This window comes from Anarhichas minor, unplaced genomic scaffold (assembly GCF_050575085.1).
Source record: "Anarhichas minor isolate MPS153535 unplaced genomic scaffold, ASM5057508v1 ptg000009l, whole genome shotgun sequence".
Lineage (NCBI taxonomy): Eukaryota > Metazoa > Chordata > Actinopteri > Perciformes > Anarhichadidae > Anarhichas > Anarhichas minor.
In genome coordinates this window covers 3,440,683-3,583,674 of record NW_027466455.1, presented here as the reverse complement: position 1 = coordinate 3,583,674, position 142,992 = coordinate 3,440,683, and the positions used below count along the sequence as shown (strand labels likewise).

General features: G+C 42.6%; 7 protein-coding genes, 1 long non-coding RNA gene and 3 other non-coding genes across 15 annotated transcripts in view; 3 read left to right on the top strand and 8 right to left on the bottom strand.

Annotated features, from left to right (window-relative positions):
• The window catches only part of LOC142945920 (mucin-17), a 7,259-nt gene extending 4,087 nt beyond the window's left edge, over positions 1–3,172 (bottom strand). The window contains exons 1-6 of the mRNA XM_076086856.1: positions 2,957–3,172; positions 2,715–2,830; positions 2,064–2,128; positions 1,758–1,868; positions 610–731; positions 351–410 (exon numbers count right to left, since the gene is read on the bottom strand). Coding sequence (XP_075942971.1) covers positions 351–410; positions 610–731; positions 1,758–1,868; positions 2,064–2,128; positions 2,715–2,801 — 445 coding nt within the window. The 5' untranslated portion in view covers positions 2,802–2,830; positions 2,957–3,172. The remainder of the gene's footprint in view (positions 1–350; positions 411–609; positions 732–1,757; positions 1,869–2,063; positions 2,129–2,714; positions 2,831–2,956) is intronic.
• Positions 3,173–14,472: 11,300 nt separating this feature from the next.
• On the bottom strand, positions 14,473–18,952 carry snapc2 (small nuclear RNA activating complex, polypeptide 2). The gene is made up of 6 exons (XM_076087106.1): positions 18,310–18,952; positions 18,030–18,203; positions 17,167–17,299; positions 16,084–16,788; positions 15,822–15,910; positions 14,473–15,030 (listed from the first exon to the last, which is right to left on the bottom strand). The coding sequence occupies exons 1-6, from the start codon at positions 18,520–18,522 to the stop codon at positions 14,728–14,730; spliced, it is 1,617 nt and encodes a 538-aa protein (XP_075943221.1). The 5' UTR covers positions 18,523–18,952; the 3' UTR covers positions 14,473–14,727.
• Positions 18,953–19,462: 510 nt separating this feature from the next.
• On the bottom strand, positions 19,463–19,544 carry trnal-aag (transfer RNA leucine (anticodon AAG)). Its single transcript has one exon. It is a non-coding gene; the product is annotated as a tRNA-Leu (tRNA).
• A 4,143-nt stretch (positions 19,545–23,687) lies between these two features.
• On the bottom strand, positions 23,688–33,804 carry vgf (VGF nerve growth factor inducible). The gene is made up of 2 exons (XM_076086900.1): positions 33,747–33,804; positions 23,688–26,451 (listed from the first exon to the last, which is right to left on the bottom strand). Exons 1-2 carry the CDS (start codon positions 33,802–33,804, stop codon positions 24,290–24,292), a joined length of 2,220 nt encoding a protein of 739 aa, XP_075943015.1. The 3' UTR covers positions 23,688–24,289.
• On the bottom strand, positions 30,324–45,992 carry ap1s1 (adaptor related protein complex 1 subunit sigma 1). 4 transcript variants are annotated; one of them, XM_076087103.1, is made up of 6 exons: positions 45,808–45,992; positions 45,648–45,725; positions 42,455–42,633; positions 37,925–38,033; positions 37,666–37,803; positions 30,324–35,566 (listed from the first exon to the last, which is right to left on the bottom strand). In XM_076087103.1, exons 3-6 carry the CDS (start codon positions 42,631–42,633, stop codon positions 35,519–35,521), a joined length of 474 nt encoding a protein of 157 aa, XP_075943218.1. In that variant the 5' UTR covers positions 45,648–45,725; positions 45,808–45,992; the 3' UTR covers positions 30,324–35,518. The 4 variants fall into 4 exon arrangements, with proteins under 4 accessions (XP_075943218.1, XP_075943217.1, XP_075943216.1 ...); XM_076087102.1 differs by having other exon boundaries at positions 45,648–45,992; XM_076087101.1 differs by lacking the exon at positions 45,648–45,725.
• Positions 41,655–42,754, top strand: LOC142946061 (uncharacterized). Its single transcript, XR_012952991.1, has 2 exons — positions 41,655–41,934; positions 42,464–42,754. It is a non-coding gene; the product is annotated as an uncharacterized LOC142946061 (long non-coding RNA).
• Positions 45,993–46,777: 785 nt separating the features above from the next.
• Positions 46,778–51,465, bottom strand: serpine1 (serpin peptidase inhibitor, clade E (nexin, plasminogen activator inhibitor type 1), member 1). The gene is made up of 9 exons (XM_076087100.1): positions 51,332–51,465; positions 49,432–49,669; positions 49,074–49,298; positions 48,761–48,955; positions 48,452–48,650; positions 48,238–48,338; positions 48,022–48,108; positions 47,450–47,533; positions 46,778–47,338 (listed from the first exon to the last, which is right to left on the bottom strand). The coding sequence occupies exons 2-9, from the start codon at positions 49,667–49,669 to the stop codon at positions 47,295–47,297; spliced, it is 1,173 nt and encodes a 390-aa protein (XP_075943215.1). The 5' UTR covers positions 51,332–51,465; the 3' UTR covers positions 46,778–47,294.
• Positions 51,466–64,917: 13,452 nt separating this feature from the next.
• Positions 64,918–64,991, top strand: trnat-agu (transfer RNA threonine (anticodon AGU)). The gene has a single exon. It is a non-coding gene; the product is annotated as a tRNA-Thr (tRNA).
• Positions 64,992–65,219: 228 nt separating this feature from the next.
• Positions 65,220–65,301, bottom strand: trnas-uga (transfer RNA serine (anticodon UGA)). The gene has a single exon. It is a non-coding gene; the product is annotated as a tRNA-Ser (tRNA).
• Positions 65,302–74,245: 8,944 nt separating this feature from the next.
• Positions 74,246–127,490, top strand: zanl (zonadhesin, like). Its single transcript, XM_076086899.1, has 88 exons — positions 74,246–74,249; positions 75,497–75,646; positions 75,804–76,069; positions 76,519–76,603; positions 76,689–76,838; positions 76,991–77,158; positions 77,254–77,351; positions 77,433–77,511; positions 77,675–78,217; positions 82,939–83,028; positions 87,773–87,946; positions 88,051–88,244; positions 88,395–88,536; positions 88,882–89,126; positions 89,792–89,940; positions 90,151–90,279; positions 90,457–90,595; positions 90,796–90,937; positions 91,634–91,830; positions 91,973–92,111; positions 93,682–93,926; positions 94,593–94,741; positions 94,952–95,080; positions 95,258–95,396; positions 95,609–95,750; positions 96,447–96,643; positions 96,788–96,926; positions 97,418–97,591; positions 97,696–97,889; positions 98,040–98,181; positions 98,527–98,771; positions 99,438–99,586; positions 99,797–99,925; positions 100,103–100,241; positions 100,452–100,593; positions 101,290–101,486; positions 101,629–101,767; positions 103,368–103,612; positions 104,279–104,427; positions 104,638–104,766; positions 104,944–105,082; positions 105,293–105,434; positions 106,131–106,327; positions 106,472–106,610; positions 107,036–107,215; positions 107,320–107,513; positions 107,664–107,805; positions 108,151–108,395; positions 109,062–109,210; positions 109,421–109,549; positions 109,727–109,865; positions 110,070–110,211; positions 110,908–111,104; positions 111,249–111,387; positions 111,879–111,995; positions 112,317–112,441; positions 112,889–113,034; positions 114,713–114,856; positions 115,139–115,246; positions 116,011–116,180; positions 116,288–116,490; positions 116,781–116,925; positions 117,217–117,464; positions 117,752–117,929; positions 118,121–118,229; positions 118,321–118,415; positions 118,554–118,730; positions 119,193–119,401; positions 119,492–119,636; positions 119,749–119,846; positions 119,966–120,112; positions 120,339–120,503; positions 120,604–120,731; positions 120,847–121,118; positions 121,205–121,413; positions 121,698–121,842; positions 121,991–122,238; positions 122,329–122,458; positions 122,564–122,765; positions 123,597–123,758; positions 123,940–124,070; positions 124,922–125,124; positions 125,302–125,437; positions 125,732–125,872; positions 126,072–126,165; positions 126,616–126,660; positions 126,866–126,909; positions 127,435–127,490. The coding sequence occupies exons 1-88, from the start codon at positions 74,246–74,248 to the stop codon at positions 127,488–127,490; spliced, it is 13,944 nt and encodes a 4,647-aa protein (XP_075943014.1).
• Positions 127,491–129,555: 2,065 nt separating this feature from the next.
• Positions 129,556–142,526, bottom strand: trappc14 (trafficking protein particle complex subunit 14). 2 transcript variants are annotated; one of them, XM_076087098.1, is made up of 12 exons: positions 141,842–142,526; positions 139,448–139,531; positions 139,114–139,240; positions 138,733–138,819; positions 138,477–138,597; positions 137,581–137,728; positions 136,253–136,314; positions 135,860–136,032; positions 133,116–133,258; positions 132,817–133,016; positions 132,539–132,703; positions 129,556–131,950 (listed from the first exon to the last, which is right to left on the bottom strand). In XM_076087098.1, the coding sequence occupies exons 1-12, from the start codon at positions 142,274–142,276 to the stop codon at positions 131,932–131,934; spliced, it is 1,764 nt and encodes a 587-aa protein (XP_075943213.1). In that variant the 5' UTR covers positions 142,277–142,526; the 3' UTR covers positions 129,556–131,931. The 2 variants fall into 2 exon arrangements, with proteins under 2 accessions (XP_075943213.1, XP_075943214.1); XM_076087099.1 differs by having other exon boundaries at positions 129,556–131,895; positions 141,842–142,524.
• Positions 142,527–142,992: the final 466 nt, after the last annotated feature.

The window sequence follows — 142,992 nt, the reverse complement described above, 5'->3', positions numbered from 1 at the left end:
CTAATTATTTGAGCGTGAACGTGTGAAAAAGTCACAAAGCAAATTGTAGCATGTCTAAAATTGGGGTTATAATAACCAAATCAATAAATGATTAACTGATCAATTTTACTGTAGTTAATAGTTATATTACCGTTGACAAATCATTTGGTAGCCATTAACAAATAAATAATATAGTATATAAAATGTTATTATGTGTGCAACAATAATTAGTCAACATTATTATTACACTATTATTTTACCGTTTATGAATGATGGTTGTTACATTGAAACCCAATTTATCTCGCAAACACAGATCACACTGATGATGTTGATGAGTTTCATGAAAAGTGTGCAGTAGTCTGCCTACTTACATCCCAAATCCAGCCCTGTTTGTATCACAACGGGCTGAGCTGTGATGTTGTAGGGACAATCTAAAAACAACAAAAAAAGACTGCGTTATGTATGTATACCACAATATATTTTTGTGGTATTAAAATCATGTTTTTGCTCAGAAAGTTACAACGAAAAGCTTAATGACAATAAAAGTCTTGTATTTGAATAAATATGGATCTCCTGGTTTGCTCAGAGTACATACTGTATGATTGTGTATATATTGATTTTCTGTCAAACCTGCCGTGCAGCCAACAAGATCGTTAACAGCCTTCTGAACCGCTGTGAAGCCGTCGTTATATAGCTGTTTAAAGCTGGCGTTGTTTGGAATCGCCAAAACCACGTCATGTGTGACACGAACGCTGAGGCAGAAAGAATTTCATACAGCATGTCAGTACAGTTAAACCCATTACTGTTCAAAATGTACAGTGTTTACTTCTAGTATCAATCAGTGCAAACATTTTCAAATTAATAATGGAGATTATGAGAACAATTAACAGCCTATCCTCCAAATTATGACAATACACCCTTCATAAAAAATAATGCAAACTAAACTTCTAGTTAGGATCTGGAAAGAAGAGACATGTTTTTTTATTACAGTAACTTTGTGTCTCACCTTTCCAGATCCTGCCATACATACTTTGATATCATCACGTCTTGACTATCGCAATTCATTATATTTAGGGATAAGACCAAAACCGAACAATGTAGATTTAATCTCCTTTAGCATGTAATATGTTCAACCATGCGTCTGCACATCTGCGTACCACCACATCATCTTGCATTCTGCTGCATCAAACTGTGGTACCCAGTCATGTGTGTGTGTGTGTGTGTGTGTGTGTGTGTGTGTGTGTGTGTGTGTGTGTGTGTATGTATATATATAATAATTATTATTATTATTTTTGCTATTATGTGGTAACACACTTGTGTTGTGCACGATTAGCAGTATTTCTCTATTTGCAAGCACATTTATTTGCCACATATGTGTTATGGCATGAAAATGTCACACATGCTCAATTTGCTTGTGCTTTACTTATTTGCAGTGTTTTTGTTCTATATGCCAAGAACGTGTTGTCAAAATAGTGACGATATTTTCTTCATGTCTTTGTTTGCATTTATAATAACCGGGGCTACCCTTTCAAAGAGCAAGTGTGAAGGATTTGGTGGCAACTAGTGGTGTAGAGTGGTATTGTGGTTTAAAGGTGAGATCTTCTTAATGTCATTGTGTACTTAGAAAATGTCCCTGTTGAAAATAACTTAGTTAATTCAAATATTGTTTCCATCTGAGGCTGCCAACAGGCAAAGTCTCCTGGTGTTTATATTCTATGTTGATATGATAAATGACTTTATTGGTGTAAGATTCTTGAAGGTGTCTGTGCTCAAATTACCCTTGTGCTCCTGGTGTGATACTGTAGACATCCATGGCTTCATCTGTTTCTTTGAATAGTTTGACCTTTTCCACAGTTTCATCAGAGAGTCTGACCAAGGGGTCTACACGGCTACAGTAAGAGAAAAGAATAAGAGAGAAACTGTCATAATAAAAGCACATGGCAGGATTAAAACACTATTACATTAAAACTGAAACAATTCAAACAAACAAAATCACGTTATATCTATGTGTATTTCTGTGTTTAAAATGTATGGCAAAATACAGGGACGATGGCTTTGTTTCTGAAAGATCCAAAGTACATTACCTGACACTTGTTACCACCACTTCTTGAAAGTTTGATATATTATTTCCCACGTAATATGTTTTCATCTGAAATAGTATCAAACATAACATAAATAATGTTTCAAAAGCAGGATTCCTATAGAATAGAGATTATTGGTCATATGAAATTATATGTTTCCTAGATCATTTGTGTAAAATCCACACTGTGGCTTAAATCATCACCATTTTGCTTCTTATAATCCTTTAGTAAGATTTATGTATATGCTATCTTGGTCAAGTGCCAAAGAAAACTAAAATCAAAGCATTTTGTATTAATAACATTATCACTCTAATCAGAATTTTGGAAATGAAAGATTATTATAGAAACTTTTATGCATCATAGCCTTGCTATTGTTTCAGTAGTTGCTATGGTTGTGTAATTTGGTTCAAAATGGTCTGGCTGCATGGCATATTAATTCCTGATAGTCATTTAAGTTGAGGTGAACAACATATCCAGACCACAGTACAACTTGAAATATGATTGATGGTTCAGGCCACTGCATTTAATAAATGCAGATTTACCTCACTTGCTTTTTTTCCAGTCACTAGTCATGTAAAGTCCCAAATATACTTGATGTCCAGTACCTGGATGGCCGTAAACCAGCTTAACAAATCAATTGTTTTATCCATTTACCTGGTTGGTGAAGTTTCGAACAAACTCTTTGTATTCAGATGATGTTACGACTTCATATTTCTCATTAAATTCCTGATTGAGCCGCATTTTAACATTGACTGACCCATTGAGTGTATCTGCAAAGAGAATCAAACATATTGGACATCATAGATAACAATTCAGGAGAAAAACAACTTCAAAAATTGCACTCGGACTTTTTGTTTCACTTAAAAATGAAAGGGCTTGCATGAAGTTGACAATACCTGGGTCAACCGTGTCAAAGTAATGGCAAAACTCTCCACCGAATCCAACAGGACATATTGGTTGTGTAGTTGGAAAAGTATTCGGTGGGTCAGTAGGTAGACTTGATGGCGTTAGAGTTGGTATTTCGGTTGGTGGTTCTGTTGGAGGTGAGGATGGTGGTCCAGTTGGTTCAGGTTGTGATGTGGGCTCGGCAGGCGAAGATGTTGCCGATTCAGTCTGAGTAGTTGATTCAGGATCCATAGTTGTCCCCCCAGATTGAGATGTTACTGGGTCAGTGGGACCAGTTGGTTCAGGTTGTGATGTGGGCTCGGCAGGCGAAGATGTTGCCGATTCAGTCTGAGTAGTTGATTCAGGATCCATAGTTGTCCCCCCAGATTGAGATGTTACTGGGTCAGTGGGACCAGTTGGTTCAGGTTGTGATGTGGGCTCGGCAGGCGAAGATGATGCCGATTCAGTCTGAGTAGTTGATTCAGGATCCATAGTTGTCCCCCCAGATTGAGATGTTACTGGGTCAGTGGGACCAGTTGGTTCAGGTTGTGATGTGGGCTCGGCAGGCGAAGATGTTGCCGATTCAGTCTGAGTAGTTGATTCAGGATCCATAGTTGTCCCCCCAGATTGAGATGTTACTGGGTCAGTGGGACCAGTTGGTTCAGGTTGTGATGTGGGCTCGGCAGGCGAAGATGTTGCCGATTCAGTCTGAGTAGTTGATTCAGGATCCATAGTTGTCCCCCCAGATTGAGATGTTACTGGGTCAGTGGGACCAGTTGGTTCAGGTTGTGATGTGGGCTCGGCAGGCGAAGATGTTGCCGATTCAGTCTGAGTAGTTGATTCAGGATCCATAGTTGTCCCCCCAGATTGAGATGTTACTGGGTCAGTGGGACCAGTTGGTTCAGGTTGTGATGTGGGCTCGGCAGGCGAAGATGTTGCCGATTCAGTCTGAGTAGTTGATTCAGGATCCATAGTTGTCCCCCCAGATTGAGATGTTACTGGGTCAGTGGGACCAGTTGGTTCAGGTTGTGATGTGGGCTCGGCAGGCGAAGATGTTGCCGATTCAGTCTGAGTAGTTGATTCAGGATCCATTGTTGTCCCCCCAGATTGAGATGTTACTGGGTCAGTGGGACCAGTTGGTTCAGGTTGTGATGTGGGCTCGGCAGGCGAAGATGTTGCCGATTCAGTCTGAGTAGTTGATTCAGGATCCATAGTTGTCCCCCCAGATTGAGATGTTACTGGGTCAGTCGGACCAGTTGGTTCAGGTTGTGATGTGGGCTCGGCAGGCGAAGATGTTGCCGATTCAGTCTGAGTAGTTGATTCAGGATCCATAGTTGTCCCCCCAGATTGAGATGTTACTGGGTCAGTGGGACCAGTTGGTTCAGGTTGTGATGTGGGCTCGGCAGGCGAAGATGTTGCCGATTCAGTCTGAGTAGTTGATTCAGGATCCATAGTTGTCCCCCCAGATTGAGATGTTACTGGGTCAGTGGGACCAGTTGGTTCAGGTTGTGATGTGGGCTCGGCAGGCGAAGATGTTGCCGATTCAGTCTGAGTAGTTGATTCAGGATCCATAGTTGTCCCCCCAGATTGAGATGTTACTGGGTCAGTGGGACCAGTTGGTTCAGGTTGTGATGTGGGCTCGGCAGGCGAAGATGTGGCCGATTCAGTCTGAGTAGTTGATTCAGGATCCATAGTTGTCCCCCCAGATTGAGATGTTACTGGGTCAGTGGGACCAGTTGGTTCAGGTTGTGATGTGGGCTCGGCAGGCGAAGATGTTGCCGATTCAGTCTGAGTAGTTGATTCAGGATCCATAGTTGTCCCCCCAGATTGAGATGTTACTGGGTCAGTGGGACCAGTTGGTTCAGGTTGTGATGTGGGCTCGGCAGGCGAAGATGATGCCGATTCAGTCTGAGTAGTTGATTCAGGATCCATTGTTGTCCCCCCAGATTGAGATGTTACTGGGTCAGTGGGACCAGTTGGTTCAGGTTGTGATGTGGGCTCGGCAGGCGAAGATGTTGCCGATTCAGTCTGAGTAGTTGATTCAGGATCCATAGTTGTCCCCCCAGATTGAGATGTTACTGGGTCAGTGGGACCAGTTGGTTCAGGTTGTGATGTGGGCTCGGCAGGCGAAGATGTTGCCGATTCAGTCTGAGTAGTTGATTCAGGATCCATAGTTGTCCCCCCAGATTGAGATGTTACTGGGTCAGTGGGACCAGTTGGTTCAGGTTGTGATGTGGGCTCGGCAGGCGAAGATGTTGCCGATTCAGTCTGAGTAGTTGATTCAGGATCCATAGTTGTCCCCCCAGATTGAGATGTTACTGGGTCAGTGGGACCAGTTGGTTCAGGTTGTGATGTGGGCTCGGCAGGCGAAGATGTTGCCGATTCAGTCTGAGTAGTTGATTCAGGATCCATTGTTGTCCCCCCAGATTGAGATGTTACTGGGTCAGTGGGACCAGTTGGTTCAGGTTGTGATGTGGGCTCGGCAGGCGAAGATGTTGCCGATTCAGTCTGAGTAGTTGATTCAGGATCCATAGTTGTCCCCCCAGATTGAGATGTTACTGGGTCAGTCGGACCAGTTGGTTCAGGTTGTGATGTGGGCTCGGCAGGCGAAGATGTTGCCGATTCAGTCTGAGTAGTTGATTCAGGATCCATAGTTGTCCCCCCAGATTGAGATGTTACTGGGTCAGTGGGACCAGTTGGTTCAGGTTGTGATGTGGGCTCGGCAGGCGAAGATGATGCCGATTCAGTCTGAGTAGTTGATTCAGGATCCATTGTTGTCCCCCCAGATTGAGATGTTACTGGGTCAGTGGGACCAGTTGGTTCAGGTTGTGATGTGGGCTCGGCAGGCGAAGATGTTGCCGATTCAGTCTGAGTAGTTGATTCAGGATCCATAGTTGTCCCCCCAGATTGAGATGTTACTGGGTCAGTGGGACCAGTTGGTTCAGGTTGTGATGTGGGCTCGGCAGGCGAAGATGTTGCCGATTCAGTCTGAGTAGTTGATTCAGGATCCATAGTTGTCCCCCCAGATTGAGATGTTACTGGGTCAGTGGGACCAGTTGGTTCAGGTTGTGATGTGGGCTCGGCAGGCGAAGATGTTGCCGATTCAGTCTGAGTAGTTGATTCAGGATCCATAGTTGTCCCCCCAGATTGAGATGTTACTGGGTCAGTGGGACCAGTTGGTTCAGGTTGTGATGTGGGCTCGGCAGGCGAAGATGATGCCGATTCAGTCTGAGTAGTTGATTCAGGATCCATTGTTGTCCCCCCAGATTGAGATGTTACTGGGTCAGTGGGACCAGTTGGTTCAGGTTGTGATGTGGGCTCGGCAGGCGAAGATGTTGCCGATTCAGTCTGAGTAGTTGATTCAGGATCCATAGTTGTCCCCCCAGATTGAGATGTTACTGGGTCAGTGGGACCAGTTGGTTCAGGTTGTGATGTGGGCTCGGCAGGCGAAGATGTTGCCGATTCAGTCTGAGTAGTTGATTCAGGATCCATAGTTGTCCCCCCAGATTGAGATGTTACTGGGTCAGTGGGACCAGTTGGTTCAGGTTGTGATGTGGGCTCGGCAGGCGAAGATGTTGCCGATTCAGTCTGAGTAGTTGATTCAGGATCCATAGTTGTCCCCCCAGATTGAGATGTTACTGGGTCAGTGGGACCAGTTGGTTCAGGTTGTGATGTGGGCTCGGCAGGCGAAGATGTTGCCGATTCAGTCTGAGTAGTTGATTCAGGATCCATAGTTGTCCCCCCAGATTGAGATGTTACTGGGTCAGTGGGACCAGTTGGTTCAGGTTGTGATGTGGGCTCGGCAGGCGAAGATGTTGCCGATTCAGTCTGAGTAGTTGATTCAGGATCCATAGTTGTCCCCCCAGATTGAGATGTTACTGGGTCAGTGGGACCAGTTGGTTCAGGTTGTGATGTGGGCTCGGCAGGCGAAGATGATGCCGATTCAGTCTGAGTAGTTGATTCAGGATCCATTGTTGTCCCCCCAGATTGAGATGTTACTGGGTCAGTGGGACCAGTTGGTTCAGGTTGTGATGTGGGCTCGGCAGGCGAAGATGTTGCCGATTCAGTCTGAGTAGTTGATTCAGGATCCATAGTTGTCCCCCCAGATTGAGATGTTACTGGGTCAGTGGGACCAGTTGGTTCAGGTTGTGATGTGGGCTCGGCAGGCGAAGATGTTGCCGATTCAGTCTGAGTAGTTGATTCAGGATCCATAGTTGTCCCCCCAGATTGAGATGTTACTGGGTCAGTGGGACCAGTTGGTTCAGGTTGTGATGTGGGCTCGGCAGGCGAAGATGTTGCCGATTCAGTCTGAGTAGTTGATTCAGGATCCATAGTTGTCCCCCCAGATTGAGATGTTACTGGGTCAGTGGGACCAGTTGGTTCAGGTTGTGATGTGGGCTCGGCAGGCGAAGATGTTGCCGATTCAGTCTGAGTAGTTGATTCAGGATCCATTGTTGTCCCCCCAGATTGAGATGTTACTGGGTCAGTGGGACCAGTTGGTTCAGGTTGTGATGTGGGCTCGGCAGGCGAAGATGTTGCCGATTCAGTCTGAGTAGTTGATTCAGGATCCATAGTTGTCCCCCCAGATTGAGATGTTACTGGGTCAGTCGGACCAGTTGGTTCAGGTTGTGATGTGGGCTCGGCAGGCGAAGATGTTGCCGATTCAGTCTGAGTAGTTGATTCAGGATCCATAGTTGTCCCCCCAGATTGAGATGTTACTGGGTCAGTGGGACCAGTTGGTTCAGGTTGTGATGTGGGCTCGGCAGGCGAAGATGTTGCCGATTCAGTCTGAGTAGTTGATTCAGGATCCATAGTTGTCCCCCCAGATTGAGATGTTACTGGGTCAGTGGGACCAGTTGGTTCAGGTTGTGATGTGGGCTCGGCAGGCGAAGATGTTGCCGATTCAGTCTGAGTAGTTGATTCAGGATCCATAGTTGTCCCCCCAGTTTGAGATGTTACTGGGTCAGTGGGACCAGTTGGTTCAGGTTGTGATGTGGGCTCGGCAGGCGAAGATGTTGCCGATTCAGTCTGAGTAGTTGATTCGGGATCCATAGTTGTCCCCCCAGATTGAGATGTTACTGGGTCAGTGGGACCAGTTGGTTCAGGTTGTGATGTGGGCTCGGCAGGCGAAGATGTGGCCGATTCAGTCTGAGTAGTTGATTCGGGATCCATTGTTGTCCCCCCAGATTGAGATGTTACTGGGTCAGTGGGACCAGTTGGTTCAGGTTGTGATGTGGGCTCGGCAGGCGAAGATGTTGCCGATTCAGTCTGAGTAGTTGATTCAGGATCCATAGTTGTCCCCCCAGATTGAGATGTTACTGGGTCAGTGGGACCAGTTGGTTCAGGTTGTGATGTGGGCTCGGCAGGCGAAGATGATGCCGATTCAATCTGAGTAGTTGATTCAGGATCCATTGTTGTCCCCCCAGATTGAGATGTTACTGGGTCAGTGGGACCAGTTGGTTCAGGTTGTGATGTGGGCTCGGCAGGCGAAGATGTTGCCGATTCAGTCTGAGTAGTTGATTCAGGATCCATAGTTGTCCCCCCAGATTGAGATGTTACTGGGTCAGTGGGACCAGTTGGTTCAGGTTGTGATGTGGGCTCGGCAGGCGAAGATGTTGCCGATTCAGTCTGAGTAGTTGATTCAGGATCCATAGTTGTCCCCCCAGATTGAGATGTTACTGGGTCAGTGGGACCAGTTGGTTCAGGTTGTGATGTGGGCTCGGCAGGCGAAGATGTTGCCGATTCAGTCTGAGTAGTTGATTCAGGATCCATAGTTGTCCCCCCAGATTGAGATGTTACTGGGTCAGTGGGACCAGTTGGTTCAGGTTGTGATGTGGGCTCGGCAGGCGAAGATGTTGCCGATTCAGTCTGAGTAGTTGATTCAGGATCCATAGTTGTCCCCCCAGATTGAGATGTTACTGGGTCAGTGGGACCAGTTGGTTCAGGTTGTGATGTGGGCTCGGCAGGCGAAGATGTTGCCGATTCAGTCTGAGTAGTTGATTCAGGATCCATAGTTGTCCCCCCAGATTGAGATGTTACTGGGTCAGTGGGACCAGTTGGTTCAGGTTGTGATGTGGGCTCGGCAGGCGAAGATGTTGCTGATTCAGTCTGAGTAGTTGATTCAGGATCCATAGTTGTCCCCCCAGATTGAGATGTTACTGGGTCAGTGGGACCAGTTGGTTCAGGTTGTGATGTGGGCTCGGCAGAAGAAGATGTTGCTGATTCAGTCTGAGTAGTTGATTCAGGATCCATAGTTGTCCCCCCAGATTGAGATGTTACTGGGTCAGTGGGAAAAGTTGGTTAGTTAAAGAATGTCTGCATAGGTCAGGGCAATCAATTTATATTGAGACAGAGAGATGCAGCTATTTCTCTAAATATATTTGTTCTCCTTTGTCCCTCAATTGTTACCTCTAATGTAATGTAGTTGGAAACCAAAGCCCTTTTAAGTGCATATTGTAAATGCTTTCAAAAATGTCGGACGTCATTTTAGTGCCTGCCTGGAAATTGGATAATTTATCTGCTTTGTATTCATTTAATATTTTACTGGCAGCATGGAGAGAAATCATAACCTGTTCATTCAATAATGGAAAGCAATTCGGAAGATTTACTCAAGTATTCAAGTACAGTTTTGAGGAACTTAACTTCAGCATTCCCACTTTATGCAACTTTCTACTTTTACCCCACAACATTTCAGAGGGAAATGTATTTTTTTCTCGACTACATAACAGCAATATTTGCTAGGTACTTTCCAGATCACAAATTTAAATATAAAATATGTAATCATTATAGACCAAAACAATGATTTGCTACCTTGTTAGAATTAGCACCACCATGGCCAACTACAACAGCAAAATGCTACTTTTGCTGTTGAAATAAATAATCATGATAACATCATTATATTTACAGTATTACTGTTATTAATAGTAAAATATCTGAATACTTCAGCAACAACAAAACAATAAAACCAACACCAATTGAAACGTCTAAGTCACAGGGGTCTCAAACTCCCGGCCCGCGGGCCAAATCCGGGCCGCCACGTCATTTTATGTGGCCCGCGAATCCGCCAGCAAAAAAAAAAAAAAAAAAAAAAAAAAAAATTTAAAGTTAGACTTGATAATCAAAATATCCCCATAGTCGAAATTCTGAGATAGAAAGTCATAATTCTGAGATAGAAAGTCATAATTCTGAGATAGAAAGTCAAAATGATGATACTTAAACACACATAGAAGCAGCTCTTTGGCTGGTTACTGTACACTTGAAATGGAAATGTATTGTGAGTACATTGAAGACTACTTTAAACGTGGCTTTAAAACACATGAAATACTTCATGTGGGATTGTGCAAATGCACCCTTGAAAGTATTTTAAGTATTGAACAAAGTTATCGTATTAACTTGTGTTTGATATTTGTCTTTGATATTTTCTTTAATAGTTTGATCTTTGATCGAGTAATGTGGGTTTCTTAACCCTAAATTAAAAGGATTTAAGTTATAACAGAAATGTGCTTAAATATATTTTTACATTTATATAACTGCATGTACAATATTTTTACACTTGAATAAACAATAATCAAATGCAGAGACAGTTATTTACCAATATGTTAGGAGTAGTTACATTTACAGTCTTACACTTACAACCGGCCCTTTGAGGGCGACCGTGATGCTGATGTGGCCCAGAGTGGAAATGAGTTTGACACCCCTGAAGACAACTGTGTTTAATGTAATTACTGTAAATATGTCACTTGTGTATGTCGAACATAGTTTGATAGTTTTCTTTTTTTTTATTCTGAATTCACCATTTCCCATGAAGAAGAAGTGTATCTGCATCTCCTGCAACCACTTTTAAATCACTTATTGCTATAGCCATTAGACAATGACACTCTGACGCACATACTGGCCCAACAGCAAGTCCACATCGGATCTTTGCCAGGACTCAACCTAACACACAATTGTAGTGGGGATGAAATGTAAGTCTATTTGTCTCTTCTCTCAAGAATTACCAACAAATACAAATATCAGAATATAGCTCTTTAAGAGCACAGACAAAACAAGTACATTGGAGTTAAAAGAATCAAATCCATAGTTACCAACCCAAACAAAAACACAAATGTTTATTCCACATTAGGTTTTCACATATTTTTCTCAAAATATTACAATTGTTTAGTATATTAATATTTCACCCCATGTTGAAGCCTTGAGTTTGGCATTTTGGCTGTCGCCATCTTGGTTTTTGAATATCATGAAAGCATGATTCATGTTTTTATGGTTCTGTTTGAGCAACGTAAGGCATTTGATTGGGGTCAAATGAAAAAGAATGTAGTTAAATTTCATAGTTCTGGAAAGTTCTTGGAGATACATAAAGAAATGATGACTACCTTTATCATTTTACCACATCACACGGGCATTTGACACCTCCCAAATCTCTACATCATGTGACGCATCATGACTACATCATGTGCGTCTTACAAGCTGATTAGATAAGCTCTTGCCCGGGCACAGATCAATAAAAAAAATATGTATATATGTATATTAAACATGAAGAAACGGGTGATCCTGCTAAAATAATAGTTCCCTTATTTCAAGTTACAAAATTAAAACCAACAAAATAGTTGGTTCGTCTCCCCATTAACACATTGATGGGTAAAATCCATTACAAAGATTATGAAAGACAAAGTGTCATCCGTTGTAATGGACATAATAAACATTAAACAAAATAAAAACACGAGTTGACATTAAAAATGTTGATTTAGTTCCATTTCTTCATGAAAGAATAGTTCAATTTTTACAAGTGGAATATTCTCATTATTCTTACCATCAGCAGAACATAAGCAGATGAGAAGAGCAGAGATTATCCGGAAATGTGAAGAGAAGGCCATGACCAGATTGTACCCCGGCAGCGGTGTATGCCAGCGATGAATGACACAAAATGCTGAAATTCAGCTATTGTAACTTGGAAACGGCCACACACACACGTGTCTCTCAAAGTTCAGCACATAAAGTGACTGACTCCGCTGGATCGGCTCCTCCTAAGCGCACACACCCATTGTCAGGGTGTACTGAACTGTCACAGGTGGCAGGATTAGCAGAGATAAGATGTCCATGATACATTTATTGCACATACACTCCTCTATGTTCCTTTACACTACAGGTGCGGTGATCAGTCAGCCCAGAGGATGAAGGCGAGTAATGATTCCTAAAGCAAGGGCGTCCACTTTGTGTCACTTATCCGTCATAACTCTTTCCTTGAAAATCTTCAGTCTTTACATCCGCAATCACTGATTTATTTTTTTGTCACTTTTTGATTTGATATGGTGAGCTTGTTGGCAAACAGTTGCTAGTTACACACCTATGCAATGTAATAATCACAGTTGCATTGCCATTGCTAGGTGCTTTGCTTGGAGATTTATTCATTTTTATTGAAGTTGATAAGATCTGTACATAAAGTGTCAAAAGCATACAGAGGCTATTGTACACCAATTGTGGTTTGTATTAATATGATCAAACAATACAGCAGTGGTGGTTGCAGACACTCTCTACTCAGTGCACTGTTCTAGTTGCTGATTATTTCATCTTCTTCATTTTCAAAGAGCGGCTACAGGTAGTGATTACGTAACAGGAAAGTGTTCATGTGAATGCTTGTCCTCAGCGATTTCTATTTTTTATCTTACACTGTGAGTTTATTAGGTTTGAATGTGTTGTAACTCTGTTATGCTGTTCATTCTGTACACTCATCTATCACACTTCTGTCCATCCTGATAGAGGATCCTCCTCTGTTGCTCTCCCTAAGGTCTCTCCCTCTTTTCTCCCTGTTAAATAGTTTTTTGGGGGAGTTGTTCCTGCTCCAATGTGAGGGTCCTGGGACAGCGGATGTTACATGTGTACAGATTGTAAAGCCCTCTGAGGCTAATTTGTAATTTGGGATGTTGGGCTATACAAAATAAATTGAATTGAATTGAATCAGAGCTCAGAGATAACAGCTGCATTGTAATGTCGCGTAGATCCAATATTAATACAGACTGACATAACTAGCCTCTGGGTAGGAATTTACATTTTACATTTGAAAACAGAGCAAAAAAATCAGTGTGACACCTGTGTATTACCATTGACCTCCAGAGCAATAAAGCCATTTACAAAACGATGACCGTGAAATGCCGTGAATACTTCATGAGCAGAATGCGTGGGGGAGTTCCCCACACACATATCAATTGACTCATGAGACAAAAATACGTGTTCTTTTACAATAACAATTTAGAGCAATAGTAATCTGATTGATTATTGGTTGTGATGAAAATCTTATAGTAGTTCAGTTTTCACATCCAAATGGAAAAGTTAAATTCAGTTACAATAATCCCGTACTGGCCTTTAGTGGGACCAAGACCATCTTCAGGATTCCAACCAATAGCACCATGTGTCCATATCTTGGCTGATTATTGTGGTCTGGCCCACAAACATTTTTTATTTTTATTTATTTTATTTTACTTGTCCTCTATATATTTAAACGCCTTCTACTTTGTATTGCAACTGCTGCACAACAATTCCCCTCGAGGTAAATAAACTGTAATCTTTCATCCTATTATCGGCAGGTCGATCGCTGAAAAGGGATTTTAATGAGGCCGTGGAAAAATCCAGTCACGATAAACCATTCATTCATTCAAGACAAAGAGTCAAACACTTATCATTTAACATGCCTATGCATACTTTAAAAGAGTATATGGAATAACATTCGTTTGATTATTGTTTATATTTTAGTCATGTTAAGTCTTCCACACTAAAGATATATCCTTTCTATTGAAATCAGGAGCTCTCTGATCAGCAGGAAGAAACAAGTACTCAGCTTTGGTACCCGGCCTCCAGTCAGAGCTCAGCTTCCTTCTTCAAGCAACACAGGGGAAACCCCTCAATGGCTTCTGCTGCCATCTGCTGACATCGGAGTGCAAGTCTGCAGGTGAACCCGAAACCCAGACACCCTTTCTGTTTGAATTTGATCTTTTTTTTCTGTACTTTATAGTGATTGTGGCAAAAGGGTTACAGAACAGTAATCAATATCATTTTATAGTGGCTTTGGCCACACAACTGAACTACAGTTAATCTCTCCTCAGCCTCACTGTTTCACTACTGGTAGCAAAACAATACTGATGGAAAATCTTTTGAATATTGTACTGAGAATCTGGTTTTTTTTCACTTTTTTTCTGACATTTTACAATCCAAACAAAAGAAAACAATCTACAGATCAATCAACAGTCACTGTAATTATAAACTGCAGCCCTGTACGAAACCATTTAAAGGAGACATATCATGCTCATTTTCAGGTTCATACTTGTATTTTGGGTTTCTACGAGAACATGTTTACATGCTTTAATGTTCAAAGAAAGACTTTATATTTCTCAAACCGTCTGTCTGATTACCTGTATTCATCCTCCGTCTGAAACGCTTCGTTTTAGCGCCCGTCTCTTTAAGACCCGTCCTGAAAAAGCCAAGTCTGGAATCTGACTTTCTACAAAATAAGAACCTTTAACAAAATGAGCCAAACTTTTCAATGCACCAGTGTTTAATGTTGTCTTAATAAAAGTAGCTGAACAGGAACTTTACTCTGAACGAGTAAGTAAACGAGACGATGAACCAGACATTCGTTGCCAAGTTTCAATACTCCAGATTCTCTGGTTCGATATTCAGCCCAGTAATCTGAGAGACAAATGATGTCTAAACAACCCATAAATATAATGTACAATCATAGAATGGAGACACAACTAAAGCATACTGCACATTTGTTTTGATATATTTTGGCCTATTTGCGCATCAACAGTTTCAGTGGCAGCATAAAAGGGTTGAGGGCGGGGCAGAGTCCCAACTCATCCGAGTCCCCCGATTGGCCCGATGCGTTAGTGCTCCCTGACGATTGGCTCTCAGCTTCATTAGGCTGCAGTTTCTTCACTCCGCTGGCCGTGACGTCACTACCGTCAGCAGTCCGAGCAGCTCTTGGCTGACGGTTTGTTCTTTTGCCGTCTCGAGCACGGAGTCCATCCTTCAGCTCTTTAAACTTTTCTTCCGCCATCTTGGAGTTAGCGGTGGATGAGAGAAATTGGTACACCTGAAGACAACGCAAAGTACAAAAATGAACAAACTTGTACAAGTACCTTTGCAAGTTTGGTACGCACCAGGTCTGCGCCGGTACACACTGTACTTAAAGGGCGACTCCGTTCCTAAAGGTTAAAATTCTTTATTTATCTCCTGCTGGAGTGTACGCGCCAAACAGGAAGTCCACAGTTCCCTCGGGAAGCTACAGAATGATATATTTTTTGAAAAATGGACTCACCCTTTAACTCACATGCTGGTGATACCAGCTCCTGTTGATTACGTTGGACTCAACAATTCCTATGCAGGCTTTACTGTGACCTGGACTTTGGGGCTTGCCTGAAATATATATATTTTTTATATATTTAATCTAATCAGGTCCGATAGCGTCATGTTGTATTTCCACAGGTCTCTGGTCTGCGTGTCAGTAGAACTCAATGAACTGTAGCGACCTGTAAGGTCTTCTTTGCAAACCACAGCGTTTTGGATCCATGTCATTTAAAGGCGACACAGAGAGTAGGGCGGACGTCTTCATTTTCAAACGTTGTTTGGTGGGTCAGTTCAGTTTAATCGTGGGACAGACAATAAGAGGAAAAATGGCGCTATCATAGACTTTCACATTAACGTCAGTATCAATAAATTAAAAGAAGTTGCCCCACTTGAGGGTCGACAGAATGGAGCAGAGAGCGGCTCCCCACCCCGCCGACCAGCTACTGGTCCCAGTGTCTCTCTGCTCCGCACCGTCACAACATGTTATCCTCTGCACTCACTTTACTGCAGCAAGCGTTAGTGTGCAGCGCGGTGTACCTGGATCAGATGTTCGTGCAGTTTGTTGCAGTTCAGCAGGGGGAGCTCCTCTGGGAGAGACATCAGCAGGTCCAACATTATGGCACTCTCTGGAGGACGAGATTAGAAAAGTGGTTCACTTCAATGCAGCAGTAGGGAAATGTTTAAAACGCTAAGAACGACAGAGTACGGAAACATGGATGTTACAATAGACAGTTGCTGTATGTGTGATGCATTGTAGAGGATCAAATTGATGAAGAAGATAAGAAGATCTCTGACTCACCCATGGGGGTGAGATGACAGTCATCATTCGGCTGGTGGACGCTGCTCAGGTAGCGATAGATCCTCTCGAAGTCCACTACGCTCTTGACGCCGAATATCCTGGGACTGTCATCTGTGGCGTACTTGCTGGTGCGACCAAACTTGGTGTGGAACGCCGCGGCGGGGGTGGAGAGCGGGGGCTTTGGGGGGGCGGAAGAGGCGTCGGAGGATGGCACGGTGCTGGGGATCGGAGTTTGATCGGTGGCAGAGGAGGAGAGGGGCGCATGAGGACCTGATGAAGTGGACTTCGATGTAGAGCTGGTGGACATGGTGGTGGGGCTCTGCTCTGAGGGCTGCTGGGTAGTTTGGATTAGAGAGCTGCCAACGCTCTGAGTCTTTACCACTGCTACAGAGCCACAACCAGGTGAGACTTGTCCTGTAACTGGGGTCGCAGTCTGTGAGGCGGGTTGCGGAGATGAAGCGGGCGCGGCGAGTATTTTTGCTGCTGCACCCGGTTGGCAGGAGGTGGCAGCAGACTGAGAGGTGGGGGTGCTAGCAGGTGAGGTTTCAGCTGCGGTAGGAAGCTGTTGCTGGGGTGGAGGGACAATGCCATTTAGCACTCTATCCTCTTGGGATGGTGCTGTGAGTCTTCTGGCTGGGCCCATGGCTGGTCCTGGAGTCTTGTGTACCAGGACAGGACGGGCTGTGTTGGTGCCAGGATGCTCAACTAAGAGGGAGGAAATCTTACGTTGTAAAAGCTGTAACATGCTCCTTTATCAGTGATGTGGAGGGAGGTAGCGACGCATCTGAGCACGGGTCAGGGGCCATGTTTAAAGTGACAGCTCTTGTTGGAAAGTCAATCAAACAACCACAACTACACTCAAAACAACCACAAAGACACAAAACAACCACAGACAGGTAATACAACTACAAAGAGACATAAATAACCACTAAGGATGCAAAATAACTACAAAGACACAACACAACTACAGGGACTCAAAACAACTACAAACAGACAAAAAACAACTACAAACAGATGCAAATCGTATATCCATATATATTGATCAGCAATATTTGATAACACAGAGTAACTGGAGGTCCATACCTTTGATTGGCAACCGAGGCATTGGCCTCAGAGGGACAGTGCGACCAACAGGCCGGTCTGTGGGTGGTCTGTGGACCTGAGGGGGGTCACAGTTCCTTAGGGTGCAAGGCTCTGTGGACGACACTATCAGCATCTGAGAAACAGGGAGAGGAGGAGGATGGTGGGGGGGGGGGGGGGTCAGAGCAACATGAGCCAAAGATGATGGTTTTTGTTTTTTTATACTTTGACATTCAGTGTTATTCCAAGTTGTAGGGGTGGGAATCACCAGAGATGCCGCGATACGATATTATCACGATACTGCGATATTCTCACGATACTGCGGTATTCTGAGTATTGCGATACCATAGGCCTTTATTGCGATTTATTACTTTTTTCAACTTCAAATTATGTCCCCAAAGGAAAACTGTGTCAACATGTTTTATCTAATAAGATAAAGTTTTCAGTCTGTTCTTCTCACTTCAATCATTTTTATTGCAGCAAAATAGGATTGCCAAGCAGACAGACTGACCAAAAATGTCATAAATGTTGCATGAACCTGACAAACTGAATTTATTACTACATAGTCCAACTTAACTAAATGCAAACGTGTGGACTCAGTATATGAACTATAACTTATATAAGTAGGATATAAGAGCTATATAACTCGGTATAAGTTGTGATTTTTTTTTTTTTCGATACTTGGCGTCCGTGTATCGATACAATATCGCCACGCAAAATATCGCGATACTATGCTGTATCGATTTTTTCCCCCACCCCTACCAAGTTGTATCACTCCACTTCCATTATGTACAAGAACAACAATCAGAAATGAAGAAGACCGAACCCAACATGAGGTACTGATATCTCGGCATGGCTTGCAGTACCTGGGAGAAAGCAGCGGAAATGGGTTCCTCTCGTGTTCCAGCAATAGCGAAAGCCATGCGTGTCCACTGCTCGATGGGCTTTCTGACCTTCTTCTCCTCCAATATCTTCTTCTTCAGCTTGTTGCTCGCCAGTGAGATCACCCTGTTCTTCAAATATTCCACCACAGACTGGATCTAAAGGAGGGGAGGGGAGGGACAGTCTTTACCCACAAACACGAAACTACCCCAATACAGTGGTTCCAACAGTTTGGAACAGAAACAACGGGTTGGTAAATCGTACCTCTGAAATGGACCGAGCGGGCACGAATTTCCTCAGGTAATCGTAGTCGATGTCTGCGTTCCCTCGAGTGAAGCTGCGGGATATCTTCAGGGCTTTCAGGAGGTTCCTCTGCTCGAGTCGCGGCCAACGACGGGTCACTTTGGGCGGAGGCCGCACCGGTTCGAGATGCAGGCTGCGATTTGGTTTAGTTCGTTTACGAGCAGGCGGCTTCATCTCGACTCACGTGGCAGGTCCAAACCCGACAACACCAGGCTGAAAGAGTCACGAGGCAAAATCGTAGTTCGTCTCGTGCAGCTCGGATAGTTGTGTCCGTCTCTCACGAGATACAAACTTCTATTTGAACGTCAAACTGAATATAAAACGCGTCTTCTCGCAGACTGAGACCACCACGGCATCAACCCGCCTGCCTGCGCTCGGATCCAACGTCAACAATACGTTTTCCGATGCGATATTTTCAGAGTAAAAGCGTTATCTACAGATTCGATTAAAAAAGAAAAGAAAAAAACGATGTGTACAAAAAACTAAATCAGGTGTCCAAATATATACTTTAAATTCCCCCTTTTAGTCTTGTTAATGGCTTGTGAAGTGTTTTCAAACAACGTATAAAATAATACATCAATTTAGGTCTTTATCAATGCATAACTTAAATGCAAATTCAATATCCCTCCTTAAACTCATCAACCTATAGCATTTAACACTGTAAACGCTATATAGGCTCCCTGATTTCTGGGTAGTAATCCCAATACAGAGCATGTAATCAACACACACACCTTGCATCATTTCCCCTTTTCTAGTATAACGTGCAAAAAAAGCGGAAGTCACTCGATGTGGTACTTCGTCACTTTAATTTGAAGGCAAGGGGTCTAACTGCTTCCGGGTTGCTCTATTGGCGCAGGGGATATTTCGCCCTAATCTTTTTCTTCCAGGTATTGTTGACAGGCCGTGCGCATTCCCCTACAAGTTCCATTACACTATGGTTATGGATGATTAACGTTAGCGAAGCCAACAGCTGACTCTGCGAGATGGCGGGATATGCAGCCTGAAGCATTTGAATGGGTATCAAAAGCAGTTTGACATTTTTGTACTTTCTGGGAAAATAAGAACAACTACTGCAACTCATTAAATATAGTTGAAAAAAAACACACACCCACTTTGGCAGCGGTGGGATTCGAACCCACGCCTCCGAGGAGACTGGAGCCTTAATCCAGCGCCTTAGACCGCTCGGCCACGCTACCGGTGTGGTTATTATACAGCAAATTAATAATATAAACGCTCATATAGAGGTAGCACATATTACAACAATAAATGTATTGTTAGGTATATAGATGAACAGGTGCTATACTCTTCTAGCTTGTTGAACCGTCTGGCTAACGCATTTGAAACAAATATTCTGCAAACTCTATGGCTGATACATGCAAGGAGAAAAACATGAATGAAGACTAAATAAAATAGTTTAGAATGGGTTTGCTGGAGTGCATACTTCCCCAAATATAAGAAAGAGCAGAATAAGGCAAACACACCGTTTCATTTTGTAAACTAGATTTGAGCCAAGTGGAAATAATGAACATGACTTATTAAGAGCATGTGTAAATGCTAAGTCACATGATCAGGTGACATTATCCAGATAACACACCCAGATATAGATCACATGTTAATACCAAGGACCAGCAGCTACTGTATGTTGCTTATTACTATGTAAATGTGTTGTAAGTGTTCTAATGAGCATGCTGCTTCCTGCTTTCTATTGACAAATTACATCCTCTTGAATCTTTTTGATCAGTGTGCATGAACGTGCATGTTGTACACATGTCTTATGTGTGCAGTTTTGTGTGTGTATGTGTGTGTGTGTGGGTGTTCTGCAGTGGCTGCATGATGATGTTGGTGGATGAGTCACCCAGTCTTCACCACGTGACATCATGAATCACCGCACCTCTCCATGGGCAGAGCTGCAACCATCAACCCGCTCCACTCCTCCCTTATCTCATCCCTCCCTGTCATCTGGCACGCTCTCTCTCTCTCTCTCTCTCTCTCTCTCTCTCCTCTTCTCTGTTCCTCCACTCTCCCTCCTCTTTATTCTCACCAGCAGCCGTTTCATTTGGATTTTCATTTCAGTGCAGCCTTGTGTCTCGGCCTGACTCATGCATGTCCCATCTCATTCCTGTCTGTCTTTTATTCCTGTGCATTCCTGTCACCCACACCACCCAGTCAGTTCACGCATCCGTCCACGTTGTTCTGAGGTTGAATTACTGAACCTCGCTTGACAGCCTTTGGAAGTCCTCTCTATAGTTTCAGTGTTTCTCAAACACAATCCCACAATCCACAATCCCCACCTCCTGCTCTAACCTCTAATCACCCTGCTGAACACCCCCACCCCGGAGCAGCACGACGTATCAAAGCAAGCCGAATCCTGTCTTCTGCTCCCTCCCACCTTTAATTACTGTCTGTGCTGTAATCGGCCCGAGGGGCTACACAGGGGATTATCCTTCTTAACCCTAGACGTTCATGATTTCTTCATAAGGAGGAGAATGTAGTTTTCAGAATGCGCCGGATCGTCGTTGAGGCAGTTGTTGGCCTCATTCTGGTGACGGTGACATTGACAGTTGATCTCTTAACGGGTAACTAATGCGCCCAGCCTCCACGGCAACACAATGGAGCTAAATGTAATTTTGTTTGTGCTGCCCACAGCTTTGACAAATTACTTCACCTTCATGTTTTACCTGTATGCAACCTAAGCCCGCTCATTTGTGATTGGTCAGTACTACACGGACTACAAACCAGAATGCTTTTGATACCACAATTCTACATATATAAAAATGTTTGTTCTAAAATATTTTACCTACCCTAGCTTTGAATTGAACAAGTGGAAACATGTCTCAAACCAACAGTTTGTTCCATTCCAAACTCTCTCAGGGATTATTTGCTTGATTTTTAATCAGATTTGCTGTTGATATTCAAGTTTCTCATGATGATTCCAAATGTCTCTCTCTTTCATTCTTACTTCAAAAGCCATCCATCCATCCTTCCATCTATCCATCCATCCATCCATCCATCCATATATCCATCCATATATCCCATCCATCCATCTATCCATCCATCCATCCATCCATCCTTCCATCCTTCCATCCATCCATCTATCCATCCACCCATGCATCTGTAGAGCCATCAGTTTTATCAATCTACACTAACTGCCCAGGACTGTCATAGTACATGTCACAGTCCAGTATAATTATCTCACAGTACCTGGATGTTTCAGTTGCTCGGTTGTTCATGAATTTTGAAAACAGGATGACAGTATGAATATGTAAATATGAACACCTGAGCGACTGGAATATCCCCGTTCATTGAGATGGCTATTGAGGACCTTTGCTGTCTCCTTTCACATAAAAATGATCTCCGACCACAGTGAAGCAGATTTGTATTAAAAATAGTTTGACTTTATTGTTTCTTCATGTATAGCAAAAGTAGTCATTGACATGCGCATATTTACATCCAGCAAACGCATGTTTATTACGATGGTTACAACAAGGTACATCTAGAAAGACCATGGAAAACACTCGCCGTATACATGACTCAAACAATGATTTTAAGGTACACCGACGTCATTGTTTCTGTCATCTTTAGAGTTTTTTTTATACTTTTTTAATTGATGCTTGTACGTCTTCAAAGAAGCAATTTTTAGATGCAAGTATACATAAACGTGCAGACACTTTACCCTCGCCTCTGGTCTGTCGCTTCATATCTCAGCCTCTTTTTTTCTACCCTTCTCTTTCTCAATATGGGACATCCTTCTTGAAAAAACAACAAACCATCAGGGAATCGTGATGGTTTACAAAATTACAAAAAAGCTTTGTTTTTATTTTCATATCAGTTCACTCTCATTTTTCTTGGACTAATGTCCTCATGTTGACTTTCTTTTTTCAGTTTGAGATAGTCGATGCCGTGATTCTGTTTTGGCTTGACAACAAAGACGTTGAGCTTTGCTCATCCCTTAGCAACAGATGACCACAAAGGTCAACAATACAGACAAACCAAAGAGCAACATCTGCTCTCGTTCCGTGACGCATTTGAAAAAGAGGTAAACGGGGAGAAAAAGGAAGTGTTTATTGATTACTGATTATCAGTAGCCATTTAAGTAAAGAAGGGAACTCTCAGCAGTACAAACCTTTTTTTTTGCACGTTAAAAAACTTCAATACAATCATATTCATAACACTGCCATCCAATCCAAGCAATGAAAAATCCCTTCATCATGGTTTTTTTTAAAATTGTGACTTAAACCTGAATATGAGCGAACTGATCCTGTCTCCAGTGGAGTCAGTTCCAGAGAATCATTTCATTATCCCGTCTGCTTCCATTACAAAAGATTTCTGCCTTGATCTCGTGGATGATATCAAGTGGTACAAAAGAAAACATGAAGCACAATGTTCGGGATGTCACAGTGATATGTAAGGCAGCCAGTTTCAGCTCAGAATTTGGAAAGAAGTTCCCATCTACAAATGTATAAAATGGGTGATCGATGGCTGTGCAACATTTAGAACAAATACTTGCCCGAATTCAATCTTTACTTGCCCTTATACAAATTGTTTCATTAATTAGCGGTTATCAAATAACAACAAAATTGGTAGATTTGCTGGCCCATCGTGGCATTTTATTTGCCCCGGGCGAGCTGGCAATCTTTATTTTTTAGCCCTGTAACGATTAATGAAAAATATATGTTGAATAATAGAATCGCACTAAATGGACTTCATCGAGCTGAAGGGAACTTTGGGATTTAGGGGCACTTTGGGGCGCGACGACGAAACCATTGAGGGTATCTTTAAAGGATAAGGCTGGTGATTTTCTAGATTAGGAATATAAACTGAGTGCTACAGATGGGGTAAGGAGATGTGGAACATATTTAGTGATATAGAACACCACCAGCCTTACCTGTTAAAATGCACGCGTTTAGTAAAAGAGCAGTATGTGACTCCACCACTGCATCCTCCTCTGGAGGCGTCAAAAGAATGCCATATAGAGTTTGGTCAGGCTTTGGCACCATAGCAACAAGGTAATTGAAGTTATGCAAAGGGATGAGTCATCCCAGCCATTATAGTGTTGTTCGTGTGGCTTCCACAGCCCTTTGTATGAAATATGCTTTTTGGTGCGTTATATTTCATGATGAAGAGCTTTGGTGGGTATGTGTGAGCATACATAAATGAGAAGGTGCTGTTCTGCTGAAATGTTTTTGCTGCATCTTCATACAAATACCACAAAAAAATGATACATTTGCATAAAAATGTATTCATTTTTTAAAAATGAGATAGCAAATGGCTCCGGAAAGAGGCCATTCCCAGAATATGCATGATTTTTACGTCATCTCTAAGAGATGAAAGGTGTGTCTGTTGTGCACTATATGGACAGAAGGTGGTCATTTCAGAAAGAATATGTTTATGTAATATTGTTCAAATTTCCCTGCCTGAGATAATCACACACATATTCTCTTTGTGTTTAGACAGTAGAACTCCATCAGGCTCCAAACGCTTCCCAGCATTCATCGCTGCTTACGATCTGACTCTGAAAAATATATATTTTTTAAAGGTACAGGTAACAACATATTCAAGCGTCCTCCTTTGTTGGCATTGTAAAATGTCCAAATGGAGAATGTTGTCATGCCGGGAGTTTGGATGAGAAGTTCTAGCATGATACAAATCTCTGCCGCAGCATGCTTTCCAACGGACCACGTTCGTCCTGTGTCCCCTCCTACAAGGAGGAGGAGTGTAGATGTGTATCTTCCCTCTCCTTTTCCTGTCAAAGTGACATTTCATCCAGACTAGCTCTGGAAATAAAAGTCCTCCTTAATGTCCTTGGCCAAATCAAAACACCAAATAGGAGAAATAAACTTGTTACATATATAATACAAAACCAAACAAAATAAGATCATAAAGAAATACTTTTCTGCCCATCTCTCATCTTTCCCCATACTCTCGCTTCCTCATCCCTCTTTCAGTCCAACACTGGCCTCTTCATGAGTATCTGCTGTATGTATTTCTCCAGATCGTCATGGTTGCTGCTCTCTGGCTGCTTTCCAGCCACGTGATAGTCTTCATTTCTCGTTGCTGCGGGTGCCGCCGGGGCTGAGTAATAATATTCCTGCTGAGGCGGGATCACAGGCATTCGGAGAGGGGAGCGAGGTTTGGGTACCGGCTGATACCGGTAGGTGGTGTAGTAAGGCCTCTGCTGGAGGACTGCGGGGGGGGTTCTCAGTCGGGGTTGGACCCAGCTGTGGTAACGGCGTTTGGGAGAGAATGAGTAGGTGTCATCCACGGAATTCCCAAGGAAGTTGTTGAGGGTGAGAGCGGGTTTGGGGACGTAGTAACGGGGTTTGGGTCTGGGGGGAGGAGGGTAATAGATGGGGTAGTAGTCTGGGTACTGCTTCCTCTGGTAGTAGGACGGGTATGTGTAAGGGTACAAAGGGTAGCCAGTCCAAACTGACTTGGGTGATTTGAGCCAGAGGTCCTGTTTGATTGACAGAGGCTTCTGAGGTTTGGGCCAACGATTCTGATTGGCCAACAGAGGCTTGGCAGGTTTGCTCCAGAGATCCTGTGACTTGGTTGGCGATTTCTCCTGTAACCATGTTTTGAGGAGATTGACAGCTGGGGAGGGTTGCTTAGAGACGGGAAAGTTATTTTGACTGGTTGGAATCTGTGATGCTGAGAAACCATTGGATGACGAGAACGGGGAAGATAGCGAAGTTGGAGGTCGTTGCCAACGAGACGCCATCTCGGGCTGCACGTCTTTCTTCTTCTTCTTTTCCACATCGTTGATGATGTCCACCACGTCGTCGGCAGGGAGGTGGAGCTTGTTGGAGATCTCGATCAGCTTGTCGATGGTCTGGGGATCGATATCATCCTCCTCCGTCACCTCCTGTTCCTCATCGGATCTCTTGTCCTCCGCGGCGTTGGACAAGGAAGAGCTGTACTTCTTGTTCCCGTTGTTCTGTTTGACCATGTAGCGCAGCAGCATGTCCGAGGCGATGTCGGCCAGCTTCTCCTCCTCCATCTTGGCTCTCTGTGCCTCGGCCGCCTGCCTCCTCATCTCCTCCTGCTCTGCTTTGGCCTGAGCCTCCTCCTCCTCGGGACTCAACACCTCCTCGTCTTCCTCTTCCTCCTCATCCTGTGGTTCATCCTCTTCCATTACCTCCTGCTCTGCTGGTTGGGGCAACTGTGCTACATTACCGCCAGCGTAATTGTTGTCCTCGAAGTCGTCCATGAAATTGCCCCCCCTGAACTTTGGGAAGTTCAGGCCTTTCTGCGTCTCCTCCTGCCATTTCAGTTTCTTCTTAGACATGGCGAGGTCGTTGCCTTTGTTGGTTGGTATGATGTCGTTGTAGCTGCTGTAACCTCTGCTCTCTCTCTGGTTTTGCTCTGAATCTCCCTCCCTCTTAGTGGCCGTGTTCAAACGAGGAAACTCCTTCATCATGGTCTCGAGGTTCTTTAGCTCCTCGGGGCTGATCTGCTCCTCCTCCTCATTGCTGCCTTGTTCAGGGCTGTTTGGCCCCTGCTGGGGGGCAGCGCCCTGCCCGTTCTCCCCTCTTTCATCCAGACTAGCGGGCTGCCGCTCTGCTTGGACCTGGACCATCTGACTTGTGGTGCGACTGGTCACCTTTTCTGTCATCTTCTCTTCTTCTTCTCGAGCTTTCTGCTTCTCCTCTTCCTCCTCTCTTTCCCGCTTCTTCTGCTGCGCGGCCATCAGCAGCTCCAACTCCTGTCGTCCATCTCGGTCTCTGTCTGCCCCCTCCATCGTTCTCACTTCTCTGCCTGCTTCTTCTTCTTTAACCTCCCCCATCTCAGCCTTCATTTCTCCTTCCATCTCATTGCGCTCCCCTCCCTCCCGTCTTTGCTCTACTCGTGAGTGATTCAGTGCCTCCAGTAAAACCGCCGCTAGTGTTTTGGGATCCACACCTTTGAAGAGCTCTTCCTCTTCCTCTGCATCTTCTTTCTGCATCGATCGTGTCTCCTCGTCCCTTCTACGAGGAGCATCTCTGTGTGGGTTATCAACATCTCGAGAGGTGTTGATCGGCTTGGAGGTGGACAGATGGAGGAAGGAAGCCCCTGTCAGGAGGACGAGGAGAGCACTTGAGGCATCGTGGTACCCAATCATGGTCACTCAGAAGAGGGCCCGCTGTGAGCAGCGAGGGGGATCAGAAATGCCTGGAGGACAGAGAAAAGCACAGAGACACATCTTCAGTTTCAGTGACTCTCAATAAAAAAATCTCGCCCTGTAGCACAAAGTCATAGCACCAAATTATTGAAAAGTCGCCATTATTAGAGGATTCTGAACCTCGAGATTCTGTACTGTGTCCTCAACGAAGCAAGGTGAAAAGTAAGGGTGTATAGGTCAGGGTGGTGAATGAGCAGATAGCTAATATTCAAACATTATGTACCTCTTCATGCCGTGAGCTATTTTTCTAAAGGAGCAAAATGCCCTGAGTGAATTTGAGTTCCCTCTGGTAAACAGTTATGCAGCGTATATGTCTACAGCTTTTATTGTGAAAGGTAAGAACGGAAGGAGTGGTTCTGGTCTGCGCTTTCTTTGTCAAGGTTGAAAGGAGTAATAAAGTTTGCCAGCTTGGTTTCGGACTACTGAGTCTGTGTTGTTATAGCCTACATTCAATATATCTGTTCCGCACAAAGTTATGATGCCATCAAGAAAAAAACAGTCTGGAGCTGCTGCATAGACAATGAATAGGAGGTTTTTTGTGGGTTTTCTACTTTTTATTTTTTTACACAAATGAGCTTTATTCTATTTTAGTGTTCTTGGTTGTAAAATGGAAAATGTAGCCGCATACTAAGAATATTCCTCTGGATACTTAGTGTCATCTAGAACATGTTTCCCAATTGATTGTCTGTGGAGCAGCTCCACACTTCATTCTTGATGACATCACAGTAATCTTAGCACGTTTTAGGATTTCAGTTGTTCATGTTTACATATATTATTACTAGGACAATAGGAATAACATTTATGTATTTTGAAAATGGGTGTAGTTCCCCTTTAAGTTACCACTTAAAGGGGTAATTGTGTTTTTTTTTTTAAAACCACAATTCTCTTGAAGGGACATGAAAGCACGCATCAGTATTTGGCTCTTCAGGAGCGGGACCACTGCACCACATGCAACATATTTTGCTGATAGAGTAACATTATTGAATTCAGCTCAGCGTCAAGGAGGGGCGGGAATAATAACCGGCTCTTCTGTGCTGCATGGCACCACGCCACACTGTTTGCTGCAAATAATTTAATTAAGGACACTGCAAAAAAAAAATATATATATATATATCTACACACAACTTCAACAATTAGTTTATATATATACATGTTGTAAAAGTCGTGTTTGATTCTGGTGCAGAGATGATTCAAGACACCCTCAAAAATGTCGGAAACAAGTTCATTTGTAATTGGAAAAAATCTGCCATTTCAAGAGCCACCAGACCAACTGACTGGCACGTTCTGCAGTGGAGGTGGCTGGAATGCAGCGGATGCGTGATGCGTGATGCGTGATGTGCAAACACGCAGCGAATGATCGACTGGCTTCGTCTCATCCTCCGCACATACAAAGCAAACTGATATATTATAAGCAAACAGATTGCAGGAGGTTTAGGCTTCATGGCCTGAGCAGGTCACACCACAGTTGGCACCAACAAAACGGATTAATAATCCGCCTCTGAGACCCAAGAATCAAGAGCACAAAAAAAACCTGTGAGCATGAAGCCACCTCCAGACTTCTGGCAACATGAGTAACCTGCCACCAACCTACACACTGTAAACCTCCAAAAAAACAAAACAGCATTCACAGATCAGTGTCATGCAGACATTTTAGACACGACAAAGGGTTGTCATTGACTCTGTATCATCACCTTTGTTCTTTATTTATTTATTTATTTTAAACAGTCACCTTGATGCACACAAAGCAGCTTCGTTCTACTTCATTTTCAATCTGGTTATTTTCTGCAAAGCGAGTCATGATGGTGGCTGGAGATGACGATAATTGAGATGGTGGTGATGATGATGATGGTGATGATGGTGGGGAGGAGGAGGAGGCAGAAAAAGGAGGGGGGCAACACAGCCACCTCTGTTTTGACCATAGGCAAAGGAATATGGAAAGTCCAAGTGGCAATACATTCATCTCCCACACGATGCAAAGCTCCAATTAAAAAGCGCTCTTATGTCTGAACTGAAAAAAATGTGTTGCTGGATCAATTAATTAATATATTATGTGTCACGTGACTAAAGGGGATTTTAATGTTTTCTGACTCAATTAACAGACAACTTCAACCCAACAAACACCAGAAACCACTGTTTTCAACATTTTTTACAATTTTCTTTTTGGGCTGATCTACACTCATAAAACATAACACTTTTTATTTTTTAAACAAGATTATAATATATAAAATATAGTAATAATTCTCAGTTTGGATTATCAGACAGCCAACCCAACAGATTTCCTTTTTTTTCCCCCAGAAGAGAAAGTAAAGTAATGCCGGATAAGTTGCCACTTACTTGCAGTTCAGTCGGAGCAACGGGGGATTCCAGCTTCTGGTCACGTCACACTCAAAGCTGCAAGAAGTCCCCGCTGTCATGCACACCGTGCATGCACCGTGCTCTTGTTGTTGTTGTTGTGTGCGAGTTTGTCGTCTAACGTTAAGGGTCGTCACTGTTGTTGTTGTTGTTGTCACCTCCTGCGCGACTTCTCTCCCGGGAATCCGCTCTTTCTTCTGATTTCAGAACCACGGACAGCGGCTCCGGTGCTCTTATACCTCCTGTCCTCCCCGGCCCACGTGATTCGTGCGTCAAGCGGTCCCCATTGACGTCACCAGACTGGGTTTCATTCATAAGATTTTTTTGCACCCCCCCCCCCCCCCCCTCCCCCCTCCTCCCCTCTTTGCTCGAACCAATTAGCTGCAGTGCTCGTGCTGCTGAATGAACAGGAGCTGCTGAATGAATTCGCAGTTTATGGCTCTCCGTCTCTCCGCATGCAGGGCCGGACCCCGCCTCTCCGGGGACGTGGCACGTGCGTGATTCCAAGCAACGTGTCAACAATAAGCTGAGTGACATAAATTCATGCAAATTTTGGAAAAAAATATGCACGGATAGGAATGCTGTTCGTTAAATATTATCGCTTAATAATTTATTGTTTTCCTTCATGTTGGGGCTTCATCATCACACTTGCATACAGGAGAGGAGCAGTGGTCTCCAATCAAGGGTCCGAGGACCCCAGGGGGTCCTTTGGGGAGTTCAAGGGAGATTTCAGATGACTATCTTCCCTTTACATCCCCTTTTATCCTGTTTCTTATTCAATATTCCTCCCTTTGCCATATATGTGTTTATTCATTGTATCACTACTGCACACCAGTCCACCACAATGTAATATATTACTATCTTATTTCATTTATATTCTATTTTATTCCGATATGTTTTAACTTCTGCACTATTATTTCTTATATCTTTATTTGACTGATTGATCATTGTTTCTGGGAGCCTCACATAAACATGTCCCCTGTCCAACACTCCACTGTAACGCAACAGATGAAGAACACCAACTCTTGTTGCTTTCTCTTCCATGACAATATATATGTAGTATATCGACAGTGCATGCATATGGAGTGCAACACATATACGATGTGATTATTTAAATCATTTTGTCAAACATTCTGTGCATTTGCAGTTGCGGCTGCAGCATCACATGCTGGTCAACACCTGCTCTCTGAATCAGGAAACTCATGCAGTCACCTCACCAAGTTCAGTTCATAATGGTTAGTTAAACATAAATATTAATGTCAACATTAATGTAAATGCAGCACCCATTCATTACTGTATTAAAACAATTACTGGGGATTCTTTTGGCAAGAACTGGAGTTTTGCAACATGTTTTAATTATCATGACTTTGGAAATTCTGTATTTTTCTGTTTTTACACATAAAACCTGCTGAATACACACACTTCTGCAGCAGCACAGGCGGTTACAAAACGTCCAGACACATCATTTAGTTGAGCTTAAAACACTTTATTCTTTATAAAATGAAATTCACACACCAAGTCCCTTTAGCCTTTGCCTGCATCACAGATTCACTGATCGTCTGCTTTCTTAAACCAGAGCCTCGATCAGCTCTCTACATCTTATTCTCTTCCTCCAACCAAACAACTTTCAACGAGAGATTTCTATCAAAGTCCTCTCTCTCTTACACGTCAACGAATTTATGGACAACATAATCACCAAATTGATAAAGTCATTGCATATGATGAGCTGATTGACCGAAAGACAAAGTTCAAACTGGGCATTAAATAGAATGAGACGATAAAATAAACATTATTCAACACACGATTCAAAGAACATCTGTTTGAAGGGCAGCAGAGGTCGGGGTTAATATTAAAACCTCAGGGAGTAAAACAGTGGGGGTATGCTAATGTACGGGAGAATGTGAGGAGGATTATGCTTCAAACAAAGTGCTCGTCAGAACATCAGACGGAAGGCGTGGTCCATTGAAACAATCACACTTTGAACGTGACCTCCGTCATTTCACGTGCACGACAGAGTGCAACACGGTGAATGCCTTCAAAGAAAAGTGTGAGCTGTTATTGCATCACGACTACAAAGATACTCGGCGTTTTGAAGGACAACCAGGAAGTCGGCATCATACTGGTTCACTCGACAAAAAGTCAATGGGAGTTTTTCTTTCGGATTCTGGATTATTGCAGAAGACAATCTCTGAGGCAAACAAACGTTTAAGATACTTTTGTTCAGCAAGATAATCTTCACAAAGGAAAGACACTTAGGATTTATGAAGCGTGAATGCAATCGCCAGAAGTACAGAGCTAACTTTAGGCTATAAACAAACTACAGCCTGGGCACATAACTTCACATCAGTGATGTCGTTTCGTAGTCTCATTAAGACACTTGTTAGTAGCCTTTTTTAAGATGATTTTTTTATGTCGTAGAACAAAAATCTCTTCAGCTTGTGTTAACCACATATCTTATTTCAGGAACTCACCAAAAACCCATTGACTTCCAGACCAGGGGAACAGGAAGTGTAAAAATGCTAACTGTTTGAGGACTTCCATTTGTTGCAGTACATGCGGACACAGTACAGCACAATGAGCCCTTACTCTGAAACACAGTCACATTCAGAGTTCAGCAGAGGGAAACAAAGGCCTGCTGTGTTGAGACAACAGTGCTGCAGATGAACTGACTTCGTCAGACAGGTTCAGGCTGAATGTCCTGCAGCGTGTTGCTGCCAATGACCTCCGCCTTTTCTTAGTTTCTTCCACGAGGTACACATATAGGTCATTTGAGGGTGTAGTACTTCTTCGAAGAACATAGTGCTTCAGTTCAATATTTACTGAGAAGTTCTCCATCGACGCAAATAAGCAAGCAACATGAACAGCAGGTCACGTGAGGTCACAAAACAAAGCACATGAATGAGGACATTATATAAATTAGATCGCTGTGTAATGAAAAACATGCATACATTCTGAGGCATTAAAAGGAGCACGTTCCTCCGTAGGGTTGTGTAGGATTGGAAAATGTAACAAAAACTAAAAAGGGACGAAGGAATTAATGTTGAGATATAGCCAAAGATATTTATGTTTTCCAAAAATATCTGTTTCATCTGTGTGAAATAATAGTTCATACGTTTTTCTGAAAGTCCCATATCACCTGGCACTGATCAACAGTATATGGAGAGTTAAGGGAGAGTTTGGATTGTTTGAAATGGGGTTTAACAGTATGAGGTACTTCTCCACAGTCAGTATATTACTACAGTACATAGACTTTAGAGAAACAGACAGGAGTACAGCTATGTACTGCTGTGGACGGAGGTAGCAGCAGAACCTATTTTAAGTGCAAATCTACGCTATATTTTCACCGCTCAACCTTGCTAGCTTTTTCTGACGTGGAGCTGAAGACGTATCCATCCATGCTTTCTCCAAAGCCACCGGACTCCATTGACAAAAACAGCAATTTTACCTCGTAGAACAGGACTTGCTGCTTTACCGCCGCCTCGATCGGTCAGTTAGTTTGTCTCATTGCGTGACTTTAGTGTTTTAAAACGCGTAAATTCTGATTCACCAAAGTCACGCAATAACACACAAAGAAACAACTATTGAGGCATTGGTAGAGCAGCAACTCCTGAGGTAAAATGTTTTTGTTAATGGAGTCTTGCGGCTTTGAAGAGAGAACGGCTTCAGTTCCCCTTCAGGTTGTTAATAGAACATAAACATTTATGGATTTTTTTAGGTGTCTAAAATACATCCACACACTTTGCTCCTGTGCGGGTACTCCCGTCTGTTTCTCCAAACTCCATGTACTGTAGTAATACACAGTGGAGCAGCGAATACAACACCACTTTAAAAACAACCAAACTAACCCTTAAGTAGAAAACTGCATGGTCACTTAATTAGCAATAATAGGATTTCATGAATATTTCAGATATGTTCACTTCAATAAAGTGAACATTTGCTGAGTGACTGCTTGCAGACAACTATTACAATTTTTCCCGAGTGACCAGCTGGATCTTTGTATATGATAGTCAATTATGAGCTTTTGTACAAACCCTCCATCTCATCGCAAAGACGTTTATAGCTAACACACTCATCCCTGTCCACAGCTTGTTATGAAGTAAACATATGTATAATGTAAGATCGTACACACAGCGGTGTAACAGTTCACATATGCTGGATTATTGCTGCGAGTACATTTGGGTTCTGATCTCTTCGTCTGTATTGGATCTAGTTGCAGAATATTTTGTCTCGCAGGTCAATAGTGTCACTTTAATAGTTGAAGTTCAGGACTCCTGGTATTTGGATCAAGACCATAATTGAAAATAAGGTTTGCAGTAAGTAAGTTGACGACCTAGGACATATCAATTTAGGGTTTTGATAATTTAACTTTTGTTACAAATGAAAGCTGATGGACACGAAAAGTATTTGGATTCAATGAGTGGAGTCAATTCTGGATTCAGATTCTATAAAGAGAGCATGAACCCAACATGTCTTTGCATTAATTGCTCAAATGAGGGGAAGTTGAAGGAAAACCATGAGAATACAGCATGTCGATGGACCATAAACCTGAGGTTGGAGCCTCCATGAGCACGGTGAACTGTTACACCCCTAAAGGAGACGTTCAAAGCTGCTTGTAGGCATACTACTGTTTAAGAAATGCACTTTGCTTTAATGAAACGACTGAAAGGACGAGCGTTTAAATGTGATCCTGCTCTGTTCCTTTACTAGCAGCGGCTGCTCATCTGGCCTAAGACGGCATGTCCAACTATAAACAGCTGTAACAACCACTCACTTAAAATGATAAAATGTTGTAAAAAGCATGTACGGGAAGAAAAAATACACTTATACTCTAAAATTCAGTATATTCTAAATAGGGCTGGATTGAAGTTCAGAGGCTAACATGTCGTACCGGTAAGTAGAACCAGCAGAACATCAAGTTCCAACTGGACGCTTCTTTTTCCTTCCATCTCTGCGGCTGCTTCTTGCCGTCTGGAGGAAAACTAAGTGGGCTGTGATTCTCAGTGGCACTTTGTTGAATTGCATAAAACAGACGTGACATTTCCATCTCGTCTGGTACATCAGTCCACTTGCGGTACATACGCATTGGCTCATATGTAAATGAGTTATTTGAGGCGGTGATGCAAATCCCGAACGTCTTTGGTTCATCGTTCACAACGCACTTCATCACCCCGAACCCGTCGCCTTCGGTCAGACGGGCCAATCGCAGATACAGAAGGGAAATCCAACCAGCACAACTCTGCCTTTCTGAGAAAAAGTCTATAGAATAGAATCTATAGAAGTGTAGATGAAATAAGGGTAACAATACAGGGACAGAGATGTTAGGCTGAACTAGCATTAGCACATCTAGAGCGCGGAGCCAGAGAACAAAAGGACAAAAACAAGACCCAAGTTCATCATCAACAGAAATCACCCTCTACACAAACGAGAGGAAATGTGTGGGACTGACACTCCTGTGGTCTTGATGTTAAACAGACATTTGATTTGTGTTTTTCAGCTGCATGTCGTGTGTTCCTTGTTTTATGTTATCATGCACATAACCAATAGGAATGATGGCAAACTCTATGAAAACAGGATAGTTTAAAACACAACTCTACTCCAAAAGGTCTGCTGGCATTCTATACTTTTCTGATTGTCACCCAATCGCATGTGTAGACCCACACCAACAATCAATATGTCCCACTAGCAGGTATATTGTGTGTGTGTGTGTGTGTGTATCCTCTTCCACTGGCTGATAGAGCTCCATTATTAAAAACACATCAATGAGTGACAGTAGCTGTGCTTTTCAAAAGTTCTCTTAAAATCTGCTTGATAATTGAATGGAAACACGGCTACTGTTGCTCTTTGTGACACACTGTAGATTATTTGGACTAAATCCCACATACACTGTCCTGCTGCTATAATATGTATGAGGATTAACCTGCCGCTGACAATAGTCCCAAATAAATGCACTATTTCCTCTTGTTTGTGCTAACAACTACAGTAGCCAGCTGTTGTTTTTAGCGCCTGTTCTTTGTGAAACATCTGAGCCGTTTATAAATATGAATGTGTTCAGTCGGAGCCAGTGGGCTTGGAAATGAGTGTCACATTGGTAGTTTTTGGTCTTTTCACGAGACTTGTTGAAAAAACTAAAAATATAAAAGGAACGTCAAATCCCAGACTTGGTCTCAGTCCACATTCAGTAGCTTTAAGCTTCAGTACAGGGCTGTGACTGTTCACCCACCTCTCTGCATCACGGCATCAGGCTGACTGCCTAGCTGTGACTCCAGCGCCAGCATCTACTGGAATTCAAGTCTCTAATAAGCTGAAGGTGGACTCTATCTCACCCCTTTAAAAACCTAAACACCCCCACCCCACCCCTGCTACCACACACACGTCCCCACACTCAGGTCTCACACACACACACACACACACACACACACACACACACACACACACACACACACACACACGCACACACACACACACACACACACACAAGTAAAGGGCCTGTCAATGCAAGGATCCTCCATTCCTAACTGAGTCTCCCCCCAGTTAAACGCTGTACATCGGTCCCCCCAGAGCCAAAGATCCCAGCGTGTTCCATCCCAGATTGTGCCCCGCCCCCCTCTCATCCAGCCCTCTGCCTTTAGTATCTAAAGTCTCTCACAAGCTAGTTGTGTACTACGCCAAGCCCATCTCCTCCAGCACACTCCTGGGTGACTCGTCCTCCTGTAAAGGGAGATAAGAGACGGTTGAACGGAGGACTCACTTTAAAGCATTTGTTTTGAAAAAAACAATACACATCATTTCATGTGGCTGCCAGCTCTGAGAGGTCCAGACAGTAACATTTTCCATCACTCCCATGTCTATAAGGCATTATAAACATACCTATGTGTTATAATCTGCTTATAACACTGTATAACTCAAGTTGTAAGTAGGGCTGCAACTAACGATTATTTTAATAATCGATTAATCGATGAATCGCATATTAATGGGCCAAAAAAGGCGAGTGAATAAAAACGTGTCTTTAGTCTTGCAAACTATACCACCCCTGCCTTACTACTGTTGTTAACGAGCTAACGCTAACTTGTCATGCTTGTCAAGCTGGATAACGAGTAAACACCAGCACCAGAAGAGCTACTGGAGGGACGTTACGTTCCTCACTTCAAAACGGAACAAAAGTAGGATTCTGTAGTGACTAACCCTGCTGTTGAACTCCCTTCCTCCTCATCAAGGACTCCAACATGTTTACGTTGTTGAATCAGGAAATAAATACTGTAGCCGTCTGTGTTCACCCAGAGCTCTACGATACCTCATATCAATAGAGACCGGACCAAACTATGTGTATAAATGTGTGTGTGTAAACCATATGGTACAAACAATGAATAGACGCTGCCGTATTTATGTCTAGATGACGTTATTCTGAGTGTTGGTGGAGCTGCTACAATGTTAGCATAGCCTAGCACCGATCCATCTGAGCTCCATTGAGAAGACAAGTAGCCTACAAATCGGCATCATTACGTAGTTATTTCGGAGTCCCTTTTTGTCGGAGACGACAAGTACAAATCGGCATCATTACGTAGTTATTTCGGAGTCCCTTTTTGTCGGTTTATTGCCGTTAAATCACAGCCAAATCAGTTTATTTTGTGTTCATACAGCTGTAGTAAACAGCGACGTGTGGCTTGCTAGACACAGTGAATACAGCTCGATAAAATCCACAGAGCTCCTCTGGACAATGTTATGAACCAGACATGACGGCGTTCAGTTTCCCGGGATATCTGGGACTTCCACAACACGTACTAAGCAGAAATAGAGGTTATTTTTTCCATGGTTAATGGCGGACAGTTGAACGGCTTTCAGGGCGATAAGCCTCTCCGGCGCGTCCAGCGCGAATGAACACAAATAGTCCCCGGCGAGACCGGCGGCGCGAATGGCGCTCAACTAAACTTTTTTTTTTTTTATACTCAAACATCTCCGCGACTTGAGTGGCGTAATAATTGACACAAGTGACACAACGAATCGATAATGAAATTCGTTGCCAACTCTTTTAATAATCGATTTTTATCGATTCGTTGTTGCAGCCCTAGTTGTAAGCACTCGTAAATAATAATAAATGCTTTATAACAATCATAATAAAGCAGTTTATTAGGGTTTAAATATATTTCCACTTCATATAATGTGTTATGATTATTGTTATAAAGCATTTTACAAATTTATGAGTGTTATAAATAAAATAAAGTGCTATAAGCAGATTATAATACGTTCATAATGCATTATAGACATGGGCGTCATAGAAAGTGTTACCATAGACATACATACATATTACATTACAGCATTATAGAACCCTGAAACACTCACACGCATAAACACTTACAAAACTATCATGCACTGAAAGCTGAAGGTCTGATCAGATTCAGAATCTCTTTCACCTGTTGTTTATTTAATGAAATCGAAATGTTGCAGTTTTAGACCGTGTTCTTAGAACCCTCCATTATGACCTAATAGTTAAAGGAACTAATAAACTAGAGGAACTAAACGAGGTCCCATTTCCTCTTCCTGTTTGTGTTTCTGCTAAAGTGAAGACAGACCATTTAGATCCACAACGGACACAAAGATGATGGCAGCATTTGAGAGGCAATGTTTACCTACGTCAGAGGTATTGAGGACTGGCTGCTGGCACTACATTTAAATTCTCTGTTGTTTCTAGTAGAGAGGCAGGTTCCTGAGATCCTACCATTTTAGTGATAACTGATATAGAAATAGAACAAGACACCCAATCCCCCCCTAACCCTCCTTGGTGGAGGGTGAAACCCTAAAGCCACGGTTACCTCCTGAAGTAGGTCGGCTTGTTCGATGGCTTTGAGGACGCTCTTCTTCGACGTATCCTGGATCTCTCCTCCCATCAGGAACTCATCTAGAATGAAGTAGGCCTTCTCAAAGTTAAAGATGATGTCCAGCTCACACACCTGCACAAACGGACACAAGTCAACCATGCTTTCTAGAGCAGGGGAATGATGACTTCTTATGTAACTTTCAAACCTTAGCTAGCCGTGTGAAATCAACTCCACACAGAGATCTAGGACTTACACTGCCAAAGTACTTATCCAGAAGCTCTACGAAGCGGTGGATGACTTCAAGTGTGATCAGCTCGTTGTCCTGCTCTTCAATTGCACAACAGAAGTACAGGCTGGCGTACCTGTATGACAACACAAAGAACACGGAAACAACCCATATCAAAAATAACATCTTGCAGTTCATTTTAGTTTGATAAAGTTAGTCATCATTTCTTTATATATCCCCAAGAACTTTCCAGAACTATGAAATGTATCTACATAATTTTTCATTTGACCCCAATCAAATGCCTTAAGTTGCTCAAACAGAACCATAAAAGCATGAATCATGCTTTAGTTTAAGTGGATAACATAACTTGTGTTATCAGACTACCTCAACTGGTTCCTCAAGTTCTTTGAGCATCAACGGAACCTCTCCACTGTTTTGTAGTTCATTTAGTAAAGTATGGTCCTATTTAGAATAAAATAGATGGTAAAGCAGGGTATGCTTTAGGGCGGGGCTACTTTGTGATTGACAGGTCGCTACCTTTCAACTTTCACAGTGTGTTTTCAGTTCATGAAAGTAAATTGTTACATTTTTGACAGCCTTAAACTGTCTTTTTCAGCATTCGGTTGTACTCCGCTCCATCCTCTCGTGTCACTTCTGTTTGGAACAAACCAAAAGGACGGCGGCCAAAAAACCACAATGGCAACGGACAAAAATGTAAACGGCAAAGGACAAACACCAAGAATAAGAAGGACAAAACTCAAGATGGCGACGGCCAAAATGCCGAACTGGAGACTTGAAAACTGCAGTCTACAAACCAAAGGGTGACATCACGGTGACCGCGTCCACTTCTTATATACAGTCTTTGGTCCATGAACTACAATTTGAATGTTATGCTAAATGTTTGGGGAGCTCTGATAGATAGACTAGTAGTTCATTCTCAGCCAAAGGACAACAGGACAAGCTTGAAATCATTTTCCAGGCCAAAATAAGACTTTCCATGACATTTTACTCTTGCTCTCAGTTTCATGTGTTTTCAAAGACTGGAAAATCGACCGACTGTGGAACCAAGAGCATGATTACTAACTCATATTCCCACGGTGATGTTTACACTAAATATCTGTTGACATTTTGTCCACCTGTACTTCCGTTTTATTTTCACACCACAAACAAAAACAGCTTTATTTGGTATTTGGAGCCCAGGGAGACTTCCTCACATGGCTTGTTTTGTCCAACAAACAGTCTAAAACCCAAAAAGCTTCGGTTTACTACAATGGAAGATTTTCACATTCAAGAACCGGAAACTTAAAGTAATGATCAAAATAGCTGCCGATTATATTTCTGTTGATCGATTAGTGGACTAATTGTTGCAGCTATTCTCTCAACTCACATCTTCCTCGTTGGCAAGAACCGATGTTTATAATCTAATCATTTCTTTAAATGCCAGGCTTACAAAGAAAAGGGTTAACAGGAGGATTGTGATGAACAGCAGAGCTGCAGTGTTCCCTCAATCCTTCCCCACTGCAGGAAATCCCTCTATGCTAAACTCACCACCCACCCACCCGCCCACGCACAGGCACAGGCTGCTCTGCTAGTCCTCCTCTGTATTCTGCTGGCAGTAATGAGCTCTGACACACACTGATCAGAGAGTGAGTGTGTGTGTAGAATGCTGGGTTTCACCCTTTCCACCCACCTAAAATCTACTGCAGCTCAGCCCACATACAAACAGACATGAACTTCTATTGGTCTGTGGGAGGTGAACTCAAGAGTGGACACACTAAAACCAGACTATCTGCAGCTTTCCTTAAGACACGTTTTAGTATTCTTACTGCTACACAGAAATTAATTCATCACTGATGTCAAATCAGTGCTAAAATCAAACTCTAAATAAAGGTACATACCAAAATGTTTGTCTTGCGATACCTGCCTCACTATCTCGATACCAATATTGTAACAATACCACTGGAAAACCCTAAAACACCAGGAAAAGTGCATTACAGTCATTTAGCAGACTCTTATCCAAAGCGACTTCAGATTCTATCACAATTCACCGTAGGCACGGCTACGGGAGAGATTTTGGGGTTAAGTGTCTTGCTTATGGACACATCGACATGCGACTAGCAGAGCCGGAGCCGGGGATCGAACCGCCGATCCTCTGATTGAAGGACGGCCCTGCTCTCCACTTAGCCAGTTGCCCACGTAATGGCATTATAGGTGAAAGAAAATGGAACTTAACATTTTTGATCTTTGTTTTATATTAATTAAAACAACAGGAGTGAATTTGGCACCATCGTGTGTTCAGACCATAGCCGGTATGTAAGAAGTGGACGTAGTCATCGTGACTTCACTCATTGCTTTGTGGACTGCCGTTTTGAAGCCTCGAGTTCAGCTATTTTGCCGTCGCCATCTTGGAATACAGCCAACGCCATCTTGGGTTTTTTGTAACCGATGAACGGAAGTTAACATATTTGCAATGCATAGAAGTGACGGTAGTGACGCCGTATATGGCTCTGGTAGCGGCAGCGACCTGTCAATCACAGTAAGCCCGCCCTAAAGCATCCCCTGCTTTATAGTCTATTGACTCTAAATGGACCATAATGTACTAAATGAACATCATGCTGTATTGAAGAAGACTTGAAACTAGAGATTGAGACCATGAACTCATGTTTACAATGTTTACTGAGGTAATAAATCAAGAGAGAAGTAGAGTCATTTTCTCATAGACTTCTATACAACCAGAGGAGTCACCCCCTGCCTCTTAGACCAAATACTCTGACCGAATTTAAGTTCCCCTTGGTAAGCAGCGCCGCAGTGTAGATGTCTAGAGCTTTTATTGTGAAAGGTAACCGAGAGAGTGAAGCTGTAATTTGCCACCATTGCCCTTGACAATAAAGTGTTTGCCGTCATGGTTCAGTCAACTCTGTTATTATTGTATTACTACCTACATCAGTATAGACACAACTCTTAAGTCTTTTGTCATATTCGATCGTAAATCTATCAATATATGGGTTTTGAACCGCTAACAAACTAATCAAATATGTCAGCTTGGGCTCTGGGAGATGTAGAACGACCGGTTTTCACTTTTTCCTGGATAAAAAAAAATTACTCAAGAAAACAACTGGCAGCTTATTTCATAATGAAAATAAATTGTACCCCTAATAATGAATTAGGGGTACAATTTATTAGCCAATAAATCATCAATATTCAATATCACCCTCTCTTCCTGTTGTCTTATTTTCATATTGTATTTTGGCTAAATACATATACATGTAGTTTCACAGTTCTTTGTCATCCGTGTCATTTATTAACTGTTTAATTATTTGGGGCTTATTGGCTTAATAGTGAATAAAAATCATTCAATGATCAAAACATATGTTTGGTGTACTTTACGGATATATATATTTATTAGTGCTGGGCATTAGCCCACGCATTTTTTTAATTTATTGAAAGACAAGAGACAATACATAGACATAACAACAAGAGGATGACAAGAACAGTGGGATAAAAGCCAGCAAACATCCTATAGTCAGTTGTGTGTGTGTGTGTGTGTGTGTGTTGTTGAGCCTTTTGAGATGGGAAAAAAATAATAATAATAATAATTAAAAAACAACAACAAAAACAAACAGGTAAGTATTTTTAATGTATTATTATTGTAACAGACTGTCTCCTGTTTATCGTCTTGTATTGGAGATATGATGTCCCTTCAGGGTTTCCGTAGAGAAAAGGCGACTTCCGCTTCTGGTCGAGGGTGGTGGGGGGGGGGGGCAGAAATAAAGAGAGAAGCTGCAGCAGCTGTTGCTCTCCCTGGAGACTAATGGACATCGCTGCGGTAAAGTCAGCAGACACTCAGATCTCCGTGGTCAACTCAGCAGACACTTACATGTTAGTGCACCTATATGCTGAAATTCACGGTAAACGCATTTAAACGGCACAGATCGGGAGCGAGCGAAGGACTTTGAAAGTTAGCGGAAACATTAACGTGAGACAACATCCGGTTTCTTCAGACGGACATCCGGTTTTCAGATTAAGATGCCAACAAAGTATGAATTATATTCACATTAAGTATAAAACATGCTACCTGCATCTCGTGAACCAAATGTTATTGCCCTTTTGTTCATATAGCAGTACTTTTAAAACAAAAGTGCGCAATACACTACTTTTGAATTCATTATTGAACTTTGCCATAACAATGCGATTAATCACAAAAAATCCATGCGATTAATCTCGATTAAATATTTTAATCGTTGCCCAGCACTAATATTTATTCATATTCATTAGTCAAATGAATGCATTATATGTATAGCCTGCTGTGTTAAATAAACACTAGTGCACTAATATTTGATTTGCATTTTAATACTGAGGACTTGAGCAGTCACAGCTCATTAACTTTAATAAAGTTGAGCATCCAAATGAAACTCTTTATATGAACACTCGGTCAATGATGAGAAACAGAAGGTGAAAATGGTGTAAAAAGAGAAGCACATTAGGTAAAGAACCTCAAAGAATCACTGATATGGACACTTCTGGAAGACACTTTTGATTTGAGCGTTGTTTTAATACCTTTTATAGACAATCTTGAGGTCCCTCCACTCCAGGAAGCTGCACATCTTTGGTTTGCGGGCGAGCACTATCTGCATCAGCTCCCTCACCATCTTCTTCTTGTCTCGCTCTGCTGTGGCCGTGTACCACTTCTGCAGTCGCAGCTTCCCCTGCCGGCTGAAGAGCAGCATGAAACGCATCTGCACAGACGGGACGCAGTCCAAAAGGAGGGACAGGACAGAGACGGGACAGCATTAGTGACAGGGGATTTAATATACATTACATGCTGATTTAATAAATGAAAATGAATAAATAAATAAATATATATATATATATCAGTATTTTTGGTCCAATGAAGGAATTTAAAACGATTACAAGGACATCGTTTTCTCTTAATCGTTCATGGTGTGAACGTGCTGATTATCACCAGGTGCAAACCTGAATCAGAGTTGATGATTAATAACCGTGTTAAGGTTTAGTGATATGATGATCTATCTATTTAAGATCTAGGCCATAGTGTTTACGTCGTGGTATTTTCCTTTAATATATTTGGCTGCATTAGGGTTGTATTTTCATATAGTTTTGCATCAAAGCAATTAAGTAGCATACATTCTCAAATACTATCTGAGGCCTGCGTTTATCTGCAGAAGCTTTTTATTTGAGACAGAAAACAAGAGTTATGTCACACTCACCACTCTGCTGCTGCTTTATTTTTTAAATACTAATACTTTCATTCACTTATTATTTCCAATTAATTCGACTCCACACAAAGAAAAAATCCCATTAAAAGCCTTCCAGCAGCTCAGAGGGAATACTCCATTTTCTAGCAAACTTTTAATGTGAAACAGAACATCTGAGGACAGGAAGTGCTGCGTTCCATTGACTGCAGCTTAGCAGTGGCTTAAAGGGGAATAACCCGAAAGCAGTAAAGAAAAAGTAATTGGAAAGAATGAGTAAAATAAGAGTTATTGATGTATATCAATAGTGACATCTAATACTTATTAAATTGCATTTATCATTTCAAGTGAATGTTTTATCTACGGCTTCCACTTTAGTCACCGTGTGTGGCCAATAATGGATTACTCCCTCTTCAATGATCACATTTCTACAGTTTGGTGTGATATGCTCCCCACACACACACAGTCACAAACAGCTACAGGGAGCGTACAGTAAACCCACACAAACTGATGATAGCTTACTGTACAGGTGCATTTATATTCACAGGCAAACACCATGAATATCTATCATCTACACACTGCAGTGACTTAGATAAAACTACAGCTCCCACAATCCCAACACAGATCTACTGTAGCACATTCTAGTCATCTGTACTTACATCCGCCTGCCGCCAGTCTTTACCTCTGTATGGTCTATGTGACAAAGAGTGTTCTTCCTGTTTGCTTTACAGCAGCAGTTTGGATGGAGCACAGTTCAATGTTGCATGATGAGCCATCTTAAAACACGTCTGTTTGTTCAGTGCAAAGGAAACGAGTGTGTATACTGAATTTACAGCTTCACAGTCGACCACTTATGGCCATAATGACAAACTGCTGGTAAGTCTCGTCTGACAGCGTTTATGTATCTGACTGATGACTCAAAAAGCTGACCTCTCTGCTCTGTAGCTGAATCCTGGAAGTCTAGATTCAGACATTTAAAAGCTGATCTGCTTTTAACAAAGATAGAACACAGAACTGCCGGCTGCTACCGGTCTGAGACGTGGTCTTTTTGAACAGAAAGAAGACAGAATCCATCAAAACGATACATATATAAAACGTTTATAGCCCAGTGTATATGACATACAGTTTAACTTAGTCCAATAGAGAGATCTTGTTGTTTCACCAACTTAAGTTACGTACATCCGACTACATCCGCCAGCCACAGTTTTCATTTTAGCCGGTGAAATTAAGGAGCATTAGTGGTACATACACGTATTTTGGCCATGCGGTGAACCAGTACTTTTGAAAAGCAGTGCTCAACAGAAAGGGTTGCCACTGGCAGCCATTTTCAATAATTGGCAACCAACGCCTGTCCTTCGATTGCCATCAGCAGCAACTGCATATTAACATACAAAGTATAGGGATGACGATAGCTACCGTGCTTTGGGATACCCAGTACCGAACCGCTACCAGTGTTTAACTAATAAGCTGTATGCCTCACTGTGTAAGAGAGACTGGGATTATTATTTTATGTGTGAGGCAACATCAGACCTGCTTTCCTAACTTTGTAAAACAAAATGTACAAAATACATATATAAATTTACTGAATTGTTATTAAAATAATAAATTGTACACCTGTAACTTCGTGAAAAATGTTTAACAATTAACAGGAATTACAATTCCAGCGTATAATGTATGTAATACAATGTAGAATTGGACTGAAACAATCGGCTCTATTGTCTCAGATACCCGATCCAGGTATTTAGGTATCGGCCCGATATTTGTATCGGTGCATCCCTAAGAAAAAAGTCCTCCGTGCTATGAATAGATTTTTAATATTTGTTGCATTATTGATATTTATATATTGCCGTTACAATCAGAGCCAGAACACTCTGCATGTGACAACGCTGCTCGTGCGTTTTAAAGGTGCGTTAACTTGGGTGTGTTTTAGAGGCAAAAGCAAATAAAGTTGTTTGACTGCAAGGTGAGAAGTTTGACTAATCCGGCAACATCTCAAACAAATGTGTACATTGAATACACTGACAAAAGAACCAGATGAACCTAAATAAAAAAATACATCTTGAAAAAGGAAATTTGTTAAGTCTTGGGAGGCATCTTTGACCTGGACAGAATATTGTACTGAAAAGCGTGTACAACATACACATGACATGTATACATTGAACAGTAATTACACAAAATGGCAACTGTATTTTCAGTTTCGGCATCCACAAGAACAATGATTTAAAGGAAAATAGGACAAAATACTCAACAAATAAAATAGCTACAGTACATTCTAACCTAATAATAAACGCATTGCTGTATATTCAAGCAGACAGGTAGTAACAGTCATCTAACTGTCACCTCCATAGCTAAAAGCTCGGACCTGAACTCATTACCTGCGACGAGGAAGAAATGGAAATTATTCAAACCTTTAAATTATCAGTGTGTGATGCTCAATTTTAACATTGCCGAATGTCATTTAGATAAAGCTAACATTACACGGGCCATACGTCAATTAAAAACCGTAAATATGTTAGAAAGTAAAGACTATTTCCCACCTTATGCTGTGTTAGGGCCTGTTAGCTTGCAGGCTACGCCGACAGGAGCCAGGTGAAGGTAACGCAGGTGGACACTTCCTGAAACCGTACACCTTGCTAGCATTAGCTTAGCACCTAGCTCTTGCACTCTCTTTCAAGCGAAGGTGAGGCAGTAACTTACCATTACGTTATGAGTATTTAAAACTACTGAGACGCGCACTAACGTCTACGCTGCCTGGTCCACGTATCCGAATACACCGCAGTTAACGTTGACAGTGCATGTCTATGTCAGATACCGTACTATAGGTAAGAGAAGCTGAGCTGGACCCATTCCCTTCTACACCGAGCAGTCCCGCCTCTGGTGAGCATGCGCAGTCTGCCGAGAGATTTTATGCCCTGAGTATCGCTTTTCAGGTAACAACTCGGCTTGATGCGAAGAAGGCTTATCTGACAATTTGCCCTATTACAATCTCTTAAATTTATACTTTAACTGTTTTTTTTACATTTTCATATTTTCTGACATTTGTTACTCCATATTTAGTAGGTGAACCTGACAACTTTGTCAATATATTTTGAAAAAATATATACAAAATATATTTGTTTTTATTGTAAAATTGTGCAGAGGAACATGCAGAAAGATGTTCAACAAAGGGATTATTACACATTAGTTACAGAATTTTTTTTTTATGATTGTGAAACAGTCAAGTCACCAAACTGATGGACATTTAGGCCTACTAAAACTAATACAATACTATAATTTGAAAGTTTGGATTGAATTTCAATAAACTTGCGAAGGCGTTCATCTCTAACAATTAACACTCATGTTGAAAAAAGCACTGGTTAGTTCAGAGTCAGTGTAGTAAGTTTATTACTGTATAGTGTCTGAATAACACTTCAAAAAGAGTTACTGTATTGACATGCTGTGGAGCATGCTTTAAAGTTGTGAAATTAGTGTTAAATACTCTGATAGATGATCCCCTTTATGAACAATTAATGAGCTTTAGGTACCTTATGAGGATATGGATTGTACTAAAAGTTTACATCATACTAATGAAGGCCTGGTTGAGTCCTGACTTTTTGGCTATTTGAACACAAGAGGTCAGCGTGGACCTCCAACACATCTCAACGCCACAGTAATTACAGACACCAGCTTTGTAAAAACATAGTATTTTAATAAATATAAATATGGCAAAATACAAATGTATCTCAGCAACAAATAGGCAATAACAAAAATAGATATTAGAAATAACATAGAAAAAATAGATAAAAAATACATCTTTTTTTGGGTACTTATGCAGTGCATTGGTGTCTGTTATGTCAGACGAAAGTAAACTACTTAATCATTTAACTTTCCTTCATATGTCTTTCTGTCTTGTCAACCACAAACATTCAGAGAAATAAATTAACGGCAAACAAACTCTCAGTCAATCATGTTTCCATTGTCGGTCGTGTTTGATCTGTGTCCCCTTGACTTCTTGTGTTAAGCACTTTTAAATAAAGCTGTCAGTGAATTAGTCTGTATAGACAAAAGAAGTCGTAACCCTGTACAGCGGGTCTGTTGTGGTCATCATGTGTGTGGTCATCATGTGTGTGGTCATCGTGTGTGGTCATCATGTGGAGCATGAGCAGCAGTAGTCAGACACAGTGGAGCAGAGTCTTCACAGTGGGTTACTGTTGAGGCTGGTTGAACTGACCCATGAACAGAACAGCACCTGGACACAGGAAGTAGAACATTAGACACACCACACACTCTGCCCCGGATTGCCCGGCTGAGTTGGCGTTCTAAAATGGGATTTCAAAATAAAACGTAACAGGAGTGTTACCTGTTTGTTTGTGCTGGATGAGGAAGAGGAAGGGCCGGTCCAGAGTAATCTCCTCCACTGCCATACGAGAAAACATCACGGCAGCTAACGGAGGGGAGGAACGAAAAACCGGTCAGTTTGTTATAACTTGATTAAACACAAAACATATTTTCTAATATGTGCCATATGTGCATAATATTATCTGAAATAATAGAAGTCATAAGACTATATTTTGACACAGTGCCCTTTACAAGACAGGGCCACCAATTAGTAGTCATCACCACCTTAAGATCTTTATCATTTGCCATTATTGGGTATCTGCTCAGACCAGCACCAAGCATTACTAGTCGACCCTCCACTGAAAAAGGGAACTCCTGCATTAGTTTCACTTTCTAGATCCGGAGGTTACCACCTGCTTTTATACATATTTTTATCCTTTAATAGGAGACCTAATGTGTGCCATAAAAATAAAACCAATCCCTCTGCATTACCCATGGAACTCTAAAACTCCCCAGTGTGTGTGTGTGTGTGTGTGTGTGTGTGTGTGTGTGTGTGTGTGTGTGTGTGTGTGTGAGATTCAATATTGGGCCCACCTGTTGCTGCTGCTCCCTTGGTTCCCTGCTCATTCACCTCGATCTTCACTCTCTGCAGAACCTTCGATACACACAGCCTCTCGTCAGCTGAAGGGCAGAAACACACACAGGTTGGTTACATTTCATCTGAAGTCACTGTACTCTCTGTTGTAGTAAAGTCCCTGACTAACTAACTACCTAACATGGTCTTCCTACTGGAATAGGAGGTTAACTCACTGGTGATGCGTGTGAAGTCAGCAGTAGCCAGGTTGAACATGTCTCCCAGACCCATGTTAAGCAGAGCAGCCTTCAAATTCACCTCAGAGTTCAGAGTAAACCTGCGAAAAACACACACAAACCCTCAGTATTCATCCTGGTTGCCGGTCCATTAGAAAAGTATTTTTAAAATCAGTTTATGTAACAGCCCACATAGTGTCTGACTCTTTCTCACCTGGGCATGGCCAGCTGCCGCTTGACATTCCTCAGCTCCGTTTTCCACTGCTTAATCCTCTGGCTGCTCAAATCGGCGCTGAGCGTGCTCAGTGGAACCTCAGGCTCAAATGGCGACACCAGGAGCATGCTCAGTGAGTCGCCCTCGTACGGGACCTCAATGACATCATAGTCCACCCCGTCGGCAGTCACGAACTCGCCTGTTGATTAAGGAGAGTGAGATTGATGTAAGTTTGTAAGCAGTGCACAGTTGTAGCGGTTGGTGAGTCATCATCCGTGTTCAGATCCTGGGTCAGCGTGTTGGACCTACCATAGTTGTAGCGGTTGGTGAGTCTCATCATGTGCACGGGCACGTTGCTGCCATTGGCGCAGTGGAACATCCTCTCCTCGGTCAGTTTGGGGTCAAAGGGGACCTTCCAGAGGCCCTGGAAGTGGAGGGCATTGAGAAGGACCAGACGGGTCTCATCAGTCAGAGATCCAGATGCAAGGAACTCAGGGATGGCACCTGCAGACAAAAAGACACCAAAGAAGTCACGACGGATTCAAAACATGTATAAGCAACAAAAGTAGGTCACTGGGAACAAAATTGGAGAGGAATCCTGCAGATGTTAAGCAGCTGGTACCTGCAGTGTGGTCTGAGACCCATGAGTTGATGATGCTGACTGCCTGGTCTGGCTTGTTAAAGTCCACCTGGTTGGGGTGGGACTGGAAGGCCTTGGCCAGGGCTCGGCGGTACCCCTTCTCCAGGCTCATCTTCCTCTCTACCATGACCCCGCTGGCTGTCTCCACCCCGTCCTCACTGGACAGGTCCCGCTGCAGGAGGCGCTGCTGCCGAGACATCCCTCGCTCTGCAGGAGAGGGTTGATGGTTACGCCAATGATACATAATTATACAATCAAATGCGTTTCTTTTGTTGTTTGTTGTTGCATTAATCCCTTTTTCCTGAAAGAACCCTGAATATTGAATGTATGCACCACCCACCTTGCAGAGAAAAGCCCATGGCAGCAGTTAAAGCCCTGCGGGTGTTTCCAGCAGCACCGAGCTGAGCCATGGCCAGGACAGAGGACACGCCGTGCGGGGACAAGACCACGTTCTTGTCCACAGAGTCCCGGGCCAGCTGCGAGAAGACCTTCAGGCCAAAGTCAGTCTGTTTGTCCTGCAGAGAGCCGAGCGCCACTCCGCTCAGAGTCAGCAACAGGAAGGTGTACACACAAAGCATCTTGGGAAAGAAAGAAGAGAACAGGTGTAAGTTTGAATTCGCACACTTGAGTTCAACGCCTAAAGGTAGAACCTTCTTTTGTTTCCTTAATATTTCTAAACAGCTCTTTCTCAAACAACTTGTACCGTATTCATGCACAATAAATGTGTTTTAGAAACTATGCACCGCACATTTGTTTGTGAGTGCATTGTTTCTGTATCCTATTAAGGAGGAACAGAAAGTATGTTGGATAGCAGAGTCATCTGCAGAGAGACTCTAAACAGCTGGCAGATGTTTTCAATCAAACTTTAGGGTAATAATTCCACATCAGTAGCCAGAGAAATTTCCGCATTTTTTGTTTTTTTGGAAATTCCCACAATAACAATTATATTGTTGCACTACTAGAAAAGAAAAACATGTAATCACATTTAACCCTTCAGATAAACATTTGGTCTAAATCTGCCGGGTCTTACTATAAGTGAGCCTCACATTTAAAACATACAACTTTAAACTGTTGAAGTAACCATTTCAATTTGTCCAAGGCCAAAATGCTGTCGTCAACCCTGCAACAATTTGTATTACGTGTGTGTGTGTCTCATGGTGGATGTGTGTGCATTCACATCAGTGTGTCAACTGGAAAGTCTGTGTGTGTCAGTAACATTGGTTTTCCACTGCAGACATCAATAGTGAATACTGTGACTACAGCAGCGTTGCATACTGTGGCCGCTGAGGTCACAGGTCGGCCTCTGTTTGCACAGGACGCCACTTCCAGCTCAAAAACTGTTGACTTGAGGGGAAGCAGGCCAGGGGAATAGGATAAAGATTTTAACTAATAGATATCACCATGGGACTTCCCCTGTTGATTTTTTACATTGAGACTTTTTGTTTTCATTACAAGTCTTCTGAAAATGTTTAAATATGCGCTTATTATCATTATCAGAACAGAAATGTGAACATTGGATAAAGCCAGGTTCAAAATTCTTGTTTGATTTTGTTGACATATTAGAGTCAAAGGTTTTTACAGAGGGAGTTGGATATCTCTTTGTATCACTCCATAAATCAGAAAATACTGTCAACAGCCATAAGAGAAAATCAATCTCCGCCATGTTTTTAGGAATAAGAATGTTGTATATATCAGGCTATGAATGATATATGAACAACCCCTTAGTAGAAACCTTCAGAATATAGAGAGGAATGAAACTGTAAAGTTTGGTGTATGTAAGAGCTGCTGAAGTGGAGATTTCTGTCTCAGAGGGAGATAAAACTCATTTAGAGAGAACGGCCTTTAGATGTTTTGTAAAATGACATTTAATTTTATCACCATGAAAGTTCCTCAGTTTTCTAAAATGCTACGTTTGATATGCGAATGAGGCATTATCTAATGATAGCTTTTGGGGAATTTAGGAGAAATCTAAAGACACAAATAGTCAAAGTAGTAAAATAAACAAGTTAAATAGCCTAAAAGTGACCAGTGTATGAAAAACAATGTTACTTTCCACCACTGCTAGAATTAAACCTGGTAATAAATAAATACATCAGTCAAATTGAAGTGGAAGGCTGACAGTGATTTTAGTATTATAGAGAGTTATTGCACCCTAATACGAAAAAAACTGTATTTTTTTAAATTGTATAAATCTAACTTCAAAAGCTATAAATGTTTAGTCCAGTTGTAGTTCTTCTTACCTTGTGGTTGAAATGTGTCAGGTGTAGTTCAGCAAGTCTGTGTTGTTTCAGCTTCTGTCTGCTCCAGCTGCTTGAGTCTGAATGACTGCAAGACTTTCTCTCTCTTTATAGGGTAGAGAATCCCCCCCCCTTCCGCCCGCCTCCTCACACACATACAGAAGTCATTAGAGAGGATGATGTCATCTGACGCCGTCTGGACAGGCTTCCTTTTCATGAACACACGCATCCACTCTCCCTCCGTCTCACTGTCTTCTCCATCTGCCTGTTTCTGGTGCCCCAAAGCGTGACGGAGCATATGGAAAGTCATTTAGCTGTTTTCCCTGTCTCACTCAAACACACGCACACACACACACACACACACACACACACACACACACACACACACACACACACACACACACACACACACACACACACATCACTTTGGCATGTTTCCCCTGAAGAAGATCAGCCAGGCAATGGGTGTCATGTTCCCTTATGTTTGATTTTGTCATGAATAGATGTATCTTGTGATCTTGATCATTAGTTGGGATTCCAATGTTTGCCTCAAGTTCATTTGAACACTTTTTCCAAAAACCTGCTGGCCAGATGCTACCAGTTAAACAAATTACAAAAAAACGAATTATCTAATGGTGATAGTGAAAATATACACTGCAGTTTGCCACATTATTGTGCAAAGGACAACAATCAAGAGTAAAACAAAACCGGTTTTACACGTTTGATGCTCATTTAAATGTATGCTATTTAGTTTTTTTTTAAATGCAAAACAACAATAAAGATACGTTCTTTTTATAAGTAATTACCATTTTCAATGGAAAAAGTATTTTTTTGACTAGTAAGTTGCTCCTTTCTATACTTCACATGATACTGCATTATTAGTGTATATAAGATGCAAAACCTGTCCAGATAGTTCTGGATTTAGATCAAAAATCATGCCAATTTTAGAAAATGTTATTTGTTAAATTTGTTGCATGGCTGTGTTTTTATACATTCGACAATATTGACTTTTTCTGTGGAATGAAAAAAGGGGTTTGAAGAAAAAAGTAAGGCCACAAACAAAGTATTAGTTTGCTATTGGTATTAAAACTTTGATATCTCGTCTAGTAATGAAAATGTGCAAATCTAAAGCAACTTCTGTTGTTTGTTTTCAGCTGATTCAGTTCAGCTGAGCTCAGCTAACTTGTGCAAGTCCTGAGTGGGTACTATGTACCAGTACCCAGTAGTACTGGTCGGGGGGTACAACTACTCAGGCATCATGTCATTGAATTTATCGTCACTGATTGATATTAAGACAAATCATCTGAAACCAGTTCTTTGAAGGTATCAGGATACTCAGCACAGTCTGATCTGATGTTATTTGTTTCTTACCGAACACGGATGCTTCCATCTGGACTTTAACATTAGTTTATCTTTTCATGCAGTCACTCTCTGGACTCTCACTTAGGGGGTGACACATCAAAACACCAAATTTGGTCGTGGCTTCCAACATTCCTCATCCCGCTACTCGCCAAGCATCTGGTAGACATACAGAGAACAGGAATCAACACACTGTTTCCAAATCTATCTGGAATGAGAGCAACAAAAAAACCTAATTGAAGCCACTTTTTCACGTAGAAGTTAAAAAGCAAAGCCAATAAGTCCTCTGCGGGTCTGACACAACATGGATGCGTCAGCTATGGAGTGCTTGATGTCTAATTTTTGGGGTTTTCCATCAATGAAAGAAGGGCAAACTAATGTATCCAGAAGGTGTTTAGGCATGGCAAATACTAAGCCATAAGAGTAGTAAAAGAGGCAGGGACAACCACATTACAAGCAGACATGTTTGCTTACTTCTCTCTAGTGGTACAGCATCTAATGATGCAAACCGTTTCTGGGTTTTATTTGTCCAGAGATATCTGTCTCGATTACTTATTTATGCAACATCTGCGCTCGGCAGTTATGGTCATTGTAGTGCAAGGGAAAGATTGTGGTTGTGTTTTCTTTTGTGTTTTTTAAAGCAAACATTGTTAGATTGAGAGGGAACCTCCACACCCTTCTAATATAATACTTCTTACATTCGCACTGAACGTAAAGGTAAATCTTGAAGAATCGGTCAATATGGACAGAAATGTAATTCTGGATTGGATGGAGCATTGTAGGATATCTTGCTTTTGTCATTCACTGTCCGTACTTATACCTACAAAAAGTAATGCACTGCAAGTCATACGTCCCTTGATATTGTGAGCCGGGACGTGTAGGGTTGCCACTAAGGAAGTCAGGTTACGTGGTATAAGGAGCGACAGGAAGAGGAGGTTGTGCCATCCTCCACAACCTCCTCTTCCTCAAAGTGCTTTCACCCAGGAGACTGCTGTGGGATGGTTTTGGAATGATGCTGACATTAATTAGATACAAATATCATGTTTTTCACAAATAATGTGCAGTTTTTTAGGCTTTTTATACCTCAAATGGCTTGGAATATAACTGCTGAAATGGGGGCAAAAACAATCTCCCAGACTCCCGCCAAAGGTTTGGGCTGAGCCTCGAATGTCTACAAATGTCACCAAAGAAAAGGACAAACCCAGACTATAAACTGAGATGACAAGGTTTAGGAACTAGACTGCCCTGATGTCATTGTCCTCTGCCTTTTATCTTTCTTCATGCCAAGACAGCTATGTATGTGAGGGACATTTATGGGCCCATTTACACTGTCTTGTATGAAAGACGGGCGGTTTTAGTTCTCTGTTAGTTCTGTGTCTTAGGGTTGTTGCACTTTAATTGCCTTGTTAAATCAAAGTTTACAGCTAATTTACTATTGTACCTAAAGAGCTGCAGTTACCACCAAATCATTTTGAAAAAATCTGAGCGCGTGAGCAAACGAGAGAAAAATAGCTGTGAGCGACGGGCCCATACGGCCTCATGAGTCATTCAAAGAGACCTTTGTTTCACCACTGTTGTTACTGCCCATGTTTGTTTAGACAGTGTTGCCAAAAATACACAGAATGCATCAGCACATCTCTGTACTTTGACTTGGTATAACCCACACAACCCCTGGGGATGTGGTTCATTCCATATACGGCTGTGAATGGAAATTTGTCGTGTGCCACCCACCCAGTTCTCTGTGGGGGCTTCAGGAAGATGGGAATCAACTGTTACCAACACAACACACAACATCACAAACACAGACTTAGTAGTCATTAAATCTCAAAGGGGTGAACTACTCTGTTGTTACTTGACTAGTGAAACATATGAGGGCAATCGATAAAAACAAATGAGAAATAAGAACTACCTTCACATATGCAGTTTTTTGGCACTTTGTGACTTTATTAATGCTTATTATATATAATTAATTCCTTATATATCAGGTGTAAGTTATTGCTGTGGAGAATATTGGATAACAACGCAAAGTAACAGCGCAACATAACAGCGCAACGTCACAGCAGAACTGAACACCATAAGTATAAGTAAATAACCTTTAGCGGACCTTCTTATGTTACGTTGTGATGCAAGCGTAGAAAGGTTGTATAACAAATGTGGTTTCACATGGGACTCGAACAGCGATTTTCTGGGTAAAAGTCATATAATTCTTCGTCATATAATTCTTCCAGTCAAATACCGCTCAATACCGAGGAACTTTCCATAACGGTCGCTCCATGTACTACATCACTTGCTTTGCGTTGCTCGTTGTAATACCTCACTTGCTTTGACCGGATGCAAAAACAACCACATTCAACATATCCGTAGTTTGCAAAAATGTACAATGCCAACAGTTTTCCCTTGCATCCACTCACTATATTTAACTCTAATGTTAACATTTTTGTGGACTGATTTGACAGGAAGAGAAAACACCTGTGTAACCACAGCCACAGAGTTAGCTGTTGTCATAGAGGCTTTAATGAAATGTGCTGAAGTAAAAGTTCCCTCACATAATAGGGAAACCTCTTGCGAAAACCTTTTCATGAAGCAACTGTGTTTTTTTAAACTATTTTTGTGTTGTAAAGTTCTTTACGGTAAAATGACAGCTACCCACGTATGTTGCAGAGGAAACAATTTGAAGAAACAAAGAAAGGGCAGTGATCACATGATGTGAGTAAGAGGAGAGGGAATCCCCTGTTCCACTAGCTGACCTTTTGACCTTAAGATTTTGACTAACTGGCACTGAACAGGATGACATTGTGGATTTGAGTGTTTGTGTTTGCTTTTGAGTTCTCCAACCATGAGGATATGCCTGAAAAAACACACTAAAAATAAACCCTAAAACAGAAGAAGAGACTTAACATGAGACAGTGTGTCATCAGGCCGGTCTGAACCGGTGAGTTTTGATTTATATCAGCAATAAGATTTTGCATTGCTGCAGTCTATTCTTGCAAACCATGTCGCACTTTACAAATAACACGGAAACAACATCAGACAAAAACTGCAGAGTCTGACGCAGTCACGAGTTTCTTGGTCATTTGGATGGATATTCATCAGTAAGCTGTAGTTTCATGGTTGTTTGCAAAAAAAATAATATTAGTCAGCTATAAGAGATTACTGCAATGCAAGATCTAGGAGCTGATTCAAATCAGAACTCACCAGTTCAGACTGGACTGATGACACACTTGTCACATGTTGTCATTTTTCTGTTTCGGAGTATATTTTCAGTATGTTACTTTCAGGTTATCCTAATGGATTCCCTCCCCTTCTACTTATCATATATTCTCTACAGTGGTGATAGATACATACATGTATAAGGGATGTTGTCATACAGTTAAGTGTGGAAACGTCATGTACAGTAAATATAGAGAATGTTGAAAGGCAAAAAAGTTAAACTTTGAAATATAGTGAAATATAGTCATAGTAGAATTGAATGTAGATACTTGTCCAGCAAGAGTAGCTGGAAAGTGGATGATGGTGGATTATTGAATTATGATTGAAAAACATATTCATTCATGTAATTACAAAAAACTAACATTTTAGAGCCTTTGAAAATGTGTTTTTTAATCTATAAAACTATTAGAAATATGAATTATTTCATCCAGTAATTGCTGAGACATTTCAGTGTGGACAAATTGGGTCACTTTCACCAACTGATATAAATGTAACCTGAGAGTGCATCCGCATAAGGTGGTTCAATTTGTAGAATTTTTCCTCACCCTCAGAAAACATTTACCAAAACTGTCAAGGGAGGAACAGACAGGACCAGCCCTGGTTTTGTCAGGTTTTGTCAGGTTTTGTCATGTCACGTCAGACGACAGCACATGCCTCATGGGCTTAATAACAGGAAATGAATCAAGGGGACAGAGATAGTCACTTCCTGACATCGAGACTGAGAATAAAGGTTATCTTATTTGTTTTGGACATTCTTAGAACTGTGGTATGTTGGAAAACACATTGAATAGAATGGTGTTGAGGTGGTAGGTGAAGCGTAGTGGCAGACTCAGGCTGTCTGGGACAGGGTTTGAAAAAAATAAAAAAGGGCACCAGCACGTAGCCTATATGGTATTGCGTTGAATTTTCTCCACTGGTTCCGGCTCCGCTTCATCACACTTCATCTCCCATAGCACATCCAAGAGGGAACTTTTACTGTGTTTACTTTTTTCATATGGGGGCATGTGGGTTGACGAACCGGTTCTCTTTCCCCAACTCGTCACATGTGGGGACACTTCCTAAAAATGACGTTCCCATATGTCGAAACTGCATCGCACATTACGTTTTGAGGGACACATATTTTGACGTGGATTACGTTTGCTTTTGACGTATCACAATTTCCAATCACAAGTCTGTGTAAGGAGCGATTCACACACTGCAGGACTAATGAGGGAAATGGGAAGCAGGTGAGCAGGAATGTCAAGGTGATGGGACAGTTAATGTGTGGCAGGAAAACCACTGCCGACAACAGAATGAATTATAGGAGTTGTGATTAGGGGCTGGGTATCAGTATCGACCGAAATAACCCAGTACCAAGTAGAATCCCACTATCACAGAGCCTGCCTCTGCACGGCTCTCAACAGAAAGAAGTCTGATATGGCGGCTAGAAGCTAACGGTGCTGGGCAGCTAACAGCGCAAACAACGGTAACAGTGCTGGAGCTATCAGTGTTTACCTTGGTGGGAAACGGTAGGGTGGGCGTTATGGTTCCACAACGACGGCGTCCTGTCACGTTGGTTATCAGCGGTAATTGTATGAGTGCTGTACAGGGTGGCGCTGATTAGCTAGCCAGTGGGACACACTGATGATTGGTATGAATGAAGTACTCCATTGGTATCACTACCACACCTATCAGTGATCATGTATTCCAAACTTATTTTTGCTCTTCATTGGTTCTTCTGGTATCTCCAAAGGAACACATTCATCACAAACAGCGTTCCTATAAAAAGGAGAAAGGGAAGTTGAAGTGGGCTGTGTGTCGTTGATAACAACACAGACATGAGGGGGAAAGCTGCTGCTGTGACCGGTAAATGCATCATCTCAAGAGAATTTGCATGACACATTCATTCTTGATAAAAGCGACAGCCGCTTTCCATGACCATGAATGACCTGAGCACACCGTAGCATTATTCATGCTGCTGAGTTAGCGCCAACAGCCCACTGTGTGCTAAGAGTTTCCAAATTATGAATGCTTATTACTCTTAATGGAAAGTGAAACTACAAAGAATATTCAATTTGTTAACTGAAATGGAATCAAAACCAAATTATTTTCCATATCCAAATTTCAAAAAAACAAAATGAACTTAAACTATTGAAATGGGCTAAAACAAACTAATAATATATTTGCATCTCTTGCAATAATCAACCACAGGGCAGAATAGTAAATGACCCCTTAATAAAGAAAAGTCGTAAAACAAACTTTTCTCAACATTCTTAGAGCTCATAATATGACTTTTTCGTTGTACTGGACATTAGTATATTATTATTGTCATATTATTATAAATTATAGTAACGCTCAGTAATAACTACGTATTAACCTGCATACAAAAATTGGCCTTCTGCACCGACTAAGAAGAACTTATTATGATATATTTACAGCTGAACAGCTCTGTATTAAGAGATCATACTCGTGAACCTATTGTATTTTGTATAATGTCCTATAAACATTTCTGTAACAGACTTTTAAAAGCATATGAAATTATCCGGTTAAGAAGTATTCTGATCTTTTACATCAGTAAAAGTATACCACACATTAAAAATACTCCAGACCCACCCTCCGATTCCCCCTCAGCTAAACACGGTAAGCCCTATCAGCACTGTTAACATTCTTTGCGCAGTTAGCACAGTTAGATTCGAGCCGCCGGCTCAGCCGTCCCCGGGTTGAGAGCAGTGTGGATAAAAGATTTTAACTGCTATCAGCTAAATGTACTTAAGGTACAAGTAAAAGTACTTATGGGGCAGTAAAATGTTCCCTGTCAGTGTTTACTATTTTATATGATGTTTCTGTTTCTGGCGATGCATTTTCCAGCTGATCCAAGAGGCTTTTAAAATAGTTTATTTAGCTTAAGATGTGGGAGAATTCAACTAATAAAGGAGCATTTCATCCTTGATGGTTGACGTCCGTGTGTAAGCAACTGGATGTACGATATCATCTCTGATGGTGAACCACAAAGTAGGAGTTAAAAGGAATGGAAAGTCTACCGTTTGGCCTGTGTTAACCTGCATGTGGTTAGAGTGAGTAAGTGGGTGAGGTTATGGTGAACCAGACCAAAAGTACAGACAGAAGATTGGCACGCTGCATTCATGAACACACTTGCATTGATCTAGACATGCACAGTTACATAACCTGGCCAGTTCCTGCTGACCCTCCATGAATCCAGACAAAACACTTACCTGCTCTCCAACCCTGCAACACACATACATCTAGATAAGCCCTGCAGGGAATTTCACAGATAACACACACTGGACTCTTGGCAAGTTTTCTTGTCAAGCTGCAATTGCCAAAGTCAAGATTGAACTTCAATTCTACTTTTGAACTGAAGGTCCAACCCAAGCAGGGTGTTTTGTCGTAGCCTTCCAAAACGACCCATATTGGCATTTTCTTATCATTTTTTATCAGCCTGATCTCACAGAAATAAGCTAATTGACCACGAGCTCTTTACAGGTTGGGTTGGGTAGCTTTGGCAATAAATCCTGGTCATTTCACGTGTTACTGAGGTATCACATCATTTTTCAGTGTCTTCCAAATCTGTCACAAATTATGCATCGCAAAAGAACCTAACCTGCCACCTTTATGGTTTAGGGCGGGTTACGTTTAGGCAACTACAACTAGAAAGATGGACAAATTGACTGGTGGTTGGAGAAAGGACGCTAGCAGCGGCCTTTGGTGTCAAAGCAACGTATCATCATTTAACGGTTTGTATGATATGTTGTGAAAAGTTTTCCAATGAATGTCCAGCAACTAGAGCGATCAATGCAGAACCTGTTTGGGCAGCAAAGCTGCGTTAGGTTAGGTTTAGGTAAAGATTACGTTGTGGGTTAATCTAAGTATGTTTGTGATGTAAAATAACTACTGTACATTTGTTACGGTCTCCTGGGTGAAAGTCCTGTGTTTTGTTTGACCCACCCATTCACCTCGACCTCCTCCAGACATGGATTTTATCGATCTTCATACTACGTCACCTGACTTCCTTGGAGGCAGCCCTGCGCCTGGCTCACGATTACAAGGGTTGTATTTGAATCACTGCATTACTTTTTGTAGCTATAAGTAGAGTGGTCAAAGTCACAGGCTTTCTAGGCCCTAAGGTCCTACCCAACCTCTAGCCTAAGAGGCCTTGTAATGCTATGAAAACATCACAATACATCATCCTACAGTCAATACTCCCATGACCACCAGAGGTAGTTTGTCAGGTAAACAACAGTTGATTTAAGATCTTGACCCAAAGACCAAAGGTTCTGTTTGGGAGGTCTCTGTTTGGTCTTTGCCTTTTCTCTCCTTACTGTTTGCAGAAACGCTTCAAACATATATTGATTTCTTTGCACACCAAGTCTCGACTTAGCTCCACCCCACCTCTTTCTTCCTACCTGCAGAGGAGAGTGACTCACCGTCTCTATTCACATTTGCACCACCCATGAGTCTGTCTTTCAGCTCTGCACCCTCATCTCCCATAACTTTGATAACAGCGTCTTACAAGAAGACAAAACAAATAGTCTGGTGCTCTTGGGTGTGTATTTGTGTGCACACGCGAAAAAACACAAATACAGTAATATTACACAAGAGAACTTTCCACTGAATACACTTATTCACTCACCTCTAACCCAACCCTGTTCCCCACCTAGTGACACATTGAACCCTAACCACAAGGAAACACAGCGCACTTTAATAAACGGTCTCAGTGTGTCATTCTGACCATCATTGAAGTGGACCGAATCACATAAAAGAGTGCAGTTAATGATTTAATGTGAAGTGCTGAGGAGAATATGTGGATGTGTTTGTGGTTGGAGGTACAGAAATACAAACGGATGACAAATCAGAAACAACAACAACAACAACGTCTGAAGTGGGTTTGTAAAAAGTTGGTCACGTTGGCTCATGTTTATATTTTAATCTCACGGTGTTGGCTGATTTGTGGTCACTGATCAGAGATGTTATTTTATTAAACAAATGTATTACTAGGCAACAATGCCCTCTAAAATGGGACATTGCGTCCTTTTTTATTTTTTTCCACAGAGAGTCAATTTCAAACACCCTATGAACATGTTGGATTAATATTTATTGATATCCATCACCTCCCACCTCACAGGAAGGGATCAGGAGATGTGTTTATAACTGAGTCAAACTTTCTGTCTGTGTATGTTTGTGTGCACACGAGTGCTTATTGGAAGTCCGACCCCGTTGAAAGCCCCAGCATTCTCCCAAAAGATATTCCCTCGTTTAGTGTTATTTATTTGTCCTCGCTGCCTCCGTCTAAGAGCTCCACCACCGCACAGCGGCTGTTGTGTCTCCCGGTGACTCGTAACAGTGTTACATAAATGGACCTGATTAGACAATACACTCAGCTAGACTCAATAGTCCAGGCTGAAGCTGTCAGACAGTGGTGTGTGGCTACCACTGAGGACACAGATGTTATGTCGTCTGGGAACTTGGCAACCTGAAGTGCACTTTACATTTGATGTTATTTTATTCAAAGAGACCTTTGCACTGCTTAAATACGTTTTAAGAAATACGTCAATAAACCGCTTCAAAAACAGAAACTCTGAACAGAAAGTGTCAGTCCTGCTGGGGGTTTAGCTCCGTTAGCTGTAGTGGCCTTGTTAGCTGTTAGCTCTATTAGCGCACCGTTGTAGTCAGTGCTCAGCACAAAAAATATATTAGGCTGATGGGTCCAGCATGAGGGGGTTAACCATGAACAGACATACACACTCACATGTGCACACACACACACACACATGACCAAACATATAATCTCCTGGCGGAGAAAATTGTGACATTTTTTTTTTCACCAGAATTTGTCACAGAGTAGAAAGAAGACGACTTCTGGCCATCGTGTAGTAGAGGAACAATGTGGAAAAAACACTTTTTTGGAGGCGCCAGAGATTATTGAATGTTCCAACTGGACCTTCAGCCAAACCTTTAAGTACATTTTTCCTTGGTCTTTCAAATAAAAAAACTAAAAGGGCACATAGACTTGCATCCACCTCCCGGCAGTGATTCACTCCTCACAGGACCATGACAAACGAGCCCCTTCAACCTCAGTCAACTTTCCCCCGCTGTGTTTCCCATCTCCCTCTGCGCACCGGTGAAGGTTCAACCCCTTCAGAGTTGCAAGTCCAGGCTCGTCCCTGAGCACATTCTTCCCACTCACTACATTCACAGTTTGCACACTTCCAGTAAAGTGAGAGCTTTACGACAATAACAGAGAGAGCAACGGAGAGCTGCTTGTAATAAATGGAGCGCAGGTTCGGCTGCTGCTGGTTGTAGGATAAGTGTTAACCACCGTCACTCAACCGGGCATGTTTGTTGCCCTAAGGCCTGACATGGAAAAACAGTGTGGAGCTCCATTTATTTATAAGATCTTACTCATTTTTTCCCATCTAGTGCTTCTCTTGAGGAGGGTCCCGTACTGACCTTTAAACCACTTCCTGCTCCCTTAATATTTGATATGAGCAACGCACGGACAGAAAAAGAGACGGAAGAGATGTGGAAAAATAAATATGTGTGAAGCACCAGAAATCAGATCCAGCTGTGTGTGTGTGTGTACTGTGTGAGCTGTGTCCCAGCTCCATGTTATATATACTAATGCATGCAGCATACTTGGATTGGGGATATGGATAAAGAAAGTCTAAACATAAAATAGTCATTCAGAATACAAAGAAAAAAGCTGAGAAAAAGCATGAAGCCTTTATACTTCTATGCTAAAATGAGATGATTGTCTATCAAAAGAACATAAAAGATTTCCTTTAACTAAGAGAAACAGACTTCCAAACAGACTTGTTTTGAAGTCATGCTTTCATTTTTAAAGCTGCAGTGAAAATGTTTGATCCGGTCGGTGGTTTTGTCACGACTGCTTTTCATGGTGGGCCCTGACACAAACTTTCTCAATTTACAGCTAAACAGTAACTAAAAAGGCAGTGCAGTAACAGAATCTTGATTAGACCAATGCTGCCTAGCTCGATAATTTGATCAGAGTTCACAAGCAGTGATTGACAGCTGCACCAGAGAATCCTCGACTCTGATTGGTTGTTTTACTTTGGGAGCGGCTGATTCTTGAAATGCTGTTAGGAGTCTCTAAAAGGAGGCAAAGGAACCAGATTTTTTTACAGATTGTCGGTCTTGTGTACTACTGTCAGGATAAAGTGACAGTTTAAAAAGAAATATAACAAAAAGTTATTTTTATAAATGTTACAAACTGCAGCTTTAAAAGGAAACTTTCCACCAGGTCTTTCACTGATTCACGTTAACAGCAAAACAAGGTGTGTGCTGACTGCTGGGAGCTTCCTACATAACTTGCACTTAAGTGGCAAGTGAAATGAATTTTAGGTAAAAGGTAGAAATGTTTTGGGGCGTTGTGGTGTGGAGAGCTGCTCAAAACGTCCTTGAAATGTAGAAGAAGACCCAGAAGAAGAAGGATGGTTGATGAAAACGTGGGTCACATGATGATGTAAAGATGAGTCAGAAACCTGCTGTGTCACGTTTAATGTTGTCTCCATGTCTGTATCTTAACATGACAAATGATGTCTGAGAAATGTGACTCATCATCTGCTGTGAGTGCAAACACACTGTATTTTATATTTAGGTTGTTACCTGATACACATGTGCCGGAACACAACTGGAACTCCAGTTGACTCCAGGTGTGACGGGAAATGAGCAAATACACATGAGCACTCGGGGCTTTGAATCACTAATCAGTTCAATGATGGAATTCCATGCTTTTTCTGACTATAATCCATAACCACATTCACAATAGAATAATGATTTGTATCCATCACGCAGGTCAAATACAGACCTCTCATATTCTCATATTTGTTTATTCAGTAAAGAGATAGTTCGGATGTTTGAGGTACTTATCCAGGCCCATATATTCTAAATATAGCGCTCACTTAAACTAATATTGATTGATTTGGGCCTTTTTAGGTGGAAAACACACAGGTGTTTCACCTGTGAAAAACACACAGGTGGGGAAACACACAAGGGCAGGATGTGAAGACTCTGACACGAGAGACAACAGGCAAGTGCCAAAATAAAACCGGAAATTAGACAAATACTGAAAAAGAAAACATAAAAGTTTGTGGATTCCTAGTTTGACATCAACAACAGCTTTACTTAGTGTACAATATATATATATATATATATATATATATATATATATATATATATATATATATATATTTGTAACTGTGAGGCTTATATGACGTGTGCATTCCAAACAGGGAATGTTCCAATAATAGAGAATAATAGAGACTGAATGTGGTTAGAGAGGAGGAAGATGAGTGGCCTGGTGCTTTGGGGGTGATTAGTAACAGGAAGTAACTCATGGATAATGAAAGTTACACACAGGAGAAAATATGTGTGTTGTATTTCTAAGAAATGTTCAGAATGTAGAATATTTGTATCACTCATAATAACTTGATGTAGTCACTGAAGGTTTAATCTCACTATCCAGACATCATTGTGGATTGTGTAAGGTTGGGCTTTTTGAAATTATGCAACTCTGCGATGGATACAAAATAAAAATTAACGTTGTGGCAGCGACAGGCGCTGCTGTCTGTTACAATAATCTGTGTTTGATAAAAAATAAGTGGAAGCATAAAAGCATGTGTGACAAAATAATCTCAGCTAACAGGTTCAGCCGTTTTTTCTCCCATGGTATTCATGGTCACCCGTACCATTGCCAAGGTCAAGAATGGACGTCTTCTAATCAGGATAATGAAAGTTGCACATTGCAAGACTGCAATTCCAATGTTAATCTTATGGCTTCTTAGCGTCGCTCTGTGGTAGCATTCAGTTACTACAGAACAACAGAACTGAGAGCGACTCCAGCCCGAATGCGATCTATTTCAAGTCTTTCTGCTGTGACAAGCAAACTGAGGCTCTGAAATGAGTGCGTATAAAGAAACATGCAACTACGAAAAGCCAAAACAGCATCACGTATGCATCCATACCTTATATATAAGTTGTTATGTCGGTGCCATCAGTTAGGCGGCGCCGTGGCTTAGATGGTTAAAGCGCCTGTCTAGTAAACAGGAGATCCTGGGTTCGAATCCCAGCGGTGCCTTTTGTTCACAAAGGAAGGTTACATGTCGCTGTTTTTAGTATTGCTATAAATGTTCATATTTACCATAGACTGTATGATATAGTACCATTATATCCACGGGACATTGTTGTTAACAACACTTTATACCCATTGTATGAATGGGAGGGAAAATATCCAATCTTCCTTCCAGGATTTCCAGCTACAAGTAAAAATATAATTTCTTTGCCCAAGCACCGTCGTGCTAAAAGACGCTGCGAGCAGGGTTCGAACCTGCGCGGGAAGATCCCATTGGATTTCAAGTCCAACGCCTTAACCACTCGGCCATCGCAGCCAATGAATACAGGTTGTCATGCATTTTGATGTTAATACGGTATTTAATGTCGATATTGCGCTATTTACCACACGAAGTTGGAGGGAAACAAGGGAAACTTCAAAGGCACATGCTGTGAATCAGGGGCGTTTCTAGGATTCAAAGAAAGGGGCGCTTAGCCCCAAGGAGCGGCAATTTGTTTTGGGGCCCATTTGGGGCCGCGGATATCCATTGTTTCAGACAGTTCATAGATTGGTTCAATCAGAAAGTGTGATTTTGCTCTGTAGTTTTGCTTGCATTCAGTATATGATAACACAAGAGACAGAATTTGAGGGTCATAGTGAAATTTGACAACACAAATATGAACTTTTCTCAAATAAAGAATATCTGCGTCACTCCCAAATCCTAATTCTTAAAGGGACCGCACACAATGGATGGAGAATGGACCTGACAGTGTCAACTTTATATCGTTAAGTATGATGATAGGCTATTGGAGTGTAATTTGAAGGGGGAGAAAACATACAAACCAGAACGCACGCACATATGTAGCATGTTAGAGTTATAAATAACTTCTCCATGTGAGAAACAATAGTTTAATTTAATGACATCACCATTTTTGAGGGGGGCTTCAGCCCCTTCAGTGAATTGACAGCATATTCTGTTTCATTTCCTCGCTATTGCTAGGCAAAACGGCAATGGTAATTGTAAGCGGTTTAGTCTTCAGAGATACGTGGTTCTCACAGGACAGCAACACTAAGTAAAACACCATGACCTTATAGAATGTGATGCATTGCTGTAGATGAAACTACCCAACATTAAATAAATTAGTTAAACTTAACAGAATCTCAAACTAAACCCACCCAAAACTCTGCCCATTCTAATATTAAAATCATTTTCTAGGAAATAATAAACTATGATACACCAGAGACCTCACAAGATGAACAAGAGTATATCTAAAAGGTGTCCTTTGATGCACAACAGACACACTGTGAACTCAACACTATATGTGCTTTATTAGAGACACAACTAATAATATTGCAGGAGCCAATATACCTTACTTAAACTCCTCTTGCTAGGACCTACACAAGGATAAAGTACTATTCATTAAAACACCCTTAATTGCTGGCAATAAATGTATTGCCATGACATCCAAGAATGAACACCCACCCTCCATTTCCGTTAAGTAGTCTCATACAAGATCTGTGAAAAAAGGATGTTTAATTTAAAAGGAAACACAACTCTTCTTGAGTATTTAAGTGACTTTAGGAAATATCTGTCCACAATGCCCGTCCTTAGTAAGATATGTATTCAATAAGACGTAACCATAACAATTCAAATTGTATGCATTTTCACAAGCGCTTTGCTTAAATACTCATGATCATCTCTGAGCCACACCCAGTTTGTTGCTAAGATGATGTGTAGGAGAAGTGTGTTGTTGGTACAAAGATCAGTGATTCATTGGCTGATCGGCACTCCCTCAGGTGTTTCCAGGAGGCCTATCATGCAGTCTGCTGATCGTGTTTTCTCTATATTTAGAATGTTGAATCTATATTGGAGTCGACTGAGCTTATTCAGCTCATATATCTCGGTAGACAACATAATGTTTTGTCTAACTGTGAATGTATTTTAGTATGAAGTATAATTAAGTAAGCATTAAGTCTTTCTGAATGTTGCATTTAAGTGTACTCCAGAAGATTGAAAGCATAAATGAACAGATCAAAATTAAATTCTGTTCTATTCACAGCGACCAGTAGGTATTGCATTATCTGGATATTTCATCACAGACATGTAGATTAAGTATCAATATTGTTAAACTGCTTAAAGAGTAAAATCCTGATGCTGAAAATGTATCATACACTGCAGCCCTTCTAGTGGAGAAAACATGATGTAGTACCCTCTAGAGTCGACTAGGGTGCCTTTCTAGTGGAGAAAACATCATGTAGTACCCTCTAGACCAGAGGTAGCCAACACGTTGCCCGCGGGCACCTGGTTGCCCGCAGGGACCACGTGAGTCGCCAGCAAGGCATGTTCTAAAAATAGCACTAGGTCCCCATGGAGCTCCGTCTAAACATTTTAGTTGCTGTTCATTTTGAATCAAAATCGCATTAATGTAGATTTTAAAATGACGATATTTCTTCTCACCAACCTGTTTGTAACTGAGAGCTACTTCAAGGGTACTCAGTAGTACGAAGGGCTACTTGTTTGATACAAAATTCCTGAATAACAGAGTTGCACAGATCACCTTAATAATAATATGTGTGAAGAGACTGTCTGATCACATGTCAATGTTAATTATTCCTCACAATAATTATTAACAATGATTTCCACAACAATGGTAGGAAACAGATATATTTAAACATTTATTTCTGTTATTCTGTTTCAACATTTGAAAGTCAGAGGTATCACATCTCTGATATTTTTGTAAACAGTTTTGTATGAATAAGCACATGTGTAGCATTTGGTTCAAAATCACACCTGTTATATTTTTGTACAAATTATCACTTATAACATTTTTATGAAATCATTAACTGTCATATCTTCACATCATGTCTCATTTGTACTAACCACTGCCTTTGTAACATTTTTGAACAAATCATGAACTCTGTCCCATGTTTATACAAATCATCAGTTATGAATATCCTGTGTTGTTTGGCTTTGGAGCGGATGCCATTTATGATCTTCACGACAGGAGTCATCACATGATCAAAGCCGGTTACTTTTGCACATAGCGCCTGCTGGTGAATGATGCAGTGGTAATGTAGACATTTTGGGAAGTCTGGGTCACCTTTGCATTGCGCAATAAAGCCTGCATGCCGGCCCGTCATGGCGGGAGCCCCGTCTGTTGTCACCGACACCAGCTTTTCGAATGGTACCTTTTTCTCCACGAAGAAACTAGTAACCAGTCTCGTCTATAGCCCAGGGTTCGTACGGTCATGGAAAACCTGGAAAAGTCATGGAATTTTTAAATGGTTATTTCCAGGCCTGGAAAAGTCATGGAAAAAAATAAAATCCCAAAAGTTTTGGAAAAGTCATGAAAATTTGTTATATTCATATTTTCATGTCGTTCATTTACGTTGCCAGCCAGCGTTTCTCAGATTGGAGTGAGACGAGGAGAAAAGGTGATGTCGTGATCTTCGCAATAGAACATCTTTGATGTGTCGAGTCTTGGCCAATCAGCGTTCAGATGTCTACAGCGTCTTCATTTCCCTCCGTTAAAGTTTGAGTTACGTTATGTTCCGTTACCGTGCAGACTTGCTCGGTTAAGTTAACGTCCACTGCATGCGGAACTTTGTCGACTGTTAACGTTCGTCATTATCACGATTTAGAAGGAAAAAAACGTAACGTAATGAAACATGCAGCCCCCCGTGTTCCGGTTCAGTTCACGCTGTCACTCATTAACGTTAAAGTGTACCAACAGTCCCACGTTGCTCTCAAGAACACTGAAGTAATGAGAGGGTTAAGATGCCTTCATTTCAGCGGGTTGCTAATGCAGAGGTGTGTATAGATCACAGCTATTATTTTACTCTTGATAAGGTACCTTAGCCAGAGTAGATTATCATTTTCATTTAAATAATTGAACTGGGTTGAATGCATATTAATTGCAAATAGAAGATAGGCCACAATTCTAACGGCTGTACAGTAACAGTGGAAGTTAATATTAAGCCGTACAGTAACAGGGTTCAATGAAATATTTGCACTACAAAAGGGAAAGCAATATGTGCACTAGCTGGATGCTACTACCTACTAAAGCTCTTATTGATGTGTCAGTGTCAACCAGAGTATATTTATAAATGTTTATTATTTTAATCAAACTATTGTCTCTCATTCGTTTGTGTCATTTAAGGTATACTGTATGCTTTGGAATTCTCATTGTTAGTTTAAATACTACATTTTCTCACTTTTTCATGTATACACCGAGCTTTCACAAAATGTTTGGTCATGGAAATTTGGTTTAAAGTCATGGAAAAGTCATGGAAAAGTCATGGAAATCCATTGGTCAAAATGTGCATGAACCCTGATAGCCGAGGGGGGGATCCAACCCTCCGAGGCGCGCGAGCGTCTTTCGGGCGCCCGCGTTCAAACCTCTTTGAAGTCTGGGCCTTTTCGGTCGGATTGCGTTGCCTCACCTCTACCCCTGCCACCCACGAGTTGTTGCCCCGCGGCCTGTTCCGAGGACTGACGGACCTGACGACGGGGTGCGCTCGCGGCGCGCATCCGGCGCCAACGGGAAGCGCCCGCCATTCGGAACCTGAAAACCTAGTGTGGTGCGGCGGCCTCGTCCTGGCTGTCCGCCGTACGCCTCCGGTTACCCAACTCTCTTATGACAAGAAATATTGTCATTTTAAAATCTACATTAATGCGATTTTGATTCAAAATGAACAGCAACTAAAATGTTTAGCTCCATGGTGACTAGTGCTATTTTTAGACCAGAAGCCCGCGGGCACCGTGTTGGCTACCTCTGCTCTATGCTAAGGTGCTTTTCTAGTGGAGAAAAAAACCATGATGAAAAACCCTCTAGGCTGCCTACATGGTAGAACACGTATTTAGTGCGATGGTGCGAATGAGTCCTCCACTGTACTGCAGATCTATGAACATATAGTATGTTTGGCCTTTAAAGCTCATTAAAGGCCATCCACTGATTCACATGGTTTTCATATATTTGAGAAAATGCGCCTGCCAGGACAAATCCACATTCCTTAAACATTTATGTTTCAGTTGTCAGTTTTTCCCATTGGTTACCTAACATAGTTGCTCTTGAACTTTAGACTACAGACTATTTCATTATTGAGCCATACATTTAGAGTACCACCCAGATGACACAGTGATCAATCATGTCATTAAATCATGTCAGCAAAGTGCAAACACATGCAGTGATGAATACAACACACACAAGTCCTCCAACCTTGTAAGGCCCGAAAATGTATATTCTGCTACTCCCCTTGGCACAATATACTCAAAAATAACTAAATTTAAAGTAAACTAAAATACAGCAGATTGCAACCACAACCCTCACAAAGTACACAGAATTCCCTCTGTCATGATGAATACCAATACAAATGCCCTCACCTCACTTTGGAGGAGTTTCCTCCCATCCCAGTATCTTTATGACTCTGGGACTTCCACACTCGCACGCAGATAACTGACTCATGTAGATGTTCTTTTTATGATTGTGAAGTCCAATCTCCACCTACAGAGCAGCTTGGATTCTATGATATTTTCATGTTTCATTTTTACATGCTGCTCTGACAATCTCTGACAAGATAAAGAAAAGGACTGCTTGTTTATTATTCACATGTTTTTACTCATTTTGAAATGATGCATGGTATTATTTATCATTTTTAGTCGGTCAATCCATATAATCAAAAGTGTCACAGTAAAGTGGGAAAATTCCAGCATTTATCAAAAGAGCTTTGCACTCATAGCTGTTCAAACATAAGAGAGGACACAGTGTGACGGCTTGCATTCATCACACTGACTTGAAAAAGAAACACACCCTATATTCAAATACTGACTGCACCCTGCTGTGTCCCCAGCCTGGATTAGCAACGGCCCCAGGGCCCTGGGGGCCCCCAGAACCTCAGGGCCCCAGGTCTTCATAGAGTCAGCTTGCTGAGTTTACAATGAAAACATCTCTCCTCAAACATTGTCGTAGTGCAATTTCCCAGCATTTGGAATCTTACCACAGTCTTAATATTTAAGAAAACTACAACACCTCGTCATTACCTCTACTTTGCAGCTCTGTGACTGTCTCTCTGTATTTTCTCGTCACCAATTAGAACTCATCACCTTAAGATGGTCAGCGTACTTCATGTTCAAAACATTTGAAAGGACTACAAGTGTCTCCTTCATCCAGGACCAGATGCACATGGTGGCTTTAAATAATCATATGAATAAAGAGATTTTCCTAACAACTTCTGAATATTTATTCCTGTGATGGTGAAGGAATGTATTGTGTGAGTGAGGGTCAACACAAGAAGTACAAACATGCCATCAATCAAATTCCTTCATCAAATATGAAATGTCATATTTTCTGAGTGTACTGAAACAACCAGAGTCAGAGTCAGTCTAAAAGCTTATACAAGACGTAGGTGATTTCAAGTCAAATGCTCACACTAAAACCAACAGCATGGGCCTTAAAGGCAGCGATTAGATCTCACTTTCACACATAACCCTCATTGTGAGCGTCACTGGTGATGGAGCGAGCCCGAGATCAAAGTACACATACACACAAGTACACACAAGTTAAGTCAGTCTGGTTGCTATGGAAAACAAAGTTTAACAATTTGATTTGCATAACAAAAGCAACAAGGCTGGAAATGTAAGAAGACCGAGACAGAAGACGGCCTCATCAGTTCAACCCTGTAAAGTCTGAAGCCTCAAATAATAACTCAACATTCTATATCTTTTTTCTGTGTTTCAATAATAATAATTACCATAAAATTGCTTGGATAAATTGATCAAAATCCAAAAGAGATGAGGTGGGACCAATCATGGTTTTGGAAGTCACAAGTAAGTCTCAAGTCTTTGCACTGAAATCCCAAGTCATGTCCCAAGTCATGTCCCAAGTTATGTCCCAAGTCATGTCCCAAGTCATGTCCCAAGTTATGTCCCAAGTCATGTCCCAAGTCATGTCCCAAGTTATGTCCCAAGTTATGTCCCAAGTCATGTCCCAAGTTATGTCCCAAGTTATGTCTTAAGTCATGACCCAAGTCATGTCCCAAGTTATGTCCCAAATTATGTCCCAAGTCATGTCCCAAGTTATGTCCCAAGTCATGTCCCAAGTTATGTCCCAAGTCATGTCCCAAGTTATGTCCCAAGTCAAGTCCCAAGTCATGTCCTAAGTCATGTCCTAAGTCATGTCCCAAGTCAAGTCCCCAGTCATGTCCTAAGTCATGTCCTAAGTCAAGTCCCAAGTCAAGACCTAAACTTTGTGTTTCGGGTGCTCAGCAAGTCCTAAAATGTAATGGCATGTTAAACGTCATCAGGTTTATTTTGTTCAAACAAAAAAAAGTGTGACTGTTCAGTTCCGAGTTCAGTTCCGTGTTCAGTTCCGTGTTCCGTTCTGTGTTCCGTTTGCCATGAAAAAAAAAGAATATGAAAAAAATATAATGATTTAGTGTTGACTTGCTAGGAGTGAATAGCGCCAACGTGAGTCTAAGTCAAAGGAAATTAATTACACTTTTTAAATATCATACTTTTTAATATTTGGGCCTGGGGGAAGGTGACAAGTAGACTCAAGTCCATGTGAAGTGAGAGTCATTGGTGTTTATGTCGAGTTGCAAGTGTTTTTTAATAAAGTCATCAAATATGTGACTCGAGTCAAAAGGATATAATGTTACTGTATTTCCATTTCACACACAGACAGAGACGAGCCTTCTTCTCACACACGTCCACATCCATGAAAAGGTGTGTCCATGTGATCAAAGTGTCCTGTTTATTACACAACGAGCTCCATAATGTCTCACAGTACAAGTTGGTGATTTGTAATATAGTGTTTGATGGGCATCCCCACCCACCCTGTGAACTGCTGAGATGTCAAAGAGCACACACACACACACACCTACAAAATCACACACAACGAAAACACACCCTGTCCCTATCACCAACGGTTACTCATTTACACATTTTGCAACATCAAGTAATGCAAGAATTCAGCATCCACACCCCCCACCCCCATACCATCTCAGCCCTCTATATAAAGTCCTCCGCTCTGTCCCTCTGTGTCCTCCCAGCTAACTAACAGTTAGCCATGGATACACTAAAGTTTCTATTCCTGCTCTTGTGGATATGTGGAGGACAGGCAGAGCACAGGTGAGTCCCCAAAAATATCACATCCAACATGACAAATCACTTGTTACATGATTTTGGCATACCAACAATTCAAAAATTAGCAGTCAATTTTATGAAAAGCAATACATTTCTAAATGTTTCACAAATCTTTTAAAAATGGTGAATAATTCCTTTTCTGTCAATCCACTAATCTTAAACAATGCTAGTTATTCAGATTTCTGCATGTATCATTCAGAAGAGTTACCTGTGTTTGGACTGGAATTTAATTTAATTTTAATTTTATATATTTTTTTTTTTTCAAATTTTAAACTTCTTTCTTATCTTGTTAATTGTCTTCCTGAGATTCCAGACCCTCGGGTTGGGAACTGCTGCTCTGTGGTATCAGTGTGAATTCACATTAAATCCATATAAAGATGGTGCCTTTATTGTACACGTTGTGACATAATGATTATCTAATGCAGCATTACACTTCATACCGACTGCTCATAAATGGGAGCAGTGTCTCGTTTCTCAAGTCCGACGCATGGGTCACACTTAGTATTGCTTGTTTTGATGATATAAACCTGTTATAATTAACCGTCTCATGTTGATGACTGCAGCTTGTATGTTGCCAATTTGAGTAAATAAGCTCTTGTTTTTATTGACTTTAGATAAATCTACACTTTACATTTCAGCGGTCCAGTACATTTATCTCTGTGTATCTGGATCTACCTCACACAACCATAGAGGAGTGATCCTTAAAGTATTTGAATTACTAATTCGTCCGTGGTAATGTTTTGGATATCAATGAAGACAAACAAGGTGCTTTTAACCAAACTTGACAAACAAATCTGAATCTGTTCATGTGTCTCTCTCTCTCTTTTACAGCCTGCAGAAAACACAGAGAGATGGTATGTTTGTTTTCAGCATGTAATAAATCCTGTGTATTTTCTAGAATCTAAATGTGATTATTTGTAGAAGTTGGATGGCATGCTCACACAGTGCTGAGACAGTAGCATGACATGATGACCCCACCATACTGTCCTCATGGACTTTACCTCTTTCCAGCTCCTTTACTAACATAACATACAAACACATTAACACTGTGCAGATGTGTTAACACAGATCAGACACACACACAGAACACTACAGGGGGATAGCAGTCCTCACTCAGTCTCACTCCCTCTAAGAAACGATGGGTAAGCTAGTGTAACCCACCTCTGAGGTAAGTGCACACTGGACCAGTGTCTGGATTCATAAGAAGGGGTGATGAGTAATCGAGTAAATGAGTAAACAGAACACAGAGGTAGGTTTAAAGCCAGATCATTGGAATAACACACATATAATAGAACAGCGTTCAATCTTACTCTGTTTGAACTGTCTTTGAAAGTGGATGCACCCTAAATAAAATAAAATATATCTCAGAATATATCTTCTGTTCGTAACTCACCGAGAAAAGAAAAGAATAAAACGAGGGTCCGGTGTTCTCGGGGTCGTTTTAATAGCTGACTGAACTCTTAAATGCTCAAATGGTTTTTACATCAAGTACAAGTAATGTTTCGTGTGTAATATCACTCCATAATTGCTCCCTCCATGCTCTGCTTGCGTCACATCAGACTCTAACCTGAGTGAAGGAGGCAGGACTTGAGTTATTTTTTGCACCTATTATTAATTATTCCACCTTGAACCAATAAGTTTGTTTGTTGTCAAGTTTCTTCCAATAGAACACTCACTGATGCCAAATTAGATCCTTTGAGCTAAAACTGAAAATAAATTAAATACAGAATAAAATAAAGGGGAATAAAATAAAAGATGTAGCTATTAATACAATTAAAATAATGATTAGTGAATGGAGATTATTCTAAATGTTTTAGTAACTATTTTACAATGAGTTACACCAGCATAGATGCTGGCATTAGATTTCCAAACTTGAGGACATTGCCAAGATCAGATTCAACATTTTTTTAAGTGTTTGTCTTTGTGTTGTCATCACAGCAATAAGCTTACAGATGGATTGATGGAGGTTGTTGAGGTTATGGATTGATAAAGATAAATGGGTACAGCTTTGGATGCGGGGCCGTTCATAAGATAAAGTTGCTCAGTGGTGCATGACGCCAAAATGGCTAGACCTCAGTGTTTTAAATGACCCAGGTCTTCTGCATCTATTCTGCAATGTACAGTATATATTAGGGATTTTACAACTCGTGGGACTTCAGCGAGACTCATCTGGAACCAAACCTATTCTCTTCGATCCATCTTTTATCTTAGAACCACTCATCTTGTATTGGCCCAGAATCTCAAAAAGCGAGATCTTGCTAATAGCTGCATTGAATAATTCATTGCAATGACCACGGATTGTTTTGGTGGTAAATTATATCAATTGCTGTTATTGACCTCTGCGATATCCATTTGTCTATCTCCCTGTGTCGTCTTTGTGTTTCTGCAGCTGTAGTGCTGACTTCCTGTGACTTTAACCAGGACAGAGAACCATTCTGCAGGTTCAGTCAGGACAGAGCAGACAACGGTGACTGGACCCGACACACAGGCTCAACCCCGACACTTGGTACTGGCCCCAGTGGAGACTACCCTGATGGAGGTCAGTCCTGAATGCATGATTTATCTGAAATATCTCATTTCTGTACAATTAGTGTAACCAATGGCCAGGCCATGATTGAGGTTAATTGAGAGTCTTAAGATGGACACACTAAATTATGACTCAATACACGTCTTCTTTTGTCTCAATCTGTCTGCAGCGGGCTACTATATCTACCATGAGTGTGACAATGTTGCTAATGGACAGAAAGCGCGTCTGCTGAGCCCTGCCCTCTCATCATCGGCCTCTCAGATCTGTGTCCAGTTCCGATACTACATGTACGGATCAGACAATCAAAATGTGTTGAGTGTTCTGGCCAAGAAGCCCACCGGTGATGAGGAGGTCTGGAAGAAGATGGGTATCCAGAGTCGATCCTGGCTGAAGGGCTCTGTCACCGTGTCCAAACCCAGCAGTCAGAGCGTCACTGTGAGTGTCATGAAATATTCTAACAAAAAGTTAATTCTTTCTTAAAAGTTAATTCTTCTAAATCATTTTTCAAATATACTTGGGTTTCCCCCAAATTAAGTCTGGATGGCTTTGACAGACCTTCCTAATGCACAGACTTTAAATTGTGACCAATAGCAAACATGAACTCAATAAATAGTTCCATCTATAAAAGCTGCATATGCTAAATTGGTTGCTTTTGACTGGACCCCAGGACCCCAATACATTGGTATTTCTAAAAATCACTAATTAAACCGGAAAAAGAAAACAATGGATGGAAACACACTTACTGTTTTGTGAAACAAAAATTATAGCGTTGGGCTGATTTACTGAGTTAATTGCCACAATAATTAATTCAATCTAACCAGATTACAAAATTTAAATTAATCTATAACTCATGTAGGGTGATAAGGTATGCTCTGTGTCCATAGATTGTGTTTGAGGCTCAGAGAGGCCTCAGTCCTTCCTGTGACACAGGTCTGGACAACATCGTCATCACTGAAGGAGCATGTCCCGGTAAACTTACACACTAACACACTCACACACCACGACACAAACACAAATTGCTGTATCACTGATTGTCCAAATGTTTTGTTCACAGCTTGTGTGTCTGGCTGTGATTTTGATACTGGTGATTTTTGTGGGTGGACGACTCAAACTGAGAATCCTACTTTATTTGGCTTCGACCAGTGGACTGGACAAACTGAAACTGAAGGCACCGGGCCTGATGATGACTTCTCCAAACCTGGATGTATGTGTTTTTTCTTTTTTTTGCTAACTTAAAAAAATCTCAAAACACTTTTCATTGACTTTGTATGAATTTTGCCATATACTTCAGTTGATTTGATTTTGATTTATTCTTACCAACATGACAATTGTTTATTTTGATCCTTCCATACATAGTGGGCTCATACATGTTGATGGATTCTACCGAGGCTATCCCTGGAGCCAAGTCTCAGATCACAAGTACTCTAATAACCTCCTCCACTGGATGTCTGGACCTCACCTTCCACTACTACTTGTATGGCACCAGCACCACCATGGAGCTCAGCGTCCACACCATCACCACAGGTAAACGATTACATTTATCGTAATGTCCATACAGACAGGAAAACAGACAGCATTAACACGTTTGTTTCGTTTGAATTTGTTTTTCTGTTTACAAGGTGGAAGCCTTGGACCTGCTCTCTTCACTGTAAGGGGTAACCAGGGTCAGGGCTGGAAGCCCGCAGAGGTCCGGTACTTGGGAGCTGCTGCCATTCAGGTAAATACTTGAACAATATCTGTCTCTGTGTATGTGCATAGGGTTACATTAACTTTCTTGTCCCATTTTTATGTATTTCAGTTTGTGATCGTGGGTACCTTTGGAGAAACTCCTAAAACCGATATTGCCGTTGATGCTGTGTGTGTCATGACCTGCAAAGGTGAGAAACTGAAGAGAGAGGAATTCAAGTTACTCTCTGCACCATCAACATATGCATATGCTGTGTCAATGACAGGTGTTTTCATAAGACACTCTTTATTTTTTATTTATAGCTCTACCACCGGTAACAACTCCAGGACCAACCACACCTAAACCAACAACTCCTGGTCCATCAACACCTAAACCATCAACTCCAGGCCCGACTACACCTAAACCAACAACTCCTGGTCCATCCACACCTAAACCATCAACTCCAGGCCCGACTACACCTAAACCAACAACTCCTGGTCCATCAACACCTAAACCATCAACTCCAAGCCTGACTACACCTAAACCAACAACTCCTGGTCCATCCACACCTAAACCAACAACTCCTGGGCCGAGTACACCTAAACCATCAACTCCAGGCCCGACTACACCTAAACCATCAACTCCCGGTCCATCCACACCTAAACCATCAACTCCAGGCCCGACTACACCTAAACCAACAACTCCTGGTCCATCAACACCTAAACCATCAACTCCAAGCCCGACTACACCTAAACCAACAACTCCTGGGCCGAGTACACCTAAACCATCAACTCCAGGCCCGACTACACCTAAACCAACAACTCCTGGTCCATCAACACCTAAACCATCAACTCCAAGCCCGACTACACCTAAACCAACAACTCCCGGTCCATCCACACCTAAACCATCAACTCCAAGCCCGACTACTCCTAAACCAACAACTCCTGGACCAACTACACCAAAGCCAACAAGTATGACAAGTCCTTATCAACGTTTGTTTCTTTATTAAATTCTTCAATTCTTTCTTACATTTATTTTGCCCATCTACCAATTTCGTATTCTTTCTGCTGTACAGAGCCATGCCCTCCTGATGCAGACTATATAGAATGTGGTCCAGCTTGTATCCCCACCTGTATGGAACCTTCCACCAACTGTTCTGGCTCCTGTATCAGTGGCTGCTTCTGCAAACCAGGGTTTGTCTTCAAGGGACGGCGCTGTGTCCCATTGGAGAAATGTGGCTGTCTGGATGACCAGAATAACTATTATGAGGTCAGATATCCTTGTTAGCATACCCGTATGTATACATTCCTGTTTAGTAAAAACATATAATGGTAATTATTAAATTACAAGAAGGTTGTACTATGTAGTTCTAGTGACACACGGTACTCATGGTTGATCCTTTGTTCAATTTTGTTTTAGCCTGGCGAGATTATATTCGGAGATGGCTGCTCAAAGCTGTGTCGCTGTGCAGGGAACTACACCTTGGAATGTGTTGACAACTCGTGTGACCCCACTGAAGAGTGTCGCGAGGCGAATGGTGTTGCAGGCTGCTATCCTAAAGGTAATAGTATCTGATAAATTGTCAAGGAATTGCTACAAGAACTGGTACTTGCAGTCGTCCAACCACATCTGAAGGCAAAAGTGTTTCAAACTGTTCCCATCGGCTCCACACACAAGAGTACAGTCAGTCAAAAATAATAAATGTGCTGCTACAGCGATACTACTTCTGATGTATCTTAGCTAAAAGATTCTTTTAGCTAATGTTAGAAAACGTTAGATGTTGCTGTGTAACTGACATTACTGAGTCAGCTTGCAGACTTTATGACTCTTCTCTACTTGTGCTACTGTTTTATTACTTTTTAGCATTAACAAAATAACTGCTAACATACAGTTCCTCACACCGTAGGTACATCCACGTGCATAGCGAGTGGTGATCCCCACTACACCACCTTTGACAAACGCAAATACAACTTCATGGGCAACTGCAGCTACTTGATGTCTCGACCCTGCAATGAAACGTCTCTGCCACACTTTGAGGTCCATACGGACAACGAACATCGTTTTAACAATCCCAGAATCTCCTATGTGAAGGCCGTGCATGTATATGTACACACGGTGAAGATCTCCATCCTCAAAGGAGGCACTGTGCAGGTAATAAATGAGGGGAGAAACTAACTACGTTTTTTAACAGACAGTGTGGCAGGGTGCAGCCTGGTCTCCTAAAATGTGCGTTCCTGTACAAAACTGCACAGTCAATCACATTTCGAGAGAAAAATATTTTCTCCCGCATTACGTTTGTTTTAGATGATTCACAAATACCTTTCTAATCACAGTCCACGGAAGCCCTGTATGGAGGAGGTGGGGGGGAACAATCACGTCCCGTGTCGAACCAAAAATTGATGTTGATATTTTAAGTTACGTCCATACCTTAAAGCCAAACAATGTTTTAATAAACCTAACGAAGTAGTTTTGTTGTATTTCAAATTGAGTTAACCATATGTTTAAAAATGCAACCGTAATCTGGGAAAATATATATTTCCCTAGAAACATAATTGAGAATGCTGTTAAATTGTATCGGAACCACATTTTGAAGGAGACAGGGTTTCAGGGTGACAACCATCATACTATTTTCATATCTATGACATATTTACCAGAGCTAATGTCCAGAAATCATGTGAATTATCTGCAGAAAATACACCGTTTCAATTGCTAATTGCAGTTTGAGATTCTATACATAGAGAGTTTTTAATCGTTAAGTGTTTCTGTTTCCTCAGTCATCACTCATTATCTTATTTGCACTTGCTTTTCCCCGCACAGGTGAACGGAACCAATGTAAACGTGCCAGTGACTCCGGCCCCTGGTGTCTCTGTGTTCAAGTCAGGAAAGCACTACACTGTGTCCATGAACTTTGGTGTGACTGTTCGTTATGATGGAAACCACTTCATGGACATCAAAGTGATCAAAGAGTGAGTAAAGAAAGACTGAACTTTACATTCGTACCCCGACTCCACGGACAAAACTATTTCCAATGGAGATTTTGGAGTGATGCTGACAATAAAGTCTGATAATGAGTGAAAACATTAGTAATGGTGTGAATGAAAACAAGTCACAAACTCTTGGACTGAATTGTTGCTTTTTCATCTCCTCAAATCACTAACTTGCTGATTTTCTTGCAGCTATCAGAACAAACTGTGTGGACTGTGTGGAGATTACGATGGAGATTCCAAAGATGACTTCCGTAAACCAAATGGATCTTTGACCAACAATGCCAATGACTTTGGACACAGCTGGAACACCGATCCAGAGTGAGTCGCATTGGATTTGTTTTTGTGATTGATTGTATATTTTAACGCCATTTTGATGTATTTATTCCATCCTGAACAAATGGGTACACATCGATCAACCCTTTGTTACAATTGCTAGGGGAGAAAAACTAACAAACAACACACGGAGCTTCTCTAACTAACTGTCTGTGTTGACAGGTGTAACAAAAAACCCAACACCACCATCCCTGAGTGTGACGAAGGAGAGCAGGAACTGTATGAGAGCTCAGGATACTGCGGCATCCTGCTGGACAAAAAGGGTCCCTTCGCTGTGTGCCACCGCAAAGTCAACCCAAATGTAAGTCACTTCACTCACATACACACACACACACACACACACACAGGCCTATACAGTACGCACTATTACGAAGCAGTTCCCACTTTTGATGTCATCGAGAAAATTGCATTAAAATAAGAGACAGAAATTACAATTTCTGGTTGACAATGGAGACAGACTAAGGCACTGTAACTCAACGAAATGTGTGTGTGTGTGTGTGTGTGTGTTCAGAATTACTTCAGGGACTGTGTCTTTGACCTGTGTGAGCTGGATGGAGCCAAGCCCATTCTGTGCGAAGCCATAGAGGCCTACGTCAACGAATGCCAGGACCGCGGGGTGAACATCGGACCCTGGAGGAATGAAACCTTCTGCCGTGAGTGTTGGGTGAAAGAACGGATGGAGAAAATGATAGATGGATGGAGGGATGTAGGGAGGGCAAGATGGGCAACTAGGGCGCCCCTTCTTAAGGCTCAGTAAGGTCATTATTATGCGGGGTTTCTTGGGTTGTCCGTCTGTCCGTCCATCCATACCATTCTTGTGAACGTGATATTTCAGGAACGCCTTGGAAACTTCTTCAAAAGTGAAGTGATGACATTTTGGACAGATATGATGTAAACTGCAATTTGTCTGGTTGGTGGAGGCGTAAAACCGAGAGGCGGCAGTTCTAGTTCGATCTGGGCTCGTATTTGTCGAGCATCCCAGAATAACAAATCAATCCCAACTGGCCAATAATGTTCAGACTGGTGCAAGTTTGGTTTTAGTTGAAGGACTCGGAGTAAAGGCATGTTATCAACCTGAGCAGGAAATGACTCCTTTCTCAGCAAAAGGATAATTTCACACTTAAACATTTTAATTTACATACATGAAGGCTACATTCATTTTTTTAGGCCAAGTAGTTACAATCTGCCATGTAAATGCCATTTTGTACAATTATTAATAGTTTGAATTAATCTTGGCATCATATTTTTGCATGCAACCATGGCTGGTTATAATACATCATTCAATGTTTCTGTACATCTCTGCCACCACTATCACTGACTTCACCCTCCCGTCCTCCCCCCTACTGTAGCTCCGAGCTGCCCCCCCAACAGCCACTATGAGCCCTGTGCAGACCCCTGTCAGGAGACGTGCACCGGGAAACCTCCCTCCTGCGGCGGGCCCTGCTCCGAGTCCTGTGTGTGTGATCCGGACTACGTCCTGAGCGCCGGCAAGTGCGTCAAGACGACTTCATGTGGCTGCACACACAACAACGGCCAGTATTATGAGGTACAGTGAAGTGGGTTTGATAAGCCTCCAGGGAATGGTCTGCGTGTGTGGGAGATTTGTGCTTTGTGAGAATATCGTGGTCTTCGATTTAAGCTTCCTCATCTGCTAACGCAGCTCAAATGTGTGTGTGTGTGTGTGTCAGCCTGGAGACGAGTTCTATGTGGAGGACTGTAAGCTGAAGTGCAGGTGTGATGCTCCCTTCATTACCTGCATGCCCACTGAATGCCCCCCGATGCAGGAGTGTAAAAGCCAGGACGGAGAGCTGGGCTGCTACCCCACAAGTAAGTTTGCACCTAGCGCACCACCATCCAAATTAACTGAGCTATGAATTATGAAGTACTAGTAAGACATATTGAACACTGATAAGGCTTTAGAATAAGGCCTGTAATTATTTGTGTACATAAAGATACATTTAGGTGCAAGGGAACAAGATGTGATGTCAGAGAATAAGGGGGCAACAACTACTGGGCCCCTATTTGGGTTCAGTATGATCATAACCGAGCAACAAAGCTAGAAGTTTGGGGGAAGATGGGGTAACGAGTTGCTGTTTAGACATGGAACGAACCACACAACACACTTTAGCTGAATTTTTGTGATTTTCATTGAGGTTTTCATACTTCTGGAATATAATCAGGTCTTTTTTGGGTAGCAGCTCCCTAATGCGAGTTAAAAGAATAACCATTCTACTTCTTCTTAAAATGATGAGTTGCTGCGTTGTATTCTGATGTCCGGAGCTTGTCCCTTTCTCTCTCTCTTGTCCCATCAACTCCAGGCCCGACTACACCTAAACCATCAACTCCAAGCCCGACTACACCTAAACCATCAACTCCAAGCCCGACTACACCTAAACCATCAACTCCCGGTCCATCTACACCCAAACCAACAACTCCTAGACCAACTACACCCAAACCAACAACTCCTGGACCAACTACACCAAAGCCAACAAGTATGACAAGTCCTTATCAACGTTTGTTTCTTTATTAAATTCTTCAATTCTTTCTTACATTTATTTTGCCCATCTACCAATTTCGTATTCTTTCTGCTGTACAGAGCCATGCCCTCCTGATGCAGACTATATAGAATGTGGTCCAGCTTGTATCCCCACCTGTATGGAACCTTCCACCAACTGTTCTGGCTCCTGTATCAGTGGCTGCTTCTGCAAACCAGGGTTTGTCTTCAAGGGACGGCGCTGTGTCCCATTGGAGAAATGTGGCTGTCTGGATGACCAGAATAACTATTATGAGGTCAGATATCCTTGTTAGCATACCCATATGTATACATTCCTGTTTAGTAAAAACATATAATGGTAATTATTAAATTACAAGAAGGTTGTACTATGTAGTTCTAGTGACACACGGTACTCATGGTTGATCCTTTGTTCAATTTTGTTTTAGCCTGGCGAGATTATATTCGGAGATGGCTGCTCAAAGCTGTGTCGCTGTGCAGGGAACTACACCTTGGAATGTGTTGACAACTCGTGTGACCCCAGTGAAGAGTGTCGCGAGGCGAATGGTGTTGCAGGCTGCTATCCTAAAGGTAATGGTATCTGATAAATTGTCAAGGAATTGCTACAAGAACTGGTACTTGCAGTCGTCCAACCACATCTGAAGGCAAAAGTGTTTCAAACTGTTCCCATCGGCTCCACACACAAGAGTACAGTCAGTCAAAAATAATAAATGTGCTGCTACAGCGATACTACTTCTGATGTATCTTAGCTAAAAGATTCTTTTAGCTAATGTTAGAAAACGTTAGATGTTGCTGTGTAACTGACATTACTGAGTCAGCTTGCAGACTTTATGACTCTTCTCTACTTGTGCTACTGTTTTATTACTTTTTAGCATTAACAAAATAACTGCTAACATACAGTTTCTCACACCGTAGGTACATCCACGTGCATAGCGAGTGGTGATCCCCACTACACCACCTTTGACAAACACAAATACAACTTCATGGGCAACTGCAGCTACTTGATGTCTCGACCCTGCAATGAAACGTCTCTGCCACACTTTGAGGTCCATACGGACAACGAACATCGTTTTAACAATCCCAGAATCTCCTATGTGAAGGCCGTGCATGTATATGTACACACGGTGAAGATCTCCATCCTCAAAGGAGGCACTGTGCAGGTAATAAATGAGGGGAGAAACTAACTACGTTTTTTAACAGACAGTGTGGCAGGGTGCAGCCTGGTCTCCTAAAATGTGCGTTCCTGTACAAAACTGCACAGTCAATCACATTTCGAGAGAAAAATATTTTCTCCCGCATTACGTTTGTTTTAGATGATTCACAAATACCTTTCTAATCATAGTCCACGGAAGCCCTGTATGGAGGAGGTGGGGGGAACAATCACGTCCCGTGTCGAACCAAAAATTGATGTTGATATTTTAAGTTACGTCCATACCTTAAAGCCAAACAATGTTTTAATAAACCTAACGAAGTAGTTTTGTTGTATTTCAAATTGAGTTAACCATATGTTTAAAAATGCAACCGTAATCTGGGAAAATATATATTTCCCTAGAAACATAATTGAGAATGCTGTTAAATTGTATCGGAACCACATTTTGAAGGAGACAGGGTTTCAGGGTGACAACCATCATACTATTTTCATATCTATGACATATTTACCAGAGCTAATGTCCAGAAATCATGTGAATTATCTGCAGAAAATACACCGTTTCAATTGCTAATTGCAGTTTGAGATTCTATACATAGAGAGTTTTTAATCGTTAAGTGTTTCTGTTTCCTCAGTCATCACTCATTATCTTATTTGCACTTGCTTTTCCCCGCACAGGTGAACGGAACCAATGTAAACGTGCCAGTGACTCCGGCCCCTGGTGTCTCTGTGTTCAAGTCAGGAAAGCACTACACTGTGTCCATGAACTTTGGTGTGACTGTTCGTTATGATGGAAACCACTTCATGGACATCAAAGTGATCAAAGAGTGAGTAAAGAAAGACTGAACTTTACATTCGTACCCCGACTCCACGGACAAAACTATTTCCAATGGAGATTTTGGAGTGATGCTGACAATAAAGTCTGATAATGAGTGAAAACATTAGTAATGGTGTGAATGAAAACAAGTCACAAACTCTTGGACTGAATTGTTCCTTTTTCATCTCCTCAAATCACTAACTTGCTGATTTTCTTGCAGCTATCAGAACAAACTGTGTGGACTGTGTGGAGATTACGATGGAGATTCCAAAGATGACTTCCGTAAACCAAATGGATCTTTGACCAACAATGCCAATGACTTTGGACACAGCTGGAACACCGATCCAGAGTGAGTCGCATTGGATTTGTTTTTGTGATTGATTGTATATTTTAACGCCATTTTGATGTATTTATTCCATCCTGAACAAATGGGTACACATCGATCAACCCTTTGTTACAATTGCTAGGGGAGAAAAACTAACAAACAACACACGGAGCTTCTCTAACTAACTGTCTGTGTTGACAGGTGTAACAAAAAACCCAACACCACCATCCCTGAGTGTGACGAAGGAGAGCAGGAACTGTATGAGAGCTCAGGATACTGCGGCATCCTGCTGGACAAAAAGGGTCCCTTCGCTGTGTGCCACCGCAAAGTCAACCCAAATGTAAGTCACTTCACTCACATACACACACACACACACACACACACACAGGCCTATACAGTACGCACTATTACGAAGCAGTTCCCACTTTTGATGTCATCGAGAAAATTGCATTAAAATAAGAGACAGAAATTACAATTTCTGGTTGACGATGGAGACAGACTAAGGCACTGTAAGTCAACGAAATGTGTGTGTGTGTGTGTTCAGAATTACTTCAGGGACTGTGTCTTTGACCTGTGTGAGCTGGATGGAGCCAAGCCCATTCTGTGCGAAGCCATAGAGGCCTACGTCAACGAATGCCAGGACCGCGGGGTGAACATCGGACCCTGGAGGAATGAAACCTTCTGCCGTGAGTGTTGGGTGAAAGAACGGATGGAGAAAATGATAGATGGATGGAGGGATGTAGGGAGGGCAAGATGGGCAACTAGGGCGCCCCTTCTTAAGGCTCAGTAAGGTCATTATTATGCGGGGTTTCTTGGGTTGTCCGTCTGTCCGTCCATCCATACCATTCTTGTGAACGTGATATTTCAGGAACGCCTTGGAAACTTCTTCAAAAGTGAAGTGATGACATTTTGGACAGATATGATGTAAACTGCAATTTGTCTGGTTGGTGGAGGCGTAAAACCGAGAGGCGGCAGTTCTAGTTCGATCTGGGCTCGTATTTGTCGAGCATCCCAGAATAACAAATCAATCCCAACTGGCCAATAATGTTCAGACTGGTGCAAGTTTGGTTTTAGTTGAAGGACTCGGAGTAAAAGCATGTTATCAACCTGAGCAGGAAATGACTCCTTTCTCAGCAAAAGGATAATTTCACACTTAAACATTTTAATTTACATACATGAAGGCTACATTCATTTTTTTAGGCCAAGTAGTTACAATCTGCCATGTAAATGCCATTTTGTACAATTATTAATAGTTTGAATTAATCTTGGCATCATATTTTTGCATGCAACCATGGCTGGTTATAATACATCATTCAATGTTTCTGTACATCTCTGCCACCACTATCACTGACTTCACCCTCCCGTCCTCCCCCCTACTGTAGCTCCGAGCTGCCCCCCCAACAGCCACTATGAGCCCTGTGCAGACCCCTGTCAGGAGACGTGCACCGGGAAACCTCCCTCCTGCGGCGGGCCCTGCTCCGAGTCCTGTGTGTGTGATCCGGACTACGTCCTGAGCGCCGGCAAGTGCGTCAAGACGACTTCATGTGGCTGCACACACAACAACGGCCAGTATTATGAGGTACAGTGAAGTGGGTTTGATAAGCCTCCAGGGAATGGTCTGCGTGTGTGGGAGATTTGTGCTTTGTGAGAATATCGTGGTCTTCGATTTAAGCTTCCTCATCTGCTAACGCAGCTCAAATGTGTGTGTGTGTGTGTGTCAGCCTGGAGACGAGTTCTATGTGGAGGACTGTAAGCTGAAGTGCAGGTGTGATGCTCCCTTCATTACCTGCATGCCCACTGAATGCCCCCCGATGCAGGAGTGTAAAAGCCAGGACGGAGAGCTGGGCTGCTACCCCACAAGTAAGTTTGCACCTAGCGCACCACCATCCAAATTAACTGAGCTATGAATTATGAAGTACTAGTAAGACATATTGAACACTGATAAGGCTTTAGAATAAGGCCTGTAATTATTTGTGTACATAAAGATACATTTAGGTGCAAGGGAACAAGATGTGATGTCAGAGAATAAGGGGGCAACAACTACTGGGCCCCTATTTGGGTTCAGTATGATCATAACCGAGCAACAAAGCTAGAAGTTTGGGGGAAGATGGGGTAACGAGTTGCTGTTTAGACATGGAACGAACCACACAACACACTTTAGCTGAATTTTTGTGATTTTCATTGAGGTTTTCATACTTCTGGAATATAATCAGGTCTTTTTTGGGTAGCAGCTCCCTAATGCGAGTTAAAAGAATAACCATTCTACTTCTTCTTAAAATGATGAGTTGCTGCGTTGTATTCTGATGTCCGGAGCTTGTCCCTTTCTCTCTCTCTTGTCCCATCAACTCCAGGCCCGACTACACCTAAACCATCAACTCCAAGCCCGACTACACCTAAACCATCAACTCCAAGCCCGACTACACCTAAACCATCAACTCCCGGTCCATCTACACCCAAACCAACAACTCCTAGACCAACTACACCCAAACCAACAACTCCTGGACCAACTACACCAAAGCCAACAAGTATGACAAGTCCTTATCAACGTTTGTTTCTTTATTAAATTCTTCAATTCTTTCTTACATTTATTTTGCCCATCTACCAATTTCGTATTCTTTCTGCTGTACAGAGCCATGCCCTCCTGATGCAGACTATATAGAATGTGGTCCAGCTTGTATCCCCACCTGTATGGAACCTTCCACCAACTGTTCTGGCTCCTGTATCAGTGGCTGCTTCTGCAAACCAGGGTTTGTCTTCAAGGGACGGCGCTGTGTCCCATTGGAGAAATGTGGCTGTCTGGATGACCAGAATAACTATTATGAGGTCAGATATCCTTGTTAGCATACCCATATGTATACATTCCTGTTTAGTAAAAACATATAATGGTAATTATTAAATTACAAGAAGGTTGTACTATGTAGTTCTAGTGACACACGGTACTCATGGTTGATCCTTTGTTCAATTTTGTTTTAGCCTGGCGAGATTATATTCGGAGATGGCTGCTCAAAGCTGTGTCGCTGTGCAGGGAACTACACCTTGGAATGTGTTGACAACTCGTGTGACCCCAGTGAAGAGTGTCGCGAGGCGAATGGTGTTGCAGGCTGCTATCCTAAAGGTAATGGTATCTGATAAATTGTCAAGGAATTGCTACAAGAACTGGTACTTGCAGTCGTCCAACCACATCTGAAGGCAAAAGTGTTTCAAACTGTTCCCATCGGCTCCACACACAAGAGTACAGTCAGTCAAAAATAATAAATGTGCTGCTACAGCGATATTACTTCTGATGTATCTTAGCTAAAAGATTCTTTTAGCTAATGTTAGAAAACGTTAGATGTTGCTGTGTAACTGACATTACTGAGTCAGCTTGCAGACTTTATGACTCTTCTCTACTTGTGCTACTGTTTTATTACTTTTTAGCATTAACAAAATAACTGCTAACATACAGTTTCTCACACCGTAGGTACATCCACGTGCATAGCGAGTGGTGATCCCCACTACACCACCTTTGACAAACACAAATACAACTTCATGGGCAACTGCAGCTACTTGATGTCTCGACCCTGCAATGAAACGTCTCTGCCACACTTTGAGGTCCATACGGACAACGAACATCGTTTTAACAATCCCAGAATCTCCTATGTGAAGGCCGTGCATGTATATGTACACACGGTGAAGATCTCCATCCTCAAAGGAGGCACTGTGCAGGTAATAAATGAGGGGAGAAACTAACTACGTTTTTTAACAGACAGTGTGGCAGGGTGCAGCCTGGTCTCCTAAAATGTGCGTTCCTGTACAAAACTGCACAGTCAATCACATTTCGAGAGAAAAATATTTTCTCCCGCATTACGTTTGTTTTAGATGATTCACAAATACCTTTCTAATCATAGTCCACGGAAGCCCTGTATGGAGGAGGTGGGGGGAACAATCACGTCCCGTGTCGAACCAAAAATTGATGTTGATATTTTAAGTTACGTCCATACCTTAAAGCCAAACAATGTTTTAATAAACCTAACGAAGTAGTTTTGTTGTATTTCAAATTGAGTTAACCATATGTTTAAAAATGCAACCGTAATCTGGGAAAATATATATTTCCCTAGAAACATAATTGAGAATGCTGTTAAATTGTATCGGAACCACATTTTGAAGGAGACAGGGTTTCAGGGTGACAACCATCATACTATTTTCATATCTATGACATATTTACCAGAGCTAATGTCCAGAAATCATGTGAATTATCTGCAGAAAATACACCGTTTCAATTGCTAATTGCAGTTTGAGATTCTATACATAGAGAGTTTTTAATCGTTAAGTGTTTCTGTTTCCTCAGTCATCACTCATTATCTTATTTGCACTTGCTTTTCCCCGCACAGGTGAACGGAACCAATGTAAACGTGCCAGTGACTCCGGCCCCTGGTGTCTCTGTGTTCAAGTCAGGAAAGCACTACACTGTGTCCATGAACTTTGGTGTGACTGTTCGTTATGATGGAAACCACTTCATGGACATCAAAGTGATCAAAGAGTGAGTAAAGAAAGACTGAACTTTACATTCGTACCCCGACTCCACGGACAAAACTATTTCCAATGGAGATTTTGGAGTGATGCTGACAATAAAGTCTGATAATGAGTGAAAACATTAGTAATGGTGTGAATGAAAACAAGTCACAAACTCTTGGACTGAATTGTTGCTTTTTCATCTCCTCAAATCACTAACTTGCTGATTTTCTTGCAGCTATCAGAACAAACTGTGTGGACTGTGTGGAGATTACGATGGAGATTCCAAAGATGACTTCCGTAAACCAAATGGATCTTTGACCAACAATGCCAATGACTTTGGACACAGCTGGAACACCGATCCAGAGTGAGTCGCATTGGATTTGTTTTTGTGATTGATTGTATATTTTAACGCCATTTTGATGTATTTATTCCATCCTGAACAAATGGGTACACATCGATCAACCCTTTGTTACAATTGCTAGGGGAGAAAAACTAACAAACAACACACGGAGCTTCTCTAACTAACTGTCTGTGTTGACAGGTGTAACAAAAAACCCAACACCACCATCCCTGAGTGTGACGAAGGAGAGCAGGAACTGTATGAGAGCTCAGGATACTGCGGCATCCTGCTGGACAAAAAGGGTCCCTTCGCTGTGTGCCACCGCAAAGTCAACCCAAATGTAAGTCACTTCACTCACGTACACACACACACACACACACACAGGCCTATACAGTACGCACTATTACGAAGCAGTTCCCACTTTTGATGTCATCGAGAAAATTGCATTAAAATAAGAGACAGAAATTACAATTTCTGGTTGACGATGGAGACAGACTAAGGCACTGTAAGTCAACGAAATGTGTGTGTGTGTGTGTTCAGAATTACTTCAGGGACTGTGTCTTTGACCTGTGTGAGCTGGATGGAGCCAAGCCCATTCTGTGCGAAGCCATAGAGGCCTACGTCAACGAATGCCAGGACCGCGGGGTGAACATCGGACCCTGGAGGAATGAAACCTTCTGCCGTGAGTGTTGGGTGAAAGAACGGACGGAGAAAATGATAGATGGATGGAGGGATGTAGGGAGGGCAAGATGGGCAACTAGGGCGCCCCTTCTTAAGGCTCAGTAAGGTCATTATTATGCGGGGTTTCTTGGGTTGTCCGTCTGTCCGTCCATCCATACCATTCTTGTGAACGTGATATTTCAGGAACGCCTTGGAAACTTCTTCAAAAGTGAAGTGATGACATTTTGGACAGATATGATGTAAACTGCAATTTGTCTGGTTAGCGGAGGCATAAAACCGAGAGGCGGCAGTTCTAGTTCGATCTGGGCTCGTATTTGTCGAGCATCCCAGAATAACAAATAAATCCCAACTGGCCAATAATGTTCAGACTGGTGCAAGTTTGGTTTTAGTTGAAGGACTCGGAGTAAAGGCATGTTATCAACCTGAGCAGGAAATGACTCCTTTCTCAGCAAAAGGATAATTTCACACTTAAACATTTTAATTTACATACATGAAGGCTACATTCATTTTTTTAGGCCAAGTAGTTACAATCTGCCATGTAAATGCCATTTTGTACAATTATTAATAGTTTGAATTAATCTTGGCATCATATTTTTGCATGCAACCATGGCTGGTTATAATACATCATTCAATGTTTCTGTACATCTCTGCCACCACTATCACTGACTTCACCCTCCCGTCCTCCCCCCTACTGTAGCTCCGAGCTGCCCCCCCAACAGCCACTATGAGCCCTGTGCAGACCCCTGTCAGGAGACGTGCACCGGGAAACCTCCCTCCTGCGGCGGGCCCTGCTCCGAGTCCTGTGTGTGTGATCCGGACTACGTCCTGAGCGCCGGCAAGTGCGTCAAGACGACTTCATGTGGCTGCACACACAACAACGGCCAGTATTATGAGGTACAGTGAAGTGGGTTTGATAAGCCTCCAGGGAATGGTCTGCGTGTGTGGGAGATTTGTGCTTTGTGAGAATATCGTGGTCTTCGATTTAAGCTTCCTCATCTGCTAACGCAGCTCAAATGTGTGTGTGTGTGTGTGTCAGCCTGGAGACGAGTTCTATGTGGAGGACTGTAAGCTGAAGTGCAGGTGTGATGCTCCCTTCATTACCTGCATGCCCACTGAATGCCCCCCGATGCAGGAGTGTAAAAGCCAGGACGGAGAGCTGGGCTGCTACCCCACAAGTAAGTTTGCACCTAGCGCACCACCATCCAAATTAACTGAGCTATGAATTATGAAGTACTAGTAAGACATATTGAACACTGGCAAGGCTTTAGAATAAGGCCTGTAATTATTTGTGTACATAAAGATACATTTAGGTGCAAGGGAACAAGATGTGATGTCAGAGAATAAGGGGGCAACAACTACTGGGCCCCTATTTGGGTTCAGTATGATCATAACCGAGCAACAAAGCTAGAAGTTTGGGGGAAGATGGGGTAACGAGTTGCTGTTTAGACATGGAACGAACCACACAACACACTTTAGCTGAATTTTTGTGATTTTCATTGAGGTTTTCATACTTCTGGAATATAATCAGGTCTTTTTTGGGTAGCAGCTCCCTAATGCGAGTTAAAAGAATAACCATTCTACTTCTTCTTAAAATGATGAGTTGCTGCGTTGTATTCTGATGTCCGGAGCTTGTCCCTTTCTCTCTCTCTTGTCCCATCAACTCCAGGCCCGACTACACCTAAACCATCAACTCCAAGCCCGACTACACCTAAACCATCAACTCCAAGCCCGACTACACCTAAACCATCAACTCCCGGTCCATCTACACCCAAACCAACAACTCCTGGACCAACTACACCAAAGCCAACAAGTATGACAAGTCCTTATCAACGTTTGTTTCTTTATTAAATTCTTCAATTCTTTCTTACATTTATTTTGCCCATCTACCAATTTCGTATTCTTTCTGCTGTACAGAGCCATGCCCTCCTGATGCAGACTATATAGAATGTGGTCCAGCTTGTATCCCCACCTGTATGGAACCTTCCACCAACTGTTCTGGCTCCTGTATCAGTGGCTGCTTCTGCAAACCAGGGTTTGTCTTCAAGGGACGGCGCTGTGTCCCATTGGAGAAATGTGGCTGTCTGGATGACCAGAATAACTATTATGAGGTCAGATATCCTTGTTAGCATACCCATATGTATACATTCCTGTTTAGTAAAAACATATAATGGTAATTATTAAATTACAAGAAGGTTGTACTATGTAGTTCTAGTGACACACGGTACTCATGGTTGATCCTTTGTTCAATTTTGTTTTAGCCTGGCGAGATTATATTCGGAGATGGCTGCTCAAAGCTGTGTCGCTGTGCAGGGAACTACACCTTGGAATGTGTTGACAACTCGTGTGACCCCAGTGAAGAGTGTCGCGAGGCGAATGGTGTTGCAGGCTGCTATCCTAAAGGTAATGGTATCTGATAAATTGTCAAGGAATTGCTACAAGAACTGGTACTTGCAGTCGTCCAACCACATCTGAAGGCAAAAGTGTTTCAAACTGTTCCCATCGGCTCCACACACAAGAGTACAGTCAGTCAAAAATAATAAATGTGCTGCTACAGCGATACTACTTCTGATGTATCTTAGCTAAAAGATTCTTTTAGCTAATGTTAGAAAACGTTAGATGTTGCTGTGTAACTGACATTACTGAGTCAGCTTGCAGACTTTATGACTCTTCTCTACTTGTGCTACTGTTTTATTACTTTTTAGCATTAACAAAATAACTGCTAACATACAGTTTCTCACACCGTAGGTACATCCACGTGCATAGCGAGTGGTGATCCCCACTACACCACCTTTGACAAACGCAAATACAACTTCATGGGCAACTGCAGCTACTTGATGTCTCGACCCTGCAATGAAACGTCTCTGCCACACTTTGAGGTCCATACGGACAACGAACATCGTTTTAACAATCCCAGAATCTCCTATGTGAAGGCCGTGCATGTATATGTACACACGGTGAAGATCTCCATCCTCAAAGGAGGCACTGTGCAGGTAATAAATGAGGGGAGAAACTAACTACGTTTTTTAACAGACAGTGTGGCAGGGTGCAGCCTGGTCTCCTAAAATGTGCGTTCCTGTACAAAACTGCACAGTCAATCACATTTCGAGAGAAAAATATTTTCTCCCGCATTACGTTTGTTTTAGATGATTCACAAATACCTTTCTAATCATAGTCCACGGAAGCCCTGTATGGAGGAGGTGGGGGGGAACAATCACGTCCCGTGTCGAACCAAAAATTGATGTTGATATTTTAAGTTACGTCCATACCTTAAAGCCAAACAATGTTTTAATAAACCTAACGAAGTAGTTTTGTTGTATTTCAAATTGAGTTAACCATATGTTTAAAAATGCAACCGTAATCTGGGAAAATATATATTTCCCTAGAAACATAATTGAGAATGCTGTTAAATTGTATCGGAACCACATTTTGAAGGAGACAGGGTTTCAGGGTGACAACCATCATACTATTTTCATATCTATGACATATTTACCAGAGCTAATGTCCAGAAATCATGTGAATTATCTGCAGAAAATACACCGTTTCAATTGCTAATTGCAGTTTGAGATTCTATACATAGAGAGTTTTTAATCGTTAAGTGTTTCTGTTTCCTCAGTCATCACTCATTATCTTATTTGCACTTGCTTTTCCCCGCACAGGTGAACGGAACCAATGTAAACGTGCCAGTGACTCCGGCCCCTGGTGTCTCTGTGTTCAAGTCAGGAAAGCACTACACTGTGTCCATGAACTTTGGTGTGACTGTTCGTTATGATGGAAACCACTTCATGGACATCAAAGTGATCAAAGAGTGAGTAAAGAAAGACTGAACTTTACATTCGTACCCCGACTCCACGGACAAAACTATTTCCAATGGAGATTTTGGAGTGATGCTGACAATAAAGTCTGATAATGAGTGAAAACATTAGTAATGGTGTGAATGAAAACAAGTCACAAACTCTTGGACTGAATTGTTGCTTTTTCATCTCCTCAAATCACTAACTTGCTGATTTTCTTGCAGCTATCAGAACAAACTGTGTGGACTGTGTGGAGATTACGATGGAGATTCCAAAGATGACTTCCGTAAACCAAATGGATCTTTGACCAACAATGCCAATGACTTTGGACACAGCTGGAACACCGATCCAGAGTGAGTCGCATTGGATTTGTTTTTGTGATTGATTGTATATTTTAACGCCATTTTGATGTATTTATTCCATCCTGAACAAATGGGTACACATCGATCAACCCTTTGTTACAATTGCTAGGGGAGAAAAACTAACAAACAACACACGGAGCTTCTCTAACTAACTGTCTGTGTTGACAGGTGTAACAAAAAACCCAACACCACCATCCCTGAGTGTGACGAAGGAGAGCAGGAACTGTATGAGAGCTCAGGATACTGCGGCATCCTGCTGGACAAAAAGGGTCCCTTCGCTGTGTGCCACCGCAAAGTCAACCCAAATGTAAGTCACTTCACTCACATACACACACACACACACACACACACACAGGCCTATACAGTACGCACTATTACGAAGCAGTTCCCACTTTTGATGTCATCGAGAAAATTGCATTAAAATAAGAGACAGAAATTACAATTTCTGGTTGACAATGGAGACAGACTAAGGCACTGTAACTCAACGAAATGTGTGTGTGTGTGTGTGTGTGTGTTCAGAATTACTTCAGGGACTGTGTCTTTGACCTGTGTGAGCTGGATGGAGCCAAGCCCATTCTGTGCGAAGCCATAGAGGCCTATGTCAACGAATGCCAGGACCGCGGGGTGAACATCGGACCCTGGAGGAATGAAACCTTCTGCCGTGAGTGTTGGGTGAAAGAACGGACGGAGAAAATGATAGATGGATGGAGGGATGTAGGGAGGGCAAGATGGGCAACTAGGGCGCCCCTTCTTAAGGCTCAGTAAGGTTATTATTATGCGGGGTTTCTTGGGTTGTCCGTCTGTCCGTCCATCCATACCATTCTTGTGAACGTGATATTTCAGGAACGCCTTGGAAACTTCTTCAAAAGTGAAGTGATGACATTTTGGACAGATATGATGTAAACTGCAATTTGTCTGGTTGGTGGAGGCGTAAAACCGAGAGGCGGCAGTTCTAGTTCGATCTGGGCTCGTATTTGTCGAGCATCCCAGAATAACAAATCAATCCCAACTGGCCAAAAATGTTCAGACTGGTGCAAGTTTGGTTTTAGTTGAAGGACTCGGAGTAAAAGCATGTTATCAACCTGAGCAGGAAATCACTCCTTTCTCAGCAAAAGGATAATTTCACACTTAAACAATTTAATTTACATACATGAAGGCTACATTCATTTTTTTAGGCCAAGTAGTTACAATCTGCCATGTAAATGCCATTTTGTACAATTATTAATAGTTTGAATTAATCTTGGCATCATATTTTTGCATGCAACCATGGCTGGTTATAATACATCATTCAATGTTTCTGTACATCTCTGCCACCACTATCACTGACTTCACCCTCCCGTCCTCCCCCCTACTGTAGCTCCGAGCTGCACCCCCAACAGCCACTATGAGCCCTGTGCAGACCCCTGTCAGGAGACGTGCACCGGGAAACCTCCCTCCTGCGGCGGGCCCTGCTCCGAGTCCTGTGTGTGTGATCCGGACTACGTCCTGAGCGCCGGCAAGTGCGTCAAGACGACTTCATGTGGCTGCACACACAACAACGGCCAGTATTATGAGGTACAGTGAAGTGGGTTTGATAAGCCTCCAGGGAATGGTCTGCGTGTGTGGGAGATTTGTGCTTTGTGAGAATATCGTGGTCTTCGATTTAAGCTTCCTCATCTGCTAACGCAGCTCAAATGTGTGTGTGTGTGTGTGTGTCAGCCTGGAGACGAGTTCTATGTGGAGGACTGTAAGCTGAAGTGCAGGTGTGATGCTCCCTTCATTACCTGCATGCCCACTGAATGCCCCCCGATGCAGGAGTGTAAAAGCCAGGACGGAGAGCTGGGCTGCTACCCCACAAGTAAGTTTGCACCTAGCGCACCACCATCCAAATTAACTGAGCTATGAATTATGAAGTACTAGTAAGACATATTGAACACTGGCAAGGCTTTAGAATAAGGCCTGTAATTATTTGTGTACATAAAGATACATTTAGGTGCAAGGGAACAAGATGTGATGTCAGAGAATAAGGGGGCAACAACTACTGGGCCCCTATTTGGGTTCAGTATGATCATAACCGAGCAACAAAGCTAGAAGTTTGGGGGAAGATGGGGTAACGAGTTGCTGTTTAGACATGGAACGAACCACACAACACACTTTAGCTGAATTTTTGTGATTTTCATTGAGGTTTTCATACTTCTGGAATATAATCAGGTCTTTTTTGGGTAGCAGCTCCCTAATGCGAGTTAAAAGAATAACCATTCTACTTCTTCTTAAAATGATGAGTTGCTGCGTTGTATTCTGATGTCCGGAGCTTGTCCCTTTCTCTCTCTCTTGTCCCATCAACTCCAGGCCCGACTACACCTAAACCATCAACTCCAAGCCCGACTACACCTAAACCATCAACTCCAAGCCCGACTACACCTAAACCATCAACTCCCGGTCCATCTACACCCAAACCAACAACTCCTAGACCAACTACACCCAAACCAACAACTCCTGGACCAACTACACCAAAGCCAACAAGTATGACAAGTCCTTATCAACGTTTGTTTCTTTATTAAATTCTTCAATTCTTTCTTATATTTATTTTGCCCATCTACCAATTTCGTATTCTTTCTGCTGTACAGAGCCATGCCCTCCTGATGCAGACTATATAGAATGTGGTCCAGCTTGTATCCCCACCTGTATGGAACCTTCCACCAACTGTTCTGGCTCCTGTATCAGTGGCTGCTTCTGCAAACCAGGGTTTGTCTTCAAGGGACGGCGCTGTGTCCCATTGGAGAAATGTGGCTGTCTGGATGACCAGAATAACTATTATGAGGTCAGATATCCTTGTTAGCATACCCGTATGTATACATTCCTGTTTAGTAAAAACATATAATGGTAATTATTAAATTACAAGAAGGTTGTACTATGTAGTTCTAGTGACACACGGTACTCATGGTTGATCCTTTGTTCAATTTTGTTTTAGCCTGGCGAGATTATATTCGGAGATGGCTGCTCAAAGCTGTGTCGCTGTGCAGGGAACTACACCTTGGAATGTGTTGACAACTCGTGTGACCCCACTGAAGAGTGTCGCGAGGCGAATGGTGTTGCAGGCTGCTATCCTAAAGGTAATGGTATCTGATAAATTGTCAAGGAATTGCTACAAGAACTGGTACTTGCAGTCGTCCAACCACATCTGAAGGCAAAAGTGTTTCAAACTGTTCCCATCGGCTCCACACACAAGAGTACAGTCAGTCAAAAATAATAAATGTGCTGCTACAGCGATACTACTTCTGATGTATCTTAGCTAAAAGATTCTTTTAGCTAATGTTAGAAAACGTTAGATGTTGCTGTGTAACTGACATTACTGAGTCAGCTTGCAGACTTTATGACTCTTCTCTACTTGTGCTACTGTTTTATTACTTTTTAGCATTAACAAAATAACTGCTAACATACAGTTTCTCACACCGTAGGTACATCCACGTGCATAGCGAGTGGTGATCCCCACTACACCACCTTTGACAAACGCAAATACAACTTCATGGGCAACTGCAGCTACTTGATGTCTCGACCCTGCAATGAAACGTCTCTGCCACACTTTGAGGTCCATACGGACAACGAACATCGTTTTAACAATCCCAGAATCTCCTATGTGAAGGCCGTGCATGTATATGTACACACGGTGAAGATCTCCATCCTCAAAGGAGGCACTGTGCAGGTAATAAATGAGGGGAGAAACTAACTACGTTTTTTAACAGACAGTGTGGCAGGGTGCAGCCTGGTCTCCTAAAATGTGCGTTCCTGTACAAAACTGCACAGTCAATCACATTTCGAGAGAAAAATATTTTCTCCCGCATTACGTTTGTTTTAGATGATTCACAAATACCTTTCTAATCATAGTCCACGGAAGCCCTGTATGGAGGAGGTGGGGGGGAACAATCACGTCCCGTGTCGAACCAAAAATTGATGTTGATATTTTAAGTTACGTCCATACCTTAAAGCCAAACAATGTTTTAATAAACCTAACGAAGTAGTTTTGTTGTATTTCAAATTGAGTTAACCATATGTTTAAAAATGCAACCGTAATCTGGGAAAATATATATTTCCCTAGAAACATAATTGAGAATGCTGTTAAATTGTATCGGAACCACATTTTGAAGGAGACAGGGTTTCAGGGTGACAACCATCATACTATTTTCATATCTATGACATATTTACCAGAGCTAATGTCCAGAAATCATGTGAATTATCTGCAGAAAATACACCGTTTCAATTGCTAATTGCAGTTTGAGATTCTATACATAGAGAGTTTTTAATCGTTAAGTGTTTCTGTTTCCTCAGTCATCACTCATTATCTTATTTGCACTTGCTTTTCCCCGCACAGGTGAACGGAACCAATGTAAACGTGCCAGTGACTCCGGCCCCTGGTGTCTCTGTGTTCAAGTCAGGAAAGCACTACACTGTGTCCATGAACTTTGGTGTGACTGTTCGTTATGATGGAAACCACTTCATGGACATCAAAGTGGTCAAAGAGTGAGTAAAGAAAGACTGAACTTTACATTCGTACCCCGACTCCACGGACAAAACTATTTCCAATGGAGATTTTGGAGTGATGCTGACAATAAAGTCTGATAATGAGTGAAAACATTAGTAATGGTGTGAATGAAAACAAGTCACAAACTCTTGGACTGAATTGTTGCTTTTTCATCTCCTCAAATCACTAACTTGCTGATTTTCTTGCAGCTATCAGAACAAACTGTGTGGACTGTGTGGAGATTACGATGGAGATTCCAAAGATGACTTCCGTAAACCAAATGGATCTTTGACCAACAATGCCAATGACTTTGGACACAGCTGGAACACCGATCCAGAGTGAGTCGCATTGGATTTGTTTTTGTGATTGATTGTATATTTTAACGCCATTTTGATGTATTTATTCCATCCTGAACAAATGGGTACACATCGATCAACCCTTTGTTACAATTGCTAGGGGAGAAAAACTAACAAACAACACACGGAGCTTCTCTAACTAACTGTCTGTGTTGACAGGTGTAACAAAAAACCCAACACCACCATCCCTGAGTGTGACGAAGGAGAGCAGGAACTGTATGAGAGCTCAGGATACTGCGGCATCCTGCTGGACAAAAAGGGTCCCTTCGCTGTGTGCCACCGCAAAGTCAACCCAAATGTAAGTCACTTCACTCACATACACACACACACACACACACACACAGGCCTATACAGTACGCACTATTACGAAGCAGTTCCCACTTTTGATGTCATCGAGAAAATTGCATTAAAATAAGAGACAGAATTTACAATTTCTGGTTGACAATGGAGACAGACTAAGGCACTGTAACTCAACGAAATGTGTGTGTGTGTGTGTGTGTGTGTTCAGAATTACTTCAGGGACTGTGTCTTTGACCTGTGTGAGCTGGATGGAGCCAAGCCCATTCTGTGCGAAGCCATAGAGGCCTACGTCAACGAATGCCAGGACCGCGGGGTGAACATCGGACCCTGGAGGAATGAAACCTTCTGCCGTGAGTGTTGGGTGAAAGAACGGACGGAGAAAATGATAGATGGATGGAGGGATGTAGGGAGGGCAAGATGGGCAACTAGGGCGCCCCTTCTTAAGGCTCAGTAAGGTCATTATTATGCGGGGTTTCTTGGGTTGTCCGTCTGTCCGTCCATCCATACCATTCTTGTGAACGTGATATTTCAGGAACGCCTTGGAAACTTCTTCAAAAGTGAAGTGATGACATTTTGGACAGATATGATGTAAACTGCAATTTGTCTGGTTGGCGGAGGCGTAAAACCGAGAGGCGGCAGTTCTAGTTCGATCTGGGCTCGTATTTGTCGAGCATCCCAGAATAACAAATCAATCCCAACTGGCCAAAAATGTTCAGACTGGTGCAAGTTTGGATTTAGTTGAAGGACTCGGAGTAAAGGCATGTTATCAACCTGAGCAGGAAATGACTCCTTTCTCAGCAAAAGGATAATTTCACACTTAAACATTTTAATTTACATACATAAAGGCTACATTTATTTTTTTAGGCCAAGTAGTTACAATCTGCCATGTAAATGCCATTTTGTACAATTATTAATAGTTTGAATTAATCTTGGCATCATATTTTTGCATGCAACCATGGCTGGTTATAATACATCATTCAATGTTTCTGTACATCTCTGCCACCACTATCACTGACTTCACCCTCCCGTCCTCCCCCCTACTGTAGCTCCGAGCTGCCCCCCCAACAGCCACTATGAGCCCTGTGCAGACCCCTGTCAGGAGACGTGCACCGGGAAACCTCCCTCCTGCGGCGGGCCCTGCTCCGAGTCCTGTGTGTGTGATCCGGACTACGTCCTGAGCGCCGGCAAGTGCGTCAAGACGACTTCATGTGGCTGCACACACAACAACGGCCAGTATTATGAGGTACAGTGAAGTGGGTTTGATAAGCCTCCAGGGAATGGTCTGCGTGTGTGGGAGATTTGTGCTTTGTGAGAATATCGTGGTCTTCGATTTAAGCTTCCTCATCTGCTAACGCAGCTCAAATGTGTGTGTGTGTGTGTGTCAGCCTGGAGACGAGTTCTATGTGGAGGACTGTAAGCTGAAGTGCAGGTGTGATGCTCCCTTCATTACCTGCATGCCCACTGAATGCCCCCCGATGCAGGAGTGTAAAAGCCAGGACGGAGAGCTGGGCTGCTACCCCACAAGTAAGTTTGCACCTAGCGCACCACCATCCAAATTAACTGAGCTATGAATTATGAAGTACTAGTAAGACATATTGAACACTGGCAAGGCTTTAGAATAAGGCCTGTAATTATTTGTGTACATAAAGATACATTTAGGTGCAAGGGAACAAGATGTGATGTCAGAGAATAAGGGGGCAACAACTACTGGGCCCCTATTTGGGTTCAGTATGATCATAACCGAGCAACAAAGCTAGAAGTTTGGGGGAAGATGGGGTAACGAGTTGCTGTTTAGACATGGAACGAACCACACAACACACTTTAGCTGAATTTTTGTGATTTTCATTGAGGTTTTCATACTTCTGGAATATAATCAGGTCTTTTTTGGGTAGCAGCTCCCTAATGCGAGTTAAAAGAATAACCATTCTACTTCTTCTTAAAATGATGAGTTGCTGCGTTGTATTCTGATGTCCGGAGCTTGTCCCTTTCTCTCTCTCTTGTCCCATCAACTCCAGGCCCGACTACACCTAAACCATCAACTCCAAGCCCGACTACACCTAAACCATCAACTCCAAGCCCGACTACACCTAAACCATCAACTCCCGGTCCATCTACACCCAAACCAACAACTCCTAGACCAACTACACCCAAACCAACAACTCCTGGACCAACTACACCAAAGCCAACAAGTATGACAAGTCCTTATCAACGTTTGTTTCTTTATTAAATTCTTCAATTCTTTCTTACATTTATTTTGCCCATCTACCAATTTCGTATTCTTTCTGCTGTACAGAGCCATGCCCTCCTGATGCAGACTATATAGAATGTGGTCCAGCTTGTATCCCCACCTGTATGGAACCTTCCACCAACTGTTCTGGCTCCTGTATCAGTGGCTGCTTCTGCAAACCAGGGTTTGTCTTCAAGGGACGGCGCTGTGTCCCATTGGAGAAATGTGGCTGTCTGGATGACCAGAATAACTATTATGAGGTCAGATATCCTTGTTAGCATACCCGTATGTATACATTCCTGTTTAGTAAAAACATATAATGGTAATTATTAAATTACAAGAAGGTTGTACTATGTAGTTCTAGTGACACACGGTACTCATGGTTGATCCTTTGTTCAATTTTGTTTTAGCCTGGCGAGATTATATTCGGAGATGGCTGCTCAAAGCTGTGTCGCTGTGCAGGGAACTACACCTTGGAATGTGTTGACAACTCGTGTGACCCCACTGAAGAGTGTCGCGAGGCGAATGGTGTTGCAGGCTGCTATCCTAAAGGTAATGGTATCTGATAAATTGTCAAGGAATTGCTACAAGAACTGGTACTTGCAGTCGTCCAACCACATCTGAAGGCAAAAGTGTTTCAAACTGTTCCCATCGGCTCCACACACAAGAGTACAGTCAGTCAAAAATAATAAATGTGCTGCTACAGCGATACTACTTCTGATGTATCTTAGCTAAAAGATTCTTTTAGCTAATGTTAGAAAACGTTAGATGTTGCTGTGTAACTGACATTACTGAGTCAGCTTGCAGACTTTATGACTCTTCTCTACTTGTGCTACTGTTTTATTACTTTTTAGCATTAACAAAATAACTGCTAACATACAGTTTCTCACACCGTAGGTACATCCACGTGCATAGCGAGTGGTGATCCCCACTACACCACCTTTGACAAACGCAAATACAACTTCATGGGCAACTGCAGCTACTTGATGTCTCGACCCTGCAATGAAACGTCTCTGCCACACTTTGAGGTCCATACGGACAACGAACATCGTTTTAACAATCCCAGAATCTCCTATGTGAAGGCCGTGCATGTATATGTACACACGGTGAAGATCTCCATCCTCAAAGGAGGCACTGTGCAGGTAATAAATGAGGGGAGAAACTAACTACGTTTTTTAACAGACAGTGTGGCAGGGTGCAGCCTGGTCTCCTAAAATGTGCGTTCCTGTACAAAACTGCACAGTCAATCACATTTCGAGAGAAAAATATTTTCTCCCGCATTACGTTTGTTTTAGATGATTTACAAATACCTTTCTAATCATAGTCCACGGAAGCCCTGTATGGAGGAGGTGGGGGGGAACAATCACGTCCCGTGTCGAACCAAAAATTGATGTTGATATTTTAAGTTACGTCCATACCTTAAAGCCAAACAATGTTTTAATAAACCTAACGAAGTAGTTTTGTTGTATTTCAAATTGAGTTAACCATATGTTTAAAAATGCAACCGTAATCTGGGAAAATATATATTTCCCTAGAAACATAATTGAGAATGCTGTTAAATTGTATCGGAACCACATTTTGAAGGAGACAGGGTTTCAGGGTGACAACCATCATACTATTTTCATATCTATGACATATTTACCAGAGCTAATGTCCAGAAATCATGTGAATTATCTGCAGAAAATACACCGTTTCAATTGCTAATTGCAGTTTGAGATTCTATACATAGAGAGTTTTTAATCGTTAAGTGTTTCTGTTTCCTCAGTCATCACTCATTATCTTATTTGCACTTGCTTTTCCCCGCACAGGTGAACGGAACCAATGTAAACGTGCCAGTGACTCCGGCCCCTGGTGTCTCTGTGTTCAAGTCAGGAAAGCACTACACTGTGTCCATGAACTTTGGTGTGACTGTTCGTTATGATGGAAACCACTTCATGGACATCAAAGTGGTCAAAGAGTGAGTAAAGAAAGACTGAACTTTACATTCGTACCCCGACTCCACGGACAAAACTATTTCCAATGGAGATTTTGGAGTGATGCTGACAATAAAGTCTGATAATGAGTGAAAACATTAGTAATGGTGTGAATGAAAACAAGTCACAAACTCTTGGACTGAATTGTTGCTTTTTCATCTCCTCAAATCACTAACTTGCTGATTTTCTTGCAGCTATCAGAACAAACTGTGTGGACTGTGTGGAGATTACGATGGAGATTCCAAAGATGACTTCCGTAAACCAAATGGATCTTTGACCAACAATGCCAATGACTTTGGACACAGCTGGAACACCGATCCAGAGTGAGTCGCATTGGATTTGTTTTTGTGATTGATTGTATATTTTAACGCCATTTTGATGTATTTATTCCATCCTGAACAAATGGGTACACATCGATCAACCCTTTGTTACAATTGCTAGGGGAGAAAAACTAACAAACAACACACGGAGCTTCTCTAACTAACTGTCTGTGTTGACAGGTGTAACAAAAAACCCAACACCACCATCCCTGAGTGTGACGAAGGAGAGCAGGAACTGTATGAGAGCTCAGGATACTGCGGCATCCTGCTGGACAAAAAGGGTCCCTTCGCTGTGTGCCACCGCAAAGTCAACCCAAATGTAAGTCACTTCACTCACATACACACACACACACACACACACACAGGCCTATACAGTACGCACTATTACGAAGCAGTTCCCACTTTTGATGTCATCGAGAAAATTGCATTAAAATAAGAGACAGAAATTACAATTTCTGGTTGACAATGGAGACAGACTAAGGCACTGTAACTCAACGAAATGTGTGTGTGTGTGTGTGTGTGTGTTCAGAATTACTTCAGGGACTGTGTCTTTGACCTGTGTGAGCTGGATGGAGCCAAGCCCATTCTGTGCGAAGCCATAGAGGCCTACGTCAACGAATGCCAGGACCGCGGGGTGAACATCGGACCCTGGAGGAATGAAACCTTCTGCCGTGAGTGTTGGGTGAAAGAACGGATGGAGAAAATGATAGATGGATGGAGGGATGTAGGGAGGGCAAGATGGGCAACTAGGGCGCCCCTTCTTAAGGCTCAGTAAGGTCATTATTATGCGGGGTTTCTTGGGTTGTCCGTCTGTCCGTCCATCCATACCATTCTTGTGAACGTGATATTTCAGGAACGCCTTGGAAACTTCTTCAAAAGTGAAGTGATGACATTTTGGACAGATATGATGTAAACTGCAATTTGTCTGGTTGGTGGAGGCGTAAAACCGAGAGGCGGCAGTTCTAGTTCGATCTGGGCTCGTATTTGTCGAGCATCCCAGAATAACAAATAAATCCCAACTGGCCAATAATGTTCAGACTGGTGCAAGTTTGGTTTTAGTTGAAGGACTCGGAGTAAAGGCATGTTATCAACCTGAGCAGGAAATGACTCCTTTCTCAGCAAAAGGATAATTTCACACTTAAACATTTTAATTTACATACATGAAGGCTACATTCATTTTTTTAGGCCAAGTAGTTACAATCTGCCATGTAAATGCCATTTTGTACAATTATTAATAGTTTGAATTAATCTTGGCATCATATTTTTGCATGCAACCATGGCTGGTTATAATACATCATTCAATGTTTCTGTACATCTCTGCCACCACTATCACTGACTTCACCCTCCCGTCCTCCCCCCTACTGTAGCTCCGAGCTGCCCCCCCAACAGCCACTATGAGCCCTGTGCAGACCCCTGTCAGGAGACGTGCACCGGGAAACCTCCCTCCTGCGGCGGGCCCTGCTCCGAGTCCTGTGTGTGTGATCCGGACTACGTCCTGAGCGCCGGCAAGTGCGTCAAGACGACTTCATGTGGCTGCACACACAACAACGGCCAGTATTATGAGGTACAGTGAAGTGGGTTTGATAAGCCTCCAGGGAATGGTCTGCGTGTGTGGGAGATTTGTGCTTTGTGAGAATATCGTGGTCTTCGATTTAAGCTTCCTCATCTGCTAACGCAGCTCAAATGTGTGTGTGTGTGTGTGTGTCAGCCTGGAGACGAGTTCTATGTGGAGGACTGTAAGCTGAAGTGCAGGTGTGATGCTCCCTTCATTACCTGCATGCCCACTGAATGCCCCCCGATGCAGGAGTGTAAAAGCCAGGACGGAGAGCTGGGCTGCTACCCCACAAGTAAGTTTGCACCTAGCGCACCACCATCCAAATTAACTGAGCTATGAATTATGAAGTACTAGTAAGACATATTGAACACTGGCAAGGCTTTAGAATAAGGCCTGTAATTATTTGTGTACATAAAGATACATTTAGGTGCAAGGGAACAAGATGTGATGTCAGAGAATAAGGGGGCAACAACTACTGGGCCCCTATTTGGGTTCAGTATGATCATAACCGAGCAACAAAGCTAGAAGTTTGGGGGAAGATGGGGTAACGAGTTGCTGTTTAGACATGGAACGAACCACACAACACACTTTAGCTGAATTTTTGTGATTTTCATTGAGGTTTTCATACTTCTGGAATATAATCAGGTCTTTTTTGGGTAGCAGCTCCCTAATGCGAGTTAAAAGAATAACCATTCTACTTCTTCTTAAAATGATGAGTTGCTGCGTTGTATTCTGATGTCCGGAGCTTGTCCCTTTCTCTCTCTCTTGTCCCATCAACTCCAGGCCCGACTACACCTAAACCATCAACTCCAAGCCCGACTACACCTAAACCATCAACTCCCGGTCCATCTACACCCAAACCAACAACTCCTGGACCAACTACACCAAAGCCAACAAGTATGACAAGTCCTTATCAACGTTTGTTTCTTTATTAAATTCTTCAATTCTTTCTTACATTTATTTTGCCCATCTACCAATTTCGTATTCTTTCTGCTGTACAGAGCCATGCCCTCCTGATGCAGACTATATAGAATGTGGTCCAGCTTGTATCCCCACCTGTATGGAACCTTCCACCAACTGTTCTGGCTCCTGTATCAGTGGCTGCTTCTGCAAACCAGGGTTTGTCTTCAAGGGACGGCGCTGTGTCCCATTGGAGAAATGTGGCTGTCTGGATGACCAGAATAACTATTATGAGGTCAGATATCCTTGTTAGCATACCCGTATGTATACATTCCTGTTTAGTAAAAACATATAATGGTAATTATTAAATTACAAGAAGGTTGTACTATGTAGTTCTAGTGACACACGGTACTCATGGTTGATCCTTTGTTCAATTTTGTTTTAGCCTGGCGAGATTATATTCGGAGATGGCTGCTCAAAGCTGTGTCGCTGTGCAGGGAACTACACCTTGGAATGTGTTGACAACTCGTGTGACCCCACTGAAGAGTGTCGCGAGGCGAATGGTGTTGCAGGCTGCTATCCTAAAGGTAATAGTATCTGATAAATTGTCAAGGAATTGCTACAAGAACTGGTACTTGCAGTCGTCCAACCACATCTGAAGGCAAAAGTGTTTCAAACTGTTCCCATCGGCTCCACACACAAGAGTACAGTCAGTCAAAAATAATAAATGTGCTGCTACAGCGATACTACTTCTGATGTATCTTAGCTAAAAGATTCTTTTAGCTAATGTTAGAAAACGTTAGATGTTGCTGTGTAACTGACATTACTGAGTCAGCTTGCAGACTTTATGACTCTTCTCTACTTGTGCTACTGTTTTATTACTTTTTAGCATTAACAAAATAACTGCTAACATACAGTTTCTCACACCGTAGGTACATCCACGTGCATAGCGAGTGGTGATCCCCACTACACCACCTTTGACAAACGCAAATACAACTTCATGGGCAACTGCAGCTACTTGATGTCTCGACCCTGCAATGAAACGTCTCTGCCACACTTTGAGGTCCATACGGACAACGAACATCGTTTTAACAATCCCAGAATCTCCTATGTGAAGGCCGTGCATGTATATGTACACACGGTGAAGATCTCCATCCTCAAAGGAGGCACTGTGCAGGTAATAAATGAGGGGAGAAACTAACTACGTTTTTTAACAGACAGTGTGGCAGGGTGCAGCCTGGTCTCCTAAAATGTGCGTTCCTGTACAAAACTGCACAGTCAATCACATTTCGAGAGAAAAATATTTTCTCCCGCATTACGTTTGTTTTAGATGATTCACAAATACCTTTCTAATCATAGTCCACGGAAGCCCTGTATGGAGGAGGTGGGGGGGAACAATCACGTCCCGTGTCGAACCAAAAATTGATGTTGATATTTTAAGTTACGTCCATACCTTAAAGCCAAACAATGTTTTAATAAACCTAACGAAGTAGTTTTGTTGTATTTCAAATTGAGTTAACCATATGTTTAAAAATGCAACCGTAATCTGGGAAAATATATATTTCCCTAGAAACATAATTGAGAATGCTGTTAAATTGTATCGGAACCACATTTTGAAGGAGACAGGGTTTCAGGGTGACAACCATCATACTATTTTCATATCTATGACATATTTACCAGAGCTAATGTCCAGAAATCATGTGAATTATCTGCAGAAAATACACCGTTTCAATTGCTAATTGCAGTTTGAGATTCTATACATAGAGAGTTTTTAATCGTTAAGTGTTTCTGTTTCCTCAGTCATCACTCATTATCTTATTTGCACTTGCTTTTCCCCGCACAGGTGAACGGAACCAATGTAAACGTGCCAGTGACTCCGGCCCCTGGTGTCTCTGTGTTCAAGTCAGGAAAGCACTACACTGTGTCCATGAACTTTGGTGTGACTGTTCGTTATGATGGAAACCACTTCATGGACATCAAAGTGATCAAAGAGTGAGTAAAGAAAGACTGAACTTTACATTCGTACCCCGACTCCACGGACAAAACTATTTCCAATGGAGATTTTGGAGTGATGCTGACAATAAAGTCTGATAATGAGTGAAAACATTAGTAATGGTGTGAATGAAAACAAGTCACAAACTCTTGGACTGAATTGTTGCTTTTTCATCTCCTCAAATCACTAACTTGCTGATTTTCTTGCAGCTATCAGAACAAACTGTGTGGACTGTGTGGAGATTACGATGGAGATTCAAAAGATGACTTCCGTAAACCAAATGGATCTTTGACCAACAATGCCAATGACTTTGGACACAGCTGGAACACCGATCCAGAGTGAGTCGCATTGGATTTGTTTTTGTGATTGATTGTATATTTTAACGCCATTTTGATGTATTTATTCCATCCTGAACAAATGGGTACACATCGATCAACCCTTTGTTACAATTGCTAGGGGAGAAAAACTAACAAACAACACACGGAGCTTCTCTAACTAACTGTCTGTGTTGACAGGTGTAACAAAAAACCCAACACCACCATCCCTGAGTGTGACGAAGGAGAGCAGGAACTGTATGAGAGCTCAGGATACTGCGGCATCCTGCTGGACAAAAAGGGTCCCTTCGCTGTGTGCCACCGCAAAGTCAACCCAAATGTAAGTCACTTCACTCACATACACACACACACACACACACACACACAGGCCTATACAGTACGCACTATTACGAAGCAGTTCCCACTTTTGATGTCATCGAGAAAATTGCATTAAAATAAGAGACAGAAATTACAATTTCTGGTTGACGATGGAGACAGACTAAGGCACTGTAAGTCAACGAAATGTGTGTGTGTGTGTGTTCAGAATTACTTCAGGGACTGTGTCTTTGACCTGTGTGAGCTGGATGGAGCCAAGCCCATTCTGTGCGAAGCCATAGAGGCCTACGTCAACGAATGCCAGGACCGCGGGGTGAACATCGGACCCTGGAGGAATGAAACCTTCTGCCGTGAGTGTTGGGTGAAAGAACGGATGGAGAAAATGATAGATGGATGGAGGGATGTAGGGAGGGCAAGATGGGCAACTAGGGCGCCCCTTCTTAAGGCTCAGTAAGGTTATTATTATGCGGGATTTCTTGGGTTGTCCGTCTGTCCGTCCATCCATACCATTCTTGTGAACGTGATATTTCAGGAACGCCTTGGAAACTTCTTCAAAAGTGAAGTGATGACATTTTGGACAGATATGATGTAAACTGCAATTTGTCTGGTTGGCGGAGGCATAAAACCGAGAGGCGGCAGTTCTAGTTCGATCTGGGCTCGTATTTGTCGAGCATCCCAGAATAACAAATCAATCCCAACTGGCCAATAATGTTCAGACTGGTGCAAGTTTGGTTTTAGTTGAAGGACTCGGAGTAAAAGCATGTTATCAACCTGAGCAGGAAATGACTCCTTTCTCAGCAAAAGGATAATTTCACACTTAAACATTTTAATTTACATACATGAAGGCTACATTCATTTTTTTAGGCCAAGTAGTTACAATCTGCCATGTAAATGCCATTTTGTACAATTATTAATAGTTTGAATTAATCTTGGCATCATATTTTTGCATGCAACCATGGCTGGTTATAATACATCATTCAATGTTTCTGTACATCTCTGCCACCACTATCACTGACTTCACCCTCCCGTCCTCCCCCCTACTGTAGCTCCGAGCTGCCCCCCCAACAGCCACTATGAGCCCTGTGCAGACCCCTGTCAGGAGACGTGCACCGGGAAACCTCCCTCCTGCGGCGGGCCCTGCTCCGAGTCCTGTGTGTGTGATCCGGACTACGTCCTGAGCGCCGGCAAGTGCGTCAAGACGACTTCATGTGGCTGCACACACAACAACGGCCAGTATTATGAGGTACAGTGAAGTGGGTTTGATAAGCCTCCAGGGAATGGTCTGCGTGTGTGGGAGATTTGTGCTTTGTGAGAATATCGTGGTCTTCGATTTAAGCTTCCTCATCTGCTAACGCAGCTCAAATGTGTGTGTGTGTGTGTGTGTCAGCCTGGAGACGAGTTCTATGTGGAGGACTGTAAGCTGAAGTGCAGGTGTGATGCTCCCTTCATTACCTGCATGCCCACTGAATGCCCCCCGATGCAGGAGTGTAAAAGCCAGGACGGAGAGCTGGGCTGCTACCCCACAAGTAAGTTTGCACCTAGCGCACCACCATCCAAATTAACTGAGCTATGAATTATGAAGTACTAGTAAGACATATTGAACACTGGCAAGGCTTTAGAATAAGGCCTGTAATTATTTGTGTACATAAAGATACATTTAGGTACAAGGGAACAAGATGTGATGTCAGAGAATAAGGGGGCAACAACTACTGGGCCCCTATTTGGGTTCAGTATGATCATAACCGAGCAACAAAGCTAGAAGTTTGGGGGAAGATGGGGTAACGAGTTGCTGTTTAGACATGGAACGAACCACACAACACACTTTAGATGAATTTTTGTGATTTTCATTGAGGTTTTCATACTTCTGGAACATAATCAGGTCTTTTTTGGTTAGCACACGGAACAACAGCTCCCTAATGCGAGTTAAAAGAATAACCATTCTACTTCTTCTTCTTCTTAAAATGATGAGTTGCTGCGTTGTATTCTGATGTCTGGCGCTTGTCCCTTTCTCTCTCAGGCTCTCAGGACTGCGTGGTGTCCGGAGATCCTCACTACAACACATTTGACAAGAAGTTCTTCAGCTTCATGGGAACGTGCACCTACACACTGGCCCGAACCTGCAGGAACAGCACTGGTAGGTTCAGACAACTCTGTTTCATTTCCAGATTTATTTTTTTTTGTCATAAATTATAATTTGTCTATACTTGTTGCAAAATGTTTGACCTGCGGCAGCTCTTAAAATGCATTGTCCTCTTCAAGTGGTCCTGACACCAGGAGGTGGCACTACAACTACATGATACTTTAAAATAACCATTAGTCTGACTCATCCGACTGTTTGCACAGTTCATCCTTGAACAGTATAAAAATAAATAATTTTTTAGACATTTAGTGCGATAAATTCTCATGCGGTTTAAGAAACGGAGTGGACTGACGTGTTTGTACGCTCCCTGTGCAGGTCCTTGGTTCTCAGTGGAGGGGAAGAATGAGGAGAGAGGAGTGACAGGCATGTCCTACCTGAGGAAGCTCTACGTCACCGTGAACGGAATCACTGTGACCCTGATGAAGGCCAGGAGGACTCTGGTCAGTGGGGACAACATTTACAGCAGCACACAATGGATTCTGTGTCTATAAATGTCATTTCACAAGCTGTCGGTATCACAGGAGGATGACGGGGCACGACATGTGTACACAGATGTGCGGCACACGCACCAGCTGTATCACTCTCTCTGCATCTTAATCATCTGGTTCAGTGAAATTACAAGCCTGTCCTTTGTTCTCCTCGCCTTTTTATTTCATCTTATCCCTGACTTTTATCTCTTTTTAATGCCATAATCCCAGAAGTCTGTCCACACTCGTCCTCCTCATCGTCTCATGTGCTCATCTGTTTGACCCATCCACGGGTTTTTTTCACAGAGATTTAAATCCCCGTGTGCTGGGGTTTTTATTCACGTGTCAAATGTGGAAAGCTTGAATATAAAGTGTACCTGTTGTTGCTTTTTTATCACCGTCTTCATGTTGTCTTTTCAGGTTAACGGACTGCGAGTGGCCTTCCCCCACTACCCCTCTCCGCTCATGTCCCTCAGTCTTGCCGGTCAGTACGTCACCCTGCAGACGCCGTTCGGCCTCCGGGTGCGCTGGGATGGAAACCATTACGCCCAGATCTCAGTCCCCAGGTCGGTCAGAGGTCGACCCCTTGGTCGCATGCGTTCATGTGACATTTTTTTAAGGCTTTTATTTTGTTTTGGGAAAATGTTAACACATATACAGCAGGTGAATTCTGTCTGTATTTCCCATTTTTTCATTGATAATCAAGGAAGAAATTAGCACACTCACTCCCAACGTGAGCGTGTCGGGGACTGTTACGTCCTATATACTATCTCCAAGGGAACACAGGGAGTAACATAACAAGTTTACAAAAAAAACTGTGCAAAAATGTAGCCAAAATTTCAAAGAGAAGGCTGCTGGAACACTTTAAGAGTAACAATGAACAGAGAGACGGGAAGATCAACAGAAATAAATTAACCAACCAAAAGACGTCAGGGTCTCCAAGGCCAAAATAATAAACAAAACCCCCACACTAACTGGAAAATAAGAAGTTCAACTGGTCTACCGCAACAAACAGAACAACAATTCTAAACTCCCTAATTAACCAGAAAACAGGAACAAACAGGAATAGCAGAGTACATGTCAGAGAGCCCCGACAAGGCTTCCCCAAAGTTACCCAGACTGGTTAAACAAAGCATCTCTAGCAACTAGCCAGCCAACACAAAAGATAACTAAAATAGAGCTGTTATAAGGACTTTCAGCAGGAAGAATCAGCTCAAAGGCCAATATGCGCTGGAGCACTGGTTCTGGGGGTAGATATGCGGCTCCGCACTGATGACGTTCAGGTGTGGGCGCTCCAGGCACTGAAAGGGGGCGTGGCAGACCTGAAACACAGAGAGAGAAAAATGAGGCCAGAAGAAAGTCAGTGGATGTAACGGGGACGATGAGTCAGTTTCGGGTCGTAACATGCATCGCATCATTTCAAAACAAACTTCTGTGTTCACAGGAAGCGTTCAGTTTGCCCTGGTTACATGCATACAGCCTGTTTTTAACGTCAGAGGTTAACTTGTAGTTTTTAGGTTTACTTGGTTAGGTTTAGGAAAAGATTGTGGTTTGGGTTAAAATAAGTCTATATCGTAAAATATTTACATTTGTTACGTAACTGGTGTTGGTAAAGTACAGACGTTAGGTAGCAAAACTAAGGTAAAATAAATGTCAAAAATGACTTTCGGTTTCACACAAACAGCGGTCTCCTGGGTGAAAGTTATATGTTTGTTTGACCCATCATCCAACCACTTCACTCACCTGCCCTATGGGCTTTCTTTCTTTCGACACACGTGCATACTTTCATATTTTATGTAGCTGTGAATCCGTTCTAAATCCCCATTTCTGCTGCTGGGATGATGAACACGACAAGTCTTTAGACACATGAAGCAGTGAAAACACCCTGAAAGACAGAACGATGTGGGCCGTGTGCAGCAAATAGTATACGATGCTATAAACGGCAAAAGGTCAAAGTTTAATCTCGGTGTATGTCATGAAAACTGCGCAAGAACTCAACTATAAAGCTGTATTTCAAAGGTCATACAGATCTGCTATTTCGAATAAATCCTCCAACATTCTTAATACTTTGCTTGTATATCTTCCATTGATGATGCCCCGACTAATAGTATCAGATGAAGAGATTTCTTGGTTTTGTCTCTTTGTTTCTTGGATTCCATTAACGGGCCAAACACTGTTTGACCTTTTAAGCCCGTTTAAGACATCCCTCCTCATCTCTTAATCACGTTTTCTCCTCGTCTTCAGCTCCTACTACGACCGGATGTGCGGCCTATGCGGCGACTACGACGGCAACCCGGGCAACGACTTCACCAAGCCAGATGGCACTCTGGTGGGAAATGTCAACGACTTCGGGAACAGCTGGCAAACGGAGGAGGATGAGGATGACTCGTGAGTTTCCACGCACTCGTTTCAATGCTGAGAATTTAAGGATTTCCTACGAACTTCCCTGGAGTCACATGTAGTCCAAGCATGTGACTAAACTACATGTGACTAGATGCTAATCTGTACATGCATTCAGTTGAACACATACAAATATATTTTTTTTGCATAAACATTATTATATTTTCTAAATATATAAATACATTTAAAAAATGTCAAAAAATTGACAGTGCCACGATTCACGAGGATGAGCGAAATGGGATGTGACCCTGTTGTGTTTGCGTTGATCAGGTGCAGCCCAGGCACCAAGCCCGACCCGGACTGTGACCCCAAGCTCGAGGCCGAGGTGGTGAAACCAGACAAATGTGGCAAAATCACAGACCCCGCTGGACCTTTCAGGTGAGAGAGGACTTTTTATTCCTACCTGCTCCAACAGTGCACCAACTGTAACAACCTATCCTTGATGCATCTCAGTAGTGTCTCTTATTCCTGATAAAACTCCACTCCTCCAGTTTGTAAGTCGGGCTTTCTGGTATGAAATATTGTGGTAAAGTTTGTCAGTATATCTATTTAAGACCTTTTCAGTGAAATTTTCTTTTTCTGTATCAACCTTTAGCTGTTCACTTTAAAATCGACATCGCTCTGTTCTCAGCAGCGTCAGCACTTATTTAGCTGGCGGGGGATGGACGTGCATCAGATAACCCACCGTGGACAAAGTGTAGTTAGAGGGTGTGACTGCAGATGCTGACACCAGTCCCAGTGTTCTCAAATTATGTTTATTGGTTCAGTCTATCTGATTTATCTATTTCAGATTACAGTTATAAATTGTTCTTGGAACATCACATGGACAGAATTGGACTCTGAACCCAAAAGCAAACACACACACACACTTGTGTATTTTATTTTTATATGCATTTACTGTAGCTAAATAAACTACAGTGTGTAGTGTGGTAGAAGCACCCTTATATTTCCTTATATATATTTCTTTCTACTCAGTTCATGAAAATGTTTCGAGTGCCTAATTGTCAAATGTCTCTCTGAGGTTTGGTTGCTTAGAATTACATTTTTTAAGGAACGATTAAGAAGATGCTCCAAGTGAAATCAGCAGCGTGTCATTGGTTGAGCTTTGCTGGACCATCTGAGTGTTCTTCCTCTGCTTCCAGGGAGTGTATCAGTGTGGTGAATCCCACTCCGTTCTTCCAGAGCTGCGTGTACGACATGTGTCAGTTCAACGGCCAGCAGCGCGTCCTGTGCGACCAGCTCCAGGCCTACACCGACGCCTGCCAGAGCGCCGGAGCCAAAGTCCACCAGTGGAGGACTCCGAGCTTCTGTCGTAAGTCTTCAGCGTGTTTGTCGTTTGTCTTCTAGGCGGGTCAAAGCTCCAACAACCTTAACATTTATCTTTTCATCCTTGTCTTCATCATCTCCATCTCCATGCAGCCCTGGCCTGTCCTCCCAACAGCTCCTACACTCTGTGTGCCAGTTCCTGCCCCGAGACGTGTCTGGGTGTGGTCGGGTCACCCGGCTGCGAGGACGTGTGCGTGGAGGGTTGCGAGTGTAACCCGGGCTTCATCCTCAGCAACGACAAGTGTGTGTCGCTGAAGGACTGCGGCTGTGTGGACACCAGCGGGAGCTATCACCCTGTGAGTGGGAACTACGTCCATGTGACCTAAATCACAAAGTCACAGTGATTCTACTGTATTCTAGTCAAAGCATTCGCGCACAACTCTGCACAATATTTGAATGGAAACATGAATAATGATACGTTGCTGGTATCCACTGTTAAAGCATGAACAATGTTTTAAGCACATACTCAACAATAAAGTGTTATAGTTTACCACATTGTTGTGAGGGCTTGCCACATATGTATAATGTGCATATTTGGTGTGTGTGTGTGTGTGTGTGTGTGTGTGTGTGTGTGTGTGTTTGTCAGGTGGATGACAACTGGTACTTAGAGGGCTGCGAGGAGAAGTGTGTGTGTCACAGTGGAGGTTTGATTCAGTGTCACAACAGCAGCTGTAAACCCACCACTGAGAGCTGCCAGCTGCAGGACGGAGAATACGACTGTCGTCCTTTAGGTATGTCACACACACACACACACACACACACACACACACACACACACACACGTAAACACACACACAAAGCTGACACTATAAAAAGCACCATTCACATATTTGTATGCATATTTTGAAGTATCGCATTCGAAAAGCTGTATTGAAACGACAAAAGTCGATAAAACGTCAATTGTGCGAAAAAGAGTTGCACTTAATGAGATATGGAAACGCCTTTTGCTAAATACTACTACTACTACTATAATAATATACTGATAAATAATATATTTAAATAAATAATGCTCTCTTGTTCAGGAAATGGCATCTGCTCAGTATCTGGCGACCCCCACTACACCACCTTTGACAAGCACACCCACCATTACATGGGAGCCTGCTCCTACACACTGTCCAAACCCTGCAACGTCTCCTCTGGCTTGCCGTACTTTAGCGTGGACACGCAGAATGAGCACAGGGGAAGTAATAAGAAGGTCTCCTACGTCAGGGCTGTGGTGGTCAACATGAACGGGGTGACCTTCGTCCTCGGCAAGGGCCGCACGGTCCAGGTATGTTAGCTGACGGAGAAGCTGGTTCTGGTTCGGAGAAATCTCTTCTGGGGTTTTTGTAGCGATGATGCCCAAAATGCTCTTCTTCGGTGTGAATGTTTACTGTTTTTTTAGTCTTCAATAATTGTAAATGTCTTTGGAGAAATCATCTTGGAGCCTGGGGAATTCATGATGAGAATTTTGCTGGTTAAATCGGGGGGATGGGGGCACAACCCCGGGGGAATGACTGCCTCCACGTACAGACACTCTCTGCTCACCGTCAGAATAAACGTCTCCGTGTCCTCCAGGTCAACGGGACGGCGGTCGTCCCACCTGTCACCTCCATCGGCGGAGTCAAGATCTACTTGAGCGGCAAGTTCGTCGTCCTGGAGACGTCCTTCGGCCTGAGGGTGCGTTTCGACGGCAACCACCACGCCGACGTCACCGTGCCGACCTCCTACAACGGCCTGCTCTGTGGCATGTGTGGTAAGAAGCAGTCATGTCCCATTTCAGGCTGTTATAAACATCATACTTCTGAAATTGGAATCTGAAATGTCTTTTTAACAACAACGGATTCCAATCCAAGTTTTGTGGTGACAGCTAGTTCTGACCCAAAACTACCCGGCCAACCAAAATACTATCACACAGGCAGCCCATAATGTTTGTTTCCCCGGCAGGAAATTTCAATGGAAACTCCAAAGACGACAACTTGAAGCCAGACAACACACCAGCTGCTAACACCAACGAAATGGGAGACAGCTGGCAGGTTCCTGACCCGAGGCCCGAGTGAGTCACGTCACGCAATACAAAAATACGTACTTCACTAGAAAAATCATCGCTTCACTCCAATCTAATAAATCCTCTGCCTCTTCTCCAGCTGCACCAACGGTGGAGGACAGGAGGACTGTGATAAAGACGTGGAGGAGGAGGCCAAGAAGCCCACCAGCTGCGGCATGATCACGGATCCCAATGGTATGACACACACACACACACACACACACACACACACACACACACACACACACACACACACACACACAGTAACCTGTTGCCATGGAGAAAGTGGTCATTGAGTGAAATGAGTTTGTGTCTTGTGCGTTTGGTCTTCAGGTCTCTTTCAGCCCTGCCACTCCGTCGTGCCCCCGGAGCCGTACTTTGGAAACTGCGTGTACGACATGTGTGCGACCGGAGGCCAGACCGTGGCTCTGTGCCAGGCCATAGAGAGCTACGCCGACATGTGTGCTGCTGCAGGAGTCCCCATCGCATGGAGGAACAACACCTTCTGTCGTAAGTCTGCTGCGAGTGTGTGGAAAACGAAGAGGAACTAGCAGTGTGTCATGTCCTTACTGAGTTTATTACCAAAACCACAGTTACAGTTTTTGCTTGTTCGGCTAAAGTTCGTTCATGTATTTTCCACTTGTGACCACAGTGACCTAGGACTGCGTAAAAGGTGTAGGTAACAAAAAGGGAAAAAAATTACAAATACGAAGCCGGGGTAGGAGGGTAAGAGAAAAGGTTCATTTACATGAAAAATGTATTTTTTTTTTAAATCCTGCCTGGATATCTGGATATCCTGCCTCTTGATATGAAATATCAAGGACACACTGACACAGGATTTATCAGTCATGAAATCCTTGGCAGCATTTAGAGTTGCTAGTGTGACTTTTCACTTTACATTTGGGGGGAAAAAACACATGTATTTTACAAAACGTCCTTCAAACATCCCTTGTCCATCTGTCCTCCCTCCAGCTCTGAAGTGCGCCCCAGGCAGCCATTACAACCCGTGCGGCCCTGCCTGCGCTCAGCCCAGCTGTCAGGAACCCGCGGCCCCCGGCGGCTCCTGCAACCAGCCTTGCGTGGAGGGATGCGTCTGTAACCCTGGCCTCGTCCTCAGCGGAGACAAGTGTGTCCCGCTCAGCGAGTGTGGATGCACCGACGCAGACGGACACTACAGACCGGTAAGCGTGCGCCTCAGGCGGAGAATTATTTTTGCAAGAAGACCCATTTGAGCGTGCGCTGAATTTCTCATTTGTGCACAATGCCTGCAGGTCGGAGACTCTTGGTTCACGGAGACGGACTGCTCAGAGCGCTGTAAGTGTAACGGCAACCACAACATCACCTGCGAGCCCTGGCAGTGCAGCCCTGCACAGGAGTGTAAAGTCGTGGAGGGAGTGCTGGACTGCCACTCTACAGGTGAGATGGACTGGAGGGCCAAAGATGCACTGCACCTTTCACCAACAAAGAACATTTTGAGAATATTTGCGGTTCTGTTCATTACTTCTTATCAAATGTTTTCCCTCCTCAGGTAAAGGAGTGTGTCACGTGGCTGGAGATCCTCACTACTACACCTTTGATGGTGTGATGCACACCTACATGGGAACCTGCACTTACACTCTGGTGGAGGTACGGGGGAGTTTCACCTTGAAATTTCTATTTCAACTTGATAAACATCTGTTTGTGCATTCTGAAACAATAGGACACGTAAAAGCACGTTGTTTGAGTGTTTTTTCTGAATCCCATAGGTGTGTAACACCACCAAGGTAACGCCCTTCAAGATCGTGGCTAAAAACGAGGAGCGTGGTCAACCAGAGGCCTCCTATGTTCGCTCTGTCAAGGTCTACCTGCCTCACGACACTGTGGTGGAACTGCAGAAGAGCCGCAGAGTTCTGGTAAGGAATGCTGTTCTTTTTTAAATGTATAAATTATATTTGCCGCAGAAAACTACGGAAGCCCTGAGAAGCAAAAGACAAAAAAAACATTCTGTTGATCCATTTTCAGACTTAGAAAATTGATCACCAGAATGTTGTTTTCCTCTCAGGCCTTCTGGAGCAAAACACTAATGGTAGACAGCCTAATGAAATGGTCAACGACTAACTGGCGTCTGCCTTGTCTTAGCTGAATGGACGGCGGGTGAGAACGCCAGTTTCCATAGACGTGGCCGGAGCCAAAGTAATAACCAGTGGATCCTACAGTCTGCTGGACACAAACTTTGGACTGCGCGTGAAGTTCGACGGCGTCCATCACCTGGAGATCACGGTTCCTGGAGAATACTTCAACAAGGTATGAAGACATAAGGCCCGTCTTATTGTCCAAATGTCTCCGCGTCAAGTCAGAAAACCAAAGAGCTTGAAATAATCCTGCTCGATTTACTCCTCTCCAGCTGTGCGGCATGTGCGGGAACTACAACCACAACTCCTCGGATGACAACCTGATGCCCAACAAGAAACCAGCCAAGGATGTGATTGAACTGGGCAACAGCTGGAAATCCGATGGGGACAGTGATCCTGGGTCAGTGGCTCACAGCCATCACACATGGTTTACTGTGATGATGTGGATAGTCTGAGCTCGGATATGATCAACATATGCATGTTGATTTTTTATACTTTTGCGTTCTCCCCTCTAGCTGCCAGCCAGACACTCGTCCAGACGTGCACCCCGACTGCACTGCCGAGGAAGAGAAGCTGTACGAGGCTCAGTGTGCCGAGGTCATCCTCTCCGACCGCTTCAAGCCCTGCCACTCACTGGTGCCCCCCGAGGCCTTCCTGGGTAACTGCATCTACGACATGTGCGAGTACGACGGCATGCAGGCGACGCTCTGCGACAATGTGGAGGCGTACGCTCAGGCCTGCCAGAGCGCAGGAGTCACCATCAGCTGGAGGAACAACACCTTCTGTCGTGAGTTCCAGCCACGCTCATCAACAGGCTAAATAAAAGATTGTTGTCGAGTGATCTTTTGATAATTGTCTTTCCCTCCCCTGCAGCCGTGCCCTGCCCTACCAACAGCCACTACTCAGACTGTACCGCCCCCTGCCCCCCCACCTGCTCCGACCTCTTCCCCATCTTCTGCCACCTCCCGCCGACGGCCTGCGTGGAGGGCTGCCAGTGTGACGCCGGCTACGTCCTCAGTGACAACAAGTGTGTTCCTCTGGATAAATGTGGCTGCCTGGACTCAGACTCAGAGTACCATGATGTGAGTGGAGCCGAGTGCGCCTAAACAGGATGTGGTGTCATAGAACACTTTCTACTTTTGTCTAATTTATTTCTTATCTTGGACAACTTTGGGGTCCTTGTGGTCATGGTGGTCCCCGACATTTTGTCCGTTCAGTAATCCCTCCATGCTTGGGAATTAAAGTAAAGATTGTTACACGTTGCAATATATCTTTGTGTTTCTAAATGTAAACAAGTCTGGTGTGTGTGTGTGTGTGTGTGTGTGTGTGTGTGTGTGTGTGTGTGTGTGTGTGTGTGTGTGTGTAGGTGGGAGACTCGTGGCTGACAGATAAATGTACTGGTTTATGTACCTGCAACCTCGGTGGCAAAATCACGTGTAAGGACCACAGCTGTAATTCCAACTCAGTGTGTGGCCTGGACAAATATGGAGACGTCTACTGCAAACCCACCAGTGAGTCACTCTGACTGGCTTCCCCTGTGATACCCCAACATGTTGTAGCTATGCAGTGGACGTTTTGAAGACTTTTAAACCATAAAAAAATGTAAGTATCGTTTAAATCATAACCCGTTTTGACCGTTTCATTTACATCATCCTCTAGAGTTCGACAAGTGCAGCGTCTCTGGGGATCCTCACCACCGAACATTCGATGGTTTCACCCATCACTTCCAGGGCCCCTACACCTACGTCCTGACTCAGGGCCACAACCTGCAGAACTCCCTGTCGCCCCTCGTGGTGCGGGGAAAGAACATCAGACGCGGGGGGAACAGGAGGGTGTCGTTCCTGGACCAGATGTACGTTGACGTTTACGGCGTCAATGTCCGCTTCCTGCAGAAGAAGAACATCCTGGTTAGTAGTTTGTCTTTGTCTTATTAAAGCCTCTTTCTTTGTTGCTTGCATTAAAAAGCAAACAGTGAAATTATACGGTATCCCTTCTAGGTGAACGGAGAGCGTGTTGCACCTCCTCTCAGTCCAGTTGATGGTTTGACCATCACGATGAACTCCAGGCAGGTCCAGCTCACCACCGACTTCGGACTCACTGTACGCTTCGATGGCAAAAGTCGCGGAGGTAAGCGAAGAAGAAACCTCGGCCCTCGCTAACTGACTTTGGCTCGTTTGTGAATCCATTCACCCCCCGCCCCCCCCCTCATCCATCTCTCTGTTTGTGTATCAGAGATCATACTGCCCAGCACCTATAAGAACTCTGTCAGGGGGCTGTGTGGAAACTACGACGGCATCACCAGAAATGAGTACATGAAGCCGGATGGAATCGTGGTCAGGGACCTGAACACGTTCGGAGAGAGCTGGAGGGTCAGTGACCGACAGGCGGATGCACTAAAGATCTTCAACCTTCCTCACACTGCCCACGCTCACAGGTAGGTCCACTACCAGGGCCCCTGCTGTAGCAGGAAACACATGTTCTATGGATTTTACAAATAGTCGGGTTCATGAGCATAGAGATTCTATTTATTGACCCATTTTCAGAAGAGATAGTAATGGAGATAATAAATATTAAGTAGAAAAATACTTATTTTTTAAATTGTTTTAAAATGAACAATAATAATAATAATGATGATAATAATGATAATAATTATTAAATATGAATAAAGAGATACAAAATATGAAAATATAAATAACTAAAAATGAAATAACAGAGAGATAGCAATAGTGATATTAAATATAAGTAAAATCGCTGAATTAAGAAAATAAGTTTAAAGAAAATGAATAAATATCTAAATAAAGACAAATTAAAAGTAAAAATAAAGTAAAGGATAGTAGACAGGATTGACAATTCCATACTTTTACCCCTGTCCTTATTTATGATTTATTATTATGACACATGAGCAAGTTCCACTCACTAAAGAAGGCTGTAAGATATAAAAAATAATAATAATAAGAACTTTATTTTTTTATATTTTACCACAGGTGAGGGTCTTTATGTTGGGGGCTTGAATATCCACAGCAATATTAAGTGCTATGTTAGTGTTAGAGATATCTTGTCATGGACCAAAGTGTAGGTCAAATGGATATCGTGGTGGAAGAGGAAGGGTCAGAAGATTCCCACAATCTCTGGCAATCATAATCTCTTGACTTTAGGGTTCATGGTAATCTGGTATGCAGTCATTGAGAATGTTAAGACAGCAGCTTTAATCCTTTCTATTTCCTCCGTCCTATCCATCCTTTCTGTCTGTTCCATCTGTCTCCAGGCGAGAGGTGGAGACCGATCCAGATTCAGGATTTGAGACGTCGGACTGCTCTCAGTCTCAGCTCAATGACTACAACAGCGTGGCTCAGTGTGGAGCGCTGTCTGACTCCATGGGGCCGTTTGCTTCCTGCCATGCTACCCTGCCACCTAAAACCTACCAGGAGTGAGTAGTCCGTGTGTGTGTGTGTGCGTGTGTGTGTGTGCGTGAGTGTGTGTGCGTGAGTGCGTTGAAACTGTCCTCTGGAGAGAGTTATATTGCAGTTTAAATTGGTGCACAACACATGATACACTTCACGTCCTTCCTTCAAATTGTAATCTGACTGTTGTGTGTGTTTGTCCCTCAGTGACTGTGTGTTTGACCTGTGTGCTGAGGATGGCAGTGCGGAGCTGCGTTGTGCCAGTTATGAAGCGTACGCTGCCGCCTGTCAGGAGGCCGGAGTCAAGCTGGGACCCTGGCGGCAGCAGCTGGACTGTGGTAAGATGCTGAACAATGCAAAGAGTTTCACTGCATTCACATCATGTGGGAATAACGATGGTGGAGTGATTCTTGGAGGACTATGGAGGCCCACAGGGCACTTTATTAAAATGATGAACTTGAAAATGAAAATGTCATTCCACAATGGCGTTATAATCTTCCACATATGAATGTGTTATTTAGGTAAAAGTTAAACGTCAAACAGCTTTTCCATTTTCAATTTATTTTGGTCACAATAATATTACTTTGATAAAAATAAGCCACAGCTCAAGCAAGTTTAAAAAAATACAAAAATGAATGAAAGCCAATGGAGGTCTGAAAGCATCCACATTTCTAAAACACAGTACCACGATTTGCGAAGTGGTTTGTTGTAATGTGTGTGAAGTATACAAAAACACACAAAACTAGCTTGTTGAAATTACCCGAACTGTAAAAGTCCAAGTGAAACCGCCAATACCCATATGAGACAGGGTTGTTACCATAGATTGTATATAAGAAGTGGACAGTCATCATGATGTCACTCACTGGTTTGTGGACTGTCGTTTTGAAGCCTTGAGTACGACGGTTTGGCTGTCGCCATCTTGGATTACAGCCGTCACCATGTTTTTTTGCAACCAATGAATGGCCATAATGACCATAATTCACTAAATGAACATCATGCTGTATTGAAGACGACTTGGAACTAGAGCTTGAGACCATAAACTCATGTTCACAATGTTTACTGAGGTAATAAATCAAGTGAGAAGTAGACTCCTGATGGTCAGTAGAGAGAATGCCAGTTTTAAGACACTTCCTAATTGGCTTCACCTGGTTGTGACTTCTTTCTCTCTTTCTCTCTCTCTCTCTTCCAGTCCTGTCCTGTGGTGCAAACAGCACCTACTCCACCTGCATGTCACCTTGCCCCGCCTCCTGCGCCGACCTGGCGGCCCCCTCAGAGTGCGACACCACCTCCTGCATGGAGGGCTGCCAGTGTGCGGCGGGCTTCGTCATGAGCGAGGGCATCTGCGTGCCATACCCGCAGTGTGGCTGCACCTTCCTCAACAGATATTACACCGTAAGAGGCCTTCTGGAGTTACAGCAGTGGCTGTGTGTGTGTGTGTGTGTGTGTGTGTGTGTGTGTGTGTGTGTGTGTGTGTGTGTGTGTGTGTGTGTGTGTGTGTGTGTGTGTGTGTCATTGTGTGATGATCTCTTTCAACCCTCCACCTCACCTCTGTCCCTCCATTTCCCGCAGCTGAAGGAGAGGTTCGTGACTGAGGACTGTTCCCAGGCGTGTGAGTGCACCAGCACTGGCGCCGCGTGTCAGCCCAAGACCTGCCAGGGCGGTTTCGTCTGCACCATCTACGACTTCACACGGGACTGCTACAGAGGTGTGTGTTTGTGCTTCTGTGGAAATAAAATTCATTCATCATCCGCTCAATATCATTTCAGTGTAAACCCCATGGACTCAGCCCATATTTAGCCACCATGCAAGTCCTTCTCATGAACAACTAAAGAGGAATTATGGCAAAATCTGTGACGTTTTTGTTTTTTTAAATGTACACGTTTGCAAATTTTTCCAGGTGAAACATTTCCTCATAGCACACAAAAGTATCAATTATTTATACTGATAACACACAAGATTAAAACCGTCAAAAAACGTAATATTGTCTTGTGTGTTGCAGCGAGTCCCTGCCTCAGCTCGCCCTGTCTGAACGGAGGCCAATGTGATGAGGTCAGCAACAACACGTACAGCTGTCAGTGTGAGGAGGGCTTCGAGGGAACGAACTGCGAGGTGGAGATAACACACAACGGAGGAGGACTGGGTACGTCTGTTTCACTCATCAGGGTCAAACTATGATATTTACCTCAGACTTATGCTGCATTGTTAAAAAAAATATAAGGTCGTGCCATCCAAAGATTCTGACGTCATGATTAGATTTCATTGGCTTTTATCTTTTCTTGATGGAAAAAGAAAAATGAAGAGTGAAAGTTTGGGTTTAAAGTAATTGTTGTTCGTTACAGAAACCAAGTGGATCATCCTGATAGCGGTGTTGGTCGCAGTTGTGGTCGTCATCATTGTGACCGCCGTCGCGTGCGCTTGTCGACGAAAAGCCAAGTGAGTCCCAGTTGATTGTGTTCTGTGCATCAAAGCATTTGTGTGTGAGAGGACGTGTACGCAGGAGGGTTAGGGCTACATGTGGAGAACAAAGATTGAGTTCTGTGAATAAATCGAAGGTCCATGTTTTGAGTTTAATGTCAGAATACTTCGGCATTGATCTCACAATTCCGATTTCAAGAAAGAATTGGGATTATGAAGAATTTTGAGAATAAAGTCAGAATTTTGGAAATAAAATTTAAATTCTGAGAATAAAGTCAGATTTCTGAGTTTAATATCAATTCTGATTTCAAGTCAGTATTTTGAGAATAAAGTGCGTGTGTGTGCGTGTGTGTGCGCGTGTGTGTGTGTGTGTCATGACTGCTGACCGACACGTCCCAGCCGCTGTCCTCTGCAGAAACAGAATCCCCTCTCATCAAGGCCCAGATAAAAGTGTCATTTTCATTGCAGGTCACAAGTTTATGTAATTCAGAAGCAGCAGTCATCTCACAGTGGGTGAGAGAAAATTACAGTGTCATCACCTTTTTGTTGGCGGGCATTTCTGTGAGCATGCTGTATCAGCACTGGGAAGGGGAGGGTTCCCTGACTGCTTTCACTCTACCTTCGCTATCTAAAACCACTGCACTCTCTCCTGGTCGCACCATGACTCATCAATCCCGTGCATTTTGACGTCCCTCACCTCGGTTCTTTCTGTCCGCAGGAATCACAAGGGGGAGGAGAGAAAGCTCAGCATGAAATCCACAAGTAAGAACTGTCATCATTGTTCATGGAGAATTAAGAAACAGGAATAATACTCAAACAGATCGCTGATCTCGGGACTACATGGAAAAATAGACAACAACATTTGAGTGTGACGACTCTGACCCAATAGTAATAGACTGAGCTAATAGCATTAGAGGCTGACTCGTATATTTGCAGGAGGATATCATGCGCTACAGAAATGTATTAAAGGCTGCATTGACCCCTTTGCATCCTAATTCAATTTCATTCTCATTTACTTTTCATATTGATTTAATTTTCAGCGTTATAGTTGACAGTTTGTCCTTTGTTTCAACTGTTACTACACAGCCCCAGTTGACTCTTTAACAGCCATATAATAGGAGAAATTGTCCAAAAAAATATAATGTGTATGTTTGTAGCTAAATGTATTTGCATTAAAAATCCGTAATCTCCTAATAATAATCTGAATGTCTGCAGACAGATTCAACTATCAAATTCTCCCTGATGATGATCATTTTCTCGAATATTTATCCCTTCTTTCTCTTACAGCTGTTCCATATACAAACATAGAGGACCAAAGAAAGGACAAAGTGACTACTATGTGATGACAAACTGTAGCCTGAATGTAACGCCTGCAACGCGACCCGTCTGTTCTGAGGCTTCTTCAGCCTCCTGAGAAGAATAAAACTCCGTCAGAAATGAAGGAAGTCTTGTGAGAGTTGTGAAAATTATTGTTCATATGCCCATGTTTTGCTTTCTTAATTTATGCTTTTTAATATGTAATTTTAGTCCAATGTGCATGTTAAATGAACAGAAAAGTGGAAATCTGTGTGTGTGTGTGCCTTTAAGTGTTTGTGTATTTATGGAATGAAATGAATAAAAAAAAAAGAGAAAATGTATGTTTGTCTTTGTTAAAAATTGGTTTCATTCATTATAGGGATTTTTTTATCATGTATCCATATTCTGCATCTGGTTTATTTTATACTTAGTTTCATTCTTTACTGGACTTCCTCTGAAATCCAATGAGAGCTCACACAACCATCACTGCTCTGTAGAGAGACAGTTCTTTCCCATAGAACACATTAAATAGCTGCCGTCATAGCAAGTAAGACGAGTTTACTCTGAGACGGATCTGAACCACAGCGGGACATCACCATCCCCCACATGAGCCCTGGACATCTAGAGAACACTGAAGGACAAAGTAGAGGCCGGTTAACCTTCACTCTGACGTCCTGAGAGGACAAAAATGTCTTCGTCAAAAAACTGCCATCAAATTATGAATTTTACTGAGGTAATTCTTTTAATCAACATCAGTCCTCATCATAACTAACAAAAAAACATACATTTTCAGAATTCTAACCCTTTCAAAAGTAATTATCCTAAATGCTATGGGAATTTTTTATTTTTTCACAGTCCGGAATATGAAACAACATTGCACATTGCATTTAGATTTCTTGTGCAGGGTCAGAATTTAAAAACAATTCATAAAAATACTCGCACCTCTTACCTTTGAGGACAGAAATGTCCCCCAAAGTGCTATAAAAAAATACTATATAAAAATTTAGTTTTACACTTCTGACTTAAATGTTTTAAACAACTTCTGTCCTGATCATTACTACCAAATATTCTTTCATTTTTTTTATTGAATCCTTGTGTGTTTGTTTACATAATGCCACTGTTGTTTTTTATTAAAACAAAACAATGCAAACATGTAATTGCAGTATTTGTCATATACTGAATGCTAGTTTTTTTTTATATCTATTTTCAAAGTCTGTGATATGTCAATGATTAGCAACAACATTGATTCTATGCTGTTATGTGGGATGAAGAAACGTGGTCTTAATGGGTTTTATGACTAGTTTTGTCCTTAAGGGTCAGAGTGTCTGTATATTATAGACTCATTATCAGAGCTGAGGTTGACCGTCCAAACCTCACACCAAAACGTATGCCATATACATTAACACAGCCAAAATAATCAAAACATTGAAAATCAAAAACCAAAAATGAGGCATAAGCACAAGGGTTAAAGGGCCGGTAACACGTACTGTGAGACATTAAAGCGGATCAGTGTTCAAAATACAATTTGGATAAAAGTCTTAATATCAAAATATACTTAAGGAACTGAATGTAAAAGTACTCATTGCGCAGAATGGTAATTTTTTTAATAATGTAAATTATATGATTGATTATAATCATTAATAGATTAATATAAGTATCACATTAATGTTGCAGCTGGTAAAGGTGGAACTAATTAGAATTACTTTACATTCCGCTGGGTAGCTTCATTTTTGTGTCGATACATTTTTGTATTAATAATATGAAACTGTAAATTAACAGAATTTATTAAATAAATATAGTTCAGTAAAAAGCACAATATCTACCTCTGAGATGTAGTGGAGCAAAAGCATAGAGGAGCAGAAAATACAAATACTCAAGTACTTCAATACATACTTGAGTAAACATACTTTCACCACTGATTGACTGATTGAAACTCGATGGCTGTTGGGCTGTTATGTGTACCAGGTGATTCCTTTCTGTTAATATTTGTAAAAATGGTGATGAAAGATGTTTTGTAATACACTCAGACTCATCAAATAGCCAACATACTTATGAAACTAATGACTTTGAATCAGCAACAACATACTAATAAATATCAAACAGACCAACACATCACCCAGCAACACTTTATTTGCCATCAAAGTGGGCAGAAAACCGGGAGACTCCAGACATGTTACACAACAATGAGCTTCCTCACACACTGACTGTGTGGCTCCCCGACGGCTCGAATGTTTGAAAGGAGGTTCCACCCGAGGAACGGAATAAAAGGCACATTCAGACAAAGAGCAGCAGCTGTGTTCAGCCAGACTCAGTAGAAGGCGACTCATTCTGCTATTACAGATCCAGTGTACAAAAACAAGTCTCACTTGTTCAATTCCACACATTTATTCCAGCAATTCAAGATTTTGATGTTCAGTGTCACTATACACATACAGGGGTCAAAATATGTCTGTAATGTGTCGTTGCTGTAACACTGGGATGGCACCATACGGACATTCACCGGAAAAAAAAAATTACAAAGATATCCGCCGAGTTACAGACGTCTCTTTCCCAATATGAGTCAATGGGAAAACGTCATGTTGGTCCACATGGCGTCACATGACCTGGACGTTGTAATTCCACCGTTTGGCCGCTGTGTCGAATTTGCTTCAAAGTCCAGCGCTCTTCCTTAGAAGAGCCTATGACTTTATATTGACCCCTTGACCTTTTGTCCGGTGCCACCGCCATCTCAACCCCCCCCCATACCAACACTTTGGTCCATGAGAAATCAAAGTAGGACATTTCTCAACAGTCAAAGACTTCAAGTTTCCAATAGTACATGAATATTTACTCTTCTGTCAGTTTTCCAGTCATTGAGATTTAACACTTCTTTCAAGGAAATTAATCTGGAAATGAACAAATAAATAAACTCAAAGAACAAAAAACATATTTGACATAGTTCTATCCTGGAAACACCCTAAGAAATGAATCATTCTGTTGTAATCATCAGTCTTATTTAAAAGCTTTAATGGCTCCTCAATGAAATGAAATGAACGTGGATTTCAGAAATGTAAAAGAACGTGAATGTAAACACAGACACGCCACATTGTTCTGGTATAAATTCAGGACAACGCTGTGAAGGGTTGTCGGACCGTGGAGTGTATACGAGGGGTCTAATAAAAGACAAAAACATCAACTTAAAACCTGAACATTAACAATAAATAGACATCATTAAGACGAGTACATTTAGAAATATTGAGCCAGTGTAAAGACTACCGGAATGGGATCACGCTCATTCAAACGTTATCCTCTGAAAATAGACACATTTTGTAAACTTTAAGCTATTAATATTCATTGTAATTACTAACACATTTCCCTCACAAGCAAATAAACAGAAGTCCGAACTGTTCCGGATTGACAGATTATTGACAATGAAACCTAAAAGCTGGTACTTGTTGAGAGGATTTGTGTTGAACAGAGAATAAAGAGGTTGTTGTCAAAACCAACCAGAATTAAACTTCTCTCATTTTATTTAAAGGAGCACTCCGACACTGAGGGAACACCCCATTTGCCGTCGTACCCAGAATCAGATTTATTAGATCTCTATAAATTTTACATCTGTATGTTAAAGCGCAGAAATAATTTTAAAACATGTTTAGCTTAGCTTAGCACAAACACTGGAAGCAAGGGGGAAACTGCTAGCCTAGCTCTGTCTTCGTGACATGTTGTATCATGTTTAGCTGTAGCAGTTATTGTTGGAACTAAATATTGACCAACAATGGCTGGGTCACAACCTCCGGCTCTGAAAAGTGTTAAATTAGTATCACTATGAATGTCACAGTTAATGTGAATTAAGGATGAACCTTGCTCACCAAGCTAGCAAGGTGGCATTAGCATTAGCTGTTATGTTTGCTATGCTAACGGTACCCACTTTTCTTCTTTGGGACGGTTACGAGTTCTGTGTTTTCAGAGACCGCTAGGCCCGCAGTTTTCTCTAATCTAACGGATGGTTTGAAGCGTACTTCACAAAATGTTGGACAGTTACAAAGAAAATACAAACTACTGTCTCCACCCAGCTTTAGCTGTGCTCCCAGGCCTGGCACAACCGAGCAATCTGGGGTTTCCTGAGTACACCCTACATAAACCTTAACTATAAATATCAACAAAAGCACAAAGACATAAGAAGGCTATGAAAATAACCCACTGAGTAAAAAGGAATAGGCTAAAGGGAAGTGTAAGAACAAGAATTGAAATAATGAACCAATGAAATGAAGAATTGTTGTGGCCAGCAGCATCGCTCCATCACCTTCCTCTCTCCTCCTCCTCTCTGACCAATCACCGATCCTCTCTGCTCCTCCGTCCATCTCTTCATCCACCATCTTGTCGTCTTTAGGCAGAGGATCAGGCTCTGGCGGCTAAACAGATGGACCAAACACTGTGCGTCTTCAGTCAAAGCTTTCCTCTCCAGGTCATCTGAGGAGAAGCAGTTTTCAGTTTTCTGTCCAGGAGTCACGAGCAACATGCGTTTCTGAAACATATCCACATGAGTCCGAACATGGTGCAAGTGTAAGTTTAACTCATTCAGACGCCTGCAGCTGCTTGGTTGGCTTTTAAACAGTCCCAATATGAACAAAAGCCCATTTCACACAAATGATTTCCAGCATAACTGATTGTTTTTCGCATGTATGAGTATGTGCAAGAGGGAACTGCTTGTTCATTGTCACACAAATTTGACCAATGGCTGCGTATCTTTGGGAATGTTTCAATGCTAGAGGCGATAGGACACCTTAGTCCCATCGCCTAGTCTTAGTTTACAAGACCCTTGAGTTTCTGAATTGGCATTGTTTTTTAAGCTCCATCCCGTATCTCCTTATGGAAATGTTTTGGTCCGTTGCAGCACGTTTAGGTATGTACTATACTACTTATTAAGGTTTCATACATATAATCCAGATCCTTAAATAAGATGAAACCTGGTTTTACAGAAGCTTAACCAATTTCAACGCACTCCTCCATACTTTGACTCGACTCACAAAATGTAAAGAAATACCACTGTAATTGTATATTTGTAACGGAGAGCTCATAATACGATTTAAAAGCGTTAAAGCTGTTTTCTTACCTGCCGTGAGCCTCTTGGATTGGTTCCAGCACTAACACCTTACACTCTCTCTTGGCTATTTTGTCCAGTGAGATGAGGGCGTGGTCGGGGGGCGGGGGCAGGCCTCTGCCAATCCGAGGTCCTACGGGAGGGGTGGCAGCCCGGTGCACCATCACGCTACCTGACCTGGAGCCAGCGGATATTAAGACAAGAAAGTGTAGGTCTGTCTGTAAATGTCTGCATAATGTTTGTGTCGTAACATCATTTACACAAACACGGCTGGCGGACATCCTGCGTACCTGACGTGGTTTGACCTGGACGGCTGCTGGTGGGAGAAGCTCTGAGATCGGCCCAGGCCGTGTCTGTCCAGCAGCTCTCGGGCTGCGGGGCCGGATGATGATGATGACGATGGAGAGTTCCTCATCGGGGACAGAGGATCCACGGGGGGAGTGGACACCGAGGTCGTGAACTGGAGCTTCAGTTTCATGTGCTGGCTCAACTACAGTGGTGGAGGATAGGTGAGACGGGAGAGTCACTGTGTTTATTTTTGTCAGTTTACTGATTGCTGTTTGAATTCATCGGAAGAACCACGCAGTACCTCAAAGAGTCCAGTCCTGAGGATCTGGAAGGCCACGGTGAAGGAGAGGGTGGAGCCCTTCCTACACTGTCCCAGGTTGTTGAGGGGAGACTGGCACACCACTGCCGGGTGGGCCCTGTGATGCTGCTGGCCTCCTCTCTCAGCTGATGAACGGATGGATGGATGGAGTTAGGGAACAGGTGGTGGGGGAGAGGAGGGAGAAAGAAAGTGGAAGTAGATTAAGATAGGAAACCGGATGAGTCAAAGGAAGCTCTGCTACTTTTCACGAACACTTGCTGAGTCATCGGCAGTCTGTTCATGCCACACTATAGAGAGGAAAAGCCCCGCCCCTTCCGGTGGACCAGTCGTCAACAGCGAGAAACAATTAACTTTTTGATCCCGTTTGAATTTTACGATGAATTGCATTGTTTGTTAATGTAAAAGACAATTTAGCACATCAAGAAAGTTGCGTTTTTTTGTAAGACTGTCGAAGTATAAGATACGTAATTAGAAAGACGACACACCCAACGTAGCAAATATGACATCTCTCTCAGAAGCTACGATGCCTGTGTGTTTCATACCGGGATGTATTCACACCGGGTCTTGATCGTTCTTTCGCGTCCCGGGTGATAAAAAGAGTTGCCAGATAAAACACATCAGGTAAGAAAACGTTACATTTGTACATGGATATAGCTAAGTTAGCTAGCTAGCTAGCAAGCTAAGGTAACAATCGCGTTGGCGACTCACACTGCGTGTGCATGAGAAGAGAGATCGGTTCCACACAAACTAAAAAATACCACAACAATTCTACGACAGACTTTATTTTTACGTGCAAAATTATCTTTTAAATTGAAAAGAAAATCCTACGTGTGACTCATGGCAGAATTGAGACGGGATACAAAAAAATATTTGTTTCTCACCATTGACTACCGTACATATTTCTTTCCGAAATTAAGGTCCCATGGGCGAAACCGGAAGGGGCGTGGCTTCACCTCTCTATAGAAAGGAGGGGGTGTAGCAGAGCCAGCCCTAGGTATAGGTGGTGTAGCCGATTTGCTAGGGGTGGCATCCTTCCATTAGGGCAGCACAAATGAGGGGGGAAAAAAAAATCTAAATTCAACACTATTCACCACACAAAAAAACACAATGATTGGTGTTGCAAAGGGCACCAGCTAAAATCTCGCCTAGGGCACCAAAACGCTCAGGGGTCTGGGTAGTTTCTCTGTCATGGGTCGAAACATGGATCTAGTGCCCACCCACACAGATATTAGACCTGTTTGAACACTGTGCGTCACTGTACTGTTGGATTTCATCATCGCTGCTTTCACCCTGACACACCTGGACACCATGCAGACAGCGTGTCGCTCCCCAGTTATAATGGATCTCACGTGCCTTGGATTATTACACTATTTGTGAATTAAACGGTCATCTCAAGTCCCAACTAAAGGGATGAGCCGAGAGAGAAAACCCTATACTCAAGAGGCTGTACAGGTTTGATTAAAGTCAGTCATCACCAATCATCTCTGTTGATTTGGATTACTAGTTTTGGTTCCTTTTGCAAAGTATGAAACAACATATACAGTATCAAAAAAATGACAGTGAAGCTTGGAGTACTACCAAATCTATATCAAGCAGCAACCTCCGGTGCTGGAAAATGACACGGAAGTGCCAAAAACTACAGTTCCTAGAATAACCACTATAGGAGTGAACTGACGTACTTACTGTAAGTGATCGGATCACCCAAGATGCCAGGTGTTAACAGGGCCATGGTGTTGATCTAAGATTAGACTTAAGATACGTTTTTTTTACCGACACTGTATTGGTTCCCAAATATGGCCATATGTTGGTCATCGGATAAGATTTTTGGCTTCCTCCATTTTCACACATAAATCACTCAGCACTTCTTGTGGGAAATATTCACTTTAAAATACAAATACGTCGCTCAGTGTACGGCCAACAATGGTGGGTGATAATGGCTGCAATTATCACCGAGGTGGGGTTGAAAATTCAAATTGACACTCCGGACGTGGTGAAAATCAAAGCAACGGTAAAAGTAAAATCATCCCACCTCCACCAGAGGAATAAATCCAGTCAGAAAGGGGCTTTAGTTTAGAGTGTTAGCATGCTAATATTTGCTAATTAGCACTAAACAGCTATGACGGAAGGGCAGTTTTGCAGGTATGTGGCTATAAACCAAAAGATTCAAATATTTGGATCAAATGTATCATTATGAATCCAAGGTTGAATATCCGTCTCTCTCCCTCTGCATTTTGTCTGTGTGCTGGCGTGGGCGTGGTGTGCCGGACTGGGCGTGGTGTGCCGGCGTGGGCGTGGTGTGCCGGAGTGGGCGTGGTGTGCCGGCGTGGGCGTGGTGTGCCGGCGTGCCGGCGTGGGAGCGGTCTCCCGGCTCTTCTCATCGAGCTCACCTGTCCGCAATCGGCTCGTCGAGTTCAGCTGCTTCTCATGAGCTCACCAACATGCAGTATATCTACCAGCAGCAACCTGTCCGCGTCCTGCACTGCTCGTTTTCATAACGCACTCAAATGCAGCTGTATAAGAGCTCCTGTTTTTTTTAAAGCACAATACATGATGGCGTCATTTTTTTACTCTCAATCATATTTTCTGATGATGTCGTCGCACATTTTGTGCCGGAGAGTGACACAAAATCACTCAATCCCAAGAAAACGTAATGAGCTGAATTGTTTCTGCACAGTAAAACTAAAAAAGCTGGCTGGGACCGTGTGACGGTAAAGTCTGCTACTCACCATCCGAATTCCAGACCAGACGGACGGCCAGGAAGTCCTGCAAGTTGTTGAGCAGGGTGTATTTCACCCAGAAGTGCTCCAGAGGCCTGACCGCGCGGGGACAGGAAGCGGTCATCACCAGCAGAGGACGGTCCAAGCGGATACTGGGCAACAAGTAACAACTGGAGATGTATCTGGAGGGAGAGCAAAAAAAAAAAGAGTTTTAATTTTCCTGTAATAGACGTGTTTCACAGCAGACATTTTGACTGGTCACAGCAGGAAAAGCACAGGTGGAACAAATACTGTTAATAGCATTTTGTTTTGAATCACTTCCACTTGTACATTTCCTGCTCAGACATCTACAAATGACCATTCTCCTACATTCCAAATGTTGGACAGAAGAGGAGCAGTTACCTTGTTAAAGGCAGTGTTGGAGTGTACCACTGTAACACGGCCACCAACTGGACTTCCAAACCCTACAGACACACATATATGTACGATAAATGTATTAGGACACGTGATTAACTAAATCTAACAAAAACACATCAGACCCACTGTCATCAACATGATCACACACACTCCCACATACACCGTCCTGCTGACACAAGTACTCACTAAAGCACAAAATGTGGATTGAAAAACAATAACCAGCCTTTTTTAAATGAAACTATACATTGGTCAGCTGTTTTTAAAGAGCTGACAAATGAAAATCAGAAATTGTCAACAGAGAGACTAACAAACTGTTGGTCCGTTATCCTTAGCATATATAAATAAGGCATTCTAGTTTGAAAACACTTTTGAACTCTCAGTTAGGGGTTGAATTGGGATTTGTGAAGGGTAGCAGCCCTCGTGAAATGAGGCTGGGGGTTTGGGTACAGACCACCCTACAGATCATTCCCTGAGTAGAAAGTAGTTCCAGTGAAACCTGTAGACCATGTGTTCTGTAAATTGTCCAGAGCAACAACGGCACTGCTTCTTCTTTTTGTTTTGATGCTGAGCTACAAACTAAATTCCATTGACCGCTATTGTATTGATGACTTCTGGGAGACTAGAGATCTAACTGGCCAGACACCACGAGGAAGAAGCAAGGACCTTTTCATTTCATTTGATTTACTTTGGGGGAAGTTGGTTGAAGCAACCTTTAAGTTCATTTGAAGCATTGAGAAGTCCCAAAAGACAATAATACACCACGCCAAATATCATCGAACTAAAACAAATACACTGCCAGAGGCAGATTACTTATTATGTTCTGTTTTCATTATTAGGCCGATAATCTGTTGCCTTCTTTTAATTTACTTAATTCCGTGCTTGCAGTAATGAATACTGCAAATATTATTGCATTTGAGCAGCAAAACTGAAACCTCCCTGTAATAATCCACTTGACACAGCAAAAAAAAACTTGTGATTCTACTGAGGGAAAGAAAAATTTGGATTTTTGCCATAAAACACAAATCTACCGAGATCTTATATGATGCTTAACTAATCCTGAGCACGGCCGCTTTGCTCTCAGTGATTTAACTGTATAAACTTAACTTAGGAAGCTATGGCCGCTGTGCAGTGTCAGGTCGATCAGGTAAAACAAAAGGAGCCCGTATTCTACATTTGTTCGGTCAGTGTGAGACAGTCTGAAATGTATCAAGACAAAACCTGTCACACACACAACACAAACCCGCCATTAATGCCCTATGACTGGTGAAGTGATCGTTGAACTGAGGGAAGTGGCCTCCATGCTGTCTTCTCACCTCGCTGGAGTCCTCCTCCGCTTTGTCTTGTAGCTGCAGCTGGAACAGGAAGTTGTGCTCCTCCAGGGCGCTGAGCGTGCTGGGTAAGCGCGACGACTCGCCGTCCATCCGATAGAACGACGCCACGGTGACCTCGGCTGATTGGTGGCTTTAGGGGGAAGTGGAAACAAAAGAAGCATTTGTTTGGAGACCAAACACACTTCCTGATTCGACCACATACAGTACGGTGAATTCTGTAGGACGGAACACTCTGAATAAACAAGTCTGTCTTCATTCTGGTTGTTGTGGTGCGCTGCTCTAGCATGACAGGAGGCTACTGCAGAGCTAATGTGAGCATGCTAGCGTTTGCTAACTAGCTCTAAACACAGCTGAGGCTGATGGGAATGTCTTTTGTTTTTTGGTCATAAACCAAAGTATTGAACACATTGAAACCCTCTATGATGGTTCTCTCCACCAGCCACACTGAGAACAAATACAACCAATGTCACCTGCTGTGGAGAAACAAAAGGTTGTGCAAATTATTAGCCAGAAAACAAAGCTTGTGATGCAATCAAATGGAAGATTGTACAGCTCAAGAGTTTCCAGTCAGCCGCTCAAGAGTTTCCAGTCAGCCGCTCACATCTAATCTTCACTCGATAATACAAAATAGAGCCTCCAGTGAAAAGCAGACTGGGTTGCCCTCCAGCCCCCAATGACGCAACTAAATTCCTGGCTTACAGTTAGATAGCCCAATATCACAAATCACACATTTGCCTCAAGGGGCCTGTTCAGCAATCTGTACAGCATTCACCCTCTGTCCTTAGATTGCGGTGTTAGATTCCTTATCATTCAGATAAGGACAAACTCCCTGCTTATGGACCGATGGTTTTATCTGAGAGTATACATTAAGAGCTTACCAGACATCGTCGACTACGAGAACGGAGCCGTCTGGCATCATGGGGAGGTAGGACGAGTTATAGTTAGGAAGGATCTTCACATCTCTGACACACAGCTCATCCTGAGAGCTGCAGTTCAACACTGAGGAGAGGCAAGAGGGGGAGGAGAGAGACAAGAGGGGGAGGAGAGACGTTGGCAAAACTCAAGGAGTGTATGTTTTAAGATCTGTGTGTGTGTGTGTGTGTGTGTGTGTGTGTGTGTGTGCTGATGGTCTACCTTTGAGGACAGTCAGGTGTTTCCCAGAGACGGCCATGTGCTGACATTGGACACTAGGAGGTGGAAGAACATTCAGGATGGTGCTGACTGGGAACAGAAACAGGACACAGACACAGCGGTTAAAACCCGGCACATCGCTACAGGTGTTAAAAATGTGGTAATTCTTAGATTAAAAGTGGTAAATTTATGAGTAAAAACTCACAAATCTATGAGGAAAAAAACGTATTATAATTATTATTAAGTCATACATTTGCGGGGAAATGAATCTGAAAAGTGTTTCACATGGCTTCACTTTGCTAGGTTGAATCAACTCGTCACACCACAGGCGCCGCCGCTCGCCGTGTGTCATGTCTGCCGTTGAGAGAAACAGAGAACGTGTACCCTGCGTCCTGAAGGTGCTGAGGTCCTTCCTGAAGGTGTGCATCGGGCTCCGGAGCTGCAGAAGAGTCAGGTAGCCGTGTTCCCTCACCTCCACCTTCTCCTCCTGGCTCCACACGGTCACTACGATCTGACAGCACAGAGGGGCAGAAAGTTTAGGCGATGTTTTTGTCTTCCTGATAGGTTACTCCAACATGGAAGGTTTCAAACTGTTCTGAAGTGCAACTTTACCCCCGACAGCCGAACACAACCAGAGACACCAGAGGAATAGTTACCACAAACGGAACATTGACAAACATGTGGTCCAACCTGGTGTTTGTATGCAGACGTGTCTGACCTTGGTTTTCAGTGTGTTGACCGGCAGCTTGTCCAAAGAGACGGTGAGACTGAAGATAACCTGGTCCTCCAGCACCAGAGGAGACTGCAGGAGGACAAGATGTTGAGAGATTAAAGACAGAGAGTTGGTTTTGGTGACGACATGTGGAATAAATTAGCAAACAGATCGTTGACAAGAAAGTCTAACAGGGCTTTAACGCGTCTGTAAGATGACTAAAAGAAGTGTTCCAGTTTTCCAGAGTCAAAAGGTGACGTCTTCAAATGTCTTGTTTTGTCCGTGAAACAGTCCAAAGGATGTTTTTGTTTAGATATTTTGACAGAAAAGACAGAAAAGCAGCCAATCCTCACATGCCCCACACAAACTGCAACCATAGATTGTTTGACATGAATTTAAAGCTGGGCAAAAAAATCAAATATCATGATATTTTTAACAAATACCTCAATATCATATTGTATATAAGAAGTGGACGTAATCATTGTGAAGTCACCCATTGGTTTGAATACAGCGGTTTTGAAGCCTTGAGATTGTCGAATTGGCCATCTTGAAATACAGCCATTGCCATCTTGGCTTTTTACAACCAATGAACGGACGTTACCATATTTGGACGGCGGAGGAGTGACGTAGGGACGCTGTATACGGCTCTGGAAACGGCAGCAACCTGTCAATCACAGTAGCCCCGCCCTAAAGCATACCCTGCTTTATGGTCTATGTGACTCTAAATCAGAGGTAGCCAACACGGTGCCCGCGGGCACCTGGTCGCCCGCGGGGACCATGCGAGTCGCCCGCAAGGCATGTTCTAAAAATAGCACTAGGTCCCCATGGAGCTCCGTCTAAAAATTGTAGTTTCTGTTCTTTTTATTAAAAACGCTTGCAGTCATGTAGATTTTAAAAGGAAGAGGCCGCCGCACCGCACTAGGTTTTCAGGTTCCGAATGGCGGGCGCTTCCCGTTGGCGCCGGACGCACAGCCCCCGCCGCGATCGCACACCGTCGTCAGGTCCGTCAGTCCTCGGAACAGGCCGCGGGGCAACAACTCGTGGGAGGCGGGGGTAGAGGCGAGGCAACGCAGTACGACCGAAAAGGTCCAGACTAGAGGTTGGAACGCAGGCGCCCAAAGACGCTCGCGTGCCTCGGAGGGTTGGATCCCCCCCTCGGCTATAGACGAGACTTTTTACTAGTTTCTTCGTGGAGAAAAAGGTACCCAAAAAAAAGCTGGTGACTACAGACTACAGGCCGGCATGCAGGCTTCATTGCGCAATGCAAAATTGACCCAGATTTCCCAAAATGTGGTGATTAGTACTAATGTAATAGGATTCATTTAAACATGTGAAAGAGTTGACTTTTTTTATTCTACATAACTGATGATTTGTATAAACATGGGACAGAGTTCATGATTTGTTCAAAAATGTTACAAAGGTAGTGGTTAGTACAAACGAGTCATGATGTGAAGATATTTCCTAATTTCTTTTAGAAATGATAATATTTACAAAAATATAATAGGTGCGATTTTGAACAAAATACACAATCATTGTTAATAATTATTGTGAGGAATAATTAACATTGACATGTGATCAGTCTCTTCACATATAATATTATTATTATTATTAAAAGGTGATCTGTGCAACTTTGTTATTCATAAAGTTTGTATCAAACAAGTAGCCCTTCGTACTACTCGGTACCCTTGAAGTAGCTCTCCGTGTCAAAAAGGTTGGTGACCCCTGCTCTAAATGGACCATCATTTACTAAATGAACATCATGCTGTATTGAAGAAGACTTGAAACTAGAGCTTGAGACCATAAACTCATGTTTACTTAAGTAATAAATCAAGAGAGAAGTAGAGTCATTTTCTCATAGACTTCTATACAATCTGACTTTGTTTGCAACCAGCGCACCTCCTATCAATCCACTATCAACATTGTCGCCAATTAACTTTCTGTTGGTCAACTCGTAGTTCAGCTCTACTGTAAAGTTATATCATTATTATTCAGCATTTTAGTCATTTAGTCAGGAGAGCATTTTTAGAGCTGGTTTAAAGCCCCTGAAGACCTGACCGCACTGGTCTGGACACATCTGGAGCACAAACATCACTGCACAGATCAGGCTGAACAGAGGCTGCTCAAATCAAACAGAAGAATGCAGGTGAGTGGAGATAGGAAGTGTATGAATGGCTGTGGTTTGGTTTCCCCCACCTCCAGAAATAGATAAAGTTACTTCCTGTTACACTGAAGGCAGGTCAATACAATGAGAGGTGATGGCAGTGAGTTTAAAGGTTATCCAAAATGTCCTCCAAGTCATTTACAAGTCGTTGTTCACCTTTAATACATACTTTAAATGGTAAATACAGTGAAGAGCACCCTTACCTAATATCTTAACCACTCGTACATTTTCCGTCTTACCTTCACCGGTTCCCTCCCAGACTGTCGCCCACCACCGGCCGAGCTGTTGTGAATGAGATGCGGGCTGCACTGTGTGAAAGTCCGGCTGCTCTCCGGTGTTTCTCCTCCAGACTCTCCGGACTCCTCTCCCTCCTCGCTGCTGGTGCTCTGGAGGTCCGGCTGGTACTCGCCGCCGGGTCTCTGCTCGCGGCTCTCGGCGACGCAAGCGCTCGCCAGAGCGGACAGAGAGCCCGCGAGCTCCTTCCAAGGTAAAACACCGGAGCTGTCATCCCTCCTCCCCGGTGTGTTCCAGGAGCGCAGGACCAGCAGGAACTGGACGACCTCCCCGAGGTAGACGTGGTTTCGCCGCGGAAGTGTCGCGTAGTCCGCCGGGTCTGACAGACTCGATATCGGAGCGACAGGGAAATACATGAAATACTCGCATTGTGATTCCATCGCTGCAACTGTAACGTAACTATGCTGTTTACCATCTGCTGCGGTGTAAACAGCACGAGGCTGAAGTGCCACGGTATGTTCATATATGATGAAAAACACCGTATGCCAGTTTTAAATAAAACTGTCTAGCTAAAACAGTCCAACACTTTTACTACCGGAAACAACAGGATTAAAGTAATCCCGAAGTCATTGATAGCCATTATCGCCGTTGAGCTTCCGTAGCAATACAAACAAACAGGGCGGCTAATCGAAAACAGATCTTTTTCCAGACCACACTAATCAATCACCAGACGACAGAACACAGAGCCGAGCCGCAACTTTAACCAACAAAAGAACTGAGCACAGTGCAGATAGAGAAGCACAGTGAATGTAAAACACAACTAAACCATTAATTAATAAACAAAAATACACCGATTAGATAAGACATCACAGATGAAAAAAGCTCGCAAATACAGTCAGAGTGGCTTTAAAGTAGCATTGTGACGCAAAACTATTTTCAGGGGATGTGTTGGGTTATTTGGGACACACAATTGCATTAGCCGGCCCCTACATTGTTTTCAACCATAGTAACATATTTCAAATAATATTTTAAACTGCTTGTTTTTCTTAACCATCAATATATGTCGAAAGTTGCTTGTTATTATGAAGCCATATCGAGATGTGCTTTCCCACTCTCCCTTCCACTCTCTCCCTCAATCTGGCTTAGTTTAACACGC

What these genes read in the sequence shown, in the direction of transcription:
- snapc2 (XM_076087106.1), bottom strand. Translation starts at nt 18,522, where the DNA reads ATGAAGCCGCCTGCTCGTAAACGAACTAAACCAAATCGCAGCCTGCAT. An exon ending in GCCTCGGTTGCCAATCAAAG is followed by an intron (nt 16,789 to 17,166) that starts GTATGGACCTCC and finishes CCTCCCTCTTAG; the next exon opens with TTGAGCATCCTGGCACCAAC. An exon ending in CTGTCATCTCACCCCCATGG is followed by an intron (nt 15,911 to 16,083) that starts GTGAGTCAGAGA and finishes CTCGTCCTCCAG; the next exon opens with AGAGTGCCATAATGTTGGAC.
- vgf (XM_076086900.1), bottom strand. Translation starts at nt 33,804, where the DNA reads ATGGAAGGAAAAAGAAGCGTCCAGTTGGAACTTGATGTTCTGCTGGTT. An exon ending in TCTGCTGGTTCTACTTACCG is followed by an intron (nt 26,452 to 33,746) that starts GTACGACATGTT and finishes CCCTCTTCTGAG; the next exon opens with TGACCATGATTGGGTACCAC.
- ap1s1 (XM_076087101.1), bottom strand. An exon ending in TGGATAAGTACTTTGGCAGT is followed by an intron (nt 37,804 to 37,924) that starts GTAAGTCCTAGA and finishes CCGTTTGTGCAG; the next exon opens with GTGTGTGAGCTGGACATCAT. An exon ending in AAGCCGACCTACTTCAGGAG is followed by an intron (nt 35,567 to 37,665) that starts GTAACCGTGGCT and finishes CTCCCTTTACAG; the next exon opens with GAGGACGAGTCACCCAGGAG.
- serpine1 (XM_076087100.1), bottom strand. Translation starts at nt 49,669, where the DNA reads ATGCTTTGTGTGTACACCTTCCTGTTGCTGACTCTGAGCGGAGTGGCG. An exon ending in CGGCAGCTGGCCATGCCCAG is followed by an intron (nt 48,339 to 48,451) that starts GTGAGAAAGAGT and finishes TGTTTTTCGCAG; the next exon opens with GTTTACTCTGAACTCTGAGG. An exon ending in CATCCAGCACAAACAAACAG is followed by an intron (nt 47,339 to 47,449) that starts GTAACACTCCTG and finishes TCCTGTGTCCAG; the next exon opens with GTGCTGTTCTGTTCATGGGT.
- zanl (XM_076086899.1), top strand. An exon ending in TCAAAGGAGGCACTGTGCAG is followed by an intron (nt 89,127 to 89,791) that starts GTAATAAATGAG and finishes TTCCCCGCACAG; the next exon opens with GTGAACGGAACCAATGTAAA. An exon ending in ACAACGGCCAGTATTATGAG is followed by an intron (nt 111,105 to 111,248) that starts GTACAGTGAAGT and finishes TGTGTGTGTCAG; the next exon opens with CCTGGAGACGAGTTCTATGT.
- trappc14 (XM_076087098.1), bottom strand. Translation starts at nt 142,276, where the DNA reads ATGGAATCACAATGCGAGTATTTCATGTATTTCCCTGTCGCTCCGATA. An exon ending in CCAACACTGCCTTTAACAAG is followed by an intron (nt 136,033 to 136,252) that starts GTAACTGCTCCT and finishes CTCTCCCTCCAG; the next exon opens with ATACATCTCCAGTTGTTACT. An exon ending in TCTGGTCTGGAATTCGGATG is followed by an intron (nt 133,259 to 135,859) that starts GTGAGTAGCAGA and finishes TCCGTTCATCAG; the next exon opens with CTGAGAGAGGAGGCCAGCAG.